This window comes from Amblyomma maculatum, chromosome 2, assembly GCF_055883805.1.
Source record: "Amblyomma maculatum isolate TAMU_Amacu chromosome 2, ASM5588380v1, whole genome shotgun sequence".
Lineage (NCBI taxonomy): Eukaryota > Metazoa > Arthropoda > Arachnida > Ixodida > Ixodidae > Amblyomma > Amblyomma maculatum.
In genome coordinates, this window is record NC_139345.1 from 175437119 (window position 1) to 175581297 (window position 144179).

General features: G+C 46.9%; 2 protein-coding genes, 1 long non-coding RNA gene and 1 pseudogene across 3 annotated transcripts; 3 read left to right on the forward strand and 1 right to left on the reverse strand.

Annotated features, from left to right (window-relative positions):
• Positions 1-11230: 11230 nt before the first annotated feature.
• On the forward strand, positions 11231-101225 carry LOC146200480 (uncharacterized). The gene is made up of 3 exons (XR_014704830.1): positions 11231-11441; positions 89405-89550; positions 100648-101225. It is a non-coding gene; the product is annotated as an uncharacterized LOC146200480 (long non-coding RNA).
• LOC146200481 (uncharacterized) lies at positions 20747-34555 on the forward strand (annotated as a pseudogene).
• LOC146200482 (uncharacterized) lies at positions 92338-99899 on the reverse strand. The gene is made up of 2 exons (XM_084595897.1): positions 98990-99899; positions 92338-92432 (listed from the first exon to the last, which is right to left on the reverse strand). The coding sequence occupies exons 1-2, from the start codon at positions 99780-99782 to the stop codon at positions 92338-92340; spliced, it is 888 nt and encodes a 295-aa protein (XP_084452023.1). The 5' UTR covers positions 99783-99899.
• Positions 101226-116125: 14900 nt separating the features above from the next.
• On the forward strand, positions 116126-119008 carry LOC146200483 (uncharacterized). Its single transcript, XM_084592376.1, has 2 exons — positions 116126-116507; positions 118065-119008. The coding sequence occupies exons 1-2, from the start codon at positions 116126-116128 to the stop codon at positions 119006-119008; spliced, it is 1326 nt and encodes a 441-aa protein (XP_084448502.1).
• Positions 119009-144179: the final 25171 nt, after the last annotated feature.

The window sequence follows — 144179 nt, forward strand, 5'->3', positions numbered from 1 at the left end:
GGTTATTCGGCTTCTTGAAAATCTTCACAGAGGAGATCACATTTTTGGTTAGATATATGAGCACAGGTACCAATACATTGCCATTTAAAAACGGATTTTGCAAACAGCAAAGAAAGTGATCAGCGTAAAAAATCATTCATATCACAAGCATCACTAGACATGAATACAGGCACCCCTACTGGGCACTTGAACTCCAATGAACAACGTCCGACCATAAAGAGGAATAGAAAAGATATGTCAAAACAAGAAAAATAACTCTGGCGTGCTCTTTAATTGCGAATCTCTAAATTTCGTCGATTCCTGATGAATGTTTGGCTTAAGGTTCTGAATATATGATTACCCTTAATTTTTTATATTCCATTTTCAGAGCAACTTCTATTGGCTAAGCACGGAGCGCTGCCATCAAGAGCGGTATCAATAAATATTCCGACAGATCGCACAAAGCAAGGGCTGTGTATTGAGGGAGGGCGTACCACCAGAAGGTGCGAGCGTCGTCACGCTTTGCAATATTTATAACAGATGATATTTACTGGTCGTTTTGCTGCCTAGAGCTATAACACGGGTGCCACCGGAGGCGAAGCCAGTAAAGATGGGGAGGGGGGCACTTATAGGCTTTAGCCTCGTCCCCAAAATTTTTCTCACAGTCATGGACCTCCGACCGAAATAACTAACGGCGCCGAAAACCAGTGTGGATATTGTTTATCGTGGCTTTTTCACGCTTGAAAGAACTTTTCGGCACGGTCATTGTAAACTTGGGCTTGAGTTCGTGGAAACGCCAATGCACATGTGCAGAAAACCGTGACACCTTTTTTTTTTATATGTGAATCTGTCACAACTTGGGATTGCAGCACTAGAGGTGATAAAATAAGCGACAATGGCGAAAGTCCAGTTTAAGCAAATACTGTAGCGTTGGTACTTTTGTCACCGGCATTCCTTTTTAGCCTGCATGCAGCGAAGCACATGTTAGCGGTGACTGTGCTCTTTTAAAAAGCTGCGAATCAAGAACATCTAAATAAGCACCACCATTGAGGGCATTGATGTGGCACAATGGGTGATCTAAAATGACCGCAAGAATGCCACTGCGACATTTCCGAAAATCTTTCCACAAGTGTAAAGGACTGGCAAAAAAATTGAAGTGAAAATCCCCAGCTGAAAATCTGGTAGCCAAACGCCCATAGCGGGTTTCCTCGAAATAAAAAGACGATACTAGAGCAAGTGCGCGAAATGCTAAACGGCTAAACGACGACGTCATCTAGCCTTCCAAGAGCCCGTGGGTTGCACCTGTGGTGCTTGTCAGAAAAGAGATAGGTCGCTTCGGTTCAGCGTAGATAACTGGGGACTACTAAAGTGACAGAGAGGGATGTATACCCCCGGCCCCTAATCTAAAATACCCTCGATTGGCTCCATTAAGGCCACCATTTTTCGTAAGTCGATTTGCATAGTGGGTACTCAGACAATAAAGTGGAACAGCTACTACTGGAGAAAGCTCCGTTCATAGCACCGGATGGCCTCTGTGAGGTTTATGTGATGCCGGTTGGCTTATGCAACATTCCAACAGGTCATGGAGACTGTGCTCGCCGAACTGAAGGGGAAAACGTGTCTTGTATTTTTACATGATTTATCTTTTCAAGAACCTTTATCGAACCTCGTGGACGCCTCGAAACAGTTTTTCGGGCTATACGGAAGGACGGCCTCGCACTGAAACTTCAAAGTGCTGGTTCGAGTACCGCCACTTAACGCTTTGTGAGCATATCGTCAACCACGCAGGACGTGAAGCCACATCCTGATAAAACAGCGACCATAGCATTGTTTCCACGGCCTTCGGACAAAAACAGTGTCAGAAGGCTTCTTTGTTTGTGCGCCAACTTCAGACGATTTGTCTAGATCACCCAAATCGCCGCGACCCAGATCCACCTTACAATATATAGCGTCGCCTTTTAGTGATATGAGGAGCAAGAGTCAGCATTCAGTCAGCTAAAACGAGTCTTTCAAACGACACCTATACTAGGCCACTTTGACCAACCTGCCGATACGAAACCCCGACGCCAGCAACAATGGACTGGGAGCAGTAATTGGGAAGTCGCAGTTCGGCGCTGAGCGAGTTACTACTTAGCTAGGCGAGCCCTTTCCAAGGCAGAGTACAATGACTTCACAACAGAAAAGAAGTGCCAACAACACAAAAGGTCTCATCTCTGAACTAGGATTACTACAAATCACTGACGCAGAACTAGAAGAACTTGCAGAATAGATTTAATTTCAGCACGCTAGATCACGATCGTCCTAACGTTTAACAGCACCATCCTACATTAATCCATCCTTGCAGCTTGCCTAAAGTGTAAAGTCGGACCACACATTCCAAACCCCAGGTAATGTTTCAAATGGCAGCACTTCAGACACAGCCCTTTGGTTTCCCGGGGCATTCCCACCGTGTTACGCGCGGAGAAAACAAGTCCAACAAAGACTTATGTGCGAGCATACGGCCAAAAATGTCAACTGCAGCCAATCATATGGCGCGTGCTTAAGGTCGCGCCCCGTCTAGAAAACTGAGAAAGACATAATCACCTTGAAAAGCATAGAGTATTAGGTATTAGGTACTAATACTGCTCTCCTCACAGCAGAAGGGTACATACTCTCAAGCATTGACGCGGAGAGCACCACCACCTTCAGTTTCAGTCAGCACGCTGCTTGGCCCGCTCGGCCTGGGGTCGACATTCATTTCCGCACTTTCTTCACAGAGAAGCCAGCGGCACAGTCCAAAGGCCTGAAAATATCGCGACACGAGCACTCGATCAGTGCCCATTGCCGCCTTCGCGAGTGATCTCTGCAGTCGCAGACGCCCAGAACAGCACTGAACTGGTACAGCCGCCTCATCCCCCCTCCCCCAACAAGAGATTCCGCTGCTTTAGCGGAACCTGGTCTAGCCGTGTCACAGAAAAAAAAGTATCTGAAGGCCACAGGCCACGTGACCAAGAAGCTTCCTCCTTGTCCTCCATGGAGGATATGAATGTAATCGTTAGCCATCCTGCATCCAAAACCTGCACTCCCGCGGCATCTCCGCGGACGTTCAGTGCCACCATAGTGGCAATGGACTCATCTCCCAGTTCACCTTTGCTGCAACGGCTGCGAGATTACCCGAAAAAGGGAAACCACGAATCACTGCACCCGAGAAATAGTAATTTTCCCAATCTTCAACTTATCACAATGGCGTATTTAATAGAGCAACTGTAGAAATTTACACAGAAATTACACATTACAAATTAGTTTCAAAACATGACACCCACAGCCATGTGCCTTCAAGGAACGAACCTTAGGCCACATCACACATATATTTTCAACAAATATAACATTTTTTGAAAACAATGACGGCAGGCATGCAGACTATTGCGGCGTCGCTATAGTAACTCAAAACGGCACTCCTACCAGAGAAAAGCCGCTTAAAACGAACCTTCAAGCAAATGCTGTAGGTATCACTAGTCATAAAACACCAGCAATATGCTCAGTGTACATACCACCACACCTCACAGTTGCAGTAGTTCATGATTTAGAAGACTTTACTGAACACTTATCGGAGCCATAGTGACGGTTGATGATATTAACCCTAGCTTTTCCTTTTGGGGAAGTAAACGTTCAGATTCGAGGGGCCAAGTTATAGGTTTTATTTTGTCAAATATATTTTTTTCATGCGAAAGAATTACTTCACTATGTTTACAGATTTCTGTCCGCAGACCGCGTCCGCAGACTACGTCAGCAATATCGTGTTCGCAGAAGTTGTGAGTAATTGAGAAGTGCCCTACTGAAAAATTCTGTATAGAATTTGTACAGAAAATTGTATACAGCTTTACAGTACAGGATCTGGGATACAGGATTGTGGGCTATTTCCGGAAATTCCTGTACATCCCTGGAAAGTCCGGAATGAAACCGCGCGGAGCTCTGATACCGGAATGGCCTTATGGCTGATGGCCCTCGTTTCCGGAAAGAAACGTGTCGCGAGAGTGGAAAAAGCATGCAACAATATAAAATAACACGACTACACTTAAAACAAAAAACAAAATAAAGAAGACTTTCACTACGAAGTGGGAAATCCAACTTCGGTCCTCATGGTCTTCAGACAGTCACCTTAACGACGACTCTACGGCCTTTTTTTTTTTTATTGCCGACTTGGACATTCAAAACAAGACGATGAACAATAAAACGTGCCAGCACACTTTCGCGTGACACGGCGGGTTAAAACTTTTTCAGTTTTACCAAACTGTCCAACACATGAATCCATTGTGGCTGCTCGGGGAGTGTCATATGCATTTTCCTGAACCACACAACACTGTGTATGAAATGTTCTCGTACAGGATTGACTTGTATATCTGCGTTCTTAAACTGCATTCTGGTTTTCCACAAGCTGTGGAGGCCCAGGAGCGTTATTGTATCAAAGAGAAACTCCTCTGTATTAGGAAACGGTAAAAATCGTATGCCATATGCATCTAGAGGTAGCTCTTTTTTTTAAGTTCTCTGAAGCACATCCCAAAAAAATGGCATCCCAACAGTCCAAAAACACCTGTTCTATCGTCTCTGGTCTGTTACACAAGAAACAGTTTGTTGACCAAGGGACGAACAGGCCTTTAGCGTGCATCCATGTTTTGACTGATAATGTGCTAGTGTGGAGTTTAAAGAAAAATGATTTGACTGGTGGTGATATTGGCATCTTAACTCTCTTGAGCACATCATCTCCTGGGCGTGGACAGTGCGACAAACGGTATATCGGTACAGGAAGCATTGTGTCCACTAGGTCGGCATACAATTTTTTCCGCTTAACATTGCACAAATACTCCATAGAAAAGCGCACATGCAGCAATCTGTACGCGAGCACCACTTCTCGCAAGTACCCTCTTACTGTACCACCTACATTGAGACACAAACTGACAAGAAAATTAGGAAGGAGTCGACCAAGCCGAACTTGGATTACTGTTCTGAGGAAGACATCATTTTGGTCACGAAGGTACATGAAACGCGAGACAACTTGTCGCAAAAATAAATGCGCCAGACCAAGCCCTCCTTTTTGTACGGAAAGAAACAAATTTGTTCGGCTCGTCCTTTCCCAGGTCGACGCCCAAATGAAACCGGCAAAAACACGGTGAAGTTTTGTATGTTTGTCCTCGAAGCACTGAGCACATTCATCACGTACCACACTTTAGCAGTAAGGAACAGATTACATATAGTGGCACAAGAGAACATGGACAACTGCCTTCCTTGCCACGCATCACTTTTTTCCTTGGCCCTCGATGCTTGATCATGCCAGTGCGGATCTGGGTCCCGGTAAGAATCAAGGGGCACTCCTAGATACAATGCTGGAGTGGTTGACCAGCGCATCCGAGAATAGTGTTCGGGTGTGACCTCCCACCCGAACACTAAGCAACGAACACTAAGCTAAGCAACTCGGGGGATGAACTGCAAATAATGATTGATGACCTAGACAGAAAAAGTAGAAAGGTAGGCTTGAAAATCAATATGCAGAAGACTAAGGTAATGTTCAACAGCCTCGGGAAGGAACAGCAGTTTACATTAGCTAGCGAAATACTGGAAGTAGTAGGCGAATATGTCTACTTAGGACAGGTAGTAACCGCAGATCCGGACCATGAAAAGGAAATAGCAAGAAGAATAAGATTGGGATGGAGCGCATTTGGCAAAGCACTCGCAGATTATGACTAGCAGCTTACCGGTATCGCTCAAGAGGAAAGTATACAACAGTTGCGTCTTGCCTGTACTCACCTATGGGGCTGAAACGTGGAGGCTAGCCAAGAGAGTTCTACTTAAGTTGAGGACAACCCAGAGGGCTATGGAACGAAAAATGGTAGGGGTAACATTAAGAGATAGAAAGCGTGCAGAGTGGGTCATAGAAATAACTCAAGTTACCGACATTCTAGTGGAAATTAAGAAGAAGAAATGGACATGGGCAGGACATGTAGTGCGAAGAGAGGATAACCGATGGTCGCTGAGGGTAACAAACTGGATTCCAAGGGAAGGAAAGCGTAGCAGGGGGCGGCATAAAGTTAGGTGGGCGGATGAGGTTAAGCAGTTCGCAGGGGTCAAGTGGATGCAGCTAGCACAGAACCGGGTTAAGTGGAGAAATATGGGAGAGGCCTTCGCCCTGCAGTGGGTATAATCAGGCTGATGATGATGATGATGATGGTGACCTCCCAGCTACCATGCCAGAAACCGCAGCGTTTTTCCCAGTTTATCTGGGCACCTGTGCAGCTGCAAAATTTCTGTACTACATTCGTCACCTCACAAATACTTTCTCTATTTGCACAAAAGGCAGCGATGTCGTCGGCATAAGCCAGGATTTTCACATGCACTGATTGTAGCGTGAATCCCGTTATGCATTCATTATCCTGGATGGCCAAGCAAAGCGGTTCAAGGTAGGCTGCGAATAACAATGGCGACAGTGGACAACCCTGCCTCACAGAAGACCACACTTGGAGGCTTTCAGTGAGTTCTCCATTCGCAGCAATCCGTGTGGTACAGTTTTTGTATGCCATTCTAAAGCCCTCTAATATTATTCGGCCGACATTTGCATGATCTAATACGGCAAACAAAACATCGTGAGAAACGCGGTCAAAGGCTTTTGCCAGGTCTAGTTGTATCATCGCCACTCGGTCATCAAATGAGTCACAGCATTCTAGTATGGATCGTGCCACGTCTATGCTAGTAGCGATACGGCCGGTTTCGGCTACAGTGGTTATTATTCAGTATATGTAGCTACTTTTGCTCTTTCGTACTTCGTATACTTTCCTTGGCTGTAAAATTTGTGGCCGTAATTCACCGATCGCCCTTTAAGCACGCTGAATATTTTTCCCGGCTATCACGAGGGTTCACAATTGTGCCGTATCTTTATAATGCGGTGCTTTATTGAAGGCAAACCTCAAAATATCATAATTTGCTAGTGCTGATGTGTTTTTCATCGTCTACGAACGCTTGTAAGTTTTCCTACATACATAGATATCCGTTGCACTAATACTTGTAATACTGGGCGTTTTAGCTTCACGTGCTACCAGCCGAGCATCGATGTCAATGAATACACTTCCGACTGAGCGGTTTCAATATGTAAACATTCGAGAACGCGTCGCCCGGTGTGCGGCTATCTGCGCATCTTTCGATGGTCAGCGATGTTTGTTTATTTTTTCTCGAATAGTTTTTTGTCATCGCTAGCGAAACGATACGTTCGTGCTTCCACTTTCGCGTTGAAGGCGGCAGATCTTCAGTCGCAGATATGAAGACGCACCGCAAGATCGTACGAGCTGCAGCGACTGTTGTACACGCAAAAGCGACGCGACGCGCGTATGTGCTTGCTAGCGCGCACTTCGACGGCTTCGTATTTTCGAGGTATTTGGGAAACGAAGCGTGCTCTTTATATACAGAGTAGTTGTATAATATGTTTGGTATCATGCTTATTCAGTACGCTGGCGTATCCGCCATGGTCATTCCCCAGGTGAACATTTGTTACTGGGAATCTACTGGTTTGTACTGGGACCTTAAAGAAACCTGCTGGTTTTTACTGGTTTTTACTGGAACCATTAGGAAGTCTTCTGGTCTTCTACTGGGACCATTAAGAATTCTTAATGGTTTTCTGGTGACCTTACTGGTTCCAGCAGGGTGCCTAATGGTTTTGACCTGGGACCAGCAGCGACTGGTCCCAGTAGCTACTGGGACCAATAACTAGGCTGCTGGTCCCAGCAGACAGCCTAATGGTTTTCTGCTGGTGATACTGTTTCCAGGAGAAGACCAATAGTAACTACATGTTTTCAGCATGTTGTTTACAGAAACCAGTAGCGCTACTGGTCCCATTTGGATAACCTATGGTATTGGGCATAAAGTGACGTCATAGAGGTCTCGTTCAATCACAGGGCACCACCACAGTATGCCGAATGCGTGCCTTTTATGGCCATATGTTAATAAACGCTCAATGACTAATAAATGACTAACAATGGAATAATTAATCACTAATCAATGACTAAATAAGTAATCCAATAAATATATATTATCTGTCTAATTAATTAAAACTGATTAGTGCCAGTTGCGTAGCAGAATGCGGCACTCCGGCTCTCGCCTTTCACTACTTTAGTCACTAAAGTCCCTCGTAATTTTTTTTCATTTAGATTATCAATTTTTATTCCAATTTGCTTCGTCATTTCATCAAAATAGTTTTAAACAAGCTAGGCATTTTTCAAATAGTGGCCACACTGAATTAACTGCTGCTATGAGATATTGGAAGCATCACGGACAAGGTCTAGGTACAACTGGTCGCGCAACTTGGAAGAAAACGCGTGCAGCTACCTACTGCCAGCGGCACGATTTCATTGTCGTGAAGCGTCTATGTAAGTAATCGTGAATTAATAAAGCCTGGCTTTCTATGCAGCACAGCTTCACTCATTTATGCCCTTAGTAAAATGCCTCAAGCCATGCGATTCTATCCATGTGCTTGCTGAATTCAATTGAAGGCCCTTGTTCACAAACGCGCCCGAAGAAATAAGCCCCAGAATGCGTTCACATGACGCGCGACGAAAGACTAGGCTAACGACGACGGAGGCAGAACGATGCTATGATAAGGTGGTTAAAGATGCCGTAACATTGCAGTTAACGTAAAACTTGACAGTAGAAATCTATGTCAAATAAAGTTGGCTGAACAGTTACGGTGTCCATTTTTCTGCCTTATCCGAGCATCGTTCTGCCTCCGTCGTTGTTGGCCTTGTTTTTCGTTCATAAGTAAAAAGACAAATTCCCCGCCAAGCGTACGTCACTGTGATGTCACAAGCAACGTCACGTGTTTGTTTTGCCTCACAGTTCGCAGGGGGCGCCGGGAAACTAAAGCCTCGCTCGGAGTCGACACGCAGGCTTCTATGGGAGTTACGCTACCATTTGTTCTTCTACCATGTCACGGATGCGTAGAAACTCTTTTTTTTTTTGTCACAGCATAGAGTCCAAGATTTTCTTTCATCTGCTGTCTGCTAGCGCGGAGCAGACGACGCCAATGACGCGTCTTCATTCGATCGGCTACAATGCTCGAAGCGGGACGAATACAGTTGTGTGTAAGAAGTATAAAATATTATCAGTAATTTGAATTATTTTGCGTGTGCCTTACTCTGAAATTTGACAGATGCAGGTTTTTAGCGCTACAACCTCATCCTTTCCGCAGTTTTCTTCCCCTCGGCTCGAGCCTCTATGAGCCAAGAGTAGCCGTTCCGAAGTCTAGACCAGAAGTACAGTCAACTAGAATATTTTCCAGTGGCGCGACCGCACCTCTCAGCCTGAAGCATGCCGTGTACCCTGCAGCGGCGGCGCTGCGATCGACCACTCTTGAACGCTCGGCTCGCCTTCGCAGCGTGCTACGCCAGCACACGAGACTGGAAAGCGCGCTTCGTTATGTAGCCGCGCTCTTAACGTAGTTCTGTTTCGCGCTTGCTACTTATCTTTAATATTTGAAGATATTTGACATGCCCGGATGTTTACTGAATTGAGTGTAGAATGTCGATCCCGCCATAGCAAGCAATAACAGATGGAGGCTATTGAGCGCACTGTAAACGTTTTTTTTTTATTTAAGTATTACAAACAGTCGCAGTTCCGACATATTTCGAGACACTAAATATCGCAAAGTAAGAGTTATTCGTGGGACCATTTCTTGCGGGATATACGCGATTAATATATATATATTTCCATTTATTTCCATCAAAGATGGGGGAGGCGAGGCAAAAAGCTGCGATAGCAGCTTGACAAGTCCTCGTCCCCTACAAAGCAGCAATAGTACACGCCGACAACCCGGCACATATTACTTAGATAAAAGGTATGTACACTGAAAGCATTTCCCTCGCTTTCCAAAACAAATGCACGGCTTGTACACAACAAATTATACACTTATAAATTGATAACAGAGATGTGTACACTGAAAGCATTTCCTTTAAAAAAAAGTAAATACAAGTGTCGAAGTCAGAGGAAGATTGGGTACTAATAACACAAGGAAGCATTGAACGCTTGAAATGCACTGCAAAGAACAATGTTGTAATAAAAAGGAGCACATATACAGCGACATAAGCTTTGGTTTTGGTTGACAGTTCATTTTTAAGAAGGCGTTCACAAAAGTATGTATTCATGAAATGTGAATTAGGCACAGCTTGCGTATGAGTAAAGAATATTCATAACATACAAAGGTGGCAAAAAATGACTAGACGCTACGTTACAGGAACACAGATTTCAGTTCATTTGGGTTTTTGGGTTAAGATATATATATATACCGTTTTCATTATCAACCAAGACACAAATTCACAGAATATTAAGTGTGTAAAACTAATTATTCCATGCTGATACGAGAATGCACTTCAGTCATGCACTTCAGAACACGGCCTTTTCCACGGTCACCTCAGCTGACGAGTCGAGAGCACATAATGTAAAACATACTCCATCTGCGTCTTGAAGTTCATGCTGCGTCCATCGCTTCCCTGGGACTTCCATTCTCCTCACCGCGGGGACAGTTGCGGCCGCGCATACTTCGTTGCTGGCCGCAGGTTCGACAGGTTCATCTTCGATCACCTCTGTAACCTGCCTTCGTGCCTTTTTTCGCGGTGTGAAATCGTCCTCACCACTCCTTTTTCTCTCATTCCTCTTGGGAGTGGAGAGCTTGCTCAAATAAGCTGGCAGATTGGGTAAAATTGTGGGGACTGCATCTGCAGTAAGCATAGGTGTCCCGCGTGGAATTCGCACTTCCTCGCCATTTATGCGGTGCACATAATCCCTAACGATGAAGCGTGGCTCAAAATGTAGCTCACAAACCACGCAGTCTGCGGTTAGCGGCTTGTCGCCTCGATATAGGTTCCTCTCCCACGTGGATCTGCGCTCAAGATCAGCAGGCACCTTGAATAGCGACAACTTTCGCGCGTTTTTTGTTCTTGCGTATCCTGTGCTGCACCCTGGGGCATAGCAGCGGTTGAGCCGTTGCTTTGCACTCATTGTTAATACACTCACATCAAAACACTCGTGCAATGTAACCACACTGAACGAAAAGCCAGCGCACAACTGAAGCGCCGTGGTGCGTGCTCTGACCCGTCGCCGCCGGCCGCCTTCAAGAGTGGTCGACAACAGCGCCGCCGCTTCAGGAGACACACTCGATGACGCGCGTAGCAAGGCGCTGCCCCCTCCGCTCGCTTCACTGGAAAATATTCCAGTTCACTGTACCTGAAGCATGGCGGCGGTTCATAACGGCGGCATGTTTTTGTGAACGCGGTACGCGGCTCGTATTTTGCGGTTTTAACACAATTTAAGCATCGTCGTTAGTATGAATGATTTTAGGGCATTACTTCCGAAGCGTCTAGGGAAATTTGAACGGACTTGGCGGTCTGACAACTGGCAAGACTTAAAAATGTGAAGAGATTTCTACAAGGTCTAGAAGCGGTGATCGTTGGGTAAGTAAAAAAATGTTTTTCGCTTCTTTTGTGCTCCTTCAGTTGTGGAAGGTACGGCAAGGTTGGGCTGAAATCCAGCAGCACAAAGACGAACCGTTCCCCAAGCGGGCACAACGGCTGCCAGTGCAAATCGGTAGTGATGACCGCCGTTGATCAAAATTAGCGAAATATCTTAATGAGGTCACGTTTGTTGTCCCGAAATTTGAAATGGGCCTTATTATTGTTAGGTATGTTTGGCTTTTCATGCTGCCCGTAAAAGCTTATCTCCGTTGCCTGATTGTTGCTGCCTCGGATTTGTCACCGCATGCCGATTATCACAGGTGTGCGTTTTCAGCGTTGCTTTGTTACCGCCGCCTCGCCGTTCGGTCAGAGGGAGTACAGTTACGCTATACCCCGTTTCTAACAATAAACAGCATGAAGTACGATAAAGCACTGATGAAAGTTTTTGTAACGCATCGTGTTTAAAAATAAATTATCACAGCACAACGATGGGCTACTACACTGCAATGCAGATCTGCATTGCAAGCAGTGACTTTCTCCTGCTCTTTTCGCAAAATTAAAAATAGCTAGCCATGCTAGCTTTTTTTTTTCGTTTACTACCCTACCAAGCTTTTACTGAATTGTCTCGATGCGCTTATATCTGCACGTATCAGACGAAGTAGCATCTGCAGGTTCTTCACTCAAACCCTCTTTGCTCAAACCGAACTAGGAAAAATTGCTCTCGCAAAAAAAAAAAAAAAAAAAAAAACAATGGAATTTGTGTACCCCAAAGCCGCCTGCGATTGGCTGCTTCGGGAGCTGCTTCCGGGCGACATGCAAAATGTTCTACAAACCCAGAACCTGAGCTACTGCGACTAGCGGCAATGCTTTGGCAGCCCTCAGCCCACCGCCCCATGTGGTTAGTGCTTATAGCAAATGTCGCACATCATGCACGCTCACTGATTACTTCTATATTTACCTTGACTTAGTTAGTCATTTGAAAGAAATTTATACATATCAATAAGAGATCTCTTATGTACTGTTTTCTGCAATTTCACCTTGTGAATGGTGTAAAGGCAAAGGGTATGCAGGCAGCTAAAATACTGCAGAACAAGAAGCCCGCACTTGTGAAGGTTACTGCACGGGCCATATGAGGGGATGAAATCCTTGCTACAAGGAGCGTTTGTGATATGCTAGCCCCAAAACACAAAATCTCTGGTCAGCCACCCGTTCACGCATTCAATTTGGATTAGATTCTAAGTATTAGATATTCCACAGTGCTAGAGCTATGTCCGTCACTGTTTCATGGGCCTTTTTTTAGTGGTGCACGTTTGCTATTCTGGCCTGTACAGCTTACATCATTGAAATGTTGACTTTTTTTTGTAATGTAGTTGAAGCTACAAAGTCTGAATGTTCTATCTCTTCCTTTCCTGCATAATATAGTACATGGCCATTTTCAGCATATTTTGCAGAAGAAAAAAAAAGTAGCATTTTCAGATACGGCATATTCCTAGAACATTTTTCAGTGCTAGAGTCACAATGAAGACCTTTTCATACTTAAATTTTTGCTATGCTTTGATCTTTCAAGGAGCTTCCATTCATGCAAATAGATACACGGTGGATAAAGTCAAGCAATCATCTAATGAGCAACGTGACAGGTGGCTTGACACACACCATTGCAAGCATTCCATTTTGCAGGTTGGCACTTCTAGGGATGTTATGCACTGCTATCATTGACCAAATGTTTCTCCCAAGGCCATAATATGGCTCCTTACTAAGTTTTAAAGCGCGGTTGCCTCAGTTTTAACTTAAAGGGGCCCAAAACAGCCTTAGCGATACAGTTTCCCTATGCCTAGAGTGTGAAAGAATGTCGATGTAAGATAACCTTCATGCAAAAATTTTTTAAATGCGGCATTTGGAAGCAGAGTTATTTGCAAATAAATTTTGAATATCTGCGACTTCGCGGCTTTCCTCCTCTTTTCAACTTTTTAGCGCGCGCAAAGGCTGGCCCTCCTCCAAGGCCTCGCCCACTGACACGTCACAACTGACGCATCTGCGCTTTTACTTTTTTTGCTTAGCGCCGCACGCCGCAACTTCCGTTTTGTCGCGCTTGCTTGCCGAAGCGCCGCCGGGGGCCTCTTGTCGACTGCTTCATCGTCATGGCCCTTCGGCCCAACTCGCAAGTTTTGTTGCCACGCTATACATCCCTGGCGTTGACCTCACCTTAGATTTTGTGTTACGTCGTGTACGCGACGGGTGCAGGACAGTTCTGGGCTAGACTGGTCGCTCTCTTGAGTTCGCGAAGGCAGTTATCGAAGCGCTGAATTGTTGTTGACGGGACATGAGCGGGAGGTTGTTACAGTGTGCAGTCCCTGGCTGCGAAGGTATTGCTAGTGACGGCAGGAAAAACATTCTGCATCAAGTGCTTCAAAACGCCAACCTCCGGAAACAGTGGCTACAGCTCATCGGATAGCCAGCATCGGTGAAGAAAGCGTTTATCTACGTTTTCTTTACCCGGATATGTGGTTCGCGATATGGGGATCCCAACAAGACTGAGTCTGCGTGAAGGAGCGGTACCAACGCTGTTTCTTCCAACCCTGCCAGTAAGTGTAAAATGAAAATATTGTGATAATATCAGCTTTAGACGCGTCATCACCGTACAGTTTGGATTGTTTTTTTTTTGTTTTTTTAAACTCAGTCGATCTTGCTCGGCGTTGTGGCATGCATATAGCAAGATTTGTCATGATCACTGTGAACTACACTGCTCAAAATAAACCAGTGGTGAGCTTATGATGGGATTTTATTATTTTTTAATGTTATGCTAGTCTACCCCACGCACCAATGCACCCATATAAGCCGTATACTATAATCGTCGGGGTTCAGCAGCGCATTCTTCAACGGCGTGTACTTATGGGGGTCGAGTCCCATCTCGGTACTCATTCGCCGAAATCGCTTTTCGAGCTCAGGCTCCATAATATCCGTACAACAGCAAGGGCATGAGATGTTAGCGAAAGACTAGAAATTCAGAATCGAGATCGCAGAGAGCGGTCTTCTGGGCGTTGCGGAGGGAAACTGCACCTTGCCCGAACCTTGAAACCTTCGTGTTTAGGCTCCTCTTGCTTTTGACTATACGATGCCCCTTCGTGAAAGATAACGATCGATTGTAAAGAAAAAAAAGGAAGGGGATGAGGAGAAGGGGACTGCGAAGTTGTGCGCTGTGGTGTACGTAGCTTGTCAGCCGCGGTTCGGAGTCAGCTGACTGCAACGGCGAACGTGCGCGCCGACAGGAAGTAAACAAACTCTGTTCGAGGCCTGATTATTATCGCAGCATGACTCCCGCCCTGTAGCCTTTTTTTTTCTTATTTTTACGCCGTGTGGTGTTTGTACAGAGCGCACCCTGAAATGTCGCGCGGATGGAGCCGCGTCCAAGTTCACCAACCGAGGCGTCCAGGAATTAGAACCACGTGAAAACCGAGATGGGCGTTGATAAGAATAAAGGAGGGACACTGTCAGGAATGAAGAGATGGAAACAGAAAAAAAAGTGCCAAGAGGATTTACCCTTCAGCAGGAGGGGGGGGGGGGGGTCGCGAATGAAACGTTATCACTCTGGTGAACTGGCTTAGTCGCTCAAAGTTGTCCCTCTTTATCCCTAAGCGATCAGCTGCCGATCGGAAGTGTAAGAGTTGGTTTTGGCAGGCGCATAGACAGGAGTTATACATAACTAGATTTTTCCTGCAGAAAGGGGGGGGGGGGTGGATAAACCGCAACAAGGGAAGAGGACTTCTCCAAATGGCTCACCGACAGCAATAAGAGCAGGAGCCTTCTCCGGTTCCTAACCGAAAATAATTTGCACGGGTTCTTATAATATGCCTTATGGTAAGCTTGCGTAATAAAAAAAGAAAAAACGGCGCGCGCATGCAGTAGTGCAACGATCGAATGACACAGTTCGGCACAATGTTACAAGTGGCTCACAAATGCACATTTATTTTTGTCCCAGCTTTTCCAGGAACAGCGGGTGCAGATCATCAGCCAGCTGGATGGAATGGAAGTCGACCTCGCAGGAGATGGGCGTTGCGACTCTCCGGGCTACAGCGCCAAGTACTGCACGTACAACGTTGTTATCATACATACTGTCCATATTCTACAATGGGAAAAGGTAAGAATAGGAGAGGTAAGGCAATGCTGCGATACGAAAATTGGCAAGCTGCAATTCATATTAACTGTGTGAAGTCAGCTGCAGTGCCCAATAGTGCGAGCATGGGGCCTGGCCTCAACTTAACCAGTCTCAGTGCAGTCTTTAACAAAATGCGACAATTTCTGCATATTATAAGGAAAAATTATTTTCAGCCTTACCAAAAGTGCCCTTGGCAAGTGCTGCTTGCATGTCTATACATAAAAAGAATCAAATTAATCTTATATAATACAAACAATTGAATTACAAAATGTTTAATCGTTGCAAACTATTGGGGAAGAGATACATTTGCTGACATATATTATTATGTAATGAGTTTTTAATTTCATCTATCTACAGACCGCCACCCAGCTATCCAGACATATTGCAAGAGCAGCAAATCGCCCATACAGCACTACTTTGATGCTTGGCGCTTTACTAAAGATGCATGCAGTTGCTTGCTTTAATAATTATGGCGAATACATGGTAATAACATTATTCAATACTGCATTTAAGAAGTTGGAAGCTGTGAGCAGGTCAAACGGCTGTGAAGCAATAGAACCATGGATCCAGACAATCACAAGTCTATGTTGCTGCCCTGGGCAAGGGTAATGGTGACCTGATCATCAGCATGTAGTGCAGCCTGTTGAACCACATATGCGATAAGCGTGATGGCCATGATAGACCATACAGCAAATGCCTGCATTAGCTCCTTGCAAACAGGAAATGGGTAAGCAGAAGTAATCTGTTTTGTATAGGTTTTTTTTTTTGTAAAGTTTTCACTTTGATGTTGTTTGGAAGGTGCACAGCTCACACTTGTAGCATTTGTCAACCAATGATAAATTTAAGAGATAGGTAATACAAATAGATTTTCACGGAAAAAGTGCACATCCGCACATAACAGCAAGTTCACATATGACATAGCCGAGAAAGAAACCCCCAATGAAGTGAAGAAACAAAATAATGTAAATATGAGTGCTGAGACTGCAAGATATTTTAATAATGAGGCAGCTTGGTTATACATGCTAGAATGGAACATAAATACAATGGGATTTTCCATATTGTCCTATACTGACAATTTTAAAGAAGACTAAGTGTAGCATGTTTGCTCGACAACATCTCTTAGATTTCTTTTCACCGTAATATAGTAGTACAAGACCTGGGGTCTTTTTAAGAATATGATGCTATAACTGTTTTCAGCTGCAATGCAGCAGCTGTAAGCAGGTTCATCATCTATGATTGACTAGAACACACACCAACACTGCAACTCATCAGCCAAATATTTATATATATTTTTTATGTATATATTTTTAACAGATTCATGTGCTTTCAAGAAGCTGAACTCCATTCTGAAAAACTCCCAGTTTTTGATTGACGCTCGACAACTGTCTCCCAAAGCCCAAACATCTTCCCTTGAATCTTTTCACAACTTTGTCATCAAGTTTGCTCCCAAATCAATTGCATACTCGGATGGGGGGATGCAAGTAAGGTTTGTTGAATGAAAGAGAAGGCTAAGACATTATTTTTTACTCCAGTGTGTCTATATAGTCCAGCTTTTCTGCATGGCATGTGCAAACAATAAGTCCTTGCATGAAGCTTTTAATGTATGTACATATTATTGTCATTATAAAAGGAACAGAGGAGGCGAAACGAAGTGGCGTCGAGTACTGTGCGATGTCAGCGCACGTTAAAGATCCCCAGGTGGTCGAAATTACTCCGTAGCCCTCCACTACGGCTCCTCTTTCTCTCTTTCCACTTTCATTCCCACCTTCCTCCCTTCCCTTACGGCGCGGTTCGGGTGTCCACAGAGCAAGTGTGACAGTTACTGCGCCTTTCCCTTCCTGTGAACCAATTTAATTTAATTTAATTTAATTACCATAGGAAATAGAACACAGTGCGAAAAAGAAAAACAGAAGTTCATATCATTTGCTCCATTTTCTTTTGCTCCTTTTGATTCTTCAACTTGCTAAGCAGCGCATTGGAACTTGCAACTAAGCAGATCGCTTTTAGTTCGTGCTATGGAATAGCCCTGGAGGGCTGAAAAATTGCTTTGTGACCAATTTCAAGCACCTCAAAACAGTCTTTCTCATGGTCTAGTGCTGAGGTTTAGAGTAAAAGAGTTCAAAGGGGTTTTTTTGTTTTTTTAGTGTGAGGAGGGGGAAGCTGCTGTGTTACTGGACGCATTTAGCGCCTTCATTTTATGGAAGTTGGGCTTGACTTCAGTCTCCTTAGTGCAGTGCTTGATCTGGAGCTTTCAGGTTATTAGGCCAGCTAAAATGAGACCCTACAATTGCGATTCACAGGAGTCGACCCTGACATCTACCAAAAAAAAGTGCCCACCATGTAACTCAATCCTAACTTCTGCATAAAGTAGGCACTCAATGCACGTTATGAGCCATCTGCCATAATCCTTCCCTCCTGATAGTAAATACACTGCTGTAAAATTAGCTGAACTTATCTTGTGTCCTTCTTTTCGAAACTTGGATCACTTCCATGTCAAAGGTAGTTATCATACATTTAGAGGAGACTGCAGTGCACACTTCTGACATTCAAAGATGCTTCATATAATATGGTGAAAACATATTTGGTAGAATGGTAGCACTAGCCATTCTGTAATCTCCTTCCATGGAAAAAGTGAGACAGGAGGCTATAGACGTACTGCACAGGCCACCAAGGGTGCTCATTGAAAGTCATTGCTGTTATATTAGAATATGCAGATGGGATGAGATAAAGAACAGTGCACCAGGAATACATACAGACAGAACTGACATGAGCTGAGACACTGCAATGACACAAAGTTGAGGGCAAGCATGGAGGGCTGGCTGGAAAAACACCTCGTCTCTCTTTTGTGCTCCTCATCTTAGTGCAGTCCCAAGACAAAGGTAGTTTTTAAAAAACTGGAAGTTATCAGAACAAGTTTTCGACCCCTCTAGAACCATCTCGAATGTTCCGAAGCTAATGTATTGAAACTGAAAGAATGCTCAAGGTTCACTTCATCACTTGGACTAATGATGATCGCTAGAATACAACAGCAGGGAGAACACGGGTGATCCACGATATGAAGTTGTATAGCCCATGTCATACATTCATTTTGCTGCTTGAAGATCATTGCATCACATTCTTAATTTGATATAAAGGCGCTGGATATAGAAGCTAAAACAGAAGCAATCTCTGCTGCAGTGATGTGAATATATTGCATAATGGTTTCTTATAGTAGCCTCCAGTTGGCATAATTTTGCTAGTAGGCAACAAGAAACACATTTTTTTCCAAAGTATGAGAAATTCATTCATATTTACCTTCTTTTTAGGTCACATCTGGCTGTTATTCACTTCAATGAAAATTCTTCTAAGCTCCAGGCACATAAAAAGAAAGGAGAAAACGGCTGGAAAGTGAAAATGGAAAAATCAAGAAAAGGACATTTCAGTGCCGCTCCAGTGAAAATGGAGCATACTTTTTGTAAGTTAAAACTTTGTTTTACTTATACTATTACACAAAACTCTAAGTGAACTGTTTTAATCACGATGACTATTTCACGCAGCGTACGTCCAGAGGCTCCTCCAGGATACGGAGAAACGGTCTCAGGGCTCTTCACACAGAGACACAGCTGCAAGCATAGCTTCAGAGCGCCATCTTATGACTGATGCCTATGAAAGACCGTCAAAAGAAGAACTAATTGCTGCACACAGGCACAGATTTGTGCTTCATCATGACTATTCAATTGCACAGCACAACTGTCAGTATACTTAACCCAAATGCTCAACAGACTGGCATCAGCGAGGCACAGCATTGGCCGCTGGAGCCTAAACAATTGTTTCAATATGTTTGCTGCGACTAACAATAACTGGAGCGCAGTTTTATATGACTTTTTTTGTCGTAGTGAGTGCAGTCTTGTACCCATGTCTCTGTGTTTCGCTTCTGGCTGCGGCCAAGCAAACGTGCAAACGAAACATGTTGCTGTTTGCTTATTGCGGCAACTCCATATGGTGTGCTACCGCTCGCAGGCCCTTCAAGTATTGCCTCAAAGCTGCCGCTTGAAACAAAAAATAGGAAAGACAGAGCAACTGTGGGTTCAGGGTGTGTGTAAAGCTACATAGCGAATAATTATGCCGATCAGAGTTGTTCTGCTTCTTGAGGTCAAGCTGGAAGTAAATGGAAGTAATTAAAGTGAGCCGACTTCACAAGTGACCATGTCACATCCCTCTTTTCACAGGCTCGCTGCTCCGGTCCACAGTTTACAAGTCAACAGTGTAATTGCGCTTATTATTATTATGTGTGCGATATAATACTGTGTTCTTAGCGGTAATTGATACTGCTGAGCGACCAAGAAAGCACAACGCTTCGCTGCGGAGAGAAGTTTTTTTTTTAATAACGTCAATTGTTTACTGCCTCAGGACATAATGGAATATGCTCTAGGACTGATCTAGAGAAATGCTGTAGGCCTTCTCTCGAAATAAATTTGTTTTCTTTGTATCTTCGGTGCCTCCTCATCACTGCACGTCATGTAGTGAAACCTTGCAAGGTGCAGATACAGCATGCGAATGCTAATACGTGTTTACCGCGGCGTCTTGTATCTCTCCGGCCTAACCGCTCAGTACTTTGTGGTGAAACTGCAGACGGAGCTTTGATATTGCGGTAACTTTTATTTGCTCGCAGTAAGTTAGTTAAGGGTGCTTAATTCGTTGCTGCTGCGTACAATGCGAACCCGCAATCTGCGCCAGTATCGGGGCCGAAAGCTGCCAACGCCGGCACATGATACCACGGGTTCGCGCATCGCGCATGGCCGAGCCAGGCAGGCACAGTTGTCTTAGCTAATTTACTATAAGACAAAAGTTCATACGCTACAAACTTACTACGCGACAAAACAAGTTTGATGCAATCAAGTCAGCAGTTGAAGCGGTAGGATTTTAAAAGCCGCCATAGTATTGATACATCAAAACAATGACTAACTCATTGCACCCGTGAAACCGTCGTTTATCTGTGCGCTATATTCAGGCTAGTAAACAAATTACTTACCAGCGTATGTTGTCACCTTGACTCGATCTGAGGTGCGTATTTTGGTTTGGTGGACACGGGAACGGAGCGGTTGCCTCCGAAATTTTGCTGCACAACGTACGGCGCGGTGTACTGGGGCACGGCGTTTAAGACACCGACCGAATGCTGGAGACCGGTAAGCCGATTTCGAAGTCCATTTCGCATGGGAGACACAAGCAACGAGAGCATACACAGGCGGAAAGCGCCCCGCAGGGAACTGAAACGAGGTCAGTCGCCGCGCGCGACCGCGCCGTGGTTACCGTGGTTACCGCGGTGCCCGCGTGACACCGGAAGTTAAAGGAAAAAAGCTTTCAAAAAATGTTTCTGTCTACAAAACATTCTAATTTTCTTTCCTGATAACTGAAAGTTAAGCGTATTACAATTATTTTGGCATGAGTGGTAGTTTCATGGATGCGTGACGTCGCAAATAAGCGGACGAATAGTCATTCGAAAACGCGTGTACGTACACGCGTTGCACGGAGGATGCGAGGGACCGCAGAAGTGGAAGGAAAGAGAGCGCCAACTTTCGAATAGGATTGCGGGACCTGTGCTGCGCGTAGACGTGTTTTATTACGTTCAGATGTGTATCGCAGCATAAACTAGCGACACAGGTAGTTTGCGAGCAATGCTCGGGAGGTGTTTGTGGGCCCCTTTAAGTATATAAGAAGCTTAATTATGGTTTCGTTTTGGGATTTAACATCTCAAAGCGACTCAGGCTGAGAGACACCGAGTGGAGGGCTCTAAAAATGTCTACCACCTGGGGTTTAATGTGCACTAACATCACACAGCACATGAGTGCCTATCTTTTCGGCGCCATCGAAAAGTGGCTGCCGAGGCCGGGATTCGATCCCACATCCTTGGGCACAGTATTCGAGGGCCTTAAACACTGCACCACCCCAACAAGTGCGATATTTCCTTATGTCTCATGAGATATTTAAAGTGAGGACATATGTTGCAGGCATGTCAACTCAGGGTAGCCATGGCAAATTGTGTCCTTTTTAATTTGTGCTATCACCCGCATTTTCTCTTGCAGAGACCTTGAAACACAGGGGCAAAATGAAAGCCGAGGATGTCACCCCCACATTCAAGTACATCAACAGAGTGCTGAGCGAAAAGATGCATGGTGCTCTTAAGGCCAAACGGAAGTTGGAATGTGAACAAACATCAGAAAATGTAAACAAGACATGTTTCATTGCCCTTTCAGTCCCACAGCCTCCGTTCTGGGACCGGAAGCTATTGGTCCCTGAAGCCTTATGGTCCCATAAGCTTTATGGTCCCACAAGCTTTATGGTACCAGCAGCTGCAGGGAATGGGCCAATAAACCATAAGGACTGGGACCTTAAAGAATCCCATAAGGACATTTTCACCTGGGTCTGGTTGAGCTTCTTTTATCAGCCCGGCTTCTGTTCAGAAGCGGAATACTCTGCCCGGTATCAGTTCCAGAAATGACGCGTTCGTCCGGTTTCTGGTTAATTGATACAGGCTGAACCGAAATGAAACCGCGCGGAGCTCTCATTGTGGAAATTCCTGTATGGTCCGTGGCCCTTATTTCAGAAAAAAAAAACTGGACGCCAGGCTGGAAAAAGCATGCAGAGCTATAAAATAACACCACTACATTTAAAAAGGAAAAATAATGAAAAAGGAAAGAGAAAAAATATATGTCATTCGAACTTCGGTCTTCTCAGCCAGCAAGCACGCGCTTTAACCACTCCAGCACGGCAGGATACGGTGGTACTGGTTATATTTCTGCTTATGTAGTCGAGATTGCTCTTTTGTAGTTTGTGTATTTCTGTAGGGTGTAGAATTTGTAGTCGTAATTGAACGATCGCCCTTTAAACACGCTGAATCTCTTTCCTGGCTATCACGAAGGGTTATCCGTGTCCCGCATGTTTACAACGTACCGCTTTCTCGCTGACAAACCTCAAAATGTCACAATTTACTAGTGCTGATGTGTTTTGTCATCGTCTTCGAACGCATGCAATTTTTGCTACAAATAGAATTATGCGTTGCACCAACACATGTATTACTGCTTGTTTTAGCTTCACCTGCTGCCAGCGGAGCAGCGACGTCAATGAATTTACTTCTGACCAAGCGTTTTGCATACGTAAATAAGTTATTTAGGTAATAATTTAAAGGCAAACAATGTAAAAGTTATTGTTCGCAGCATTTGTGTGTAATTGAGAAGTAGTAGAGGTTAATAAGTGATGTCAATCAATAGAGGTCAACGTATTGTTGTGTCCGAAAAAATTTTTAGGTAAATACATTAATTAGCTAATTAATCAGAGGCAAAAATGTAAAAGTAAGAGAGAAAATGGTCTCTTTAGCCAATGGCTGGGCGCCCCACTTGAATGTATCTAATACTAAAGTAGTTAATTAAAGCAGTCAGTTAAGGTGACATTAAGAATGTGACGTCACACAACTAGAAGTAGAGCCGAAAAAGGGCATAAGAAGGAATTAGCGCGCAATTTAAAAGTACCAATGACTGAAATGGGCAAACCAGAAGTGAATTAAGCAACTTGAAGCAACCTGAAGCAACCAACAGCACCATTCGTGCTTTCGCATTACTTCAATGTAGATTCTGCAGTGCTCTTTATTATTTAGCACGGGAAAATATTGCTGCTCCGGCTCGGGCAACATCAACTGTCTTGATCTAGCCTTTGTATCACCATCTGTTTTTAATGATTTTAATTGGGATGTTTTAGATGATCCCAAGGTAAAGGATCATTCAACTACAGTTTTATAGTTATCTTCGGCACCCGTCATCCCTACGAGACCACGGCGCTGGAAACTTCACCTCCAAGGTTTGCCAATTTGTACCCCGAATGACGCGCTAGAAAAAGAAAAAATTCTAAGAGCACTGTGGGATATCTACACTGCAGAAATGCGAAAGCCGAAGTGTTTGTGGTGCACACTGAGTAACTCGTTTACTCTCGTTATCATTATCAGCCAGATGCACGGACATGGCCGTGGCCGCAAGTATGAGCCAAAAAATAATTTTGCTTTAATACTCCGGAGAAATAACTACAGAAGAGGTAAATAAATGGTTCGTGACATGCATAATATACAGCGGCTTTGGTAGTCATCTCCCTAAAATTCATGCATACAAGATAAAAACAAAATGTATCATGGTCGGCGGCATCTAAATTAGCAAAAACGTAGCAAAACAAAGCATGGAACATCCTTCCTAGATACCCTACTCCAGAGAACGTGATGACTTAAAAAAAGCTTTAGTCAGAGCTCGATACATACCGTGAAATACAGAGAAAGCCACATGTCATAAATATGTATCGTCGATAAACAGTACGTTTACTGCAAAGGCAATATGGGAACAGGTTCGAATGTTCACTGGGGGATTATATACCATTTACTTTTCCAATGTTAAAGATACCCCGAACACAAACTACAAAATAAGAAGAGGTGAACATTTTGTATCGAAAGCTAGGCTAGTCACCGGCGCATTACGAGTGAGCGTCTTTGACCACTACTACGCATGCACCGTACCCATGGTAACTATAGTTGCCCCATGTCATGGAATAAGGGAAGGAGGAAAGAAGAAGAGAGAAGTGGGAGAAGTAGAAGAAGCCGGTTAAATGGAGCAAGAAGATTCGAAAGACTCCAAAAAGGAGAAGACAGAGGGGAGGAAGGAGACGGGGAGACAGATAAAAGAATGGAGACGGAAAAGAAGCCGGTCAAATGGAGCAAGAAGATTAGCAAGGAGACAAAAAGACGTACCAAATCGGCGAACACACCATATGATTTACAGCTAGTGCATCGGCTACAAAAACGTTCGAGTCGGACTTTGGGAACAATCTGTCTGGTAGGCTTGGCTACGCCCATCCAGGCTTACAGGGAAGCTGTAGTGTTTTTTAAATTCACTAAGTTGCTTACGTGTGGATGTGGGGACCTTATGAATCATGCGGGCGAAATGTTTTTACAGATTCGTTACTTAGGAGCGACGTAATCGCCGTTTAAATATTGCGTGGTACCCCCCCCCCCCCCCCGTCGTCCGCCAAGGGCTGCTGATGACCTTGACGATGCGAGCCGAAACCGGAAACCGCGGAGTGGTGACGTCAACATTGGTGTCCGTCATTTCGCGGCCTCCACGACCCTACTCCTTTCTGCGTGCGTGGCTGCGTAAGCTGCTTCGAGCAGCCCTGTATTTCTGTATTTGTGCCTTTTTATGTTTGTTGTGAGGTACAGTAATGTGTACAACATCGAGTGAAGCGGTGGACCCATCATGTCGGCGTTCTGAGCAGCCTTCGGCGCCACGAACACGGGCGGGGCGATGTATCTTTCATTATTTCCCGCAAAATAAGAAGCTTTCTGTGAAGTGGGCCACAGCTGTTAAGCGAAGGCATTTCAAGCCGTCAAAGACAACAGTACTATAATCTGACCACTTTCGTGAGCAAGACTATCACTAGAGCCTGTCGATAACGCGTTCATTTGGCCTGTCAACAAAGTCAGCTCGACTGAAACCCGGTGGAGTACCGTCTGTATTTGTGCACAGGAGCTCGTCACTGCCATCGAAGCCAGACTTCGCGAAATGGAGGAAGTTTGAGGTAAACATTTTTATACTAACTCTGTGAGAATTTGACTGCGCGGACCGGCGTTCTATGTAGTGTGTGACACGTAATTTCGTAGATGCAAGACTCTCGAAAGTAGTGAGATGAATGGCGCTGAAATGAGAACGGCAGCAAAGTGGAGCATAACTTCTAGCATCCATGGTGCAATTAAAAATCAAAATAAATAAAACGCAGCTTAGTAGACATTCATAAACACTAGTGTGAAATAATGAAATACAGTCGTACCTCGTTAATATGGACAGTTTGGTTTACTCGCAAAACTGTCCATAAAACGAGTCATCCGTAATAACCGGATTAGTTTTTTTTATGAAAAACGCTAGAGGTAGTGTTTGCTTTAGAGCATAAAGTAGGCCAGCGAAGTTGACATTAGGAGCAACAAGAACAGTATCTGAGTCACCGTAACGCTTCATATGCGATGCAACTGAAAGTATTGTGATGCTCTTACATATTGTTCTCGATGGCGTTTCATTAATAAATGACTTGACTTCTACTTTTCCTCTCCAATAACCCTTTCTACGTATCAGCATTCAGTCGGCTGAAAGTTGCTGAATCCAACTTTCTACAGGGCGCAAGCTGCTGTCAGGGTTTTGTTCAAGTGAATTCCTGCAATACAAAAAATCGTAACGCGCATCGAATACGCAACTTCGCAGTATAAAATACGAAACCAAAATCTAAAAGGGCACTTAATCAGTAATTGGCACTGTATACGTTCATGGGGTGCCAGTCAACAAAAAATAATGGAATGGAAATTATCTATGAAGCAGTGTATCGATTTGGTTTTCATGACTCTCCATATTAACGCAACAAACATACATGGAACCTAATGGTATCTAAATTCCCTCCTTGTCGATTGTCCGGAATGCGAGCTTTCATATTAACGAGACGTAAATGCATGGGAAAACGTTTGGTCCCCAGAAAAACTGTCCATAATTCGAGTCGTCCGTATTATCGGGGGTCGAATTAACGAGGCACGACTGTAATCTACTTTGCCTGCTTCCCTTCAACGTTGCTAACCTCCCAGAGGGAAGTGAAAGAGGAGTGCGGGCGGGCTTCTCAGCTATGCCAATAGTTAACGTCTATTCCTGTACTGATGTGTAACTGAATACAGATACGGAACATATGTAATATACGTACCGCGTTTCTCTAGCAGGTCTAAACTTTCAAGAGAATGGTAACTTGCACTGAATTTATTTTAGCCCTGGGACAATCTTAGTGGCTACGGCAAACATCAGGAAACAGGCAGACTGCTTCAATTATTTCGGTATTTAAATACATCCGTTATTATGTTTATTTTCTCTTTAGGTAGTGTGGTGTATTTGCAGAATTAGGCTCCTACTCCAAACAGTATACCCGCGACAACACATTTTCATTTATAGAATGCAGGACGTGTCGCAAGGCTCACAAATATCACTTTGATAGGCATCTCCTAGTGTAATCGCATAGCCTAGCTTTGACGTAAATTCCTCCACCCTGTGATTTCGTCACTCTGCTGGCATTACTTGAGAGCCATGCATACGGGCGCACGGGACTGCGGCCTGGCTGATAGCCGACTCGTCAGCAATATTGTGATCGGACGAGCTGCGGAGACCGCCGCATCGGATCTTAAGAACGATGACTAGACAAAGGAGAGGAAACAACCTTCAAGAGTCGAGCATTCCAGGGGTCCCGCAAACAAGTCGACTACCAGATAAAGGAGAGGAAACGACCCGATTCCGGTCCCTTCAAGTGTCGAACATTCCAGGCGTCCCGCCAACAAGTCGATTACCAGACAAAGAAGAAACGACCCAGTTCCGGTCGCTTCAAGTTTCGAGCACCGGTACAGAGAGCGGGCGTACATTCTTCCCTTTCTCTCGGTGGTGGACCACGGGGACAGCTTTCGGCTAGGTTGCCTCGTTGACTGCCGCCCGGCTGCGTCGGGACCGATGAGCCAGCCCAGGTGCAAACACGCGCGGCGACAACCTGCTGACGCCATCTGCGCCGTCTAGATGACCACTTCTTCACCCTCAAGCCAGGACCAGTCAAAAGGGCGTGTCAGCGATTGCGAGCAGTGTTGGTGCGTGTGTATGAGAGTTCGGGAGAGCGAGGTGACAAGGCCACTCCCTCATAATCTGGCCTGCCTGTCATCTGGTCAAGAGGGAAACAGCCCTATAAAAACTGGCGACCAGTGTTTGTCGGGTGTCGTAAAACGGAGACTATTCCTCAAGTCAGTCACCCACTACTATTCCTCAAGTCAGTCACCCACTAACCAAGGCTACCATGTAAATATGTATATAAAAGTTTCCCATCTCACTTCAAAGCCCGTTTCCAGCCGCCTCGTCCTTGTTCCTGCTCCGTCAACTCAACCGGGCCTACAACACGCATTCTGGGCCACGACAGTACACAATGCACGCAGTCATGGCGCTTTCAGTCCGGCCCCAATGCGCGTACTTCTTTTTAGCGATCTGTGTCGGACGCGCCCGCTGGCGATGCGTTAGCTGTGAAGTAGCCAGCCAGGGTGTATATTTTAAAGAGGTCTTTTTCTTGGTATGATGACCTCCAAATCTGCAAATACAACGTAATATAGAAATAAAAGATGCATTAACACATGTGGTTATTTAGTGAAGGAATTGAAGCCTGCCTCTTACTGATGTTCGCCATATCCCCTAACATAGTCCCAGGGCTAAAAATAATATAAGGTATGTCACCTTTTTTTCTAATAATTTTTTTACATTTTAAAAACACTTTGCATATAACTCGCCAGTCAACAAAATGGTATATGAAATTAACCAGAAGATTTTACTCATACGGAAGCACACCTTTCTTCTGTTTGCAACAATAGCGCCATATGGCTTAGGGTATGTCTTTCAGAGTCTTACCGAACTGCTGCGAGATCAAGACTGCAGACCAGACGACAGTGCAAATTAGGAATTCATAGAAAATGACATCGCAGTTGGAGGCTTCATACCAGACAGTCAAGAATGCACACCAAACAGCAATACAGATCAGGACTGTGCAACAAGTCAAATTCCTGTGGCAGATGCTGCTGAGGACCCTGCACCGAATTTTCGTAATAGCTGTGACAAGTCTGTTAAAGTTCTAATGCAACAAATACCAGTAAAGTGTTCTAAAGCGTCACAAGCAAAAGTGAAAAAAAGAATGACGTCAAAAGCAGCACACACAAAGCCTTGTGGTGTTTCTATAGGTTTATTCTAATTCTTTTAGTATGCCTGTACCATTATGTCCCAGACATATGGTTTCTTTCTGTAAAGTAAATAAATATAGTCACATTTGAGAGAACTGTTTGGCTCATACATACACTACAAAAATTTTAATTTTAGTAAAAAGTGGGCTTGCGGGCACTACTGTTTTAATGAAACGGATGTCAGTCATTCGGTTTCAATAACTGCTGCATGCGCCTCAATGTTTTCCCAGGTATTCAGTATGGTGCCTCTATGATCAGCACAGCCATTCAGGTTGAGCTCTGCACCCCCGTACGTGGAGAAGACTGTGTGTAGACGATGATGTTGGGCTGTGTGACTATGGCAATAACAGTGGTAACTCATTCAGCCATGATTATGACTACTCCAACTTGTATGACTGTGATCATGGGTATGTTCAATTAATGCTTATAAAGATTACTAATCTTACAGAGCCAAATTTCAGATTAGCTGCAGTAAATGTCCGTGTTTTTTGTTTGATTGTACAATGTAATTTAGCTGAGAGGTTGCTATTTCTTCCAGGAGTATCGACTCTGATCAAGAAAACTGCAGCGAGGACTGTAATCAGGACTGCAATGACAGCACTGAGGATGAAATAATTATTTTAGTTAAATAGAAGCGCCTTCAGGAGTTGTTTAGCTTGTGCCGCAAATGTTTTAAACCTTGCACATGTCATGTGGACTGCAAAGGCACTTTCTTCCGTGTACATACAGTCTGTACGTCAGGCCACATTGCTTCATGGCAAAATCAAAATTGCGTTCAACAGCTGCCTGTCATAATCTTACAGCTTTCCTCAAAAGTACTGTTCAGTGGGCGCAACCCAACCGCTACACTTACAATGCTTTCTTTTATCGATGCGCACGTTTTTGGAGAGAGGACGTTTTTTAACATCGAATGTTCTCACCTCTAGCCTGCCATTGAGACAGTAAGCATATTTCTTATAAAGTTATTTTAAGCAATTGAGTACAAGTGCTTATTGCTCCTGGAATTTTTCTCAAGGTGTGGAAAAAAGTACAAGTCGTGCTTGCGAAGGTCGCTGAGCAAGATGTGAAACTTGCTGGTGTGGGCCGGGCCGATTCATCTGGATTGACCGCCAAGTTCGGCACATACTCCTTTCTGAAACTTGAGCAACATGAAGTATTACATTTGTAGCTTGTGCAGGTTCATTTCAACTTGAGCATGTTTTTTATAGCATGCTGTTTATGGAGCTAGCAGTAAAAGGACAAAGTTCTGAGCGGCAAATGGTCACTTCACTTTTCTTCTGTCCCCAGAGGTGCACAATTATCTTGTGTACTCAATCTTTTCCCAATTTACAGTCCAATGACGTTGGTGGAAGTAGCCACATGGAGCTGGAAGGCCTGAAATGTGGCCTTGAAATTCTCTATGATAACCAGGTTCAAATAGCATCTATTATGACCGACCGAAACGCCCAAATAAAATGTTTTCTTCGAAAAGAGAAGGTAGATATCACACATTATTTCAATGTGTGGCATGTCATGAAGGGTACCATGCAGGCTATTGGCGGATTATAATACGTTTTCTTCTGTTATGCATCCTTGCAAGGAATGTGTGGATCACTTTTTTAATATTTATGTCAGGTGTTCGCGAGAAATTGCTTTCTGCGGCCAAAAGCAGCGACTGCAAAGAGGTCATGACATGGGCATAGGCCGTTGGCAACCACCTCTACTGGTCAGCTGCCTCAAGCGAGGGCCACAAAGAACTAATTGCTCCAAAGTGTAAGTCTCTTCTGAATCATATAGGAGACATTTAAAGCCATGAAGATGAGATGTTTTTATTCTGCCTCCATGGCGACATTGAACCAAGGGAGTGGCTGAGTGCAGGTACACTGCCTTTTTCGCGTGGTTCAAGGACGTTAGAGCACGCAACCTGCCTGTGTCTGGTGCCGTGCTTCAAATGAACGCAAGAAGTATCGCTTGCGTCTTAGGCCACGATGACTTCTATGCAAGCAGTGGCTGGCTGCAGCGATTTAAAGACCGCCACCAGACTGTTTGCCACACCTTGTCGGGCGAATAAGCAGCCGTCGATGTAGAGAACTGCGAGAAGTGGGCAGAAAGCTTCCGCATGCAACTGGATGGCTACGAGATGCCGATGTCTACAACGTGGACGAGACTGCGCTTTTTTTTAAGCTGCTCCCGGAAAGGTCACTCGTTGCGAAGAACGAACTGTGCCGAGGAGGCAAGAAAAGCAAAGACCGCGTCACCGTTGTTGTTTGTGTCAACATGGATGGGTCAGATAAAAGGCGGCTAACTGTTATTGGTAAATCTGCTCGCCCCAGGTGCCTGCGCAACGCCCGGAGTGTCCAAGCGGACTATCGCTCGAACAAAAAGGCGTGGATGATGTCGTCACTCTTTGAAGCATGGCTGAAGGCCTTCGACAAAGACATGGCAGAGCAGCGCAGGAAAGTGCTCCTTATATTGGACAACTGCTCTGCCCATAAGGTGTGTGTACCACTTGAAGCGGTCCGCATAGTTTTTTTGCTGCCAAACTCGACCTCAGTGCTGCAGCCATTAGACAGGGGCATCATTCGCTCACTAAAATGCTGCTACCGAAAGCGATTGGTTACGCAGCTCGTATTTGACATAGACAGGGGCATATCAACGGCCATAAACCTCAAAACTACGCTGGACATGCTGTACGGTGCATGGAACGAAGTGGCACAGTCGACAATAAGAAATTGCTTTGTTGATGCTGGCCTAGCCCCATCCACCAGCGAGACTGAGCCCAACGACGCCCACGATTCTGAAGGTGAAGCGGACAATTTCGACGAGACGACATGGCGTCAACTGGCGGTTCCGAATGTATCGTTCGAGGACTTTATTGCTGCCGATGACAACTTGGTTGTGGCGCCCGAATTGACCGACCAAGAAATTGTCGATCAGCTGCTTCCTACAGATGATGCTACGAGCAGCGATGAGAGTGAAGAAGAAGGCGAAGAGCGAGCTCTCAGCAGCCCCGAGGCCGCCGATATGGCGAGGAAATTGAGAAGGTACCTTGAGAACCTACCTGTGGCCAAATCAGCTGACATTGGGAAAGCGCTGCACAGTGTCGATTTCGTTGAGAAATGTATTCTATCGAATAGTGTGAAGTGCTGCCCAATGAAGATTACGTCGTTTTTTAAATAAATCAGTTCTGCGTGGCCTAAATCCCGATTTGTGTGCTCATTTTTGCTTGGCAGTGCAAAATGAAAGGTAAAGTTTCGCGTGCTTATACCACGCTTTAAAGAAAAAAAAAGCTTTTTTTTTCAGCTCTTTGCTTTTCATTTGAGGGTAGCTTTTACTTGGGTTTATGAACAGAATTTTTTTTGTAGGAATTTGTGTGTACTTTTACAACGAATATCGGATATAACGAACAAATTTCCGCCCAAAATGAGACTTCGTTATAACGAGTATAACAGTTTGACTGTATTGTGACTGACCATATCAAAAAGTTTAGGCAACTTTTTCAATAGAAGTCCTATTTTGGACTGTGTTCAAATATTTGATGATTCCTCTGGTCACTTTTCAGGGTCATTGCATCTCCTGTAGTATCCGCAGTTTTTTTTTTCACATTTCAGAAGTAGCCACTTGAACAACAGCCATATTTCTAGCCACACAGTCAGTCTAACGACCATTAGTATAAGTGCAGCAGATATATTGCTTTGCATGGCACTGAAAAATGTAATGTTACTACCCGAAGTGCATATGTAAGAGCAGTGAACAAGGGTGGAGGGAGCCTCTGTTGGCAAGGCGAGCCAACCTTTTGACAAGTGTTTCAACAAGTGGACTTGTCTTCGGTCTGGAGCACTTGTCGTAACGCTGGCACCATATTCGAACTGAGGCTCCCCCTCTACCAATGTTCAGTGCTCTTTCATATCCTGTACCATCATTTTTCTATCACTCTACCCTGTACCCTAAGAGGAATAATACAAGAACATGAACTGTTTGCTTATGACGAGTTGTACATTTTGTAATGAACAATAACTTGTGCTTCTATACTTCTTCATTCAGAGTGCAAGGCTTTACAGAAGCTGAAGGAAGTAACAACTTCCAAGGCCTTCCTGAGAGACTTACCACAGCTAGCAACAAACTTCAAGACCTCTGGTTTAGAAGCTTTTTGCCGCGTGCTGCTCCATTTTGTGCACAAGTTGTTTCAGTACTCCTTACTAGTAGTCACTATGCTTTATTTTGAGTGTGTATTGGAACATACCAAAATGATGTTAAATAAAAGGTATCCAATAGACCTCTCCTGGCCTACGTCAAGAATTATGTATCGGAGGAGGGGCGAAGGGGCGGCCGCCTCATGGTGGGCAAAACATTCCACTGCTGGTGGCATGGTGTGAAGGATTTGCACCCGTCCGGTGACAACTTGCTGTGTTTTTCGCTACGCTGTCGAGATACCGCGTGGTGTGATGTGATATTCGATTGCAGATGGCCAATTAAATATTTCTTTCGTTCTATACGCGGTCCAAATGTGATTTTCAGCTGTGCAAAGAGCCAAGCGACAAACGTCGTGCGCCGGCAGGCCTCGACATTGTTCTCGACCGTAAGCACTTTTTTCTGGAATACAAGTGCGTTCGTGTAATTCTGGGAAAAAGAACAAGCACATATTAGTTTGCTTTATTGCCCGTTCTAGCGAATCGTGCTGAATGCTGGCCAATCGCACTCTAAAAGGCCCAGGCGGCATGCGATCAATTGCAGCCCTTTAGAGATTCTTGCCCGGCATTGAATTTATTCCAGTTCAGTAGACCATGATGAAGGAGCTAGCTCTCTCACCAAACGGCTCCCAAGGTCATGCCAGCGGCATGATCGCAGAAATACAACAGCATCCCTTTTCGGAATCGTTATATAGCTCGTTCAAAAGCTCTCGTGTCCCAAGCGAAATCATTTAAGCGCCCTTATGAATATTTGTCCGTCTTGCATGAATATTATTTAGTGGTACAAATCGCGCTTTGTTACTTTCCATACCATGCGACTCATTCGCGTGTTATTGCTAGCTTCCTTGTAACACGGTTTTGGTGACACTACTACACGACTAGGCGGAAATAATTTTTTTCTTTGTCTAGCCGAACATCGCGCGTTCGCTACTGTTTTCGCTTATAACTGCCTACGCTTCGTGGGGCTCACAGTGAGTTTTGTGAAGATTAAAAAAAAAGAAAAGAAAATGATGCTTGTATTATACCTTCATTGACCCGCTTTCCAGCATGCTTACGGCCTATGAGTTTCAAGCGTTTGGTAGGACTTCAGGTCGTCCGCAAGCGGCCGTGCCAGTTCATTGAACAAAAATAATTGCATGCATGGTTGCCGAGACTGTCATCTTTTTCGAGGCAACAACTGCTAATAGGTGCGTGTACTACGGAGTGCCGCATATTGTGCCGGATGCAGATATGGCTATCGCGAGATTTGAAGTAAAAATTGCACAGCAGCGGGCAGCTTCCTGCCGCTCCTTGCAGCAGGGAGACCCGGCTGAAAGGAGCGCTTTTGCCCACCACGCCGGGTTTCCTTCGGCGCGCCCCCATCGTCACGGGCCTCCTTGACATCACATTGTTTGCAGAGAGGTAGAGGTCTATTGTGTGCTCCACATTCACACTTTCTTCTTTGTGCCAAATATTTACTATATGCATAAAAATTGTTAAGGCAACCGGTAAGGCATGCAAAATTGAGTACAAACGTCAAGAGTAGTAGCTGCAGTCATTCAGTTCCTTTACCTGTAATTGCCAAACACTATGTTTAGCATAACTTTAAATTTTTTGAACCCTGTATAGACTTCGTTTTGAGACTGATATTTCTTTCGAGTGGTATCCCGGACACAACTTGGCAGAATACACCTCTTGTGCTTGCCGATATGCAGCATATCTCAACTGCCAGTGAAGGGAAAGTAAAATAAATTATTGTACATACACTCTCCTAGCTACACCAGATTTCGCTCCTATGTGTGGAGTTCTTGTCACCTTTTCCAGATAGCATGGTACCTTGTTGTGCAAGAGCCACTTGTAGCACAAATCTGTTGAGACAGGTATCTTTAAATTTTTTGTACCTGTAATGCATTGTGCATTCTTCTGTTTTCTGATAATCTCCTTAATTTCTTGGCAGCAGCAGCAGCAGTCCTCTTCGACCTCCATTGGAATGAGGCGGATGCAGAAACACCTGCTTTGAAAGTAGAGTGTATACAATGGCATCACTCAACTATCAGGAATATATTTCCAACAACACATGCAGTCGTAAAAAATTGCCGAGTGCAGTATATAATTGGGCACTACATGTGATACAGCTGGGCTTTCGATTCAGCCTGCTCGGTTGCAGCACTGAGCCATCGAGTTAGTGAATAAATTACTTGCCTCTAGAAGCATGAAGCATGAACTAACTGGTCTAAACAAGGATCTTAGTTTACTGCTAGCTCCCATCTTGGCACGCAGAACGAAAGGCGTACTATTGTTTTTAACAGCGCTAGACAAAACAACGCTGTCCCTGCTCTAGCGCTGTTTTAAAATAATGTTCGACCAACTCGCCGAAGGGTGGCTATTCCTGGCCTTATGGTGCTGGGACGGTAGGTCAACGCCGCTTTCGGCGGGGGCTAGCCAGCTATCGAATTTTATCTGTTGTAGGCCGTCATTGCACTCGCCATCGCTTAGGTGGTGGACGACGGCTGTTGCGGCGCGCGTCTTTCTCTCCTTCTACATTTTCTTTCTTCTCAACTCTCTTTTCTGTCCGCACGAGGCAGCGGGGGTGGCTCAGCTACAGAGCCAGTAGTAGGCCCGTGCATTTTCTTTTCTTTCTTCCTACAGCCACAACAACAACAACAAGCCACTCTGGAAGGGGCACGTTCGTCACCTCGACGGGTTTTGTCGCAAAGCGCCGCGAACTTTTGTTTTACGCGCACGTTATGAACCGAGCCGGTATGCAGCGATCATGAAGCGGTGCAAGCATAACATTTGCGTGCAAAAAGAGCTTGGTAACTTCTTGCGCATGCAACTACCGGTCTAAGTTGATCACAAGCAGATCTGCGTCAGCAACGACCGGCGGCAAGACAAAAATACCGATCATCGCATCCCGCTTACAATCTACAAGGAACCTTATGTGGAGCAGTAGTGGAGCTGGAGGGCAGCGGTGGCGTAGCGGTAGAACATCCGCCTCGCATGCAAGAGGACCGGGGTTCAAATCCCGGTGCCGCGCAATTCTCCACCGGATGAAAAAAAAAAAAAAGTCCGCGTGTCGATGGAATTGCATATACAGGTTTGGGGTGCGACCTGATGCCGGTGAACACCTCCGGCAACGCACTCCCTCACCAGAACAGGAGTTGGCCACCCTGGTGCAGTAATTGGCCACAACCTCCTATGATAAGCTCCATAAAACCCCGGCCCTCAGTCACCAGCGGCTGCGGAACAACTGACCACGGCGGCGGTCAGACCTGTGACGCAGCAGGGGGTGCTAAGAAAGCCTGGCTCCGCTGGACAGGCCGCCATTGGAAACTGACCCTGGCAACGTTTAATGCTAGAACCCTTGCTAGTGAAGCTAGTTTAGCAGTGCTGTTAGAGGAACTAGAGGGCATGAAATGGGATGTCATAGGGCTTAGTGAGGTTAGGAGGCCGAATGAGGCATATACTGTATTGAAGGATGGGCATGTACTGTGTTATCGAGGTTTACCAGAGAGGCGACAACTTGGGGTAGGTTTTCTTGTCAATAAGTATATAGCGGGTAATATAGATGAATTCTATAGCATTAATTAGAGGGTTGCAGGCATCGTAATTAGGCTTAATAAGCGGTATAAACTGAAGGTTGTACAGGCCTATGCACCTACATGTAGTTATGATGACCAGGCAGTTCAAAGCTTCTATGAAGATGTAGAATCGGCAATGCGAAAAGTAAAGACGCAGTATACTGTACTAATGGGCGACTTCAATGCCAAGGTAGGGAAAAAACAGGCAGGAGACAAGGCAGTAGGTGACTATGGCATTGGTTCTAGGAATAGCAGGGGGGAGTTACTAGTTGAGTTTGCAGAGCGCAATAACTTACGAATCATGAATACCTTCTTCAGCAAACGGAAGAACCGGAAATGGACATGGAAAAGTCCTAACGGAGAGACTAAAAATGAAATCGACTTCATAATGTGTTCAACCCCCGCCATGGTGCAGGATGTAGAGGCAATCGGGAAAGTTCGATGTAGTGACCATAGGATGGTGAGGTCCCGAATTAGCCTAAATCTGAAGAAGGAACGCAATAGATTAGTAAGAAAGAAACCCATCAACGAATTAGCGGTGAGGGGGAGGGCAGAAGAGTTCAGAATTTCGCTACAGAATAGGTTTTCAGCTCTAACTGAGGATGGCGACATTACCCTAGAGGCAATGAACAATAATTTCAGAGATATCATTACTGAGTGCGCAGTAGAAGTAGGCGGTAGGATAGTTAAAGAGGATACCGGTAAGCTGTCTAAGGAGACGAAAGATTTGATTAAGAAACGGCAGAGTATGAAAGCTTCCAATCCAACAGACCAGATCGAATTGGCCGAGATATCAAAGCTAATCAATAAGCGCAAGGTGGCCGATATAAGGAAGTATAACATGGAGAAAATTGAGCATGCTGTAAAGAACGGGGGAAGCCTTAAAGCGGTAAAGAAGAAATTGGGCATAGGCAAAAACCAGATGTATGCGATAAGGGACAAGGCGGGCAACGTCATCACTAATATGGACAAGATAGTCAAAGTAGCCGAGGAGTTCTATACAGATCTCTACAGTAGCCAAAGTAGTCAGGACCGTAGTGAGATTGGCGGTAGGGAAAAACAGTCAGACGTTCCACCAGTGACGAAGGACGAGGTCAAGAAAGCACTAGAAACTATGAAAAGGGGGAAATCAGCTGGAGAGGATCAGATAACTACAGATTTGCTGAAGGACGGGGGGGATATCGTGCTAGAAAAACTGGCCACCCTGTATACGCAGTGCCTGGTGTCATCGACGGTACCGGAAGCATGGAAGAATGCAAACATTATCCTCATTCACAAGAAAGGGGACTCTAAGGACCTTAAAAATTACAGACCAATCAGCTTACTGTCTGTTACGTATAAGATATTTACTAAGGTAATCGCCAATAGAATCAGGACAACCTTAGACTGCAATCAAGCAAAGGATCAAGCAGGGTTTCGGAAACGGTACTCTACTATCGATCATATCCATACCATCAATCAGGTGATAGAAAAATGCTCGGAATATAACCAGCCCTTATACATAGCATTCATTGATTACGAAAAAGCATTTGACTCAGTTGAAACCTCGGCGGTGATGCAGGCATTGCGAAATCAGGGGGTAGACGAGCCGTACGTGAAAGTGCTGGAAGATATATATAGTGGCTGCACAGCAACCATAGTTCTACATAAAGAAAGCAATAAAATTCCCATAAAGAAAGGTGTTAGGCAAGGAGACACAATCTCCCCAGTACTATTCACAGCTTGTTTAGAGGAAGTATTTAGAGACTTGGAATGGGAGCAGTTAGGGATAAGGGTAGATGGAGAATACCTCAGTAACCTGCGATTTGCTGATGACATTGCCTTGCTAAGCAACTCGGGGGATGAACTGCAAATAATGATTGATGACCTAGACAGAAAAAGTAGAATGGTAGGCTTGAAAATCAATATGCAGAAGACTAAGGTAATGTTCAACAGCCTCGGGAAGGAACAGCAGTTTACATTAGGTAGCGAAATACTGGAAATAGTAGGCGAATATGTCTACTTAGGACAGGTAGTAACCGCAGATCCAGACCATGAAAAGGAAATATCAAGAAGAATAAGATTGGGATGGAGCGCATTTGGCAAGCACTCGCAGATTATGACTAGCAGCTTACCGGTATCGCTCAAGAGGAAAGTGTACAACAGTTGCATCTTGCCTGTACTCACCTATGGGGCTGAAACGTGGAGGCTAACCAAGAGAGTTCTACTTAAGTTGAGGACAACCCAGAGGGCTATGGAACGAAAAATGGTAGGGGTAACATTAAGAGATAGAAAGCGTGCAGAGTGGGTCAGAGAAATAACTCAAGTTAATGACATTCTAATGGAAATTAAGAAGAAGAAATGGACATGGGCAGGACATGTAGTGCGAAGAGAGGATAACCGATGGTCGCTGAGGGTAACAAACTGGATTCCAAGGGAAGGAAAGCGTAGCAGGGGGAGGCAGAAAGTTAGGTGGGCGGATGAGATTAAGAAGTTCGCAGGGGTCAAGTGGATGCAGCTAGCACAGAACCGGGTTAAGTGGAGAAATATGGGAGAGGCCTTCGCCCTGCAGTGGGTATAATCAGGCTGATGATGATGATGAGTGGAGCTATACTAAATTTGCTAGCCTGAAAATTCATTCATTGTATCTCTGAATGTAGTTTGGCAAGAAAGGTATACCTATCAAAGGACATTTCCAATACGTGGAGAGGCTGACACTTCGCTTTCGTTGGAGTCAAAATCACCGTTTGCGCCAGCATCATTTCTTTCTTGGGGAGTATTGTTCTTTGTTCAAACATGTAGGGGATGACGCCATGATCCTCCGGGTAATGTTTTATTTGTTCTATCGCCGTATAAGAAGCAAACCAACAGCATTAAGCCACCGTGCGCTGGACTTAATGAGCAGCGGCGGCGATCGCGCCGGGACGACCTTTATTGACGTCACGAGGTGCCCAACCAATCATAGGTGGAAACGAGGCGCGCGAGCTGTCTCGAGGCTGCTGCCGGACTTTTCGCCAACATAAAATATATTTGCGCTTTCCTTTGTCTAATTTCAATGAGAAATTCGAATTCCGAGGTGTAAAATTGTAAAGTGCATCTCTTCACTAAATTTGTCGGGTAAATATTTCATCCCATGTCAACCGAGTTCAGCCGCCAATAATATTTTCTAAAATTTCAACCTCTTCAAACTATGCAGACACACTTCAAAAACACAGAGCAATAGCAGAAAAACAAAAACTTCCATTTAGGGCGGGCACAAATGAATACTACAAGCCAATTACATTTCACGAACTAAATGCAGCGCTATTCTATGGTTAAGCACTTAGAGCAGGTTACACTCTCGTGTAACACTGATGACATAGCGATGCTTTTTGCGTTCGGTTCGACTGTAATCTGTGAATATACTTCGTGACTTGTCATTTCTATTTGTGTTGTCGGCGAAGTGGTGTGAGAGATACTGCGCCTTTTCTTTTCTGTGAACTAATTTGAATAATAATAATAATAATAATAATAATTGATTCACAGGAAAGGAGAGACGCGCTATCTGTCGCACTTGTTCTCTGGACACTTGGACCGCGTCGTAAGGGAAGGGAGAAAAGTGGTAGTGAAAACGGGAGGATAGAAAGAGGTGCCGTAGTGGACGGCTGCGGAGTAATTTCGACAACAGGGGAGGATTAACGGGCACTATCGCACCACACACGAACATCTCTTCGTTTCGCCGAGCACGCCGCGTCGGTGGGGAGCCGTGCGGACATGCGCTGCATGGGCTCCACTAATTATCGTTTTTCGGGGCGTACTTCTCCATTACACCGGACATACCTGGCATCAAGAGAACCACGAAATCATCCGGAACACGTGGATGCCCTTTGTTCACCAGGCAAGTGGCCCATCTGTTCTTTTCGACTCATTTACGATCTTCGACAAAGAGGAGACACCTAAGCCTAACGTAGGGGCAAGCTGGCCTAGACGCGCGGGGTGGCGGCATTGACCCCGAGCCACCAGAATGTTAAATGCTGTTGAAGGCGAGCTTGTTCCGGAGGCGGAGCTCCAGGGTGACGGATGGATCCTAACTGAACTCGCTAAGCAGAAGAAAAATTTGGAGGACGCTTAAGCTTCGCCTTCAAGAGTGGAACGCGATAGCGTTATTGCATCTCGTCGAGAAAACTTACTAACCGCAAGGGTATTGGGGCATCCTCGCACTGGCACCCGCGCGGCCCGAAGGGGAGAAGCGGGTGAGCGAAGATAGTGATCTAAAGAAAGGAAAGACGCTTGATTCTACAACCTGTGAGGGTGCACGGCGAAACGTCAGGGGCGAGTGGCGCGCCACGTGTCGGGGCAGCGCCGCACGTTGCGAGGAGGGGTTCTTCTGTGTTTGCCGCAAGATGGCTCTGCATGTGCGCAGAGCGCAGAAGAAATGTAGCGGAAACGTACTTCGCTACTCGTGTAACTGTGACTTCTGTAAGTAACATGCTCATAATTACCGATATACACTGCAGTATAACGTTCTACGGCATGTTTCTAAGGCGACACCGCATTCACTAGAAGCGCTTTGGTTGGTTGGTTCATAGGAAGGGAAAGGCGCAGTATCTGTCACACTTGCTCTGTGGACACCTGAACCGCGCCGTAAGGGAAGGGATGAAGGTGGGAGTGAAAGTGGATAGAGAGAAAGGGGGGCCGTAGTGGAGGGCTACGGAGTAATGTCGACCGCCTGGGGATCTTAAACGTGCGCTGACATCGCACAGCACACGGACGCCACTTCGTTTCGCCTCCATCGAAACGCAGCCGCCGAGGCCGGGATTCGATCCCGGGGACTCCGGCATAGTAGTCGGGCGTCTTACCACTGCACCACCCCGGCGGGGCCTAGAAGCGCTTTTGTACCGCTTTCAAGCATCGAACTCGTGGCTGAGGGGGGACTCCACTTCCGGCCGCCGTAGCGAACGGACGTGTTATGTTGGGCTCCGTTGGAGCGGGTACAGCGGTCATGTCTGGCCGCGGAAACAGGCTTTTTGGTTCGGACAGTGATTATCAGGTTGTACTGCCAAGTTTGCCTACAGGTCGATTTGTTGAAAATACTGTTTTTTTGCAGGGTGACATCAGGGCCCGCCCATACCGGGTGGAAGACTTTCGTGATGCGCTTGCTCCGCTTTCGCTCATGCCGGATGTTATCGCCCTGGGGGCGTACCGCATGAACCACGTCTGGGCCATGACCTTCAAGGACGCTGACTCGATGAAGAGGATACTTCGCTTTGCAGACCTGCAGGTTAAAGGTGCTCGGTGTCTCGTCATCGATCCTGCTAATCGAGACGTCCGAATGAAGGTACACTGGTTGCTGCACAGTGTACCAGACGAAGACGTGCGGCTCGCCTTTGCTGCTTTCGGGAGGGTGACAGATGTTGCAAAGGAGAAGTGGAGAGCACAGGGCGTGTCGGATAAGGGTTCAACAACAAGACTTGTGACACTCAAGTTGAATCCAGGTGTCAAGCTCGACGACCTTCCGCATCAGGTGAGCGTCAGTGGCGAATTGGCTCTAGTGGTAGTGCCTGGCAGGGCCCCGCTTTGCCTGCGCTGCCAAGGTACAGGTCACATACGGCGTGAGTGCCGCATTCCGCGATGCAGCTCTTGCCGTCGGTTCGGACACTAAGAGAGTCAGTGCACTCGCACATACGCAAGCGTCACCGGTCCCGGCAAAAGCGATGAAGCGTTCGAGCTGTACATGGATGAGGCGGACGCTGAGGAGACTTCGCAAGCAGGAAAAGGACCAGCGGACAAGGAAGTATTGCAGCCTAATCTTCAAGTCCTTGTGCCGCAGAAGCCTAGTGTTCACGCTAGCCCACCGAGCAAACCAATAGTTACCGACCAAGAGGATTCTGCGTTGGAAAACGCGACGAACGACGACGAATCGAACATCGAGGGCGCCGAAGCACCCGCAATGGACGTTACTCAGGGAGCAGCTGGCGTCGGTGCCGGTATACTTCCCGGAAAGCGGCCGCGTGACCAGAAAGATACCGAGAGTGAGCAACTGGACGGCAGTGGCATCGGGGAGCCGCCACCAAAAACAACCGGGAGGAGACGGCCGGCCGTCAAATCGCGGCCGAACCCGAACGTCCCATCCGAGTCAAGGCAGGCGGTGAAACCGCCTCCATAATCCTTTGGCTTGTGTGGCCAGGTGGACTCAGTAAAGACGGTGCTGGCTGTGATCTGTACGGCGCCTGCAAAAGACTGGATTGGGGAACGCCGCATGGAGGCTTTATGCACTGTTAGTTTAGTGTTTTGTTACCCGCCACGAACTCTTATTAGCGGGGCTTTTGTTACTAAACATGGCGGTTAATCTCGATGTAACACTTCGTCTAGCATCTTTAAATGTCCGGGGTTTGGGAGCAAGAAGACGACAAAGTCAGCTGCGACGCCTAATTCTTGAGAATGACCTTGACCTAATCGCTATCCAAGAAACTAAGATTGAAAGCGAAGAGCTAACTGATCGTATGGCGTCGTCCTTTTCTTCTTTGTATGACGTATGCGTCTGCCATTCCGTCGGCGCGTCGGGTGGCTGCGTTTTATTTATTCGTAAAAGTTTAGGCATCAACGTTGCTTCCGTTGTGGCTTCCCAATGCGGTCGCCTTCTTGTTGTTGACTTTTCGTTTTCAAATTATAGTTATCGTGTTGTCTGTGTTTATGCTCCGAACGCGGTGAGCGAGCGCAGAACATTTTTCGAAAGTCTCGAAATGCATCTTAGGTGCGACAAGGTAGTAATATTGATAGGAGACTTCAACTGTGTTTGTTTCGCTCAGGACCGCGCAAAAAATTTGCCAGTGAGGGATAAGAGTGCTCAGCTGCTGCACTCTTTAATTAATGAGTGTAATCTCGAAGACGTTGGCTATTTGTTCTCTTACGACGCACACCCTAAATACACGCATTTTCAAAGGGATAGCCACGCCAGATTAGATCGCATTTATGTCTCAGTTGAACTGGCTTCATTGTGCACAGAGTATGACGTTAAGCCCGTAAGCTTCAGTGACCATTGCTTAGTAATTGGAACATTTGGCAAGAAACAGCGGAGGTCACGATTTAACTGGCACCTGTGGAAATTTAACGTGAAGCTTTTAGAAGACGACAGTTTTGTAAGAGAGACAACGAAAGAACTCGATAAATTACTTTCGACGCAGGCCGAAAGCTATATAGTTGAGTGGGAGGAGCTAAAGCAGAGAGTAAAGCTTTTAGCTATCAAAACTGCAAGCGCAATTCGATATGAGGAAAAAAGAAAAGAGAAAGAAATGCACGAGGAGCTTGAGTTTTTGCTTAGCATGGATAGCATCCAGCCGGGAAGATATGCAGAAGAAATAAAAGCCTTGAAACGACAACTTGAAAACATTGACACTGAAAAGTATAAGGCAGCAGTGATAAGAGCAAGGTCGGAAAAATTTTGGGCGGGGGAGACGCCAACTAAGCGAGCGCTGTCAGATGAGAAACGGCACGCGTATCAAAAGGAAATACGGCAAATTGACAACCGAGGTGCTGTAACTAGTGACCCTGCTACTATCAAAAATACCTTTATAGAACACTACAATGAATTGCTTGGCCGTAAACGCGAAGTCAAAAATGGCTTTCAGGCAGAATTTTTGCGCCAAATGCCAAAGCTCGGTGAGGATGTTAAAACGCGTCTAGAACGACCCATAAGTTTGACAGAAATAGAAAGTGCGATAGACGACCTTCCAATGGGAAAGTCGCCAGGACCTGATGGGCTTGGCGCTGCTTTCTACAAAGCATTTAAAGATTACACAGCCCAGATTTTGCTTAAAGTGCTAGATGAGTCATACGAACGTAAGCAGGTCCCACCTTCGTTTTCTACCTCGCACATTGTTTTGATTCCGAAGTATGATGAGCCAGGAAAACGCCTGTTGGTGGGTTCTTATCGGCCGATAAGCCTCACCAACGTGGATTACAAAATATACATGAAAGTGCTGGCGAAAAGGCTTCAAAGTGTAATACCGAGTCTGGTTGGGCCACACCAGACGTGCGGCATTAAAGGTCGAAGCATCGCAACTAATGTGCACGTGGTACGAACTGTTTTGGAGTGTTGTGACGCGATTGGATCTCGAGTGGCAATGATACAGCTGGATCTCGCCAAAGCATTCGATCGCGTTTCGCACGATGCCTTGTTCGAAGTATTGACACACTCAAACATAGGGCGAGTGATTGAGGAAGGTGTTCGAATGGTGTATGCGAACTGCACGACACGGATAATTGTGAATGGAGAGCTCACTGACAGCATTCGTGTGCTGTCGTCAGTGAGGCAAGGCTGCCCCCTGTCACCCCTACTGTTCGCGGCCTACCTCGAGCCTCTCTGCCGGTCTATCATAAACAATGAACGTATAACTGGTTTTATGCTGCAGTCAGCCCAGGTCAAAATGCTGGCATATGCAGATGACATCGCTGTATTCGGTTCAAGCAGAGAAAGCATTCAAGAAGTTACTGCCCTTGTTGAAAAATTCTGCCGACAGACAGGCTGTGAAGTAAATTGGGAAAAAAGTGCCGGTTTCTGGCATGGAGACTGGGATGTTACGCCTGAATACTTTTCTCGTTTGCAATGGTCAAAATTGCCGACCCAGTATTTAGGCGTGCCGCTTGAATCGTACCAAGATCCCACCCCATTCTGGGCTGGCCAAGCAGAGAGAGCGAGAGAGAAAGCTGATTCATGGCAGGGCAAGCCGTTGTCAATGTTCTCACGCGCTTATGTGTGCAATGTTTTTCTTGTGGCAAAGATATGGTACGTAATGAATGTGCTTTCGGCGACGCGTGTTAGCATTCAAAAAATTCATCGTGTCTTTGCCGTTTTCATGTGGTCATCAACATGGGAAAAGTGCAGCAGAACCAACCTCTTTCTGCCTGTTAAGGCGGGGGGCTTGGGCCTTGTGCATCTCTTTCTGCGACAGGTTGTCTCGCGTTTTTTTTTTCCTTCGTGATCAAAACGACAAATTCTTGAGGACGGTCATGCAAGTACGACTGTGTAAAATGCTTCCAGAATACGTTGTCTGTTCTGGTGAGAATATGAGTGGCGCTTTAAAAGGGTACATGCGCGAAGTTGTCTTGTCTTTCAGAATGTTGCATGCGCGTTTTTCAATGGAATACTTGAGCAAAGTGTGTAAGAAGAAGCTGTACAAAGATCTTCTGGATGTGATGATACCGTTGCCGATTTACCGTGCACCACACCGTGGAGGCCCCGGACAGGATGTCTTAAAGCGTGTGAAAAAGATGCCAGTTAGGCCTTCAGTTAAAACGTTCTTCTTTAAGCTACATTCCAACACATTACCTGTTAAAACCTGGTTACATGAAAGAGGCTTATTCGTTCCCTGGACAACAGACTGTCTCCTTTGCAAAAAACCAGAGACAATCGAGCACGTCTTTCTGGATTGCTGGGACCCAGTCTTTCACTGGGATGTTCTCCAGAGAACACTAAAGAAAGACCTTCCGTTAGATCCGTATGGCATACGGTTCCTTCCAGTCGAGAGTGAGGGTATTCCTTTGGATTTAGTCATGGTCCTGAGCCTCCACAGCCTGTGGAAAACAAGGATGCAGGTGCAACATGCAGATGTCAACACGCGTTCTGTACGCGAGAACTTTATCGAGAGTGTGCTGCTCCTTAGAGAAACGTATCGGGTGCTTTCTGATCCACCTGACTGGATCAGTGTGCTTGATGAACTGGCTGTCCTCAAAAAATTTTAAACCTTTCGTGACAGCCGAAGTCTGGTTGTTGCGAGTTTTACCATTATCGTGGATCTTTTTTGAATTGATGTGAACTCAAAACAGGCAATAAAGAAAAAAAAAAAAAAAAAAAAACTCGTGGCTGAGTGGTAGCGTCTCCGTCTCAGACTCCGGAGACCCTGGTTCGATTCCCACCCAGCCCATCTTGGAACTTGCTTTTTTTATTTATGAAGTGCATGTTTATTTATGAAGTGCATGCCGGGATTTATCGCTCACTGGACGCCGACGACACCGGCCTTTCTGCGACACGAGCTCCTTAACGCTACCGCGCTAATACCGCGTTAATACAAGAAAAAACGTCAGCATGCTGAGACGCCGATACAAAAGGATGACAAGTCGACCAACGAGGGAAAGGGACGCGAGGTTGCTGTCAAACCGCATCCACCGCTGTATACAAAAGGCAGAAATTTACCGAGGATACCCGAAGACGACTACATAGTTGTACTACGACCAAGGTCTCCAATAGACTTCGAGCTAACCTCCAAACTTGAGGTGGCGGAGTCCATATGTGCCGCCCTACGGCTTTCCGCTGTCGAAGCGGTTACCGAAGACCGCTTCAGGGTACACCCTATCTGCACCCCTAATCTGGACTGGGCAAAAGCCTACCGGAAACTGCAAATGTTCAAGATAGCAGACCAAGATATCGAGGTTGCTGCCTACTCCCAGCAAGCTGAAGACTCCGTTCGAAGCAGTGGCTTCAACGCCTACACCAGAGAAACGGACCAAGAAATTCTGAGAGAACGAGCCCGAAATCCGGACCGCACTATCCTCAATGCCAGGAGAATGGGCAAGACCAAACATTTCTTCATAACGTTTGCCGATCAGACGCTCCCTAAAACCATTCAATACCTAATATTCGACGATTTCGTGTATCCCTTCCACAACAGTGTCGAAGCATGCTACAACTGCAGAAAAGTGGGCCACGGTGAAGGCGTCTGCCCGCAACCAGAAAGCGACTGTGCCGTCGATGCGGCATTGATTATTCATCACCTGGTGAGGGAGAAAATTACACCTGTACCTCTTCGTGTACCATATGCGGAGGGAAACGCTTCACCGGAAGTAGGAACTGCAAGTTCCGATTTCAATATCAGCTACGGGAAGCGCGAGAAAAAAAAAGCGTCGACACCTCGTAACAAGTACGACTCTACAGTGAACGCAAGAGAATCCTCAAACTCTTTCCACAGCGCGTCTGACACCTCATCCAGGAGCAACAGCCACTCTCCCAGCCGAGGACGAAGCGAGAGCCCGGGAGCCAAGCGAGTCTCGTTTAACCACGACAGTGAAATCGAAGACCTCAAGAATCAGGTGAGAGAGCTTCTTAAAGCCAATGAGGGCCTTAAAGCAGAACTTGCTGCACTTAAAGATTCCCAAACTCAGAGGAAAACACATACTTCTCCTTCAAAATCCTACACAGCTGTTGTCCAAGTACAGTCAGAAAACAGGAACGAACAACCCAAACCTAAACTGTCTAATCCTAGACCGTCGATACCTACTGATAAGGATATGGAAATAGACACCAACCAGAGATCTAAACGTACAGCTGAATCAGCGATCGAGCCCCCTACTCACCCCAAAAAGAAAGCAGAAACAAAAACTAACGACCGGCCCTTGATGAATGACAAATCAGGAACTGATTACAAATCTGACCTAGAAAAACTAGAGAAAAGGTTGGAAGCAAAGTTTGATAGCAAATTTTTATTTATTTATTTTATTTTATTTATTTATTCCTCAAAGGTCTCTGATGAGACATTACATGAGGGAGTGGGCGTTACAGGGCATATAAGTATAACAAAAATCTTAATGAGATGTTTTCGATGATGCGCTTGAAAATTTTGAGGTCGATGATCAATATGAGATGTTTTCAATGAGCCGTTTGAATATTTTGGGATCGATGACTGTAGCGACTTCGGTGGGCAGGCCATTCCAGTCCTGTGCGGTGCGCAAGAAAAAAGACTGCTGAAAAGTAGTAGTGTGAGCTTGAGGGGGATACACTGCATTAATGTGGCTGGAGCGGGAGATACGGTGGGCTCTCTTTATGTACGTGTTATCAGATGGCAAAGAATAAAAAAATTTATGAAAAAAGGTTAAGACGCGCGATTCTACGCCGTGAGGCTAGGGAGGGTAAGTTTAATTGTGCTTTTAGTGCCGAAATACTCGAATAGTAGGAATAATCAAGAGTTGTTGCAACTACTCAAATTAGAAATGGAAATTCGGTCAACAAAGATCACCATGTCCTTCAGAAGGTTGACGAGCAGCATGGCCCCCTGCCAGCAAGAAATTAACGTATAGCAGTGGAACTGGAACTACAGTGGAACTGGAACTGCAGTGGAACTGCAGAGTCCAAAAAGGACCTACTGCAGATTCTAGCACAAAATTAATAAACCTGACATCATAGCTCTCCAGGAGAATAAAGGACCCCCATACCAGCCTGGCCGGATATAAAACTTTCATTCAGAAAGATGCAGGTACCAACAAGAAACAGCTCATAACAACCTTAATACAGAGAAACATTACAGCCATACAGCACAACTTCGATAGTGTCCAGGCCAATTATATGTTTTTGGATATAGTACCCAAGAAACGTGGAGATAAAAACCTGTTTATCCTAAATATCTATAGCCCGCCACGAGACAAAGACACCATGCCTATCTGATCTTTTAAAGAAGTAATTACGCTAGCCAAAGGGGCGCAACGACTCGTGGTAGGGGACCTCAACGCTCCCCACGTGGTATGGGGATACATAAAATCTAACAGGAAAGGAATTAAGCTATTGGAAGCCACGAGAGACTTAGGACTCTCTCTTCTCAACGACCCTCAAGCAGATACGCGCATAGGAAACAGGGTAAGCAGAGATACAATGCCGGACCTAGCCTTCACTAAAAACATAATAGCAGCAAAATGGCTGAACACAGGAGACCGAGCAGGCAACGATCATTGCATCATACAAATCACCTTCCACACTACATCACACAAACCAACACCAGCCAAATCCAGAAATACGGCCTGGGACAGCTTTCGAAAATTAAGAGAAGACACAGTCCCTAATAATATAGAAGATCTGGAAGCATGGGTTACACAACTCAAATAAGACGCTACTATTGCGACCCATGATATAGAAACACCAGAAGAACAGTCCCTCGCTGATTCTAAACTCTTGCATCTCTGGGAGGGACAAAGAAGAATCCTAAACAGATGCAGGAAACAGAGGTGTAACAAGAAATTAAGGTCCAAGCTAGCATCAATTGAACGACAGATCGAATCCCACGCACAGGAACTAGGCAAACAACAATGGGGACAGATCTGTGATGGGCTGAACGGCCGACTTCAAACCAAAAGAGCCTGGCTTCTGCTTAGACACCTCTTAGATCCCACGCTCGCTACAACTGCAAGTAGATCTCACATGAAGCAAATCATACACGAATACTCAGGTACAGATGCAGATCTGCTAAGCGAACTCCGAAGCAGATATCTCAATACCGGTAGCTACCCCAATGCCACCTAGGAGTACAAAGGGGTTCCTAATGAAGACTTAGACAGAGAGATCGCGGAAGCGGAAATTTTGGCCGCGATTGGCCATGTACGTACTACCTCGGCGCCAGGGCCAGATGGCGTTACCAATAAAATGTTAAAAAACTTAGACCAAAGTCACTCTCAGCAATTAAGAACACAGTGAATGAATATTGGCACAAAGGTGAACTTCCGCAGATGTGGAAACACGCGAAGGTTGCCTTTATTCCTAAACCCAAAAAGAAACTAAGCATAGACAACTTAAGGCCCATCTCTCTTACGTCGTGCTTAGGTAAACTTATGGCATAAATAGGCTTCAGAACTACGCAGAAGAGATTGACCTTCTGCCCAGCTAAATGATTGGCTTCAGAAGCCAACTTTCTACTCAAGACGTAATGCTTCAGTCACATGCAGAATTGATAGATCCCCCTAACAAAATTGGAACCAAAGCGATTCTTCCCTTGGATCTGGAAAAAGCCTTCGACATGTCTCTCACGAAGCCATTCTCCAAACCCTCTCCAACATAAACGCGGGGAACAAAACCTTTAATTACATTCGTTCCTTTCTCTCGGGAAAGACTGCGGAGCTAAGTATTGCAGGACTTAGATCAGACAAAATAGCAATACAATACAGAGGAACCCCGCAATGATCAGTCCTCTCTCCCTTCTTATTCAACCTAGCACTGATAGGTCTGCCTCCTAAACTTGAATAAATCTAAGATTTTCAACACTCCCTATAATCTTACGAAGTAACCTTGTGGATAACACCCAGAAATTTTTGATGGTTGACATACGGTATAGGAGCGAAAATGAAATTGCGCACTTTTCTGGAGATATAACAAGACCTCGCTTGTTTAAAAATAATGCAATGCCAACTATTTCTTTTTGTAGCCGAGCATGCACAATGCGCCTGTTTCTTCCGGAGCACCATATGCAGATGTCATCTGCGTAGAGGGAGATTTGGGGGAAAGGGAGGGGAGGGAGAGGGAGGTGTGACCTTTGATAGGTCTCTTTCATGGTCACCACACGTTCAACAACTTAAGACCAAACTCTCCTCATACGTATCTATATTCCGTATGCTCTCTACGACCAGAAGAGGCTGCTCTACCGATTCCTTATTACGGCTTTATGGAGCACTTTGTGAAGGTCTCCTGCGTTATAGCCTCCCTGTTCTTCAAGGCCTCTCGCAGTCAAGCATTAAACTACTTGAAGCCATGCAGGCCAAAGCTTTGAGAGTGTGCCTTGGTCTTCCAAAGAACACTTCTACAGTGGGCACTCTGGCGGAGAGCGGACGTCTATCTGTAACCGTGCTGATACCGCAGGAGCTGCTTCGCGCCCAGCTGCGCTTTGCACGTGAACCTACCCACCCGTTTTCAGAGGAAAGTATGACATCACTCTCCCATCTACTACTGCCTGCGCAATATCAACGCGCAGTACCGTCATCTTTCCCACCATGGAGGTTTACTCCATGGCATATTTGGACAACTATACCTGGCATCAAAAGAAAAGCCCACACTCCAGGACCCGCACTTAAATACTTCGCCCTTGAGCACATCTGTGCACGCTACAGTCATCATTTCCACATCTATACTGATGGCTCTGTCACAGCTATTTCTTCATCCATCGGCGTGTGGATACCATCAATGCGCACCACAATCTCGGCAACACTCAGTCATCGCACTTCAGCTGTGGCTACTGAGTTAACAGCTCTGAGAGATGCAGTTATATATATTCTACAACAACACCCTGCAGCATGAGTTATCTTCAGCGATTGTCGCGCTGCACTACAATTTCCTAAATCATCAAGAATTCAGGAAGAGCTCGTCATTGACATAAATAAGCTACACACAGAGGCCTATGACCTGAGTCACAGCATTGTGCTACAGTGGTTACCTGCTCACTGCGGCATTGCGGGCAACGACTTCGCCGACGCCGCTGCAAAAAAGCTAAAAGATTCCACAAGGACAATTTCAGTACCATTCTCACTAAAAGATGCAGCAAGACTTGTAGCAACTGAATCATGGCGATTGCAACGCTCTCTGTGGTGTGACCCGAACCATCAATATGGACCTCTACATTGAATAGATCCCACTTGCGTCTTTCGAATTCCTCACAATTTGAACAGGTGGCATCGAAACTGTCTACATCGAATCCGCTTGAATGTGTCATACACAAACTACTTCCTACATAAAATAGGCATAGCCAGCAGGCCTCTGTGCTCTACATGTGATGTGTGTGAAAATTTTGAACATTTGGTAACCTCCTGTCAAAGGTTTACTGCACATCGCAGGACACTGCGCAATAATTTAAGCTTACCTAAAGACACAACCTTGCGCCTTGAACATGTCCTGGGTCCTTGGTGCGACGGATCGTCTGCTGCGCGAGCTACCAAGGCCTTACTAACTTTTCTGAAGGACACAGGGTTGATTAATACCCTTTAAAACTCATCTGTGTGTGATTATGTGCGTGTGAAAGTTAACTTTTCTTAAGGACACAGGGCTGATCAATACCCTTTAAAACTCATCTGTGTATGATTATGGGCGTGTGAAAGTGTGCGACACCGATTCTCTTTTTTTCTCATTTATTTCCCCTTCCCCTCCCACACTCTGTCACCCTCATCCCTCAACCCTCATCAGGAGTAGCATGCTAGGCTTACCACCAGGCAGACATCTCCTGTTGTCATTAAAATATATATCTCTCTCTATTGTGGATAACAAAAAAGTGTGCGACACCGATTCTCTTTTTTTCTCATTTATTTCCCCTTCCCCTCCCACACTCTGTCACCCTCATCCCTCAACCCTTATCAGGAGTAGCATGCTAGGCTTACCACCAGGCAGACATCTCCTGTTGTCATTAAAATATATCTCTCTCTATTGTGGATAACAAAAGATTCGGACGCTCACATAGAGGAGACGCTTCAAAACGCAGTAAATGTAGTCCAGACATACGATAACCAGATTGGGCCGAAATGCTTACAACCTAAGTCTGAACTACTAGCAGTCAGCAGGAAAACGAAAGACACAGGAGAGATAAAAGTCTCCCTGCATGGACTACCCATACTTACAGTCGATACTGTTAGATTACTCGGGCTCTGCATCCAGAGCAATAGGAAGAACAATGTTACTATCAACAGGCTGGAAATGACTGTGCAACAAATCACTAGACTGATACATAGAGTAACGGCAAGAAAGAGAGGAATGAAAGAGGCTGACATTTGTCGTCTTATCCATGCCTTTGTACTAAGTCGATTCACATACTCAGTCCCTTATCTCCGCCTTATTCAATCTGACAAGGAAAAATTAGACTCATTAGAAGCACCTACAAGGCTGGGCTAGGTCTGCCCAGAAACACTTCAACCGAAAACTCCTATCACTTGGGATACACAACACTGTAGAGGAGCTGATCACAGAACATAAGACAGCACAGCTACAAAGGCTAACAAACTCTAAAGCAAGCAGACAAATTCTCAACCGCATGGGAAATAATGCCGAACCACTAGCCAACCATCCAGGACCACTACCAAGAGGAGTGCGCGACAAAATTATCTACAAACCTTTGCCCAAAAACATGCATCCCTCCAGAGCTAGGGCCCTGAACAAAAAGTACCTAAATCACGATGGGGTGGTGTATACCGACGCCTCGGACTACAATATGGCTGAAGGTGCCTTTGCCATCTGTGTAATTAAGCAGTACAGTAACGTCAGTAAATGTGTATCAGCAGCTTCGTTCAAAGTCCGCTACTCGGACCAGGCGGAAGAAGCCGCAATCGCTTTAGCCATCGCTACAACAGACGCGGACATAATTGCCACTGATTCAAAAAGTGCCATACGTAACTTGTCGCGTGGCAGAATATCAAATACTGCCAGAAACATCTTCGCGGATATCAGACTTGACAGAGAGATAGAACTCGTAAGGACACCTGCCCACTCAGAAAACCGAGGCAATGAGGCTGCTCACCAACACGCTCGAGGTTTTTTTGGCCGAGCGGTGAGACCTAATGCCGAGGAACTTGAAATGGAAGGATTGCTCACATACAGCGACCTTACACAACACTTTAAACTCTAGGAGAGTATACCCACCACCACACAAATCACTAACAAGACAACACGATTTTGTTTGGAGGAAACTACGAACGAATTCCTTCCCCAACCCTGCGGTTTACTCACACATATTTCCTGACAGCATAAGCTCATCATGTACTAAGTTCGGAGAGAAAGCCGACCTTAATCATATCCTGTAAGATTACTCAGAGCACTAGCCTCCCAGGGCTCTCATAGAAGCTCCCTCACTTCAATCCTGGGAGAAATTGCTGCGTAACGCGAGCCCCAATATAGAATTGGGCGCCGTAGACCGCGCTGAAGAAGTCGCCGCAAGCCACCAGCTAACGGCCACTTGGCTCGTCCACTAAGACTACTCCCGACAATAAAGTTTTTTCTCTCTCTCTCTCTCTTCGTTTCGCCTCCATTGAAACGCAGCCGCCAGCAGTATCGAACTAAACCAATTTGAAACACCGCTGATTCCTGCTTTACTGCCGGTGCTGGTCACCGACAGTCCTTCGAGACCTCAATCTCAGACTTCTCCCTACCACAGAAAACAGAGTGGACATCCCGGAAGTGTAGAAAAATACTGTGATGGTTAAGCTGCTCCCTAAAAACATTAATTGGGAGTATAATCAGGGGAGGCGTGAAGCTAGGGCAAAATGTATACAAAACAACTATGGCAGTAAGACAGGCACATATTACATGGATGCCGTGGGTCCCACTGAGGATAGCATCTGCTCCATTGCTGTTGTGCACGAAAGAAGGCAGGTGGACGCGAACGGGCTCTAAGTAAAAACTAACGACGCGCTAATGTTGGAGGAAGTGCCGATTGCACTGGGCGCCACCCACTGTGACGCATCCTACATAATATCCGACTCGCAACATGCCTGCCGAAATTACGTGTGGGGTAGGCTGACCGCCGAAGAATTGACGCGTTTTAATTGTGGTGCTGGCGAAGACTCTTGAGAGTTCCTTGGACTGCCAGAAGATCAAATCAGTCGATATTGTCAACCATAAACCCTGACTGCTCATTGGAGAGTCAAATTCTAAAGTTAAAGCTCAGCTACTTTGGTCATCTGATGAGAAGAGAGGAGTCGTTGGAGAAAGATTTGATGTTGGGAAAAGTTGAGGGTCGCCGGAGATGGGGTAGGCAGCGAACGTGATGGTTAGATGGCATCCTCGAGGCACTGCAGATGAAGTTATGTGATGTTAGGAAGATAGTGAGAGACCGGGAAGCGTGGCGTGACATGGTCCATAGGGTCACGAAGAGTCGGACACGACTGAACGACTGAACTGACTAGGATAGCGCCACTCGCCAGCAGAATATTATTGGCACATACGGAAAAATTCAGATTCGGCTATTAGTAAAAAAAACAGGTTATATAAGTGCCGGTCACCAGGGGGTGGAGGGGAACGAGTCGCTCACGCGGCTACCTGAGCGTTCCTTCCCCGGGGTTCCGCTCAATCCTCCGGTTCTACCGAGGCAACCATCCCAATCCCGCTCATAACTTATGAGGTCATTACAAATTATTTATGCCTCTGCAGGAGGGCACTCCCGGGACCCGGCAAAGGTCTCGACAGATCTGAGGAGCGCCACCTTAGACGGCTCCAAACCGGATGTTTTCTAAATCCCGCCATACTAAAACACATAGACCCAACATTCACGGGTAGATGCAAATCCTTCGGGCAGTATGCTGACCTATACCAGATGGTGTGGGCCAGCTAGCAAAATACAAAAATAAAACTTATAAAACACCCAATGAGGGAGGGCTGGGAGGCGGCCCTGTCCAGCTTGGACCTGTAGGCCCAGTGTGCCCTGGTTCAGAGAGCTCGGGCAGCGGCGGCGGCCAATGGCGTGCCGGAATAGGGTCTGCCACTCAGCTCCAAAACCATACGCACCTCCCTTCCCAAATCATTTCATTGTCAATAAATGTTTTCTTCTCCTCCTCCAGCTGTACTGCGTCTGCTTTTGTGTGCTTTGTAGTGCGGCTTTCGAGGAAGCGCCGAATGAAAGGCGCAGCAAAGACACCTGGATTGGCCTCCTTGCGGTTTCAGCTTGTGACGTCATGATAGCATCAGTTCCGGTCATAAAGTAATGTCCAGTGATGGGGGCGTAACGTAAAACCGGACGTGACCTCATGGCCGGACGTGATGAGATGGAGACGTTGGCTCGGGTTGTTAGTTGGTTGTACAACTTTTATTTCCATCGGAAACGGGGAGTCGTGCGCCCGCGGATTAGAGGCTGGCAGGTAGCCCTTGGCTTCTTGCGGCCTCTTCCGCCAGATTTGTTAGTTGTTAGTTATGACCGCATGCGACGTCACGTCCTGACGTCACATCCGGTCATAGTCATGTCATTACTGCGAACACTTTAAACGGAACAACATCTGGCTTAAACAGCATAGCTGCTAACACACAGCACCATGCTCGGGCAACGTTCATTATGCTATGTTTTCCTATCTCCCATAAAGTTAGTGTTGAAATTCTTTAATAAATATGGATAACTGGAATAATACTTGAGGCGTGTACAAAAGCATTATTAGTACCCTTTGTATAAAACAACTCTTGCGTTTCGAGGAAAAATACGATCACCTGAACGCAATTAGTGAAATGCCAGGTATTGCCCCAAGGCGTTTACCACACGCACCTTGGTACACCTTTCCCGCAGTCTTTGACAAACACTAACACAAGCCAAAAGGAACGCACACCACATGAGCTCATATTACAAGAATACCTGATACTAAAGGAGAAATATGGGAATTACTCCGCATTTTGTACAGGTGGCTCAGAAACTGAAGACTATGTCGGAAGTGCAATAGTGCAGGACGAACCAAAGTAATCAATACGACTGCCTCAGCGCGTATCAGATTTAACAGCAGAAGGGAATGCAGTTTATGTCGCCGTGGAGCAAATAAAGAATGAAAACATCACAAATAAGTTATCTACACAGGCACGCTAAAGGGGCGATAACAGGCTAGTAACGTTGATGACAGGGTCGTTCGATGTATTGCTGTTTTAAGCTTCTCTGAATAATATACTCGCAAAGTTTTAGTCCCTAGCGAGCGGCCCATATTACAAAAAATGCGATAGAAATCGGAATCGGGGAACTCCTCCCTCCGAGAGCGACCGCCATTTTGAAATGCTTGTGTGGTGTCACAAGTGAATAGATGTCGGAGCGTCGTCTGCGATGCAGGCTGCACTATTAAAGGACACATCTGATTTTCTTTCGTGGACGGTTGACACAGTGGTCGTCCCTCAAGCGGAAGTGCTTGTTAAACATGCAGTAACATGTTCATCGCACAATACAGATATAGAGCAAGGTGTGTTTTCTTCGGCATAGTTACGGTCGCAGTCAGTGGGCTGCGCGATTAGGTTCATTAGCTTTTCGCCACACTGATCTATCGCATTACACCGGTGACGACGCCATCGCGACCAACGGTTGCCTATCGTCGTAGTGTGATGTTTTCGGCCCCGCGAAGCCGACGGAACTGATCGGCGACGGGCACCCGATCTGTTTTGGTCAGATGGGAAGCCGTGGGAGAACTTAATGCCCGATATGTTAACGGCCTGAACAGCTCCTCTTCGCAGTAGATTAACCGTTTAAGAAAACGAAAAACAGGCAGCTGCACCTTATATGCTCCTACTTCTCATCAGGAATGACTTCGGCCAGAAATGTTAGTCGGCGCAGAAATGGCGGCCCATTCCGCGACGAGTGGCCTAGCGCGAGTACACGGAGATCGGGTCTGCGAGTTCGGCGATTACGCAGCGCACATTCACAACCTTGAGCGGTTGCATGTGGTCATCAAGTGTACTTCTGCCAACAGACACCCCAAATCGATGGCTGCTTACATTGCAACGCTTACATCGGTAAGCGTCGATGTAACCCTGTCTGGCAATGAATTTTGAGGGCAGCTGGCAGCTGTCGGTGCCGCTTGTGGACTCGGCGAAAGCAGAGGACGTATCCTGAGTTTGCAGCGCTGTTTAGTCTGTAAACAAATAAAGTTGCAACCGGTGGGAAAACAAGAGAATATAATGGTATTGCTAACTCAGCTTGCATTTTATGCTGTGCGAACGGGCAGCATACAACCCATTATACGTATACAGAAGCTATCCGTAAACAAACACGCTGGGGTCGCAGTCTTAATCTTCGAATCTGTGCATATCTGTGGGAGTTAAGGGCTCATACATTAAGTATAAATGCTTTATGTTTACATTTAAGGAGTCACGAGTCTTTTTGCTGGACAAGCACCAGAAAAACGAAAGGTAGAGGTTCAGGAGTCGGTCAAGTCGAGCGCGCGCAGCTGCGGGGGAGGCGAGATGGAGACGGCGGCGGCTGCGGGTTCTTGTTCAATGCGGGCAGTGCATGAGGTGCATTCAAGTCGCGTTTGGTTTTACAATGATGAGACTGAAGCAGCGGCGGCGGCGCATGCTTTAGAATGCTGTCCGGAGCCATACTCAACATAGAATTGCAAAAACGGCTTTACCAGCCGAAAATTGTCTGACTAACACGCGCATATAACTCCTCACCACATCAGGTATCGCTTCATTAAAAAGTTCAGTCTGCTCCTCTGATGTTACAAGGTATGCTCTCGCTTCAACATATGCTTATTGGGGTTTTCCTCCCTGTTTTTGGATGGAAAGAGCGACGAGTGATAGCTCAGCAATCAGCAACACAACGCTATTCCTCCCCCCTTTCGCGGAAACGGGGATATTATAACGAGCTCTCAGCGACCACGGCATGCATGCAAGTGTACAGCTGAGCCCACGAATAGCAGACGACATAGGGATCATATGATTATATGCCGTTGTGATGTCAGCAGTCAATGGCTGCCAGAACGGCAAGCTCCTTTGAAATTAATTTTTTTAAAATCATTTGAAAAATATCTACCGCGTCAAATTAGGTCACATTTCGGGGAATTATAATTACATATGTGTGGAGTGAAATGCAATAATCACTTTATTCTGAAATATTAGCTGTAAGCTCTAGAGATGCCGTTGAGCCACTGAGAGGAAACCTTATACATAACAAAGTAAAAGTTACGACACAAAATATTCTGTGTAATTCTGATAGGTCCCCAGTCACCATGGGATTAATTGGGACTAGAGATAATGAGAGCACAGATGCATGCGCCGTACAAAGCAGAAGTATGGAAATAAAACAGGTAAACATGCCACGAAGGGAATTTATGTAGTGCGCTGCAGACTAAGAGCGAAGTGACAGGCTGCTTGGGAAAAAGGAAGCAAACAACAAGCTGCATTTTCTTAAGCCTCTACTAGGAGAATGGAAATTATGACAACACTGCTTGCTTCATCGAAGTAGTCTCAAGTCATCTACGGATAGGACACACGCATATTACGCACAATTTCACATTAAAAAAGATAAACGCGCATTTGATTTCTGTGATGATGAGTTCACAATAAATCAGATTTTAATCACATGTATAAAACTGGAAGACCAAATGAATTTTTTTTTACTTTATTCTACAGACAATGCATATGCCATGCGCTTGTTCATTTTTCACGTTTTGAAGCTTCTCAAGAAAGCAATGTTTTCGTGTCAACTGTACTTGTTTAGACATCCAGCCTTGTGTTTGGTGCATCATAGCCATAGTTACTCTTGCGCCATTAACCCCGTAAAACTTATTTGGCGTAAGTTTAAAAACCTGTTTGCAAAGTTTGTGTATACAAGCATTGGACTCTATTTCAAGGGGCACTTCTTCATTATCATGATTTATTTTTGCACTTCTAATACATAGTTTCCAGAACTGTTGATTCTTCTACATAGCCTCTGTTGCGATTAATAACTTCAGTGCAATTATTATGGACGACTGTTGACAGTTGCTACTGCGCAATAGATGGGAATAAAGGACAATGTCGTTAGAATTTTAGAGCGATAGTTATACTGCGTTCCTTGCTGTTTCATGCTATTTTTTATTTTATTTTTTTTTCTGCGCCTAGTACCTGATGCGTAACACAGGTGGTGCCACGAACTCTCACATTGCATGTTATTTAATCTGGCGCTGCGCAGAAAACATCGTCATCTGCATCGTGGTGAGCAGAAACGGAAGCACTAGCACGGTTCAAAGAATTTTTTGGATGAAGAACTTTGATTTGTCATCCCTTTTTTTTTTTGACGATTTTCTGCATTTGCAGTGTCAACGGAATCCAGGAAAGTGTGTTTTACGTGAGTGCAACGTGTCTGTGACAAATTTCAGGTGTTGGATTCCTTCCCTTAAATTGTCTTCATAGGTTTGGCTGTTTTCCCTAAGCCATATATGTGTTCATTTTGTCACTAGACCGATAATTTGGATAATTTTCTCCAGTCCTATCGCCGTTTCGCCTCCCTCCAAAAATTTTTACTTTACATTTCTTGTGACAAGGTATTGACTATTTCAAATTTACTCTGGTTTGGCGCTGTCTAGCGGTTCTTCAACAGCGTGATGGTTTGCTTGGCGTTTCACAAATTAAAACGTCTGCCAGTATTTCCTGCTAGGAGTGCCGATTCCGCTCTCGCCTCTTCAGTTTCTTGTTGAGTTAAATTTATGATTTATTCCCCTGATCGTGCAAGTTTTGAGTACATATAAGAATAATTAACCGAATTAACTAACCAATCGTTTTAGAAACAAAATATTAGCCGTGGTGCGCAAAGCGGCTGGCAGTTGTAGGCAACTGGTTTCCCTAGACTCTCTAAAATATTTATTGTTTACCCCTTGGTACAAACGTTACCTGAGAGCACCCCCCCCCGCACACACACACACATATATATATATATATACATATATATATATATATATATATATATATATATATATATATATATATATATATATATATATATATATATATATATATATATATATATATATATATATTGTAGGGTGTGTTTATTCAGTAAACCCAGATGGACCCAGCCGCTCAGGAGGAACTCGCAGCGGAGCGTCAGGCGCGGCGAGTCGGCAAGGCAGCGACCAACTTCTTCCTCCTCGAGTGCGCCAGCACTAGATGTATGGCAGTCGCTATGAATACGAAGATTACCACACTACATTTTCCCATTGGGTAGAGAAGGAGCCATCCTGGCGACTTATGAAGCCGAAAGAACAGACGGATCGTAATAGGGCTTGATTCGGTTCACATGAACTGTTTCGCGTCCACAGCGACGCAAGTGCTCAGAGGGCGTAACAGGCTCAACTACGTAGTTCACAGGAAATGTTTGTTGGAAAACTCGGTATGGACCATGATATCGAGCAAGGAGCTTCTTTGAAAGGCCGGTGGTTGTGGCAGGGACCCAGAGCCACACCAGGGAGGTAGGTGCAAATGTAGAAGGCTCGCCGGTGTCGCGGTGGTGTTTTTGTTGCCACTGGTTTTCCTTTGTAAGTGAACGAGCGAGCTGACGGCATTCTTCTGCGTACTGGGCGGCGTCCGAGAGTGGCGTCGATTCAGTGACATCAGGGCGGTAAGGAAAAAGCGCGTCCATTGTGCAGGTTGGCTCGCGCCCGTAAAGAAGAAAGAAGGGAGAGAATCCAGTGGTGGTCTGTATCGCAGTATTGTACGCGTAGGTTACGAAGGGAAGAACCTGGTCCCAGTTGGAATTAGCGTCGTTGACGTACATGGCCAGCATGTCACTCAGAGTACGGTTGAAGCTCTCGGTCAGGCCATTCGTCTGAGGGTGGTAAGAAGTTGCAGTGCGGTGAATGATGCGGCATTCTTTCAGTAAGGCCTCAAGAGCTTCGGACAAGAAAACGCGTCCACGGACACTGAGTAGTTCCTTCGGAGTCCCGTGGCAAAGAATCAAGTTGTTGAGAAGAAACAAAGCAACGTCCATTGCGGAGGCAGAGGGTATCGGTGATGTTTCAGTGTTGCGAGTAAGATGGTCTACTGCCACGATAATCCACCGGTTTCCAGCGGGAGTAGTAGAAAGAGGGCCATAGAGACCTATGCCAACGCGGTCAAACGAACGAGGAGGACAGGATAACGGCTGTCTATATATATATATATATATATATATATATATATATATATATATATATATATATATATATATATATATATATATATATATATATATATATATATACATTTATATGTTCGTTTATTCCTATCATCATCAGAAAGACTATAGCCACTGCATGGCGAAGACCTCTCCCATACTCCTCCAATTAACCCCGTCCTGTGCTAGCTGCAGCTCCTTGAGCCTTGCGAACTTCTTAACGTCATCTGTTCACCTAATTTTCTACCACCCCCTTTGTTACCCTACCACTTTAGCTCTTTTTTTCCTCGTTGTTCTTTGCCGCCTCATGGTAGACCTGTGTCGTGTCCGTACACTCAATGCAAATGTATACACTCATCTTGTTGACCTCCCACCCTTGTTGTTGTCTGCTCGTTTCCTTTTTTTTTTTTTTCTTTGCGCGCGGAACCGCTCCTTCCTGGTATTCGCTCTATGTGTGTTCGCGTGGCGGCGAAATGTCCCTGTCTTCTTGTTTCTTTTTCCGGCACCCTCTTCAGTTTTTCCCTTCCTTTCCCCTTTCTCTGCCTTCTGTCGCTGTCATTGTCCAACTTTTAAGAATGCGCCTGAACGCACTGCAAATACATTCTTGAGGAAGTTCGTGCAATTACCGAAACATAGAAATAAATGTCAAGTTATTCAGGGTGACTCTATGAAGAAACTACTTTTATTCAGTTGCCTTAAAATCGTTTATATATGTAAACGTGTTAGTATATATATATATATATATATATATATATATATATATATATATATATATATATATATATATATATATATATGGAGGGGGGGGGGAGGGGGGTCGAGTCGCTTCCCATTATCCAAGGAAAAAACGACAACACTATATTACTGCCGCAGGTGGTCACGCCTCGTGTAAGACTACCAGACAATATCAAGCTGTGCAGTAAACATCGTTGTGTTCATCGTTTTAGAACTACAAAACATTCTCGCGCTGTGCATTGGACATCGTCGTCTCCATGAAGTTCCATCTGCGCCGGCCTTTATTTTAACCTACGTAAATACGCCATACAAATACGCCACCTAGCTAAAGACGGAGACCGCAGCCGTGCCAGACAGGCTTCTGAGGTTGTCTAACAAAGAGAAGGCAGATTAGCACGTTTCGGAGAAGCAAAGAAGCGCGGAGGCGATGCAAGACTGAAACAGGAGCAGCCACTGCGGCTGCGGCTGATGGCTGACGGTCGTGAAACCTAATTGGTTCAAGGAGAGCTGAACCTTTGCGAGCTTTTCCCTTAGCTTTTGCATATGTGCCAATATTTACACAAGGTTCTTGAATGAGAAATAATAAATAAAATATTTCTCTTCAACTGATTTATTTCATGGCCTTATGTTCTTCTTATCAGCGGTATGCACGTATTTGCTGGTTTCTAGCTGATATAACTGTAAAGCTCGTAGAGAGTTTTCTTCGTCTGATAAATAGACGAACAGAATAAAACTTTTGTATAACATTTTTACCGCAATTTAAGAGACTACGAATGCAATCTTTTATGCAAAACTACATATTTTACTTATAGGCATTGCAGTTATAATTCTTGCATTTGATTCCTAGGCCAATTCATAGGGCCGCGCTCCAACGTGGAACCTCGACAGGCTTTCCTGTGGGCGCACATCGGTCAAGCCGTTCCTCGACATCAAGGTCGCGAGAGCGTGCGGAATTTACTTTTTGCTTCTCTGCCCAGAAACATAACGCGGGTGCCATGCTCGATGGGCTTTCCTGTGGTCACAATACACTGCGGGCCAGACATCGCCCGGCGCCTGACGATGGATTATGGTTTACTAACAACATTAAGCGTACTAAACACAATTATCAGGTTTTAACGAATGAAAATTGCCTTTTTCCTCAAGCCAGCATTAAAACTCTGCACCTCGTGTCCGACTGCTGGCGCACAAATCGACTCTTTTACCAATTATGCGGCGATGATTTGGTATTCATTCACCAACAAAACATCAATAAAATAAAAAATAATAAATCAGTTCGTTTCGTTCACAACTGCTATAGACATGCATCTTTAAATGGCCTATCAAACACGGCTGGTTTAATGTTTATAACAGGAATAAATCTCCTTTCTCGACACAAGTTCCGACACCAATTGGTCAATGTCATTCTATAATTAATCTGGACGGAATAATATCTTTCTCTACAGGTTTTTTTTTTTTTTTGCGAAGTTTATTGCCTCATGGCATAAAAGGAATGTTATGATGGATGAAGGGTGTGGTCAAATAAATGAAAAAAGGTTGTTCTACGAGGCAACGAAGCAGTCTTGCAATCACCCCTTTTAGACAGCATAACAGTTGCTTTAAATATTCATTTGTTTCCCTCGAACAGAAAATGAGTGGGAATAGCTTACTAGGGACGAAGTCATGAATCAAAGCCTGGCGTCATTCCCCTGCAGCCTCAGTGTTCAGTAATGGTTTCCATTAGATCACATTCCGGGTTTCTATTTAATAATGTCATTATTATTATTATTATTATAGCCTTGGTGCTTTCAAGGATTAGTATTTAATTGTTCAGTAATTTGTTATTGGAATTAGGTTATTGGAAAACTAATCCATTTTTGTCTTGCTTCAATGAACCTTTTCTTTAGTGTTATAGCGTTTTGCTGGTTTCTAATCATTTGCGGCTCGTTCACTCTGTTCTTTTTGTTTTCCTGAATATATGTACTTACATGTATGCCCACGTTCCGAAAATTTCTTTCTGAAGTCACTTTATTGATAAATTAAATGACTAAGCTGTTTAGCTTGGCTGAGCTAAGCTGTGGAAGCGAAATATTTGTTATGCTTGATAATTCTCTATTGATAAGACAGGTTAGACTCACATAGGCGTGAACATAGTTTAAAAAGTGGGAACTCGATTAAGCTTGGTCAGGCGCGATTTGTTATGGTCTACCTCCTCAATGTCTGTCTGCGGTCGTCAAGTAAAATAATAAAAAGAAGATTCCCATGCACGACTCTCAAATGAATGTCTGCGAACCTCAAAGGCACTACATACGTTGTCTACAGAAAACGAAGGTATTGAGGGCATTTTGAAAGGGAAATTTCTAAGAGATGATCCAGATGGGGCAGCGATGAAAATGAAAGGAAATTGTGGGCATAGGGCAGGAAGTCTGTGTGGAATTGTGGAAGGTAACGTTGTGTATTTGTAGAGATAAGTAAAAGTATGAATAAAGTAAGTCAGGTGGTTGAAGAAGCAGTAGCAGGTGTGAGAATTAGAAGAAGCGAGCGCTGTCGGCTCCCCGCGCGGCACGTGCTACGAGCGCGGCGCCGATTCTCGCGCCGCACCTGAGGTCACATTGCCGACGGCGGTGACCTTGGCTCGGCGAGGTAAGTCGCTTAAAAATACATTCCGTGGGTGGTAGTGAGAGCGCACCGAGACTCCCAGACTAAACAGAAGGATCTATCCACCAGCAGATAGGTCCCTAATACCCTCAAAATGCAGGGCCTGGCGAAAAATTTAGTCCAATTGTTTCTTTCCTCATGTTACTCTGCATAATGAGTTGACAAGTGACCCAGAAGCTTGCAATCTCTGCAACGTACCTCTGAGTCAAAATCACTTAATCTGGCAATGCCCCGATTCTCCGGGAGATAAAAAGACTGTTCACCTTGATCAAATTACCTGGGAGTCCTACATCCGCAGCCCAAATGTGGATGAACAAAAGATCGTCCTATGCCTGGCGGAGGAGGCTTACTCCAAGACCTTCTCTGCGGCCAAGAAGCAGGACAGCCAGAAAGGAGACCCTCCCCCCTGGCTGAGCCCCTGCCCCGAGGTCCATGTTGGTGTAAATAAAGTCTTCTCACTCACTTAGGTAGAGCGCACGGTATTTGCTTGTCACTTCCTGTCTAGAACCAGAAGATGGGTGCCATGTTCAAAGGGTTTTGATGTGGCCACCGCATTCTTCGAACCAGCCATCCTCCGGCTTCTGCCGCGCATGATGGGGACAGCGAGCGGGATTTACGGTTCTATTCGCTCTCTAAAATAAGGTGATGGGTGCCATGCTCGCCGTGCTTTCCTTTGCCACAACATACATTGGGCCAGCCATTCCCCGACATATGCCGCTAGAGGTGGTGAAAGTGGGCGGTATTTACATTTAGCTTCGCTGCCTAGAACCAGACGACGTTAGCACGAGGCACGTGTGAGAGCTCTGACTCCTCACGTGATCAAAACGTGCATGTCATGGCGGTCCATGGCGTTGATGGCCCTGGTGATGGAGATCATTGGCCTAGCCGGTTACTCGGATCGGAGCGCTAAATCCCAGACCTCCCAGGCCTTCATTGCTACACGGGCCCAGCGGGAGGAGGATCCGCCGGGCCCTCTAGCAGGATGGCTTTTGAGGATGGGCAGAAAGAGCAAATCGGGTATGTGGGATGATAGTGAGAGAGGGGAACAAAGCAGAGTGCGAGCCTAGAGTCTCCCTCACGTCATATTCAGGCAAACTCATGCAAAGGGCAGTCTACGAGCGCCTCTTCAACTGTCGAGAGAACGAGCTTCTGCCACGCCACGCATGATGTTTGGATTCAAGCGCACCTGTCCACCCATTATACTCCTGCAACTGAAACGCGTAGTCACTGATCCAGCACGCAGAAACATTGACCGAACGCTTCTAACCTTCGACCGGAAAGAAGCGTTTGAGAAGGTCAATCAACATCCTCCAGAGCACGCAATGTTGCCAGCGAGTCTACTCGTAAGTCTACAATTTTTTGAAGACAGAACCGTCCACATCGAGATCGGCACAAAACGAACCACGTAAGTGAAGATGGGCACTAGAGGCACTCCATAAGGGGCAGTGGAGTGCCTCACTTTAACATTCCACTCTGTAATCTCCCATCCCTTCTAAATCAGATACAGGGCATACGCCACGCCCTGTACGCCGACGATATAACCATCTGGCCATCCACGAGAAGTATGGGAATGATTGCAGAACAAAAATAATGCCACCATCAATATACACGCTGACAACTCACCCATCTAGGCAGTTCAGACACTCAAGATACTGGGTCTGTACACAAATAGCAAGGGCAACAACCTTCTCACCATCAAAAAACTCCGCCTCCTGAGCGAGAAAGTCGCTAGGATGACCGCCAGGATAACGACGCGGAAATGAGGGATGCCAGAAGAAGACACTCTGACTGGTGCAGGCTTTCGTCATAAGCCACATCGTCTATGCAACACCCTACCGCCGCATCAAAAAGCTGGACATCAATAACCTCGACGTCATAATCACAGGACTGGCTTTTATGGTTGGGCGTCCACAACACTTGGATGAGCCGATAGGGGCACACCTCACGGCGCAGGTGGTACGGCTCTCCAGGACTCGGACTGGCCGACAAGTCTTAAATAATTTGAACATCAATTTCCCCCGACCGCTAGTCCCCAAACGCGACATCCCAGCCTCATAGAGAGAACAATTCAAGGCAACTCCATTGCCGAGGAATATGAACCCCGAGTTTCACCAGTGAAGACGTCAAGCACGAGTGAAAGCTATAAAAAGGCACGACGGCGGGCTCGAGGGCGTGTTCTATCTCAATTATGCGTGTCCCGAGCAGAGAAAGCCGGCCGTCGCGGTGGGGCACTAAAATAAAACAGTGGACGAACTAATATTGCTTAGCCAAGACACACTGGCAATGGAAGGAGTGGCTATTTCCTTAGCTGCAACACACACTACCTCAGAATACATTCTTAGATATTCACACACAACATATCGCAGTTGCCTGAAGGGCACGATTGCACCGATAGCAGCTAAAATTCTGCAATATAGTTGCACGTGTAACTACCAACCCACACATAAACACTTAATATCGGTACGAGAGATCACACGCCTCAGCCCGAGCATTTCTCCCGCGGACACCAGTACGGATCTCATGGAGCCTCCTGCCTCATTATAACTTACAATGAAACACTTCAGCACGTAAGATTCTCTCCCCGGATCTACTCTCCACCAGCTAAGACACTGAACAAAGGGGAGGAGCTACACCTCCGCAAGCTACAGACGAACTCTTTCAACAACCCAAGAAGACTACACGTAATAGGTCCAGAGTAATTTTACTGACAATGGAAATTCTACGGTCAGAAGGCAGACCTGTACCACATAATGTGGGGCTGCCAATGACACCAGGCTGTCGCTGTTAATAGCCAGCAAACGCAGGAGGGGTGGAAGGCAGCTCTGACCAGCTCGGACGCAAGGAGTCATAAAGGACTAGTCGAAAGAACCCCGACGGCAGCCTTCCCCAATAGGGTTCCGGACTGAGCCTTCCAACCACCGCTACAACGTCCTAAACATTTATTTTAAAATATTTTCACAACCTGGAGTCTCCTCCAGATCGCCTGCTCTCAGCGCCTCAGAGAGTTGTGTGGTTTGTGGGTAAAACGGTCCCGGCGACAAGATGCTTTGAGCTAAGCAAAAGTGTGCATGTGCTCCCGCGAGTGCCAAAGCGCGAGGTAGGCCTGAGCGCGGCAAATTAACCCCCGACTTAACTTTAAGCGGCCTCGTTCTTTCGAAATCCCGACTTCGCAGGCACCAAAATGAGCTCTGCATACCGTTATATATTTGGAGTTGTCCATCCCAAGAGGCACCTAGCGGGTAGCCTTCCGCGTCCACAGCTGAGTATTTCTTTCCTTAGAATAGGGCTCAAAGACCCAAGATATTGGGTATTGCATAAGGGATAGAACATCCAGGCAGCTATATTAGTTGACATATTAATAAATATTTTGTCGATGCAACTTTTTAAATGCTGTGGATGGAGTGGAGCACGATATATACATATATATATATAAATATATATCTACATCTAGATATTAGATATATCTTTAGATATATATTAGATATATATCTATCTATCTAAATACAGATATATATATATATATATATATATATATATATATATATATATATATATATATATATATATATATATATATATATATATGCCCCGCCGGGGTGGCGCAGTGGTTACGGCGCTCGACTACTGTTCCCAAGGGTACGGGATCGAAGCCCGGCCTCGGCGGCCACTTTTCGTTGGAGGCAAAAAGCAAGGCGTCCGTGTGCTGTGTGTTGTCAGTGCACGTTAAAGAACCCCAGATGGTCGAAATTTCCGGAGTCCTCCACTACGGCGTCTCTTATAGCCTGAGCCGCTTTGGGGCGTTAAACCCCACAAACCAAACAAAACCATATATATATATATATATATATATATATATATATATATACACACACATATATATGTGTGTGTGTGTGTGTGTGTGTGTGTGTGTGTGTGTGTGTGTGTGTGTGTGTGTGTGTGTGTGTGTGTGTGTGTGTGTGTGTGTGTGTGTGTGTGTGTGTGTGTGTGTGTGTGTGTGTGTGTGTGTGTGTGTGTGTGTGTGTGTGTGTGTGTGTGTGTGTGTGTGTGTGTGTGTGTGTGTGTGTGTGTGTGTGTGTGTGTGTGTGTCGCAGTGGAGCACGCAACTTCTGCAGCTTCGGTGGTGGTACCCGGAGGGGGGCAGATATACGTCTAGGGTTCAGAGAGATTGGCTGTGGTGGGCGACAACAACTACATAATTTGTGGCTCATGCTACGAAGACCAAAAAGGCGGTGGAGTAGTCACCATATGGTCATATTTGGACACTCACTGGTTAACTCCCGGCCGATGGCATAATACTTTTCCGGTTCTGTTTTTACTCTCTTCGTAATCGTTTTCTTTTGCAGTCAATGTCCGTGGCGTCTAATTTGTAATCTTTCTGTGTTTGCTGCACTGTTGTGAACAATGGGGTTGTTATAAATTACATGTAGTTGGTCAATTATGATTAAAATTGAACTGCAATCGTATTTTTAGGTCACACGTATATGGTAGTCTATGTCTAATACGAGTGCACGCCATTGACTTCAGGTATTAATTGTAATTATATAGTTACTTGTTACAAAAATTGGACTTTATGTACAACGTCAAAGCATATATTGTCGAATAGTTTCAGAATACGAAAATATATATCATTCGTCATACATCTACTGCTCGATCTTGGATGCGGCCAGGTTTAAACACCTATGATTATTTTTCTTAACTCCCATCTTTACTTGGATTTATGCTGGAAGTTTATTCCTCTGTTTGATATAATCTGTTCGTTTATCCAATGTATACTTACACGTCTTTACTTCTTATACTTCTTTAGTGCGCACTCTCATAGATCTCAAGACATATGATAGTCTCTTTTCCTTGGCGCTCTCTTTTTCCTTTTCGGCCTTTGTTCCCCAACCCGCGCAAGGGGTAGCCTACTGGGCACCGCCTGGTTAACCTCCCTCGTTTCCATTCCATTTTCTCTTTCTCTTTCGCGTAAAAACTTTAGACAAGGTGTTGATATTATTGCTGTTTTCGTCTACACTGCATCGCGCCGTCTGCGCTGGTCCTAAGAGGCAAGATGTGTTAACAAGAGTGAGACAAATGCTGATTTCACCTTATGCCAAAACGACTTAAACTGCTCATCGAGATTTTACCCGCTAGAATAGCGTTTAGTAACACAGCCATTTTCCTTCGTGTAAACTGTCATCAGTGCGACGGGCCGGCAGTAATCTAAGCTGATTTATGTACAGGGGGCAAAGATGCATTTTTATTTTGAAACGCTCTGCAACACACTCTGAATAAAGGCTTCGTTTTGAATTGCTACAACACGCTGTACATTATTTACGGCCACACAACAAGATCTCTGGTCATAGCAGTAATCTTTCGGCTTGGTCTCCCGTGGAAATATAACTGTCGGGGTGAAATATGAAGCCCGTCATTTCTCACAGGGCACATTTCGCTGAGATGGTGGTCCAGCTTAATTTCGAATTCACACTGGCGACTCATGGAGGTCAGCGCGACGCGATTCGTCACTAAGGGGGAGACCCGATTGAGTCGCCAGCGACCCGGTTGAAGGAACCGCTAACTGACCGATTTCTTGTGACGGAATATCAAGTTGCAAAACTCCTAAGCCAATCCACGGCGCTTCTACCTCCTTCCTAGGGTTGGAAAATGCAAGAGTGCATGCGTGCGTGCGAGCAACTTGCTGCGCACGCAGTCGTTGGAAACACATACCAAGAATCGCTGCGAGAATGAAGCCTACTAACCCGCGTTGGTACTCGTATTCTTCAGTATGCGTGCGACGATCGGACATGAGGCGATATCGTGATCTATTTCCCGAGACCGCAAACGGCGCTCACACCACCGCCGCTTCCGTCTTCGTCAAACTAGAGCTCATTTGCTGCCGAAACAGCCATTCACGTGGACATAACCATAGGAGCTTCTTCTTCGCTGATAATTGCACATATTCATACCCGAAAGGAGAACGAACTGATCTACCCCGAACGCGGTATCAGAGGCCGAAAAGGCGCGAAAGTCGGGTCTTCGTTCAAATCTCGTTCTGAGAGGGGGTTGCTATGAAGCGAGTCGCACGCCGGTGTGAACACTCGGTGTCGATGGGCGCTGGTCGCGGATCGACGAAACCCTGTCGCGCGACGTTCGTGAGTCGTCAGTGTGAACCAGTCTTTCGGAAGACATATGATGAAAGTTACTTTCTACAGGACCGGCTTCAGTTGCTGATCTACAGTTTTTATTTTCCCCCATTTTAGTTGCATCGTGTTCAGTTGTGTGTTTTGAATGTCAAGCTACTGAACGCATGCACATGCTCACTTTTTAAATAATCACTTGCACAGCCGGTTCGTGAACCTAAACAGTTTTAATAAATAATATTGCCACACCGCTGTCCGTCTTATGGCGCCACCAAGTGGCCGAATGTCTTGGCACGTGGCTGCGTGTCGTGCTCGTCTGTCTCGAGCTTCGCTTCACCAAAGGACCAGCTCGGTTGTTCTCCTGCTTGCCACGTATGTTGGTGACATTTGGTAGAGGTGCGGGGTAAGATATCATATACGTTGCCCCCGAAGACGTCAGTGACGTTGCTCATCAACGCGTGGACGCCACTCCCGTCCATAAAGCGAGCCGTCGCCTCCGAGGCTACAACCCGAGTTTGAGTCACTGACTGCACCGCTGCGAGCCATGACATCCACGACGGCCAGCCAGACAAGTCAGCATTCCAGCAACGCCCCACCCTACGTTCTTCTCGCACCTCGATCACCGCCATCATTACACCGTGACCGGTGCGAGGATGTCGAAGACTGGTTGGCCAGTTTTGACCGTGTGGCCGCATTCAACCAAAGGGACGACGAGCGGAAGCTAATGAATGTGTTCTTCACGCTGCAAGACTCGGCCAAGACGTGGTTTGAGAACAACGGGGCGTCCTTTGTTAACTGGGCAGCCTTTCGTCGCGAGTTTCTTACAACATTCAGCTCGGGTGCGAGCAAATAAAACGCGGAGATTGCCATTCGTTCGAGGTCTCAGCAGTCAAATGAGAGCGTGGCCATGTTTGTTGAGGACGCCGCTCAGCCACGTGCCAGGATATTCGGCCGCTTGGTGGCGCCAGAAGAGGAACAGTGATGTGGCATTTCCCCCCTTGTGTTCGTGACAATATTCAATAAAATCTGTCGAGTCTTACATTAGAATCCCGACTGAAATTCATCAAATGTTTTTTAGACTCGCCGCTGGGGTTCAGTTGTTAAGGCTCTCAACTGCTGAACTCAAGAGGCGTTTTCCATTCCGGCCACCGCAGCCGCTTTTCGATGGAGGCAAAAAGCAAATCACCTGTCTACCGTGCGATGTCAATGCACGTTAAATAATGCCAAGTGATCGAACCTTTCAGCTCCCTCCGCCACAGTTACTCCAAAGCCCGAGTCAATTCAGGACGTTAAACCCTAAACCTGATAACAAAAAACGTTTTTCTTTTCGAAAAACCAAATTATTTAATAAAATACCTTCGCTGGCCTTTATTTTACAGTATTCTATTATTGTTATTTTTAATTATTTTTTTTCTTACAACCATGCGGGACGTCACTGTTTACGTGGGTTTCTCAACACAATGCTGACGCTGCCTTTTCTGCTGAAAACGAATCGTGAAGCTATCCCGTAATTAAATTTTAAACCACGTGCATGAACTAATAATATCGTCACTAACGCTGGTAACACCTAATAATCTTTTGTGTAACGCGCAAAAGAATTATCATGTATTCCACAAGCTGCATATTAGACACCATTAGAAATTCTTTGATTCTTTCTTTCTTTCCTTCTTTCTTTCTTTCTTTATTTCTTTATTCAATACTGCGAACCTTGTACAGGTCCAAGCAGAGTGGTAACATGGCAACAAAACAATAATAACAAAAGTAATAAGCATCAAAGTGTGCAGAAAGGCAATAATGAATCATTCCAGTCGGTTACTGTGCGAGGAAACAATGAAAACTTGAATAAATCAGTTCGTGCGAAATACGGCGTCAGTGAGTTAGGATGATGGTGGCGCGTATGCCTCGATGATAAAAGCGATAGATATGGGGAAGGGTTAATAGCTAGGTCTAGATTCCAAAGCGCGGAAAGAAATTGCAAGCGTAAATTTTTTCGTTGTTGTTCCAGATATTCAATACCATTAACCTGCATTAATTCAAAGAGCGAGTCATACGGAGAAAATTTAGAGTAAATGAATCTCACAGCTTTTCTTTGTACCTTTTCTAAACGGGTGATATTGTGTTTATAAACGAGTCCCAAACAACGCATGCATATTCAAGTTTCGGTCTAATTATAGTGAATTGTTGGCGAGTAGTTTTACGCACGAGCGAGAATTTTTAAGCTTATGTCTTAAAAAGTATAGTTTACGTAAAGCGGAAGAGCAGATGTTATCTATATGTAAGTTCTATGACAAAGTATTAGTAAGCGTGACACCTAAATACTTGTACTTGGCCTCTTCCAACAAAGGTGAAGAACCTAGCCTGTAGATAAAAGAGAGCGGAGTTTTACTGCGAGCGAAGCGAAGAACGACGGTCTTATCAGTGTTAACTTTCATGTCCCATGTTTTAGACCATTTATAAATCTTAGCCAGAGAGGATTTAAGATGGATTTGGTCAATACTAGAAGTTATTTCTTAAAAAAGCACACAATCATCTGCAAACAGCCTGATATGCACGTAATGTTCAAAGTCAGTTGTAAGATCATTACTATATAATAAAAACAATAATGGCCCCAGCACGCTTCCCTGGGGCACCCCAGAGCCCACCGGAAGGCAACCTGATTGTTCCTCATTAACTTCTACAAACTGGTACCGATTGGTTAAATAGTTTGTTATCCATATGATCGAAATTTCAGGTAGGCAATGCTTCGGAGTTTTAATATTAGTTTGTCATGTGGGACTCTATCGAAAGCTTTGCTGAAATCTAGAATTATTGCATCAATCGGACCGTTCTTATCAAGACATGAAGCAAGTGAGTATATTGTCACGGGTTCTCTCGTTACCCGGACGGCAGTCCAGAAGGACAGAGTCAGAGGACGGGGTTGAGGCACAGGAGGCAGAGAGCAGGCGCTTTACCAGGCAAAAGCAGCGGCGTCCCAGAACCACGCGCACTCCGCAGAACTTCGTCTTCTTCTCCCTCCAGAGCTGACACGGTTAGCGCGGGTTACACTACTCCTCCCCCTGGAAGGCGCATCGTCCCGATGCGCGCTCCAGCGTAACTGAAACGTTAAATCGAGCAGAGCTCAGAGTCAGAATACGTGGTTCTAGCGTTCACAGTAAGTTTTGAGGCGAACCACATGCACCACTTCAGGATGAGGGGGCCGACGAGATGTGCTTGGAACAATCGGAATCACCTCGTAATTTACGTCGCTTATACGGCGAACGACCTCGTATGGGCCAAAGTAACGTTTTAGCAGCTTCTCGCTGAGACCGCGACGGCGAACGGGAGTCCACACCCACACTTTATCACCAGGTGCAAAATGAACTTCACGATGCCGGAGGTTGTACCTGCGTGCATCGACGTGCTGGCGGTCTTGGATGCGTAGGCGTGCCAACTGTCGGGCTTCTTCTGCGTGCTGGGATATCAGTTGGACATCGTCGTAAGAGTAGGCCTCCGGCTCATGGGGAAGCATGGCGTCAAGCATGGTAGTCACCTCTCGGCCATGCACCAGGCGGAACGGCGAAAATCCGGTTGTTTCCTGAGTTGCGGTGTTATAAGCGAACGTTACGTAGGGAAGAATATCGTCCCATGTACGGTGCTCGACGTCCACATACATAGATATCATGTCGGCCATAGTCTTATTAAGGCGCTCTGTGAGCCCATTCGTTTGGGGGTGGTATGCGGTAGTTTTCCGGTGGTGCGTGTTGCTTAAACGCAAGATCTCCGCCATTAGCTGGGACATGAACGCGGCACCGCGATCTGTGATCAAGACTTCGGGAGCACCGTGACGCAGGACGATGGACTCGACGAAAAACTTCGCTACATCAGCCGCTGTTGCGGAAGGTAAAGCTCGCGATTCAGCATACCGTGTGAGGTAATCCGTAGCAACAGCAATCCAGCGGCGTCCCGAGTTGGACGTAGGGAAAGGTCCTAGCAGGTCCATGCCTACCTGCTGGAACGGAGTCATAGGCGGCGGAATAGGGTGAAGATGTCCTGCGGGTTGTACGGGCGGAGTCTTACGTCTTTGACATTCGCGGCAGGTCCTGGTATAGTGACGAACAGTCTTAGCAAGTTGAGGCCAGTAATACTTGGAACGAATTCGTGCGAGTGTTCGGCTGTATCCCAAATGCCCGGAAGTTGGGTCGTCATGACAGGCGTCCATAATTTCATTACGTAGGTCAGCCGGAATAACCAGTAGCCAAGACCTCGCACTCGCTGCGAAGCTCTTTTTGTATAGCACATTGTTGCGAAGACGTAATGCGGGTAGAACGCGCAAGAAGACGCGTGGAATGGTGCCTTCTTGACCTTCCAGATGGGCGATTACTTCACGGAGTTCAGTGTCGTGTCGCTGCCGTGCTGCCATATCGACCGTGCTTATGGTACCTATAAAAGCATCTTCATACTCGTCGTCTTTACCGTCAGATGCTGATTCTATAGGGGCTCTCGAGAGGCAGTCAGCATCTGTGTGCCTGCGACCGGACTTATAAACTATTGTAACATCGAATTCTTGCAACCGAAGGGCCCACCGTGCAAGTCGGCCTGAAGGGTCTCTCAGAGTGCTGAGCCAACATAGAGAGTGATGGTCGGTAACCACCTGAAATGGGCGTCCGTACAAGTAGGGTCTGAACTTATTAATCGCCCAAACTACCGCGAGGCATTCTTTTTCAGTGGTCGAGTAGTTAGTCTCCACCTTCGATAATGCTCGACTTGCGTAAGCGATTACACGCTCGGTCCCGTTCTGTTTTTGAATGAGTACGGCTCCGAGGCCCTTGTTGCTGGCGTCTGTATGAACTTCAGTCTCGGCGTCCTGGTCAAAGTGACCGAGTACAGGGGAGGTCTGTAAGCTTTGTTTAAGGCGGTCGAATGCACGCTGCTGTTCATCTGACCACTGGAAGGCGACGTTCTCCTTCGTGAGATGAGTAAGGGGTGCAGCGACATGAGAAAAATTGGGAACAAAGCGCCTATAGTAAGCACAGAGGCCCAGAAACCTCCGTACAGCGTTCTTGTCCGATGGTGTAGGAAAGGAGGTGACGGCGGCTGTTTTATCGGGATCTGGACAAACACCCGCGCTGCTGACGACGTGGCCAAGAAATTTTAATTCATCGTAGGCAAACTTGCACTTTGTTGGCTTCAGAGTGAGGCCTGCGCTTCTTATAGCTTGTAGTACTGCTCTCAGGCGAAGAAGATGATCGGAGAACGTGCTTGAGAAGATTACAACATCGTCAAGGTAGACCAGACAAGTTTGCCACTTCAGTCCGGCCAAGACGGTGTCCATAACGCGCTGAAAGGTTGCTGGGGCGGTACAGAGGCCGAACGGCATCACTTTAAACTCATATAGACCATCCGGGGTGATAAAAGCAGTCTTCTCTCGGTCGCGCTCATCAACTTCGATTTGCCAGTAACCACTTTTCAGATCTATGGATGAAAAGTAACGGGCATGTCGTAGATGATCAAGTGCGTCATCAATGCGAGGAAGGGGATAAACATCCTTCTTGGTGACGTTGTTGAGACGGCGATAGTCAACACAGAATCGAAGAGTGCCATCCTTTTTCTTTACTAGTACCACTGGAGCTGCCCATGGGCTGTGCGAGGGTTGGATTATATCGTCGGCCAGCATTTCTCTCACTTGGTTCTGAATAATTTCACGTTCTTTGAAAGAAACTCGGTAAGGCGACTGACGAACAGGGTGAGCAGCGTCATCGGTAATTATTCTGTGTTTGGCAATGGTCGTCTGGCGAACTCCGGATGACGTAGAGAAGCAGTCTTGGAATTCTGCAAGCAGCGCTATCAATTCGGCCCTCTCGCTCACAGAGAGATTGGGTGCAATGCTTACACCCAAAGGTGCATCGTTCTGCTGCGAAGAGGATGAGCAAGCACCTTCGGACAGGGCAACAACTTGAATAGGGGCGGTAATGCTCTCCATGGTACCGAGAGCCGTGCCTTTCGTAAGGCGCTGTGGAGTGCCACAAAAGTTGGTGACTAGGACGTATACGCAGCCAGTATCCAGCTGCGCGATACCTCGAGCAACACCAAGACCCCGTTCAAGAAGCAGTTGATCACTTCCTTCCAGCAGAACTTCGCCAGAAGCAACGTGGTCGGACGTGACAGGGAGAAATACGCTAGACTGGGGCGGTATGGTTACGTGCTCCGCCAAGACGCGTGCCGTGCAAACTTGGGGCTTTGTTTGCGCCGAGGTATATCGAGGTTGACTAAGCGTGAGGCGGCGGTCGGTAAAGTCGATTACAGCGCTGCAATCACTCAAAAAATCCATGCCGAGAATAATGTCTCTGGAACATTTCGATAGTACAACAAAGGTAACCGGGCACCTGAGACCGTTAATCTCAATACGAGCAGTGCATCTGCCGATTGGTCTCACGAGGTGCCCTCCAGCGGTTCTGATATCGGGGCCATCCCACTGCGTCGTTACTTTGCGAAGTTGGCGGCATAGCTCCCCACTCATAACAGAATAGTCTGCACCGGTGTCAACGAGTGCCGTCACGTCGTATCCGTCGATCACAACATCGAGGTTATTGTACACTGTGGCGCGACGGTCGTCGGAAGCTCCGTCGGGGAGTTCGTCGTGAAGTTGGTCAGAAAGCTCGTCGGAAAGCTCGGCGGGAAGTTCGGCGAGAAGTTCGGCGCGAAGTTCGTCGGGAAGGTCGTCGGGTTGATCGTCGGTTCGCGTGGGGGAGCGGGGCGAAAAACGTGGAGGCTCTTTAACAGGAACGGGTTCGGCAACGTCACCTCCAGACGTCACCGGGCTTAGTTTTCCCGATGAGGGGACAGGCTTTGCCGTCGATTGCTGCGAAGGGGAGAATCGTACCGGCGGGATGGTGTCGAGCGAAGGTCGCGACGTGAAGACCGGTCGGGTGGTGGTGAACGGCGCAGATAGTCCGCGATGTCGCGGGGTTGCTCGCCGAACTCCGGGCGGGGAGCATTCCGCTGGAAACCACGAAGACCAAGCTCGCGGTAAGGGCAGCGATGGTAGACGTGGCCTGCTTCTCCGCAGTGGAAGCATAGTGGGCGTTGGTCGGTTGTCCTCCACGCGTCAGCCTTGCTCATCCATTGCTGCTGCGGACGAAGATCGTACACAGGGACACGGGGTTGTGCAGGCAAGTACTGACGGCGAGCAGGCGGCGGTGGTGGCTGCTGCGGCGGTGGGCGACTAGCAACGGACGCGTACGTCTCAATGGGCTGAGTAGGTGAAGAAGCAGCGGAGCACTGTGGATAAAGGGCACGTTGTACTTCTTCGCGGACAGCATCCGTGAGGGCGCAGGATGCCGTACCATCAGCAGGTGGAAGCAGCTGCCGTATTTCCTCGCGTACAACTTCGCGGATGATCTCGCGTAGGTTTGCGGTGTCGAGGGAACCGACAGGAAAGCGAGCAGCTGAAAGGTTGGAAACGCTGGGACCTCCAGCAAGGCGACGATAATGGTCCGCTCGCGTAACCAAGGCTCGCTCGATGTTCGTCGCCTCATTTACAAATTGTGCCACTGTAGTCGGCGGATCACGAATAAGCCCGCCGAAAATGTCACTCTTGACGCCCCGCATAAGTGCACGCACCTTTTTTTCCTCGGTGGCACGGGGGTCGGCACGGGAGCTAAGTCGTAGGACGTCTTGAACAAAACTCGTTACAGTTTCGTCGGGTCGTTGTACTCTCGTTTGCAGAAGGTCTTCTGCTCGCTGTCGCCGATACTGATTGGCGAACGTCCGTCGCAGCTCTTCCTTACAGATGTCCCAGGATGTAAGGGAGGCCTCGTGGTTTTCGAACCAGTGCCGAGCCGTACTGTCCAGGCAGAAATACAAATTCTGAAGACAGTTTTCGGCATTCCAGCCATTGTGGCGGGCCACACGTTCGTACTGCTCCAGCCAATCCTCCACATCTTCGGAGGCATCGCCATGAAACGTGGCAGCCGCTCGAGGAGCCATCGGTAGGTACACCACGGACGGTGCAAGAAACGAGTCCGTCTGTTGACATTGGGTCGTGGTACTCCGGGCCATTGTAAGTAGTGAAGAGCCTGAGTTCGGCAATAGACCAAATTCAGGGGCGAGCCCTTGAAGTCGCCGACTGGCACGTATCTCGGCCTCCTCGTCGAAGGGGCGGCGGCTGAGACTTGGGGGCGAACTCAGAGTAGCGGGTATTGAGGGGCTGTGATGCATTTACCCTGCGTCTCCACCAGAATGTCACGGGTTCTCTCGTTACCCGGACGGCAGTCCAGAAGGACAGAGTCAAAGGACGGGGTTGAGGCACAGGAGGCAGAGAGCAGGCGCTTTACCAGGCAAAAGCAGCGGCGTCCCAGAACCACGCGCACTCCGCAGAACTTCGTCTTCTTCTCCCTCCAGAGCTGACACGGTTAGCGCGGGTTACAATATTACTGTCACTAGTTGCGTTATTGTAGAGTACCCTTTTCTAAACCCGTGTTGAAATTTAGAGAGGACGTTTTGCGCATCTAAAAATTCATTAATCTGGTTGGCAATAATATATTCAATTAGTTTACAACATGACAATGTAAGTGATATCGGACAGTAATTTTGAAATAACGCTCGGTCACCTTTCTTCTATACTGGCATAATCCTGGCTACCTTCCAGTAACTCGGTAAATGTCCATGAAGTAATGAGATACGGAAGAGAATAACTAAGAACTTGGTAACAGATTCAGCATATCGCTTCAGAAACACGTTAGGAAGGTTGTCAGGACCACATGAGGATTTGGTTTTTAAATTTAGTAGCATGGAAACTACGCCAGGATATGAAATAAAACTGACATCACGCGGGTGAAACACTGTATCATTGGATGGACAAGCACCGGAATTCGAAAACACACTGTGAAAGTAGTCGTTGAAGAGGTGCGCAATATCCCCGTGATCAGTAACTACTGATCCATCAACCAAAATTTGCGACACTGATTTTTTTTTTTCGCTTATATAATTCCAAAACTTTTTTGGCTCCTCCACTATGAAGTTTGGGAGCACAGTATTAAAATAGTTTTCTTTCGACGTGTGCACTGTGCGTGCAAGGCTTTCCTTTAAATTGTTTAGATTACCTAAGTGCAAGCGCCGTATTTTTAACCTTTTTATCTTTAGGTTTAAGTGGATTATTTCACGCTTCATCCACGGCGTTTGTCGACGAATAGGTTTACGTTTCCTTGGCACAAACCTATCTATGCAGACGTTACACATATCTTTAAAACGGTCCCAAAGTGTGTTTAAATCATCATCATTAAAATCAATAAATCATGTTTCTAAATGTTCTATAATGGATACAGCATCCGCACGTGAGTAGTATTTGAAAGATCGAAACTTCACAGGGTTATCCGATTGAATACAAGCGCCGATGCGTAAGCGAACATTGACAACCAGATGGTCAGATATGCCTTCCACAGCTTCAACTGTGTATTGAGGCAATTCTCTAGGCACAAATACTAAATCGAGGACAGACGTGCTAGATCCTTGCACACGTGTCGGTCCTGCACTATTTGTATTAGATTACGTGTTAACATCGTGTTAAGTATAGTGTTTAAATTATTGCTGTTTTGAGGAAGGGATTGAAAACGGTCCCAATTAACGCGAGCCAAGTTTAGGTCGCCAATCAGTAGCAGTTTGCTTCTCTGGAACCGAGACATGTGCTCTTCTAGTTTGAATAGATAATCAACTGAAGCATCAGGAGGACTGTAAATGGCAAGTAAAGTGAAGCTATGGCCCCAGCATGAGATCTTTATACATAAACATTGAAGGTCTGGAATTTCCACCAAGGGAACAGCCTGTATGTGGTCTTTAATTAGGACTGCAACACCACCTCCCTTGAATTGGCGATCCTTACGAAAAACTTGGTAACAATTCGGAAAAACATCCCCGTCACCTATTTCAGTCCGTAGCCACGTTTGGGTTATCAGGGAAATGTATGGGTCATATTCTAGTAAAGAAATCTCAAGGGGTTTCGTTTTATTTACTACCCTACGAGCATTTCAGATCATTATACGTAGGTTCTTGTGAGATTCTTTAGAATGGCGTCAAGGTTCAGGCCGTTTCGGGCTCGTGGATCGGGCCTGGGTCACAGGTTCGGAATCCGGGCTCGCGGCTCGTGGCAGCGGGCTAGAGCGTTGGTTTATTATCTTGACGCGCATATTTTTTTTTTCTCATCCCAAAAGAACAGGCCTTTATCCATTTTATCATGAATTAGGTGCATTTTCTTACCCTGCAGTCTTTCATCTTTCGCGCTTTCCCACAGAAGCTTGCGTTTCTTCAGCGTTGCTTGCGAGTAATCGTTTTGAACAGACATACCTGAACCTTTAAGTTTGCTGCAGTTCTTGAATATAAGTTTCTCTTCGTTAAAATCCTGCAGATAGATGATGGCGGGCCGTTTGATGCCTTCGTGGTCAAGCCTGTGAATGCGGCCATTTGATTTGCATTCTACTTGCAATTTGCCCTCATTACTTCGGTGAGAACTTTGTCCTTAAGAAGTGGTTCCGTTTCATCGTCGCATTGAGAAATACCATGAGTGATTACATTTTACCGCCGATTTCTGTCTTCAAGATCAGTCAGTTTCTTTGACTGGAAGCCAACAACGTTTTCTGTAGACTGTAGAGTAGTTTGAACCTGATCCCCTCCCGTCAGAGAAGACTTAGACAGCTTTTTGTCACGTTGAGCGTACGTCTGTTGAAGGTTATTAATCTGGGCTTCGATTTTAGATAGTCGGGCTTTCATTTCTGAAATGTCGTTACGGATAAGAGTTTGACCCCCAAATAACTTTTCAAACGTTTCTTTCTGCATGAGACCCAGGTTTGTTTCAATGTCCCCGCAGGGAACCAGCTTGCACACAAAAAGACATTCATAGGCAAGTTCAAGACACTTCCGTGGGCACGGCAGGACAATAATGCCACGACAATCTGTCCTTAAAGTACTAGTTTGAGGACTAACCTGCAGAACGCAAAACAGAGTCCCGGTCAGCGACATTGCCTGGCCGCATCTGCCGTGCCCACAGAAGACGAACCGGTGAGGTGCTTCTTTTATAGCGGTGTTCTCTGGAGGCGTCACACCACTATAGCCAGGTGGTGTCGCTAGCAGAGCCAGTCCGCTAGGAAATGACCACGCTGGTATCTGGCCGAGAGTGTTATCCGCGCAAAGATCATAGACACCGACGGTATCGCTTCTATCCCAGCACATGTAGGCACTCGTTGATTAGATGCGCCGATCACGAAGAGGCCCTGCAGAACGCAGAACAGAGTCAAGGTTAACGATATTGCCTGGCCGCATCTGCCGTGCCCATGCTATTCCGCTGGCTATCTGATTCGCATATATCACATCCAAACTTTATGCTTTATTTCCAGTGCACGACATTATTCGACTCTTTTAGAATGCATTATATTACCAGAGAGCTGTGCAAAATCGGACATACGAGGCTTATTGTATACGCGGAATAGCTGACTGCAAATAAACATTTGAAGATGAAATCAGTTCAGTTCAGTCGTTCAGTCGTGTCCGACTCTTCGTGACCCTTTGGACCATATTGTTACGGTGCGCAATATCTAGATGACGATGACGCACTGGTGTGGTGTTGTGAAGAAGACGCCTATGCTTTCACGACGCTTATTTCCGCCCTCACTACACCACCTGTTCTGGCGCACTTCGATCCTTCTGCACCTACCGAACTGCGCACCGACGGTAGCGGCCATGGTATTGGTGCTATCCTTGCCCAATCCCAGCATGGGTCCTCCCGCGTCATTGCTTATGCCAGCCGCCTGCTTTCGTCCTCTGAGCGCAATTATCCAATTACAGAGCGAGAATGCCTTGCACTTGTTTAGGCGCTGACAAAATTTAGCCCTTATTTATTTGGGCGGTCTTTCTGTGTAGTGACAGACCATCATGCTTTGTGTTAGCTGTCCTCACTTAAGGACCCCACTGGTCGTTTACGTCGCTGGGCCTTGCGAATACAATAGTACGAATTTACTGTGGTATACAAGTCCGGCAACTTACACCAAGACGCTGACTGTTTGTCCCGCCATCCCGTAGATCCTCCCGATTTGTCCGACCATACTGCTGACGACTACATTTTGTCCATCTCGGACTTTATAAATATCGCCTCCGAACAGCGTCAGGATCCTGCCCTGCAACCAATTGTAGACCAGCTGCGCAACAACCCCGGTTCTTCCGCCAGCATGTTTGTGCTCCATAACGAGACATTATACAGACGCAATATGCGTCCAGATGGCGCGGACCTTTAGTGGTTGTTCCGGCTCATCTGTGCTCTACTGCCCTCGCCCAACTTCACGACGCCCCTACAGCAGGACACTTGGGAGTACCACGCACGTACGACCGTGTGCGACGACGATTTTTCTGGCCTGGTCTCTACCACTCTGTCCGTCGCTACGTCGCCGCTTGTGAGCTATGTCAGCGCTGTAAGACACCATCGTTTCAACCTGGTGGGCCCCTGCAACCAGTCTCAGTGCCGACTGAACCATTTTCTCGTGTGGGCCTCGATCTTCTTGGGCCTTTTCCGACGTCGACATCTGGAAACAAATGGATTGCTGTGGCGAATGATTATACTACCCGATATGCTGTAACCAGGGCCAACCCCACCAGCTGCGCCTCCGACGTTGCTAACTTTCTTTTGCATGACGTAATATTGATTCATGGCGCTCCGCGTCAACTGCTCAAAGATCGTGGCCGCTTTTTCATTTCTAAAGTGGTTCATGACCTTCTCCGCTCATGCGCTACTCGTCACCAATTCACCACGGCCTGCCATCCGCAAACGAACGGTCTTACTGAGCGCCTTAATCGCACACTGACCTAAATGCTATCTATGTATGTGTCCGATCACCATCGTGACTGGGACATCTCCTTACCTTTCGTCACGTTCGCCTATAACTCCTCACGCCATGATACCGCCGGATACTCTCCCTTTTATCTACTTTTCGGTCGCAACCTTTTACTCCCCTTTGACACCTTGCTGCCTCTTGACAACTCTTCCTATAGTTACGCTTCGCACGCCATCGCCCGCGCTGATGCCGCCCACCACATTGCTCGAGACCGGCTTGGCGCGTCTCAGTGCTCACAAAAGCGTCGTTATGACCTTCATCATCGAGACGTCCACTACCCTCCTGGTTCCCTCGTGCTTCTTTGGCTTCCGGCCCGCCGTGTGGGGATGTGCGAGAAACTTCTGCCGCGTTACATGGGTACTTACCGCGTCCTGCGGCAAGTCACCGATGTGACCTATGAGATCGCCCCTCCACAGCCTAAAAATCTTTCCACAACCACTCATCCAGAAATCGTGCACGTCGCCCGTCTGAAACCATACCATCCAAGTTCTCCTGTGTAGGAAGCAACGGGACAGTGCTTCTCCCGCGCGGGGAATACTGTTACGGTGTGCGATATCTAGATGACGACGACGCACTGGTGTGGTGTTGTGAAGAAGACGGCGCTCAGGCTAAGCTGGGTTAGTGCTGGTGGTGTGTGCTTCTGAGAGTTATCTGGCGTTTACCGCTGTGTAAGTTTCCCTTAACAATATCACGCCACGCTTTCCGGTCTCTCACTATCTTCCTAACATCACATAACTTGATCTGCAGCGCCTCAAGGATACCATCTAACCATCGCGTTCGCTGCCTACCCCTTCTCCGCCGACCCTCTACCTTTCCCAACATCAAATCTTTCTCCAGCAACTCCTCTCTTCTCATCAGATGACCAAAGTAGCTGAGCTTTAACTTTAGAATTTGACCCTCCAATGAGCAGTCAGGGTTTACGGTCGACAATATCGACTGATTTGATCTTCTGGCAGTCCAAGGGACTCTCAAGAGTCTCCACCAGCACCACAATTCAAACGCGTCAATTTGTCGGCGGTCAGCCTTCTTCACAGTCCAACTCTTGCATCCATATATCATAACTGGAAAGACCATAGCACGAGTTATGCGGATCTTGGTTGGCAGTGTTATGTCTCTGCTCTTTACTAGGCGGTCAAGGCTAGCCTATGGCTCTCTTTCCCAGAAGCAGGCGTCTCCTAATTTCATGGCTGCAGTCTCCTTCCGGGGTAATCTTGGAGCCCAAGAAGAGAAAATCTGTCAGAGCTTCCACTTCTTGTCCCTTGATGCTCCAGGACTTGAAAATGCAAGACGCCATGACCTTTGTCTTTTTAATCTTCAGTTTAAGCCCAAACTTCTCACTCTCTTCTTGTACGCGCATCAGAAGTCTCTTGAGTTCCACTTCACTTTCGGCCGTTAAAGTGGTATCATCCACATACCTAAGGGTGATACGTTTTCCAGCAATCTTCACTCCAGCTGAAGACTCGTCCAGACCGGCCTTCCTCATGATGCACTCATCATATAGGTTAAATAGGCAGGGCGACAGAATGCAGCCTTGTCTCACTCCTTTCTCAATCGAACACCAATCAGTAAGACCATGCCCAGTTCTGACTGTGGCCTCTTGCCCTTCATACAGGTTCTTGAGGAGACAGATGAGGTGAATTGGAACTCCCATCTCTTGGAGAGCTTGCCACAATCTGCTGTGATCTACGCATTGAAGATGAAATGCACAGACATTATTCTAGTACTTGCATGTTACTTAGAACGTAGCAGGAAGGCACTGCAATCTACAATTGACCATCGTTCCGCCGTCAAGATAGCGTGGCTACCCATAACGGAAAGGAATGCGCGCGTCCTTCTAGCGCAGCATGTCCGCGGAAGCATTTCGTTTCTAGTACACGCATAGACAACCTTTTCACGAGTAACAATGTTCACTCACAGGGTTTCAATGAAAGCATGCTCACTTCACTTTATCTGTTTATTGCTTTATAAAAAGTAGTAAGTAGGTGTTTTTATATTCTATAGCCTGTTCTGCGCGGTTCTTTCAACTATTGCGTTTGCGGCTGTGTGTATGAAATGGCGCGAATATCTAAGGAATGAATACTGGGCCACGCTGAAGCTTCGCCTTAAGAATAGACGCGATAACGCCATTGACATCCCGGCAATGAATTTTCTTTTTTGTTTAGGTTGGTTATTCAGTTTAGCCGCACTGTCTCGTTTCTCGGTGGATGCGTACACTTACAATTAGCAGCATAGAATAAAAGGTGGCAGGTAAGTCGTCAGTTTTTATCGCAGGCTAGCCGCGACTAGCGGACAGATGGTAAATGGGAAGGCAATTTCTAGACACTGTGCACCCCTAATGCTGCACAAAGAACGACGTCGTCACAATTGTGATTGAGATCAAGTGCGCATTAATTCAGACACGATTTCTACGCGGTATCTCAGTTCTGGGGCGATGGAATTTCAGCTTAACCGGTCCAATATGCTATCCTCTAAAAAGTGTCGGCTTAGGATCTGGCATTACTTCCGAAAATTATGGCTACAGTGATAAAGCTCGCCAACAAATCAACGACGTGGAAACGTTCAGTGCAGTGTATACTCACATGCTTAACTGGTGTTCTGAGAGTGAGAACAAATTCGTCGATTAATCGTGCGTTGCTTGCTTGGTTACCATTTAAGGTTCCCAAAATATCTTGCGCCGAAATATACGGTGACAATAAAACGGCTTTTGATTTTGTTCATTCCTTCAAAACCCACCCTTGGTGACTGAGATTCATACCGCCAGGAGACAAATGTATCAGCAGTTAAACCGACGCAGCGGTTATTTTTACATGCACATTAAGCTTCCGGTTTGGTTCTGTTCTGTGTCGTAACGTCGCAAAGCGACCCAGGCTATGAGAGACGCCGTAGTGGAGGGCTCCGGAAATTTTGACCACCTGGGGTTCTTTACCGTGCGCCGCACAGAACACGGGCGCCAAGCTTTTCGACTTCACTGAAAAGCGGCCGCCGAGACCGGGATTTCATCCCGCGTCCTCGGGCTCGATAGTCGAGCGCACTAGCCACTGCGCCATCGCGGATGGGTCATTGAGCTTTTCTGCACAGTTCCAAACACACTGCGCTCACGTTTATTTTCCCCAAACAGATTGACCATAAAAACTTCGTATTGCGAATTGCTTTAAGGATTGTGCAGTTCTTCTTCTCGCCTCTGTGCATACGGTACAAACCCGCGTATTGCCATTCCCTGAAAACTGCAGCGACGGAAGCGCCGGGCACGTCACTAATAAATAAAACACGACAAAAAGTAAGTCAATAAATGCTTATGTTTTGTTGAGTATACAATGCAGTACATAAAATACAAAAATACACAATAAAATAGTTTGCTGGAATAAAATTGCTTGCAATAATCCGCTGATCATGCCAGTTGCGTGCCTCATGCCATCTTTTGTACGTTGAATCCGAACGAATAAGAGCGCATTTAAAGCCCGCAATTCCCTTCGCTTCTCTGGCGCAATGCACTAAAATACTTATTTAAACACCAAAATATGTGTTCCAATTCTCTGAGAGCAATTTATTTTAATTCAACACATTCGACCAAATTACTAACATCTTTCCAGAGGTGTGTTGCCCTTTAGGTTGCATACTGTGATGTTTTTAATTCTTAATAGCCGCAAAATCAGCCATAAACACAGCCAGGGGGTGACGGTATGACAGTGCTGACACTATGAAATTACCTTCACCGTAATCAATTCCTGCTTTCTTGCTGTGTGTGTATGTTACCTTAGGTTGTATTCAGAAACAACTCTCAGCAACATGGCTCTTTAACGCACCGAGAGACAACCAGTAAGAAGAATGAAGTTGCGGGACCCCACTGTTGAGAAAACGGAATTACGCTACGCCGTTCTCCAAGTTGACTTATTCAACGTACTAAAAATGGCGCGACGGACGCAACTGATGTATTAAGCTCTATACTGTAGGTAATTTTATTCCAAAAAACTATTTTATTAATAGTCCATTTCAGTGTGCGTACTGCGCTGTATGCTCGAATAAAGCGTAAGGCTTTATTGACTTCGTTTTTGTTGTGTTGTATATTTAGTGACGTACCCGGCTTAGTAACGGCAATAAGCCACATACCCAAAGTAGGGGGCTGACCAGAGCTCAGAGCATGTGTAAGAGCGGAATACCCGATCCCGACTTAAAATGTATGTTATTCAACCTATGTTTTACAAATAATCTAGCTAAACTTATTTTGTAAAAGAAATTATGCAGTTACTGTGACGCTAAAAGTATTCTCGTTTTCTTCTTCGTTGTGAACAAAAGCAGGTAGCTGTTGCACAGTTACCCATTCGCTGCAAATGTCTCATCAGAATAGCGAAATGTTTTGCGCAGGATCAGGTTTTTAGACGAGAATGTTTTTTTCGAAGAATGAACAAAGAGCAGAAAGTGTGAAGCGTGTTGGTTGGCACCGTTAAAAGCAAAGATGATTCGAAAGCACTCACGCAGAACGACGACAAAGAAAGTGTCCACGATGACTCAGGTAAGTCCGCAGCAGTGCAAATCGATCTCTCGGATATTTTTGGAAGGCCATTCTTTAGTATCGTTTTCTCCGTGGCATCAAGCATGCTGTGCAAACGAAAGCAGGTGCCGATGCTGCGACTTACTGAGCCAGAGAGGGGCGTTCTGACTCTATGGCGATCACTGTTTTAACGATCCCCAAGCAGATCAATATTTACGCGCTGGAGCAATTCTTCGGCTCTGAAAGTTGGAAGCATCTGTTGAGATACGGTCGGTAGCGCAGCGAAATGGCTCGGACGCCAGGATATTTCACGCTTGCCGCGCGCTGCCGTGTCGATGCCGCTAACGAGGTATATACCCCTCGGCCTCAGTGGCATCGACTCAAGTCATCAGCCCAATTTAGAGTATGGTCACAATGCGTATGCACTGGTCCTATCTAGGGCCGGATATGGCCAACATATGTAGGGGTACGCACCCCTCACGCCGACGACTAACCATTAGCCCAATTTTTGGGATATCACTGGTCCTATGTGAAGCCAAATGATCAACGGACTTCATTTGTATGTAGCTCCGGACATTTTCAACACAGCGCCCATGGTTTGTGCTGCTTGGGTGGTCTCTGATGGTTCCTCTACGTAATCATCAGAACAGTCACGCATCTTCGTTTTTGTCAAAAGACTTCCTTCGTTTGTCGCTGCTAATGACTACCGGTGCAAAACCATTATACGAAAATAACTGAGCTTACCGACAAAATTAGCTAGTTCTTACAATCACGCGCCTTTGTTATGCTTTGAATTGAACCTTTGCAGCGAGGATGATGATGATGGTGCTACGGCCTGTATCTTTTCAAAGGGAAATCCGCTACGTCAACCTCATGGTCGAACCAAACAAAAAAGGGAAAGCTGTGGACATAGCTTAAAGCACTCAAAAGGTCACTATTGCTCCTAAAGCTGGCTGAGAATCTGTGAAATTAGTAAGGTTCCTTTATTCTGCCATCCTACGTACCTACACATGCTCTTTGCTTTTGCTATCTCTTTCTTGAAGGCAAAGGGCTTGGATAACAACTGGACGCCATTGCGTAATCTGGCATTTTGGGCGCCTATTCAATACGAGAATCAGGCCTTAAATTGCAAGGCGTCATTACTTTTTGTTTTTTAGTCATTGTTTGCTTGTTGTTTTCTTTTTTTCATCAGCACGAAACGGGCGAAGCCGGCGTCATCGCGGAGGAAAGGCTACGATGGATTCTTCTTGTCCTTGTCATCGCCTTGAGCCTGCTTTGCGTCGTCGTGTCCATCGCTCTCTACCCGGAGGATCAGCAGGTCAAAGAGGAAGACTTTGAGTAAGCAACGCGCACTCACAAAGGGTCGGCGACTTTCCTTGTCCCAGTTCATTGTCGCACCGTTGAGTATACTGAGACGATCGTGTCGCTCTCTGTGCGAGGGAGTGCAGTGTTTGGCCAAGAGGGTAATGTCATCGCGGTGATCGAACGGGCACACTGTAAACACATAATTGCGATGAAGCCGTCATCTCACGGTCATGAGGACTCGCCTCCCCCCCCCCCTCCGGTCTCCCTGTGTCGCAGCAGGAATTCTGAGTCGAACAAAGGGCTGCAGTTAAAGTCAAAAGACTCAAATATTACCTAAAATTTAAAGGCAAATGTAAAGATAAATAAGCTCCAATCCGCATTTTTTGCGCCTTGTAGACGGGGCTGAAAAGTGCACAGGCGCCGACACTCATTTGTGATGCAGGGTGCTACAAAGTGCTGATATGACGAATGTTAGAGGGTGTTTATGGAAATAAAAATGAAATGAAATCGAGGCGCCCGTGGGGTTGACGAAACTGCTAGTGCTACTGAATGCCATATTATAGGATAAAAGCATCTTCTATGATGTTTTCTTATCGTAGACTGCAGTGCATGGCGAGTCCAAGGAAACCAGTAACACGGTGCACAGTGTGCTAATGATATCTGATGTCCTGAAGTTATTGTGACTGACAGGAAACAGCGATTATATCATGACTAATCGTGTAATGTTACCCCAAGATATATCTAATGCTGGCAAGCTATTCCAACGGATAGGCAGCGCTGTTCAATGTTTGCCGGTGGATTTCCATCATCGCAGTAATAATTGCAAACTTTGCCCATCAAAGGGAGCAGGTTACGAGACGAAGACAATAGAGAGGAAAGAAACTATCAGTGTCCATGAATAGATGCTCTAGAATAGCCCAATTACTGCAGGCGCATCGGCAACAATATGTGTTCATAAGTACCGAACACGCCGCCACAATTGTCCCAACGTGGCATCAGTGTCAGACTCGAAAGCAATTTGTTTGGATCTAAATTTTTCCCATTGGCAGATGTTGTATGCGTCACAAAAACAAAAGACAACTCGCAGGACAAGGGAAAAAGAGGTAGACGAGAACTAGGGAAGGCGTTAATATAGAGCCTCGCTTTCAGGCGTACCAACAATGTCTGGTAGTCTAGGAGTGGCTTGTCCAACCCTCGGCCTAATTAAGTGTCTCGGATAATTCCATCCTCATATCACCCTCGCCTCACATAAAAGGAGCCCGATGGTAGCTCTGGCCATGTGATGTAGAGTGACGTCGCACGACTGCCAATCAATCGATGCCCGGCCATATAGCTTGCCAAATATCACCCGCCCTCACTATGCCATGTGATATTTCCCTCACAGTGCCGGCAATGCAGGGTTTCCTTCAGAACGGGGCCTTTACGTTTATGGCGTTAAAACTAGATAATCAGTGCGCCTAGTCTTGGGCACGAATATGCCAATGGGACTAGACTACTCAGGCGATTTCAGTGGGGCCGTGAATCGCACGGACCAGCTGACAGTACGTCAAATATGTGAAGAAGGGCAACACGCAGTGAAACCGACGAAAACATCAAGGAATATTTTCGATGCCGTAGGCAGGATAAAAACATTCCTCGCACAGCTCCAGCCACACTATTCCACCGCATCTTGCGTTGCACTCTCGTCACGAGAAAATAGAACCGCGAGGCTCAATTTCGGCTCCTCTTCTTTTCAACCTTTATGTTAATGATGCCTATTATATTATCTCCTGTTCTCAGTTGTTTCGATACGTTGATAATATACTGCTTGTTTGCAATGATGTGGATTGTATTGCTGCACTTCAAGCTGATACTGTTCGTATATTCTGATTGGAGTAAGTCTAATCTAATACAAATCAACCCGGCTTGTTTGTTTCTATAGCACTCACAAAGCAGTGCCATCGAATTGCAGTTCTTTTTCATGCATCTAATTGCTCGCCTTGTTTTTGTTCTCCTTCCTTGCGTGAAATAGCTTGCTATTTATAGTGATAGTGACTTGTCCTCGAATATAATTGCGAAAACATTTTTGCAATGTGTTTTAGAGACTTCGGAACGTGGCATGTCTACTCAACAATACAAAAAAGTTAATGCCGTTCTCAATCAGAAAGCTGCTTGCGCACATGTCCTGGGATATATAGTGATCTAAGACATGGTGTCCGCTGTTTTCATAATTGCTCCGCCACATGAAAAATAGTAAACATCATTCTTAAGAACAATGCTAAAACTGTTCTTTGTAAACACAATGAGGAACGGTTGCAAGTCGTCTATAAAACCACGAGACCTCTTTCATTTGACAAATAGTCGCTTTCGAACACTTTTGTGAAAGCTCGTAAGCAGTTAAAGCTGTAGCATTAAGACATGCACCCCGCTACATTGTACCAAGAGAGCGCGCGCATTTGGGAGAAGCAAGACGACGCTGTTACGTTGCATGAAAGTCTGACAGCATGAAAGTCTCCGTTATCCGAAAATGTTGATGGAATTTAATTCTGCTTACCCCGGATGAATGCAAAAGCTTCGTAATGCTTGGTTACGTTTCTTGTTATTCATCATCCTCACTAGCCACTATTATCATCATTATCACTCACTGCAGAACCATTATCATTGATACTATTATCCTCGCGCTGGACATGGATAATTACGATAGGTTTCCCACGAGCTTGCCGCGGTCTAGTGGTTTGCACACTCGACTGGAGATCGGAAGGATAGCGGTTCGATTCCCGGTGGAGAGGTTTTTTCTGATTCAGTATGGTCTTTTCATACAGGCACATTTCGTACTCTGGCTCATTGAAAGCCAAACTTGAGCCGTCGCTGACCTTGGCTTGAGGTGGGGTAGTGAAGCTTTCGCTTCAAAAATCCGGCGTAGTCGCCGTTGTGAACTAAAAATGACGGGCATGGATTTGGCGATTCATAGTTGGCAGGTGACTTGCCCGAACACTCATCGGTCGGTCGTTTTTGTGAGGCCACGTGACCACATGACATGGCAAGAGCTGCTAACTAGGGCTTCTCCTTTAAGGTGGGTATAGTGTTCGGGGCATCTCGAAGCCATCGGGCGGGTTATTATAAGGCCAATCGTAGGCCGGTCAGACAGGTTCATGTGGATTGGATAACGCGGTGCTTTATATCTATGCCAGACTGGCCAGAATGCAGGAGTTATTAGAAGCACACATTAAGGGACTTGTATTAAGTAAGCAGAAACTGCATGTACGCCCAGGAACCAAAAAGGAGTCGTAGACGGGAGCGATTAACGCTGTCACTTCATTCATTAAAGGCTGAACCTAATTATTACTAATGTTTTTGTCTACTTCTTAGCTAATTATCCCTGAGGTAAACAAAGAGATACACTACTAAATTTCTAATCATAAACAATGCACATTAAAAATATAGTATATTACCTTATAGTTGGTTTCTGTGCGAGTTGGCATTTCTTCAAATGTGTCCTGTAACGAGCCTTCTTGGGCCTATTGCAATTGTCTGCTGGAGCATGGAAAATGGTAAATTGGCACAGTAGATACTTCTTGATGCACTGAAGCTGCACGTCAGCTCGACATCTTACGGGAGCTTAAATTTAATCTGATGCGGAACAATGTAGAGGAGCTGTTATGATTTAGCTTAGGGGAGACACAGCACTAGGGTTTATAATGACTTCGATGGCATGACAATAGACTGAAGTCTAAAGGTAGAATTTGCCCATGACAGTAAAAAGCGGCGACCTAGAAGCACCGGAAAAAATTGCAGGGTCTCTAGATTTTTCTTAAGAGGAGAATGGCGAATGCCGGCCCTTTCTCTCCTATGATTTCTATGTCAGTTGCAGCTATTATAAGTCGACATACTGGTCATTCAGTAATCATCGTGAGTCATGCCTAGTCATTGTAGTTATTAACACTCATAGCTAAGCATGTTTATTCATTTCCAGTCAGTTGTGCCCATCACAAGTCGTTAATTGACAAGTTGATCTTTGCGTAGTCATGTTGAGTCATGCCTAGTCATTGTAGCCATTTCCACTAGTAGCTAAGCATATTTACTAATTTCCAGTCAGTTGCGGTCATTACTAGTCGTCGTTAGACATACCGGTCGTTTCGTAGTCATGCTGAGTCATGCCTAGTTGTCAATGCAGTCGTCGTCTTCAGTCGTTCAGTCGTGTTCGACTCTTCGTGACCCTATGGACCATGTCACGCCACCCTTTCCGGTCTCTCACTCTCTTCCTAACATCACATAACTTCATCTGCAGTGCCTCGAGGATGCCATCTAACCATCGCGTTCGCTGCCTACCCCTTCTCCGGCGACCCTCAAACTTTCCCAACATCAAATCTTTCTCCAGCGACTCCTCCCTTCTCATCAGATGACCAAAGTACCTGAGCTTTAACTTTAAAATTTGACCCTCCAATGAGCAGTCAGGGTTAATGGTCGACAATATAGACTGATTTGATCTTCTGACAGTCCAAGGAACTCCCAAGAGTCTTCGCCAACACCACAATTCAAACGCGTCAATTCTTCGGCGGTCAGCCTTTTTCACAGTCCAGCTCTCGCATCCATACATCACAACTGGAAAGACCATAGCACGAGTTATACGCAACTTGGTTGGCAGACTAATCTATCTGCTCTTTACTAGGCGGTCAAGGCTAACCATTGCTCTCTTTCCCAGCAGCAGGCGTCTCCTAATTTCATGGCTGCAGTCTCCTTCCGGGGTAATCTTGGAGCCCAAGAAGAGAAAATCTGTCACAGCTTCCACTCCTTGTTCATTGATGCTCCAGGACTTAATAGGGCAAGACGCCATGGTCTTTGTGCAGTCGTCGTAGATAAGCATATTTATTATTTTCCAGTCACTTGCGGTCATTACAAGTTGTCGTTTGATAAATTAGTCATTCCATATAGTCATATGGAATGTTCCATATCCATATTCTACTGAGTCATGCCTATTCGTTGTAGTCATAACCACTTATAACTAAGCATGTTTACTCATTTCCACTCAGTTACGGTCATTACCAGTCATTTACATATTGGTCGTTTTGCAGTCATTTTATGATCGTTTTATTAGTCATTAATCCTTAATCTATCGATATTTATCGCATAACTTTTATTCATTACCGATCACATTCAATAGTTGCCATTCCTATTTTCCTTCCTCATGTATATGTTACTAGCAAGTGACACATCAGCTTATAGATTCGATGCACATATCTGCTTATAAGGGCTTTCACCTTGCATTCACCTTGCTTTCACATAGCATTTAGCATCTATATGTTAAATGCTAAGAATAGCTTATGGCGAAGTACGCGTGAGGAAACTTGCGAGGCAGGATGAGAGGGATCACTGGCCACCGAACATATCTCATCATCATCTTTTGTGATGAGAGCAGACTATAAGCGAGAATAATTGCCCTGCTTGTGCACAGCGGCTAAGCACTCGGTGTACATGTGTGGTATACGTTCAACATTATGCCTGTTCTTCCCTCTCTCCAAGGCTGCGACCGCCGACCAGCACACGTCGGACTCAACGATCCTGCAGTGATAGTAGTTGATAAGCAGTAGTTCACACCAGAGCTGTCTAATGCTGACCATTGTGTCACATCCTAGTCTACCTTTAACAAAGAGGTTATACGGGCACTATACTATAATAAGTAGAAGGTAATTTTAACAGAACTACGAAGAAGTATTAAGCCTGCAGTCCCCATTATGTGCATGCATCTATATTGGGGGAGCGTTAAAGCAGAAGAGTACTAGTTCCAAATAATATGCTGTGAACGCACTGTTTTAAGGAACACAAATGAAGCAGCGGCGATTGAGCCCTCACATCTTCATTTACAGACACTTAGTCTATGGGTTTTGTTGTATGTGCGGTGCAGAAAAAAAGAATATCTGTTAGGCAAGGCTCCATCGCAAGACACTATCGCATTTTGCATGATATTCTCATTACAACGGACCATTCCGATGTCTGTTGCTGTGGTAGTGCGTGACGCTTGTTGTAGCCGCGGCGAGCGAAGCAGAGGCAGAGCGACTAAGCAACATGTTTATTCGGCATACTGGGCCGTACAGATTAAGAGACCCGCACGAGCGATCTGCGCGCTGACTTCTTAACAAGTGCACGCTCCCCCTCTCGGCGTTGCCATTCACACACATCACAGCATCACGTGACACTACATACCAATCGCGCACAATGCGATCACATGATACTTCATTCCCTTTCCCCCTAACTGTTTTACACCAGCTCTATGGGGTATAACGATCAGGAGGCTTCCGAGAACGAGCACTGCGCCGAAGAGGTGGCGTGTCCGGAGGTGGCGCATGCTCCCGGAGCGGTGGTGCAGGCAGCGTGGACCTTGCAGGCGAACTGGCGTTCTGTCCCCGCAACGTAGATGCTTGGGCAGGCTGTGGTGCTGAGAAATCCTGTGGCTCAGACGTATCTAAGGAAGGGGTCTTAGTAGACGACTCTTCCGTTACAGAATCAGGCATAGAACTAGACACAGAAGGATACACAGTTGGCCCGGATTCAACACTTTGAAACGAACACAGACGTAGGTTGTCAGCATGCACAAACCTCTGTTCCTGCCCTATTCTAACATTGTAGGTGGATGCACTGCACCGCTGTTCTATAACGCCTCGCAACCACTTCGATTCCCCAGGACGTAGTCCTTGGACGAGCACATGGTCGCCTTCCTCAAATGATCTCCATGACCACCCTCTCTCGTTAGCCTTCTCTTTCGTCTGGTAGAACCTGTCGTCCATACGTTTTTCCAAGTTCGGTTGGAGAAAGGTCAGGCGTGTGCGCGGCTTCCATGACAGAAACAATTCCGCGGGTGTCAGCCCCGTGGTTGCGGTTGGTGTGTTTCGGTACGTGAACAGAAATTGGTCAACCCGATGTTGCAAGGTTTTCTTGATCCCTGTTCTTCTCTCGTCGAGAACCTGTCGCAAAAGGTCCCGCTTAATGGTCTGTACGTACCGCTCTGCGCTTCCATTTGATGCGGGGTGGTACGGTGGCGTCCTGGTATGCCGCACCCCATTCCTGCGGAGAAAGTCTGCGAAATTCTTGGCACAGAACTGTGGACCATTGTCCGTAACTACTTCTTCTGGCAGGCCGTAGGACGCAAAGACACTCCGCAGCTTTTCAATGGTCTTCTCGGTAGAGGTGGATGGCATGACGAACACTTCTGTCCACTTGGAATGCACATCCACTAGGACTAGGAGTTACTGGTTATCGGTAAAAGCAAAGTCCAGATGGATTCTTTGCCATCTGTGAGTTGGCCAACCCCAAGTTATCAGTGGAATACGTGGCGGAGCATTTTGTGTTAACTGACACGTGTCACAGCTTTTCACAATCTGCTCAATGTCCTCCGTGAGCTGAGGCCACCACACAAAGCTACGGGCGAGCATTTTCATGCGCGTCATCCCCGGGTGTCCTTCGTGCAAAAGATGCAACACCCGTTTGCGCAACCCACGAGGTATAATCACTCGATTTCCCCATGTAACACACTGCTGATCTACAGATAGCTCATGTCGCCGTATTAAATAAGGCATTAACTCATCATCTTTAACATGCGGCGGCCAACCACTCATAGTATAACACAGCACTTTCGACAATACTCTGTCAGTTCGAGTGCACTTCTGAATTTCAACAGCAGACAATGGCACTTCATCAACAACTGAAAAGAAATGTGCATAATCCGAGACATCATTGCGATTTGCAAGTGGTAACCTTGAAAAACCGTCAGCATTTCCAACCTCTCCACCTTTGCGGTAAACCCAACGATAATCGTACGCTGCAAGCAGTAAAGCCCAGCGCTGCATGCGGGCTGCTGTCATCACTGGTACGGGCTTACCATGAGCGAGCAAGCCTACCAATGGCTGATGGTCGGAGTAAATCTCAAAGCGATGCCCGAACAGATATTTGTGGAACTTTTTCAGCCCAAAAACAACAGCCAAGGCTTCTTTTTCGATGTGAGCATACCCCTGCTCTGCCTTACTTAACGTTCTGGAAGCATAGGCAATTGGCCTTTCGTCGCTTCCAATCTTATGAAAAAGAATGGCTCCTACGCCGTGAGCCGAAGCGTCGCACACTAGTCCTATCGGCTTTTTCTGGTCGTAGTATGTCAGCACATTGCTTTGTGTCAACCAGCTCTTACTTTCTTGAAACGCTTGCTCAGCTTCCTGTGACCACTGAAATCCCTTTTCTTTTTTTAGAGCATTATACAGAGGCTTAAGCTTAGCCGACATGTTCGGTACAAACTTCCCGTAGAAGTTAATCAAGCCCAGGTAAGCTCGCAACTGTGCCGCATCTTTTGGACTTGGTGCCTCTTTTATCGCTTTCACCTTTTCATCTGATGGCCGAACGCCCTTGTCGTCCAGAATGTGGCCTAGGTAAGAGACAGATGTCTGAAAGAATTTACACTTTTCCTTTTGCAATCGCATGCCTCTTTCTAGAAAACGTGCCAACACCCTTTCCACTCGATGAAAACATTCGTGAAATGTTGAACCTGCGATAAGCACATCATCCAAGTAGCAGCTTACCCGCTCAAGCCCTTTTAACACATCATCCATGACAGACTGGAAAATAGCAGGTGCACTTGTGATGCCATAGGGCAAGCGCGTGTACTTGAAAAGCCCCAGGTGTGTATTGACAACCACCATTGATTGTGCCTCCGGATGCAGTTCCAGCTGTTGGTACGCTGTCGACAAATCAAGCACTGTGAAATACTTGCATCCTGACAACTTTGCAAACAAATCTTCCATCACGGGAAGTGGATAATGGTCAGTTCGCAGGCACGGATTCAATGTAACCTTGAAGTCCCCACACACTCTGACTTTGTTGTTCGCCTTAGGCACAACAACTAGGGGCGTCGCCCAGTCGCTTTTCTGTACAGCGACTAACACTCCCCTGTTCACAAGAGACTGCAATTCAAGTGACACGGTTTCCCTCAACGAAAATGGCACCTGTCGCGCTTTGCAAAATACGGGGTTGCTCCCCTCCTTCAAAACCAGCCTGACTGGACTACCTTTGATCAGCCCCAGAGTGGGCTCGAACACCTTTGCGTACTTCTCAAGTAGCGCCGCAACTTTGTCTAAACACACGCCATGCACACTTGACCAGTCTAGCTTAAGAGCCTCCAGCCAGTCACGCCCTAGCAACGCAATGTCGCTATTGTTGTCGGTTTTAACGACAATGAGCGGAAGTTGCTTGCACTGACCATTATGTTCGACTGGAACCGTCAACTTCCCTGTGACTGTTAGCGGCGACCCACCGTATGTCCTCAGCTTTATGTGGCAAGGCTCTTTAGGTAGACTGGACCACAATTTCCTGTATAGCGTTTCTGGCACAATGGAAACAGACGCACCCGTGTCTATTTGCATGTTAACATCCTTCTTGGCTACCTTGAGACAGATATCACAATGCCCTGGGCGTTCTGCACAAGAATAGACACTGTACAACAACACTTGGTCACCGTCCGCGTCCTCCACAGCTACCGAATTAGCCGCGTCTCTAGACTTGAACTTGCACATTTTCGCCAAGTGCCCGTAACGCTTGCATGCACGACAACGATACTTGCGAAATTTGCAGTTCGATGCTTCGTGCGCTGAGCCACACCGAAAACAGACCGGCGATTCAGACACTCGGTCCCTTGCTAGTCCTGCACCGGTTGAACGCTGCTGCTGGCGTTTCCCACCGCCTGGCTTATGACGTACGGCGTCGACTGTACCTTGCGTCCCGGTCGGTTGAAATTCCCGACTTTCCTTCCGCGCTAGCTCGATGCTTTTCGCAACGTCGCAGGCGTCCGAAAACGTCAACTTGCTTCTCTTCAGCAACTCTGCTTGCGTTCCGCTGTCGGAGAGGCCCACTACAAAGCGGTCTCGAAGAGCCTCATCGAGGAATTCCCCGAATTCGCATGAAGCTGCCAAACGCCTCAACTCCACTGCATATGCTGCTATTGACTCTCCCTGATGCTGGTACCGCCGATTAAACTTGAATCGTTCTGCGATGACCATGGGCTTTGGGGTGAAATGACTTCCCAGCACTTCTACGAGTTCCGCATAAGTCTTGTCCTCTGGCGTTTTAGGCTCTAGCAAAGTCTTCAGCGTCTTGTAAGCCCTCTTGCCTATTGCCGTAATAAACATCGAGACCTTGAGGTCGTCGCTCACCTGGGAAGCCTTCAGGAAGTGCTCGAACCTTTCCACGTAGGACCCAAAATCCTCGTCTCCGTCCTCGACGAACTGGTCGAAACTTCCAAGCGTTGCCATCCCTGTGCCTCGCCCAAACGCTCTCCACGAACGCCGGTGCTTCCACGCACGCCGCGATGAGTTTCACGCAGTACAGCAGGATCACGAACGCCGCGATGCGTTTTACGTAGTCCAGCGGGATCACGAACGCCGCGATGCATTTTACGTAGTCCAGCGGGATCCCATCCTCGTCGCCAATTATGTTGTAGCCGCGGCGAGCGAAGCAGAGGCAGAGCGACTAAGCAACATGTTTATTCGGCATGCTGGGCCGTACAGATTAAGAGACCCGCACGAGCGATCTGCGCGCTGACTTCTTAACAAGTGCTGCCCCGCCGGGGTGGTGCAGTGGTAAGACGCCCGACTACTGTGCCGGAGTTCCCGGGTTCGAACCCGACCTCGGCGGCTGCGTTTCGATGGAGGCGAAACGAAGAGGCGTCGTGTGCTGTGCGATGTCAGCGCACGTTAAAGATCCCCAGGTGGTCGAAATTACTCCGTAGCCCTCCACTACGGCTCCTCTTTCTCTCTTTCCACTTTCATTCCCACCTTCCTCCCTTCCCTTACGGCGCGGTTCGGGTGTCCACAGAGCAAGTGTGACAGTTACTGCGCCTTTCCCTTCCTGTGAACCAATTTAACTTTTATTTTTAACAAGTGCACGCTCCCCCTCTCGGCGTTGCCATTCACACACGTCACAGCATCACGTGACACTACATACCAATCGCGCACAATGCGTTCACATGATACTTCAGCGCTAGTGAATCAAGCCCTCAAAAATAGATATAGACTCGTCGGTACAATTTGTTTTTTGCGTTTGTATTTCAAGTGTTATTTGTGAATCCCAGTGCGCAATGTGGAAGCGTTATTGTTTCATAATAGCTCCTTTCCACAGACGGCTCAGGCAAGCGGCAATTCAAGTGGATACGAAGATGATCGAGCAGGCAACGTGGAGAGAGCGAAGTCTGGAAGTTCTGCGGATTCTCATTGGAAAGGAACGGCGCCCACTGGCCGTCCAGGATAGCGTGCTGGCCCGCCTCCCTTCTCTCAAGATCACGAACAACAGCACCACAGGGACTTCAGCCGCAAACATCACACTCATCGCTGGTGGTGCCAAGCATAAGAGCGAGAACGCCGATTCCGAACGTCTCGAGGGGACACCTGGGAACTCCGTAATGGCCGGCAATGGCCGCCGCAGACCCCGCCGTTCTGTACTGCAGGAGAAGTCAGGCAAGTGGATGAAACGCAGTGGCCGAGGCGACTCACGCTTCTGGAATGACTCACAAGCTCGCGGACGCAGCGCTGCGGAGCACCAGGTGCTGAAGGCGTGAGCTCCCCTGGTACGGAAAAACACCGCTCCAAAATCCCAGAAGGCAGCCGGATGTGAAGTTACAGCAGGGGCAGAACAATTTACTCTGAGAGGGGTGTTTTATCTGTGCTTGTGTCTGTAAAAAAAGAAAAAAAGAAAGAAACGGTTGGTTGCTACTTTCTTTTTCCAAAATCCTGCACTGTTCCGTCGACTCCGTAGCGCCCCTCACATGTAGGCCTCCTTTCGGCGCCATAAACCTATGTGTTAGTAAACGTTGACTGTCGGCAAGCGAGGCTAGTAAGTGTAACCACATTAAATGCCTGGATTATTCCTTCATTGAATGACACACAGCTACCCCATCCGTCATTTCGTTCGTTGATTCGCAGACCGAATGGTGGAAAGATATTTTTGTACTTCATCCTCCTTCCCTCCGCCCCCACCCCTTTGAAAGACGTTGAGAGGTGAACAAATGAATGAAAACGTTTATTTAGACAAAGGGAATTCTCCCAGCTTGGGTGGAGCCCTCAGTCCAGGGCCCCAGTGGCCTTTGCCGTCTTGAGCACCCTGATCATCAGTGAAGAGCATTGTTCTTACTTGTACCTACAAATCCACCGCTTGTGTCGGGATAGATAATGAATGACAGCGTTTTCGATGTAGACGTTTCCTAACTCCTGCGATCTAGCTCTTAATTTCAATGGCTGTGAACCTAAGATCCAGCAGTGAAAGAAGATGTCAGTACAAAGCGGCCACTCTCTTGTCCGATAATGTGATATAAACTACGAGAGCGAGGGTATATGGCTTCCGCGGGTCTGGTATCTTGTTTTATACGGGGTATAGCAAACCCAAGCTGAAGTTTCGCTGCGTGACGGCAGCGCACGCATTTCTCGTCTGGTGATGGTGAACTGTGAAACGTCGGGAAGTAACCGGAGCAGACGATACACTCGCTTCCTGCGCATGCGCAACGAACGAGTTGTGCCAGGTGGCTTTTTGTCGATACGGAAACGCTTCCGTCCAAGCAGCAAAACGGAGGTACGACGTAGAATGACAAGACCTACTTGTGAAACTATACAGATTCCTTTGTCAGCTTCTACACAAGACCTGTTTTTAAACCAAATTGTATCGTTCTGAGAAGTCTCGTGTTCTTTGTAGAAACGAAAAGAGCCAAGTTACCTCATCTAGAGTAAACTCAGAAATGTTGCCAGTTTATCAAGACTACTTGGAGCAGTATCGAGAAAATAGTTCACTGCCACGCCTAGTAAATTAAAGGGGTGGAGGATTTTTTTTTGTGTTTTCCTCCCCGAGTGAGACTTGTTTTGCCGATTTACTGTACTTTTTCTCATCTTTGTGAGCGATCTGAAACCAACGAAATCAACAGACATTCAGCGTGCAAGTCCGCGACTCGAATGTGCGCATGAAAGTAACCTTAGGGATACGTGCCTTTTCATTTCTATAACTACCGGTAAAATACCGGGCAACATGGTCTCTTGGTTGGGAAACATGCCTTGCTCAGACGCTTCTTTACAGATTTTGGAACAAATTGGAAAATAACGAAGATATGTATCAAGCGCAATACAATTTGGCTCGACACCACTTACACGTAAGATCCCATTCGCGTCACAGGTTGCGACCAAATATTATTTATGCTTAAGCATTAAGAGGGTACGTCGGCAATCTCGCGTCATCACGAGTTTGTCCGCACAATTACATTCGAACGAAACAAGTTATAAGAAAAAGAATGGCTGCACTGGGTAGAGGAAGAAAAATCTTGCTGGTGAAACATTTAGTGCATGTGGGTTATTTAGGTAATAATTAGAGCCACCTAAGTCATTCAGAAGTCGAAATAGCCAGGAGGAGTAGCGATGACGTTCAAACGATATCACGTGGTACCTTACTTCCGATGACGTAGGCCTAACTTCTGTTGGCGGGAAATTTAAAATGCTTGAATGCGAAGGAGTGGGAAAGGGCTTGATTTGTGTGCTCAAATAGGTAGGAATGGTCATAAAGTATGTGGAGAAAGAAAATCAACCAACCGTAGCCTGAAAAATTTCGAGAGTACTGTAGAATCTGCAGTGGAGAAATGCGACAGCCTGGGTCACCTCATTCCCCGCATGAGCTGGGGTCCACGCGGGGAATGAGGTGACCCAGGCTGTCGCATTTCTCCACTGCAGATTCTACAGTACTCTCGGAATTTTTCAGTCTACAGTTGGTTGATTTCGGTGAGCCAGCCGTATCATACCACGAACTCACTGCACATTACAACGCAATGAGAAGAACACTCCCACCACCCCTTAAAACACTGACCAGACAACAAGTAATATAACCCTCGCCAATCCAAACTACATATCAAATTCATAAATAAGGATATGAATCCCTTTACCGGTTTTGCGGGGAGAAAGACAACTTTGAGCATATGATCTGGGCGTGCAAAGCCCACAAGCCTCCCTCAGAGCTCTTGCCTGACCCCTCTAAAGAAGCGATGATCCTGGCATTCAGTTCAAGGCCGTCGAATGGGACGGCGTTGCCAAACGTCTCCACGGCCTGCGGCACGCTAGCTGACTTCCCCTATTCCTCCCATTTATTGTGAATAAAGTTTTATCAGCCTCAGCCCCAGCAGCGACAGCCTGGGCGTTGCTGCTGCACATGGTACATCGTGCGCCCCTTGTCGAACACAACTAGCGTTCCTGAACGCATCAAAGGTTAGCCCCACCAGGGTAGCGCAGTGGTAACGGCGCTAGATTACTGTGCCCAAGGATGCGGGATCGAATTCCGGCCTCGACGGCTGCTTTTCAATGATGGAGAAAAGCCAAGCGCCCGTATGCTGTGCGCTGTCAGTGCACGTTAAAGAATCCTAGGTGGTCGAAATTTCCGAAGACGTCCACTACGGCGTCTCTCATAGCCTGAGTCGCTTCGGGACATTACACCCCATAAACCAAACAAACTAAACTAAGTATCGGGCGTTTTTTAATTGGTCTACAGGAAAGGAGATGCGTAGTATCTGTCACTCGCGGCCACCACAGCAAAGCTCTTTGTTACGCATTTCTGTAGGGCAGATTCTGCAGTGTTCTCGGACATTTTTACGAATCAAACCTAGCCATTTCATAGGAGCTTAAATATATCAGACGTACAGTGCACCGGTTTGCATTGAGCCTGGATTTCACGTCTTATTCATTACTTTACTTTTCAGTCTACTAGCATTTGCGCAAGTCAAGTAACACCTCTTTTCGGCATTATACTTATTCATCGAGTGCAAAATTTGATTTATTAACGTCGTAATAAAAAAAAATAGTATACAGGTATGCTTTCCATATGCAACACCCCAGAACGTTTTGATGGTCAACGATTGAGCGGCTGCATTTCACAATTATCATAAAGCTTTTGCACAGTTTCAACGAATTATATACGACAGTATAATTACATAACAGACTCACCTGAATACGCACAGACTGCGGTTTTCGCTGACATGGAAAAATAATTTCTCAGTCAATAGTTACTCATCGCCGTCAGTGAGAGTCTCGACGTGACTATAATATTTTTTTTTGGCTTTGTGTTTCCTTCATGGAAATCCGGGCCAGTCTCACCTTCTCCAAGGCGGAATCGCGACGCGCCTGCGTGAGCGCATCTGCTTACGAAAGAAAGGGGCGTCGCAAAGCATAGGATAGGAAACTTTATTAATTTCAGATCAGTTATTAGGAGGGCAGCCTCGCCCTCCCGTCCTTGTCAAAAGGCCGAGATCCCTTGGGACCTGGCGGCTTCGATGGCTTGTGTGAGCGTGTTTTTTTTTGCTCTTCGCGGTCCTCGCTGCGTAGCAAAACTACCATGACTCCTTATATTCTCTAAAGTCGTGAGTCAGGCGTCTACCCATTCTCCGCACATTACCGTCGTTTAAGCCTACCTATTCAGTGTGGCTCGACTCGGAAAGGTGCCCCTCTGCAACTGCCTCCATGCTGCTTCCTACTTGCTAAGCTTCCTGTGTTGTGCTGGATATTGCTGTCGGCTAAATCTGTACAACTGTCTGATATCGTGAAAAGGATATAGCCACTCCGTTCCTAAAATGTATTCTTCTTCTAAAGGAGTCGCGAAGCTCGGTTGGACAGTCAGCCCTATAGGGCGACCTCGTAAGCTCCCTCATTACCTTCTGGGGTTTGGTGTGCAGGCGCCAGAAGCAAGAAGGTTGGATTCGCAATTCTACCCATCGAAAGAATGCGCGCTACCACTGGCAATATTCTGCGAAAATTAAAATTTCGTATCGCTTCCTTAGAGTCGCTGATATAAAGCTCGAGATCTCTACCACGGAGCAACCAGGAGGTTCTTCAACTACCGGAACAGCGGATAGCGCCTGCTGAAATAAGGGGAAAGCGCGCAATGTTATAGACTAAAAGGCAGAGAGCCCCCCCCCCCCCCCCCCCCCCCCCCCCCCCCCTCCCCGCCACCCGACCCATAACTGCAAAGCAGTCAGGCAATCGCGTAGAGGCTATTTATTATTTATGTATTAACTGCTGCCACCTCTTGACAGTCAAAGCAGGAGTGGTTACAATGTTCTTGAAACCGTACCGAGTTGCATTTTAACCGCAGGAAAACAGAGCATGCGGTTGACATACAAAATGCACAGAAAGAAAATCCAAAGTTGCAAACCTTTGAATGAATTACAAACCTACACGCACCCACAATCGGTTATCGTGAAACACATGTTCGTCGAGGTCAGAGATGATAAGTGGAAACTGAGTGATGAGATAGAGACCCTCGATCACAAAATTTCGGAGTGTCCGTACTCCCCCGGGGTAGAATGTACAATACAAACCTGGGAGACCTTGCGGCGCAGCTTGCACCCTTAGCTCCTGCCCCTAACTATATCGAATGGCGAAAGAGGCCAGGATACAAGACCTCCCGGCCAGCATCTGAATCACCCCACCCATCCCCATCCCACCATGTAGGCCCACGAGACATGAGGGGCCGAGGGGCACCAGCCATTTTCTTTGAGAAATGAATGTTTTGTAGCGAGAGCTACATTGGCCATAGTCTCGCCATTTCGCCGTGCCTTACCGGTGCCTGTCCCTTGCCTGTCCGAAGAGCGAAGAAGAAGAATACACATAACTCGGTAGTTGGTAGAGGCGAACGACAACAGCAAGTTGCTAGGACAGAAGGTTCGTTCGAACGTTGTGACGGGGGTGTGCCCTAGAGTTCGATGTAGTTACGATGTCATACTACTAGAAGTCTTCTACACTCAAATAAGAATGGTTCATGACCACAGGCAAGGGGTGCTGATACGTCAAGTTATTCCCGTATGGCATAAATAAAGCTGAAACCATAATGCAAATTACTATATGCAAAAGCCATGTCTTTATTTTAAGCCGAACCTAAGCGTTCACATGCAGATTGCTCTCTCACGTAACTTCAGGTATAACCACAAGGTAAACCACAGCTACGTTTTTCCATTCCATCTGCCTTTTTGTTTACGCACGAAAGCGATGGCTGTGCCCTCCGTCGTTGTGAAAGCAGCTCTTCCGAACGTGTAGCTACTTACCAAACCGGACATCTTCTTTTGCGACCCCCGCCGCCTTGTCTATTAGTGCGGTGTACTCCACCGCATCAGAATATATACGATGCCATCGGGCCGTGTGTTTCATGCAACTTTGCCTCTCTGGTTTTTCTACGTACCTCATGAAATAGGGATGCATAATCCGTAGCATAGGGAAGTAGGAAGGGGATAATATTCTGCGCCACTTCAGCAGGAATTCCGACCTCACTTCCTTTTGCCTGCGTATTCCAACTGCCTAGGGATATATGTACCCGTCTTTGTGGCCGTTTATCTATAAAAGTGTGCAGTGAATGCATTTTCTACCAGCTCGTCTATCGTATTTGATACCCCTAAGGCCATGAGCATTTTAGTCAAAGCCCACTGCTGTAGCCCCTGAGCTTCCTTGACACTTTTGCTTATGATCAACTCTAAGCGCTTAAGTTCTCAGACGGTGAGTTTGAGATATGAATAACAAGCACCATCCTGCTGATTACAAAGACATAGAGTAGCTTAAGCATATTTGCCTCCTTTATGCCAGCCTGCTTGTTGGCAATGCGTCAAATAAGCGTGCTAGTGTATTACGAGCCCTCTTCCATTTTTGCAACTCTTGGGCGTTATATCTCGTGGACTGCAAGTGGAGTCCAAAAGAGCCCACCCGTAGACTTGTCTGTTCACCTACCCTAACAGTGGTGCTCGGCTTGGCCTTCTTTTTCTGCACTCGTACTGTCATTGTAAGGAGTTTTGATGTTTCAGCAGAACAATGAAGTCTCTGTCATGCCCTGCAAATATTCTATCGTATGCACCGCCGGCTGTGAAGCTTCCTATATAAATCCGCCGCTTCCGTGGTTCATTCATAACATGATATCCATGATGGAAAATAGCGCGAAAGTACACGAAGGACGGAAGGAAGAAAGACACGGACAAGCGCTAACTCGCAACTGCAGGGTTTATTGCTGAAGCACGCAATAAATACAGGTCACATGAAAAAAATAACAGAAAAAACAAACGGCAAGAGAAGAGAGAGAGAAGCAGCTTCTCTCTCTCTTCTCTTGCCGTTTGTTTTTTCTGTTATTTTTTTCATGTGACCTGTATTTATTGCGTGCTTCAGCAATAAACCCTGCAGTTGCGAGTTAGCGCTTGTCCGTGTCTTTCTTCCTTCCGTCCTTCGTGTACTTTCGCGCTATTTTCCATCATGAATGTTAACCAACTCGCCCAACTTTCGGCATTACTTAACATGATATCGTCTGCATAGGTACTATAGCGGAGCCCCTCTATCTCTGCCAGCTTACTTGGTAAGCTAATCATAGCTATGCTTAAAAAGATGGGAGAGAGTACCGAGCCCTGTGGGTTTTCACGGACTCCGAGTGAACCACTTTCAGTCTACAATTGCGAATGCCTATGGCAGCTGTTCTGTTCGCTACACATTTTTACTTTAAATATAATTGTAGGTCCGACTTCCTGCCAATAACGCACTCAGGGTATCTAGGATAGCATCGTGGCGGAAGTTATCAATTGTCTTCACAATGCATCTAGACCTGCCACAATTCTCGAGCCCTTTTTTTGTGCCTGATGTTTCAGCTGTAGCATGACATCGGTCACAGTGTTCCGATCGAAATCCTATCAACGTGTCAATATACAACTCCGCTCTTCTAGGAAAATGTTAAGCCTAGTGTGCACGACGGGCTCTATAACTACAGATTTGTTGAAAGTCGGGGGGAATATTGTGCTAGAAAAACTGGCCATCATGTATACGCAGTGCCTGATGTCATCGACTGTACCGGAACCATGGAAGAATGCAAACATTATCCTCATTCATAAGAAAGGGGACTCTAAGGACCCTAAAAATTACTGACCAATCAGCTTACTGCCTGTTACGTATAAGGTATTTATAAAGGTAATCGCTAATAGAATCAGAACAACCTTTCCTTAGACTGCAATCAAGCAAAGGATCAAGCAGGTTTTCAGAAACGATACTCTACTATCGACCATATCCATACCATCAACCAGGTGATAGAGAAATGCTCGGAATATAACCACCCTTATAAATAGCATTCATTGATTACGAAAAAGCATTTGACTCAGTTGAAACCTCGGCGGTGATGCAGGCACTGCGAAATGAGAGGGTAGACGAGCCGTACGTGAAAGTGCTGGAAGATATATATAGTGGCTGCACACCAACCATGCCTCTGCAAAAAAAAGGTAACAAAATTCCGATAAAGAAAGGAGTTAGGCAAGGAGACACAATCTCCCCAGTAGTATTCATAGCTTGCTTAGAGGAAGTACTCAGAGACTTGAAATGGGAGCTGTTAGGGATAAGGGTAGATGGAGAATACCTCAGTAATCTGCAATTTGCTAATGACATTGCCTTGCTAAGCAACTCGGGGATGAACTGCAAATAATGATTGATGACCTAGGCAGGAAAGGTAGAAAAGTAGGCTTCAAAATCAATATGCTGAAGACTAAGGTAATGTTCAAAAGACTCGCGAAGGAACAGCATTTTACATTAGGTAGCGAAGAACTGGAAATAGTAGGCAAATATGTCTACTTAGGACAGGTAGTAACCGCAGATCGGAACCATGAAAAGATAATAACAAGAAGAATAAGATTGGGATGAAGCGCTTTTGGCAAGTACTCGCAGATTATGACTAGCAGCTTACCGGTACCGCTGAAGAGGAAAGTATACAACAGTTGAATTTTACATTTGCTCACATATGGGGCTGAAACGTGGACGCTAACCAAGAGGAGTATACTTAAGTTGAGGACAACGCAGAGGGCTATGGAACGAAAGAAGGTAGGGGTAACATTAAGAGATAGGAAGCGTGCAGAGTAGGTCAGAGAAATAACTCAAGTTACCAACATTCTAGCGGAAATTATGAAAAATGGACATGGGCAGGACATGTAGTGGGAGGAGAGGGTAACCGATGGTCGCTTAGTGTAAAAGACTGGATTCCACGGGAAGAAAAGCGTAAAAGGAAGCGGCAAAAAGTTAGGTAGGCGGATGAGGTTAAGAAGTTCGCAGGGGTCAAGTGGATGCAGCTAGCATAGAACCGGGTTAATTGGAGAAATATGGTAGTGGTCTTCAGCCTGCAGTGGGCATAGTCAGGCTGATGATGATGATAAGAAATATTATAACATTCCAGAGCATCACCTGCGAAATTTCTGGCGGCACTATATTCTTATGCGGAGCGAGCTAATGTGTTTCGGCTCCGTAGCTTCCACCAGATTGCCACAGAAAGTTATCCCCGAGTATAGGTCCCTATTCTCAATATTTATACCGACGGATACCACAAAATTGGGAATGATCGGGACCTCAAAGAAGGTCGTCATCGCCATCGCTTCAATATTACCTGGTGGGCACCATTTACTATCTTCCTCAGGCTCACCTCAGCCTACACCAAATATTCACGACCCTAGGTAAATTTCTTGACACATTGCCCTCTCAAATGGCTATACTCTGCGGTGTTTCTAATGCCCCGCACACACTATGGGGTTATCCGCAGTCCTTTCGTGCCGGCCGCCTACTCCACTCTATGGCCCAGCAAGCTCCCCTCACTCTCCTCAACACGTCCGGAGTACCCACAATGGCGGGAACATACAGCCAGCGCCACACTACTCCTGACCCTACGTACTGTTCTGGTCCTATATCACCTCAGTGGTCAGCCACTGCCGATACCCTTCTTAGTGACCACTATATTATGTTGATCTCCGTCCCTCTTCGGATACCCACCCGCAAGCAGCACATTCAACATACTGACTAGCATGCCTTTCACTGTCTCCTCTCCTCTGCCTCCTTCACGTCCTGTGAGGAGTTGCCTAATGCCCTTCTCCAAGTGGCTTCATCCTCTACCCTGCGCGGAGACCACTGCACATCCCACTTCTGACTCCGACCCCCATCTCATCAGGCTATGGAAGCATCGCAAAAACCTTCTATGAACAGCCAGAGTGCAACCCCGCCACATCCAACTGCAGACCACCCTTCCAAAGTTGCGAGAAGATATCGTGACATGTGCTATGATTGAGGATTCTTGATGGAATACCCTATGCCACAATCTTGACACGGCGTTCCATAAAAAAATCAACCCCCGACTCTTGCTAAAGCTCTAGCCGCAAAGTCCCCCGATGAGGTTTTCGCAACCCTCGCAGATCTTTATTTCCCGCCTCCTTTGTCCCCCTTTTACCCTGAATACAAGCAATGACCTCGATGCCCCTTTTACACTGCGCGAGCATGAGGCTGCACTTCTTGCCAACGCCACTCCGTCGGCTCCCAGTGAAGATAGAATCACTACGCTCTTCGCAATCTTCCCGATAACGCAAAAGAGCCCCTTCTCCCCCTCTATAACACCGCCTGGGAAGGAGGCTCTCTGCCATCGTCCTCACTTATTTCTATCATTCCTAAACAGGCCAATGGCGTCCCGGAATAGGGTCTGCCACTCAGCTCCACAACCAAACGCACCTCCCTTCCCTAATCATATAAACGTAAAAAAATGTTTTCTCCTCCTCCTCCGAGCATTGAACTTTATTTCTACACCCCACCGTCTCAACCGCGATTATCCGCAGGGTGCCGTTCTTTCTTTCACCCACCATTTTATTGCGAACGCAATACTACGCCAGGTTTAGAGCCTTCAGCGTAGCATGGTCCGGTAGTTACGCTTACACCAAGTGGCTGCTGACGTCATAGCAGTGCGAGAGCTGAGCTACCAAGTCGGCTCTTCAGCGTAGCATGTGAGGGGGCGAAGGGTGGCTGTTCCTGGCACTACGGGGCGGAGACGGCAGGTCAACGCCGCTTGCGGCGGTGGCCTAATAATAATAATTGGTTCCCATGAAGGGAAACGACCAGTATCTGTCACACTTCCTCTGTGGACACCTGAACTGTGCCGTAAGGGACGGAATGAAGGTGGGAGTGAGGGTGAAAGGAGAGAAAGGGGAGCCATAGTGGAGGGCAACGCAGGAAGTTCGACCACCTGGGGATCTTTAACGTGCGCTGACATCACACAGCATACGGACGCCACTTCGTTTCACCCCCATCGAAACGCAGCCGCCGAGGTCAGGTTCGAACCCGGGAACTCCGGACAGTAGTCGGGCGTCGTACCACTGCTCCACCCCGGCGGGGCTGGTAGCTTGCCAGCCACAAAATGTTTATCTGTTGTAGGTCGTCAGTGCTGCTGCCAGCCACCGAATTTTTATCTTTTGTAGGCTGTCATTGCACCTGCCACTGCGTAGGTGGTGGACGACGGCTGTTGCGGCGCGCCTTTCTCTCCCTCTCCTTTTTATTGCGAAGCAATACTACTTTAGTTACTACCTCGGCCCGTGCCATGCCGCGGCCGCATAGCCACGCTTGACCTTTCGCGTGACCTCGCTGCATACGCGCATAGCTGACCTCGCACGTGCGCGGCGCATAGCTACGGCCGCGGCCTGACTCCCGCTCCTCTCACCAGGGGCACTGCGCGCTATGTGACGTTAGGGTGCCTCGATGCCTGCCCGGCGCGGGAAGACATCGAGACACCCTATGTGATGTCATACCATCTGTGTAAAAACGGGGCCCCATCACACGCCGTCGCCTTGCGCGGCGCATAGCCACGGCCGCGGCCTGACTCCTGCTCGTCTCGTCAAGCCCATGAGAGGCGCTTCGGCAGGTTGTAAAGAGAAAGAACGGCTTTCCAAGCGACGAGCTCAAGATGCAGCCAGGCGAAAAAAAAATTGGAGGACGCTTAAGCTTCGCCTTCAAGAGTGGAACGCGATAGCGTTATTGCACCTCGTTCGCACCGCCCACTCATTCGCTCGGTATGCTCTTGAGTCACACAAAGACATAGTTTTCATACTCAACACTTCTAAGTGCACTGTACAACTTTTTTCTAATTATTTGTTCAAAGAAGTGCTTTTCACAATCTACATTATCGCACTGTGTTGTGCACACTACAACGTTCCTTGCTCCCGTGTTCCTCTGCTGGGACGCTTTCTCAGCAGAAGCGCTACGGCACAGCGATCACGTCAGAGGCGTCCAGCATCAGACGCCGCACCTAGCAATCGCGCTGTGAGCGGAAAGAGGAGCCGCATCGCCTAAACACCACTGTTCGAGTGACGCACGCTGGATGTTGGAAGGGGAGAGAGCGAGAAAACTTATTAAACGCAAGGGTATTGGGGCATCCTCGCACCGGTGCCCGCGCGGCCCGAAGGGGAGAAGCGGGTGAGCGAAGATAGTGATCTAAAGAAAGGAAAGACGCTTGATTCTAATACCCGTGAGGGTGCACGGCGAAACGTCAGGGGCGAGTGGCGCGCCACGTGTCGGGGCAGCGCCGCACATTGCGAGGAGGGGTTCTTCTGTGTTTGCCGCAAGATGGCTCTGCATGTGCGCAGAGCGCAGAAGAAATGTAGCGGAAATGTACTTCGCTACTCGTGTAACTGCGACTTCTGTAAGTAACATGCTCATAATTACCGATATACATCACAGTATAACGTTCTACGGCACGTTTCTAAGGCAACACCGCATTCACTAGAAGCACTTTTGTACCGCTTTCACGCATCGAACTCGTGGCTGAGCGAACAGCAGACCCTTAAGAAAGACGATGAGCCGCCTATGAAAGCGACCCTGAACCGGCGACCTCCTTTCAAGCCACGGCTCAACATCGCGGCGGACAGGAGGGCCGAGGAAAAGCCACCCTCGCAGCAAGTCGAGCCCGTAAAAGATGCTGGAGGTGGGCATTCTGGAAACGTCTAGCGCCATGCTAGACGTGAAAGGTCAGCGTCATGCTCCCGGCTTCCTTCTAATGCATGATTATGGCGATGGATCAGTGTCTGAACGTTGCAACGCTCAACGTCCGAGGGTTGGCTGGTAGAAGGAAGCAAAGCGAGTACTTCGCCTTTTAACAGCCCCGCCGGGGTGGTGCAGTGATAAGACGCCCGACTACTGTGCCGGAGTACCCGGGTTCGATCCCGACCTCGGCGGCTGCGTTTCGATGGAGGCGAAACGAAGAGGCGTCCGTGTGCTGTGCGTTGTCAGCGCACGTTAAAGATCCCCAGGTGGTCCAAATTACTCCGTAGCCCTCCACTACGGCTCCTCTTTCTCTCTATCCACTTTCTCTCCCACCTTCCTCTCTTCCCTTACGGCGCGGTTCAGGTGTCCACAGCTACAAGTGTGACAGATACTGCGCCTTTCTCTTCCTGTGAACCAATCAATCAATCATTTTTAACAGAGCAAAACATAGACGTGCTAGCAGTACAGGAAACTAAAGTGGAGGGAGAGGAGGAGACAGGGAGCATGGCGCAGCGTTTCACGTCGCGGTACGAAGTGGCTGTTTGTCACGCAGTGGGCGCGTCGGCTGGGTGCCTTCTTTTTGTCAAACGGTTGCCAGGACTTATAGTGCAGGCCGTGATTTCGTCTACGTGCGGAAGGTTGATTGTTTGTGACCTGGTTTTGCATAACAGTGAATGGCGCATTCTCTGCGTTTATGCACCAAAATGCAGCTGAAGACATGGCTCATTTTCTTTAAAAACATCGAACGGTACTTAGATTCAACAAGGCAGCTGATAATTATGGGTGACTTCAACTGTGTTTTAAGCGCCCGAGACAAAACCTCTAACCGCCCCTTTAAAGATGTAAGCACCGATTGTTTGTTGCAGATTATTGCAGAGTTTTCATTAGAGGATGTTGCTGAGTGCTTGGAGGGAGCACGCAGCGTGCAATACACCCATTTTCAGAGTTCTAGTCATGCTCGACTTGACCGAATTTACTTATCGTTGGATGCGATACCGAAGTGTAAAAATTATTATGTTATCCCAATGTCCTTCTCCGATCATTGTCTGGTAAAATGCACTATAGAAGCTAGAAGCCCAAGCAAAAGTTTTGTGTGGGGCCTTTGGAAGCTGAATTCCAAACTTTTAGAAGATGATAACTTAATCGAAATTATTGTACAGAAGCTAAATGAAATAAATAAACGACCTAACAGCAAGCAGCATTGGGGAGCAATGGTAACTGTGCAAGCAAGAAATTAAAATGAAAGCGATAGAAAGAGCCAGCTGTATTCGCCATAACGAAAAGCGAGAAGAAGCACGCCTAAGATCAACATTAAAGACGTTAATAGCGCAGGAGTGTAAAGAGCCGGGGGTTTACAAAGAGGACATCAGAAAAATAAAAAGAAAATAGAATTATTAGATGAGGATATCGTGGAGCGCTCGTTCGCGCCAGGGCCGAAAGATGGGTCGCCGGCGAGACGCCCATAGAGAAAGAGATTGGTAAAGAACGGACACTCCCATAGGGCCCAGCGGCCCATTTGACTGTAGTGCACCAAGCGGCCGGCGGCAACTACTTCCTGTCTTGCTGAAAGGCGCGCGATTTGAATGCTAGCCATGCGCTGCGCCTTTCCCTGCCCTTTTGGCGCATTATTTTGGTTTTAAATTGTCAGCTAGTGTTTCTATTTATTTTCAGCATGCATAACAACAGGAAAAATAGATTCCCAGTTCTCTAAACTGGCCATCAACGCAGCTGCGCCACAGCCTTTGCAAAACAGTATTGCAGAAATGACGCCAAGTGCTTTGCGAAATGAATTTATTTTGCTGCATATAAAGCACAACAGCTGCAACAGATGTAGACGGATGCATTGACAATACTTGACACACATTAGGCGATGTGCACAATACAGAAAAATAAAAATACACAAGGTGAGAAACGGCACTTAGGTAGAGACAAAAACAGCATAACTGATTTCCGAATTATTGCAAATGATATGTAACAAACATGCCTTATACATAAACTACATAGTCCCAGTCGCAGCTACCTTAGCAAGGGTAACTTGTATTGTCCAGGGCAGAGAGGAGTACTGACGCTTGAGGGAAGGCCACACCATTCACTCGTCGCAACCGCCGTGCTTCGGCTGCAGTCCGTGGGTCCATGCAGTGCTGTTGGAAAAGGAATGAACATAATGCAGAAGGTTGCAATGAAATGTAAGGGCACTGCATCGCGTGTAAAGAATGCAAAAGAAAAAGAACCAACAATCCCGTAGCTCGACTTCAGAAACGAAACAAGGCCATAAATCTGAGCACAAAGCAGAGAAGAAATGCCGAGCTCTTGCTCCCGAAAGAGCAGCCAGTAAAAGTCAGCGCGTTCCTATGTTTCAAGTTACAAACCGAAGACGGCAAGGTCCACTTTCCCGGAACAACAGGGGAACGCGCGATTAGAAACAAGGGTCGGCGTGGCACCCGCTGAGGAGGAGGAGGAGCCTGGGCCAGCGACGAGGAGGCTGTGCGCACGTGCGTGGTGCGAGTGCTGCTCTGAACGACTGGCCGAGAGAGAGAGAAAGAAGAGCGGACGGGACAGTGCGGAACGCACCCTTCGTTGGAGAAAGACACATGTAAACTTTACTGAATATATCTAGAATTTTTGTTACCGCTAAACAGGTTTTGTCCGCGTGTGATTTCACTTTTATTCGAATCCCCTAAAGTTCAAATTTGTAGTAACAAAGTTCAGTCTAATATCAAATCTACAACTACTACATGGTGCCGAAACCCGGGATGAGAAGATAGTGGCGAAATCCGAAAAGACCACGACGGACCAAAATGGAAAAGCTCAAAGCGAAGAAGCGAAGTCGACGAGGGCAGAACAAGATTATCATCAACGAGGCCACAGCAGCACTGCCGACAGCCAACGTCCAACAGTTGACAGCTCTGCTTCACAGACTCGAAGTCAGCAATGATGAGCTACGGAAGATCAACGACGAGTTGGAGAACTATCTACCGGAGGAAGCGTTCGAGACCGACTTTACAGAAAGCGTTCAATACGACGACCGGGCCATAAACCTCATCGGCCAACTGAGGGCTCGGATCGCTGCTTCACAACAGACTGCGTCTGAACAGAACGCCGAATCGACGCAAGCGTCGATGCCGACGCCCAGACTCACTGCAATCAGGCTTCCGAAGTTGCAGCTCCAGTCTTTCAATGGTGAGCTTGCCAACTGGTAGTATTTTTGGGAATGTTTCCGCGAAGCGGTGCATCATAATCAGGCTCTGTCCAAAGCGGAGAAATTTCATTACTTAAAGAGCCTCCTCCCTGGGCCTGCCGCATCCGCAGTAAAAGGATTGCAGGCAATTGAGGCCTGCTATGACTACGCGGTACATATACTGCAGCGCTGTTTCGGCGATAAGGGGCTAATCGAACAAGAACACCTGACCAAATTAAGGACGCTACCGCCAGTGTCGTCGTCAAGAGATGTCAGAGGACTCCGCCGGCTCTACGATCATGTTCAACACCACATTTGCGGGTTAACGGCTCTCGGAGTGACCAAGCATGCTTACTGCGCAATGCTTTGCGACATTATCCTGATGGCGCTGCCGCGAGACATGGTGGTGGAGTTTCACCGCCTGGCAAGCCGAGCGACCAAGACAGATGTATTGTCGCCGCCCGATAGTAGTCCCGCGTCACCAGCGCAGCAGTCGTCCGCCTCGACGCAGGCAGATCAGAGAGAAGGCTAGAGGAGGTACTACATTTTCTGCTGGTAGAAACAGAGTGTCGAGAGCGATGTAGGCAAGTTCCCGCCTTTGAAAAGCCGTCTTACAAGGAAAACCTCGGCAAGCGCGCCAGGCAGCCGACTCCGAGTGCCGCTGTTATTTATGCGCAAGCAGGCAAAACAGGGAAATGCGCATTTTGCGATTCGAACAGGCACGACACAGATCTACACGGCTGCACTGACGAACGAAGAAAAAACCGAAAACCTTGCCAGGGCCAAAAGGTGCTTTCGATGCACAAGGTGGGGACACCGAGCGTAAGACCGCAGGCGAAAGATAAAATGCGGGAATTGCGAGAAAAGGCACGCTACCTCAATGTGTAACCCCAATCGGGCAGCGATCAAAACTGACGTGACAGCAGAGGTCACCGCCACTAATGTTCATGCAGAAGCCAAAACAGAAGAAACGCAAGAGACGGCACTGCAGACTTTTCGTGCCTTTGCTTTGGGAAGCACCAAATACGGCCAAATCCGGGGCGTCATGGACGGTGGAAGTTAAAAAACGTTCATTCGAGCAGATATCTCAAAAACACTTGATTTGAAGAATTTAGGAAAGGCCGACTTCCACCTAAACACCTTTGCGGCTGCGGCCGCGCAATTCCAAAGCTTCCGGCTGGTAAAACTTCGCCTTCGGAGCCAATACGGAGATCATGAAATAGCAATAGAGGCTATTGAGGTGCCCTTCATATGCAGGGACGTCAGGCAGGTACCCGCAGATCACAGTTTTGTGCAAAAGATGGAAGTTCGAGGAGCACTGCTCGCAGACAGACTGATCCATCCGGGCATGTCTTCCGTGCCAGGTATTGGATTACTAATTGGAGCCGACCACCTTTGGAAATTTCAAACGGGAGAGGTGCAAAGATGCAACGAAAATGAAGGATTAGCAGCGGTAAATACAAAATTCGGTTGGACGATTCAGGGACCGTTCAGTGTGACTTCAAGCCTCACAACCGCAAACAATGTTTGCATACTAAGAATAGGCTTGGAAACTGCAGACCAGGTCCCCACTACGCTGCAGAATTTCTGGGAACTAGATGCCATCGGCATAAAAGATTCCCCAGAGACACACGACGAAAGAGCACTGAGCAAGGTAAAGTTGGAAAATAAAGGTCAGCGCTATGAAGTTGCCTTGCCATGGAAAGACGCATCCAAAGAACTCAACGACAACAAAAATATGGCAATTCGGCGACTCGAGAACCTGACAAAGCGACTATGCCGCTATCCAGACCTCGCTGAGCAATACGACGACGCCATCAAGGCAGGGCATGCGGAGCAGGTGACCGAAGAAGTAGAGTCTGGGAAAGTTTATTATATGCCACATCAGCCAATCGTACGTAGTGAGGCAACTACAACGAAGCTGCGTGTCGTGTTCGACGCATCATCACACGCTCCGAGGAAACGGTCACTGAACGACCACTTGGAAAAAGGACCTAACCTCGTCAGTGATTTGGTGCAGATTCTCTTGCGGTTCCGTCTACACAAGGTCGCTCTTGTAGCAGACGTCGAGAAAGCATTTCTGCAGATAAGCGTGCGGCCTGAGCATAGAGACGCCCTGCGGTTCTTCTGGTACAGTAGCCCGCCGCTTGACTCGTCAGCATTGCCGGATATCGAAGAATGGAGAATGACTCGGGTACCGTTCAGTACGACAGCTAGCCCGTATATGCTGACCGCTACCCTTCACCACCTTGAATGCACGACAAAGGAAGTTTCGAAAACGGCGAGCCTCATGAAGGACTCCTTTTACGTGGACGATCTGGTGACGGGTGCGGCTACAGTAAACGAGGCATTGAGAATAGCCACTGAAGCCACCGACATAATGAGCGACGCTGGCATACGCTTAAGGAAATGGTCCTCTAATTCCGATGCAGTCCGCGCGGCGCTTGGGGACGACGAAACTACACCTTCGAATGGTGAACGGAAGATCCTGGGAATGAAATAATGGAACGCAGCTGATGGCAAGATGGCAATGTCCCTGGCCAGTGTGATCAGCTCATTAACTAGCGGAGCTGCGTCGAAGCGCGTGGTGCTGCAGGCGTCGGCAAGAATATTCGACCACTTGGGCCTCGTCTTCAAAGGCTATGGGAGAGAGGTATCGAGTGGGATGACCAATTACCGAGCGACTTGGAATCGGAATGGAGAAGTTGGTGTTTAGACCTCGGTAATCTGAGATAACTCTCTTTCCCACGTTGCATCCTACAGAACAACCACGTTTCCGGGCAGCTCCACATTTTTTCCGACGCAAGTCCGACGGCCTACGGGTGCTGTGCCTACCTCCGCATTGGAGAAGACAACGAAACGGTGAGCGTCAACCTCATGCTTGCCAAGTCACGCGTGGCGCCTCTGAAGGCCTTTTCGCTACCTCAGTTGGAGCTGATGGCGGCTGTAATTGGATCACGCATTGCCACCTACTTTCAAGGAGCAATTCATCACCAAGTGAATGTATTCTATTGGACTGACTCGGTGATTACGCTCTTCTATCCCTTGGAAACGCGCATAAAATGCGTTGCACTCATTTTGGGGGGGGGGGGGGGGGGGGAGGATGTAAAGAATACAAAAGAAAGAACCGACAATCCCGTAGCTCGACTTCAGAAACAAAAAAAAAAGACCACAAATCTGAGCACAAAGCAGAGAAGAAATGCCGAGCTCTTTCTCCCGAAAGAGCAGCCAGCAAAAGTCAGCGCGTTCCTAGGTTTCAAGTTACAAACCGAAGACGGCATGGTCCACTTTCCCGGAACGACCGGGGAACGCGCGATTGGAAACAAGGGTCGGCGTGGCACCCGCTGAGGAGAAGGAGGGGCCTGGGCCGGCGACGATGAGGCTATGCGCACGTGCGGTGTGCGAGTGCTGCTCTGAACGACTGGCCGAGAGAGAGAGTGAGAGAAGACTGACGGGACAGTGCGGAACGCACCCTTCGTCGGAGAAAGACACGTGTAAACTTTACTGAATATATCTAGTATTTTTGTTACCGCTAAAGAAGTTTTGTCCGCGTGTGATTTCTTCACTTTTATTCGAATCCCCTAAAGCTCAAAGTTGTAGTAACAAAGTTCAGTCTAATATCAAATCAACAACTACTACACCGCGCACACATCTGTGCATGTGGGTAGGTACTGAAAACTTGGTGAGCAGCAGCTACGGTCCAGAACAGAAAAGCTGTCATTCGTAAAATTGATACAAAAGCTACTCTTGCAACGTAGAGGTCAGGAAATGCAGGTTAACCGAACCTATCTGAAAATGCATTTCTACAGTGAGTGAAATAACAGCCACTAAACAATATTGCTCAGGAGCACTGAACAGCTGAAGCTTGCCGCATAATAAAACATTTTTCACATTAACGTCCCGTTAAATGTAACGCGACCCTACGCAAAACCGCGGCCTGGCCTCACAGCGACCGGCGAGCACGCCATGTTGGCTTGCCTTTCATACGCGACTTTGTGAAGCTAAACTGCCCGAGATGCCTCGCAGTTTTACAAGAATGAAACATTTGTCACCTTGCGGTTGCCTTGTTAAACGCGACACCACGCAAAACTAGCCGTTCGCAAAACCTCACGCCATGTCACATGTCATCGCGGCCGGCGAGCCATTTGGCGAGCGCCTTGTCATGCCTGTTGGCTACCCTTCACGTGCGACTTTGTGACGCGCAGACCGCCGTACTGAGCTAAACTGCCTGAAATACTGCGTAATTTGACAAGAAAGTCAAGAATGAAGCGTTTCTCACTTTACCGTTGCTCTGCTAAACGCGGCACTTTGCAAAACTAGCCGTTCAGCAAACTGCGTCAGCATGGCCGCACCGGCCGGCGAACACGCCATTTTGGCGCAACTGCGTGCCTTGGTGCCTTCACATGCCACTTTGTCAAGCGTGACGAGCTAAACTGTTCGAAATGAAGCTGTTTCCCGGGAACACAACATATTCCACCTCGCCGTGGTTGGGAACCGCCAGAGTTACGGCTTAACGAACTGCGCCTGAACAGCTGGCGCGTCTGCTCACGAGCTGCGAAACTTATTGGCACCGGCCGGCATGGTAAGCGTAAGCTGCTTGAAATTCAGCGTAGTTAAGCAAAAAATGTTGCTCACCTTGCCGTCGTTTCAAACTGCTGTCGTTCCGCGCAGCAGCCCACGAAAGGTCTGTGCCGCGCAAGCGCGGCGAGGCACGAGAACACAACCGCTCCCTTCGATAACTTCTTGTCGTCTGCTCCGGTGGGCTACCGCTGCAGCGAGTGCCGTCGCGCGCGCGTCCGCGCATGCGCACGTTAGTGCCGCCATCCATCAATCGGCGGCAGCGCAAAAACTCACGCGTCATTTCCTGCGGCCAGTTTTCGCCGAGTGACCGCTCTTTACCAATCTCTTTCTCTATGAGACGCCCACTAAGCGCGCTCTGGGTCTTGAAAAAGCTCAGGCTCATCGAAATGACATAACCGAAGTAGAATGGAACGGAAGCCTCGTGACAGATACGAACGACATTGCACGTGCGTTCTTCGACTATTATCAGGAGCTGTTTGCTTTTCGGGACATGAAGTTGGAGACGTTTAAGCAGGGGCCCGATCCTTGCCCGATCCTCGATAAACGAAGGGGCGTCCGTGTGCTGTGCGATGTCAGCGCACGTTAAAGATCCCCAGGTGGTCGAAATTACTCCGCAGCTCTCCACTACGGCTCCCCTTTCTCTCTATCAACTTTCACTCCCACCTTCATCCCTTCCCTTACGGCTCGGTTCAGGTGTCCACAGAGCAAGTGTGACAGATACTGCGCCTTTCCCTTCCTATGAACCAACCAACCAACCCCTGGCGGCGCCATATTGTCTTTCTGATTGGCTCTGAAAAGAGTCACGTGCTTCAAACTTGTGGCGCGAAACCATCAGTTGAGGCAAGCACTTTTAGCGGTTACGTCAAAATGACGTACCGTGAAAATTGATTTCAACCGGAGCTATCCTTGTTGCCTGGATGACAAATACGAATGATTTTTGAGTGGAAGCGAAGTTACTGATGGTGGTTCGGAGAACACTTAGGCTCGATTAACCAATGTGATGAAAATAATGGCATAGTGGGAAGGAGCGGATGCTCAAATTTGATTGGCTGGAGCTGTGTCACGTGAAACACGTGATACGCAAGCATATTCAGATTACGTCAAATTGACGCGTCATGACGTAACTGATGTGCCGTCATTAACGAAAATGCTGACGTTTGGCCGCCATAATTTCGCCGAGTGGCGAGGTACCCGAATTATGCTAATGAGATTATGGCGACAGGCAAGCTGATTTATGCAGCCGTTAGCCTACCGTAGTTTCTTAGCTTGTTATTAAAAGTAAAAGGATAACTTTATATACACCTTGTATGGCTTTTTAAACGCAGTAGAAAGCCAAATTATGAGCGCGTATGAAATAAAAGACGCTTGAGACAATCTCTAATGGGGGCAGAAGCGTGCGGCCGCGTGACGGCGCCAACTGCTTTCTTATTTCAAACCCTTTCTTCCCATGGTAAGAAATCATTTGTCTGCGCGGTTATGATAACCCAGCAATGGCGGCGGCCACGGAGGGAGGCATGGAGGGAGGTACGCTTACATTATAGTGAACTAGAATATATTCTAGTTCACTATAGCTTACATGGAGGAAAGAAAGAACTTGTACGCTTATGAGTGGTCTTCGTGCCGTTCGTCGTCTGCAAGTAGTGATCGAGGATTTGCTGCAGCACAGCAATGCTGTCAAATTGTCTTGGAAGATAGCTCGTCAGTACATTCAGATCAGTCATCTGACGAGGAGTGTAGTGTGGCGGCTTTGCAAGCTCCGAGGCGAGAATCGCCCTGCGCTTGGAGTGTTGAACTGTTGAGCTACTGGTGTTTCGGGTGTGATCGCCAGTGGCGAACACCTCTGATGTTGGATGGCACGAAATGTATTCGCTCGGCCGAGCAACGAGCTCCCGGAATGTGTCGGGCTTCTCGATGGGTGTCGACCAGCAAGGCAACGCAGTCAATCTGCTGGAAATGGTGCAGCACGTCGAGCATCACAGAGGTAAGTGCAATAGGAAAACCTGCAAAGGTGACTGTTCATACAGCGTCATGACTGACTGAAGATTAAAGGAATACTTACAGGACGCATGCGGCGAATCCGATATTTTTAATCAGCATTTTGCGTTGCTTTTAGCTGCCTATTTCTACGGCGCATTATAATTTTCTTCAACCTCTCTACACTGCACGAACTCAAAACGAATCCGATATTTTTAATCAGCATTTTGCGTTGCTTTTAGCTGCCTATTTCTACGACGCATTATAATTTTCTTCAACCTCTCTACACTGCACGAACTTAAAAAAAAAAAAACTGAGTGTGCTTGTAGTTGTAAAGATTTCTTGGTTAATGGTTTCGACGACCGAGAAAGGAAAAACAAGTGAAATCGCCTCGCCTGATATAAGTCGTTCCTTTAATTGCAAAAAAAAAAGGAAAAGTTAGCCGTCACAATACAATTTCCGCCACCAAGCCGTCTTTACCTGTTACGGGAATGGTTCACTTAGGTTTAGGTTTTGCACTGACCATTTCTTGCATTCATAGATTACACTTTACCGCAGCTTAGCTTGCAGCTTTGATGATTTTGAATGTTCCTGTGCCATGCTTGTTTGATATTTGCATATAATTTAGGCACTAAACATTTGCAGGTGATCGTGTGCACCTTGTGCAGCTGTTGCAGCACTTCCGATCCGAGTCATCATGTGGGCGAGAAGTCCCGGGGCCATATTCAACATCATTAACCTCTCTGCTAGGCTTGTAAATTCTGGGAGGCCACGCCTAGTCCCTGGACGGCCACATCAGATGTGAAGTGCTATGCATATGGACAGCTCTTTTTGAAGATCGTTACAGCTTGTAGTGTGTGCAGATCACATGACATTGACGCCACCTGCAAATGGTAATCGCAGCAGGAACATCAACAAGTACAAGGAAGAGGACGTGCAACATTTATATTAACTCGGACAGGAACAACTTGATCACCTGCACTTGAGATTTTCACTCGCTGTCATGATTTTGATATATGCCACAAGTGATCAATGTGCACATTCTTACTGCTTCATGTTCGATAGCATACTGCTGAAAAGCAGTCCAAGTCTTAATTTTTTTTGTGGTTTGGGATATCACCATCTCTTTGGTGTACATTTTGTTGATAGTATGTGCAAGGACCAAGTTCAGCTTTGGGGTGACGCAGTGGTTACGGCGCTCGACTACTGTTCCCAAAGACGCGGGATTGAATCCCGGCCTCGACGGCCGCTTTTCGATGGAGGCGAAAAGCAAGACGTCCGTGTGCTGTGCGATGTTAGTGCACGTTAGTGCGATGTTAGAACCCCAGGTGGTCGAAATTTTCGGAGTCCTCCACTACGGCGTCTCTCATAGCCTGAGTCGCTTTGGGACGTTAAACCCCACAAACCAAACCTCTCCTTGGTGCTATAATTTTGTCTACCATCTGTAAACATACTGAGTGTATTCTTCTGCAAATGCTGTGGCCCTTGCTGAGAGCTGTCATTCTTTATCGTATACTTAGCTTTTTTGTGTTCTGCTTAAACTCAGTGTGCATTTTATTAAGTGCTTCATGTCAATGAAACACAGGAAGGTACAAAAACGTTCTCCTTCTACCTCCAGAAGTGCCATTCTGAGTAGGACGTGCGTGCACCAATAGTTCACAATTCACTTTGGTGTTTGTGGCAAGCAGGCAGTCTGCGATGTACTACTTCAGTGAGAATATTTGACATATGTGCACCCTGGTGGATGTGTCTGCAGTCGTGTGCCATAGCAGAGTCCATTTCGTTACACCTATCTTGTGTGCTACTAGGGTGAAACGTGAGGTGCCCACTGTGTTTTTCCACAAACTGCAGAGTGAAGCGAGCTGTGCCTTTATGCTTGTTTTCTATTCCTTCCTTCATATACTGAATGTAGATGAACAGCGATCAACTAGATTTCCCAAGGATAATTTGTGCATCTATTTGGTGGTCATTGTCTTTCATTGTTGTATGCACAAAAAATGAGGCCCCCGCCAACTTGTCAACCCATTTTGGCAATTTTAAATTCCACTTTGGCAAAATTTGCCAGTTTCATTTTGCACTGCAATTACCGATGCTTTTTAGTGATGTTAATCAAGATCCCAGATAACCTGTTTAACCTCTGCATCATTTGTGTGGCTCGGCTATCAATGAACATTTTTGTATTCTTCAGTGTTTTTACAAAGGCAACTATTGACTTCTCTGTTTTGTAACTATGTGATATTGATGTGCATGTGCGCCCACTGGCAAAAGTTCTTGAAGGTGGCTTCGCAGGGGAAAGAATGCATTCATTTGTGTACGAGATAAATTGCCTGACATTTCATGTTTCACTATATAACCCATAGTCACAATAATGATGCACAAGCGCAGGAATGAAATAAAAACTTTTTGATAAGATTGTCCTTCATAAATTTTTGACTGCAGCTCTACAAAATGCTTCGCTCCTTTTGTGCATTGCTACATATCTTGTTCCATAAAATATTTCCCTCCATGATAGCGTTGTGTGTAGTCCTTCCATACCCCTATTATGAGGCTGCTATCTGGGCCAGTTGCTTCTTGACACATTCTTGCTGCTGCCACATGCCCTCCGGCACTCACATATGTTAAAAGAGGGTTGGTAAAGCTCACATATTCATTCTCTAAGCCACTGGAGCATGGCTTCATCACTCGGGATGTTTATCGAATGATTCCAGCTGTGTACAACTGCTTCATTATTTTTTTTCTGTTAGTTGCTTTTGTAGCCTTATCTTCATTGTTCTTTGTGAGCTTTAAATTGAGAATTTTAAGGAAGGGGCATAAATTTTGTGCCAATCACTTTCATTTCATTTATGTAGAAGCACTTTCAAGGAAACTTTTGTTTCATCATCACTTTTCAACATTTTGTACCATTGTGCTAGTACTCAGTTGTATAACTTTTTGCTCTCATAAGTGACAGCTGCACTAGTTTCGCATACACCTATCCTATTGTCACGTGTTTTCTACGTTATCTAGTATCCCTATGCTTTCCTATCATATCAGCTTCAGCAATCCTCTCTGCATTTAACCCTCAGAATGTGTTCCATATTTTGCACGTCTGCTATGTGTACAGCCTAAATTGAGCACCACAATATATTCTTAAGATTGCATTCAAAAGATAACTTCCTGAAGGTACAATCCTATTGAACACAGTAGACGTCATACTATCCATAAGTGAGCCATTCTTTTTCATGATGTATTGAAGAATTTGTGAACAAAGCGATTTCATTTTATCTTGACCACATTCATCTGTTGTTTCTGTGGTACAGCCTCTGCCACAGCTGCATCTATAACTTGGCTGTTGGCACTGTGGTCAAATGTCTTGCGAGCCAGCAGAGCCTAATGTAGCGTAGATGTTCAGCTATTGGCTTCTTGCTTTTTTTTTTGATGCAGCAAAGTCAAAGCCTCTTTTGTGCACAAAACGCGACGTTGTGAGTGGAAAATCTTGGGCACATTTCAGACAGGTGACATGGCCGAGTACTCAATGTGATGTCTCTGGCTTCACCTTTGAGATGAATGTGTGAGGTGATAAACCTTGCAGGATCTTTGGGTAATAAGACAGGCAACCCTTAGGCCGTGGAAACGCATCCGTACAGCTTGGTTAGAGTGGGCTTTATAGGTATCTAGACAAGTGGTCTTCCACATAATTGGATAACTTACAGGTATACGCTACTGATATGTATCATAGAATAAATACTAGGTGTTAGCAGTAGCAAAGTCGATTCACACGAATGAGAGTCTGCAGACAGGAGCCATAAAAGCTGTTGTGTCATAGCGGTAAATGCTGAGCTTGCGTGTCCCCACAATTGTTTTTAGAGCAAGTTTTCAAGTGCTGTGCTGGTTTGCCTGATAGCCGTCACATTGAGTGACTTGCTGAAATGATGCTTAAGGCTTGTCTTCCTGAGACAAACATTTCTGCTTTTTGGTAAACTGCATAAAGGGAACATTCTAGGTGTGGCAGGCATTTATGCACAAGTAAAATCATTCTTACACACACTATAACTACCTTTGCCTTGTCCATAACAGAATCAGGGAATACTTGCTCTGTCCCAGGTGCCGACTACCATTTAAATGACGTTGAGTTCCATAATCTTTGATACTGGTAATACTTCGGAACGCATAGCATCCCTTGACTGTAGTTGCAGCCTAGTGGTTTGAGCATTTGGGGACCAATCCTCAGTGGTGTTGGGTACTCATTTGTAAAACGGTGGGTGCTTGCTTTGTTGGTGCTGGGGTTATCTTGGGCCAAACACTTGGAGAATGGGTTTTTGACCCTATCTTGTGTTCCCTTGCTTTGTATAACTAGTTCCTCTTCTTTGGTCTCCAAGGCCGTGCCACCTTTCAGATATGGCGATGAGCTGTACAAGTACAACCATACTGTAATTACTTGAATTTGTGACAGCCTTTCATTTTAGGCTGTGTATTGTAGAGTGTGCAGTGCTGTAAATAAATTTTGTATTGTTTTGTATATTGTAATTTCTTATAAGCGAGGCTTCATGTCAGGTGCATGTAAAAAAATGCCAAAAAGTACCGAAAGCAAATGATACACCAATTGTTTGTCAACGACGAGCTGTTTAAAGCTACAGGGAATGTGTTACGTGAGTAGCAGGCCTCTTAAAGTGTGCATGTTTTACCAAAATAAAGGACAGAAGCTATACTGCAACCCGTTGGAAAAACCATGCATACAAGACACACTAGCTGCAAATCATACGCTCATTTAAATCATGTTTAGTTTTCCAATGATATGCAATCAGAATGTCGAAAAAGTAAATTTCATGCTTTATTCCCATATTTATGCCCGTATTCAGGTGAGGTTCATGTGAGCATGTTTTTGAGTCAGAGTGTAGAGAGTGGATGTTAGACAGTTGCACGTTGGACATTATGCATTGCTGGAAGAGCACACAGGGGATGGCAAAGCCAATACAAATCATACAGTATTATCACCTGGCATTAATGAACCTTTGCCAAAAAATCCAGAGCACCACCCTGATGTGCTGCAGGCCACATCAGCCTTGCAATTCATGCCTCTTTTTGTCTAATATTGTCCCCGTGCATGCTTCTGTTTTTCTTTTTTGTTGCTGTTACTTTTTACTTACGGTGTCCTTAAAGTCATGCTTGTTTTCCCCTTTGGCTCCCTTGCTTCATTCAGAGACAGGTTCGGGCATTGTGTAGCATGTGCACTGGTTAATGTGTGCATGAATGCTACATTCAATGACAATTGCTTCAAGCAAATGGTTTCCATACTGCATCTAGCTCATTGTAATTAGGCATCATATATCATATTCACTCTTCATGTCTCTTCCTTCACTTCCTGAGCGTCAAATAGTATATGTGAAGGTATTTCTCTAGCCGACCTCATCACCCTTCTCTCCTCTGAGGAATCTTGCTGCACTGAAAGAAAGTGCCCGATGCTATTGCAAGTGCAAAACTGGTAAACAGTAGCAAAGGAACTAGGCTGTACCTGACAAATTTTGTTTCTCTTGTGACATTGTTGTGTGATGTGCACCTGCATCAGACGAGCAGTGTTGCTACTTTTATAAAATGTTTTTATGCAACATGCTCAGAAACCAAGCAGAATAATACCGACAGTCTTTTTTTTTTAACGAGGTAATTAATACATCTGCCACAACACAGTGAGGCTCTGCATGCGGTGAAATGTGCATACAGCGTGCTATGTCTAATTCAAGGCACATTAAATGCCATCAGCGTGAAAGCTAACCTTTTGCTGCCAGTGGGCATCTGCATGGTTACACTTTTTATTGCATTTTCATTGCTGCCAGAAAATCTTATCTGCTTATTTTTGCGGCTGCGTGAAAACGTCCCCGCCGCGATGGCTCAGTAATGATTATAGACGCTCGGCTCTCTGACCCGCAATATGTGCGTAGCCCAGCTACGACGATCGCATTTCGATGGAATTAACACGCTAAAGGTGGTCCAATGTCAGCGCATGCTAAGATCGCCAGATATATGGCCTAATCGAGCTCTCCACTATGCGTGTTTTCACTACGCCGCTCCACCGAGCCGACATCCGCACGCTACGCCACTGAAGCCGACACGTGGCTTTTAAGCCGTAGCAGACTTGCTAACATGATGGAAACGGTGGGCTGCCGCAGGCAGTTTCCAACGACAGTGATACCCTGAGAAGGCCAGCGTTGTCGTCGGACAGGTGTTTCTCAATTCTCTAGAAGCAACTGCAGCCCGAAAATCTGTTGGACGCTCCCAATTCTCAGTATTCGTAAACAAATTCTTTAATCCTGATACTCCCCGATTTCTCTGCGCGACTAAGTCCATAAATGAAACACGCACAGCTAGCCACATGCGGGCATCTCAAGTACGGCATCGCTCACACTTGACGACAGGCTGTTTGTGGGGTTTACGTCGAGTACCGCCGTTCACTCAGCCTAGCTGCTGCTGGGCGTCCGACAGGTGTGCACTATGATGTACTGTGGTCGCAACTACCGTAACTATAATAGTACAGTACAGCCGCAACGTATACGTAAGTATCTCACTATCTCCTCAGCCTTGCCCTGCCGCGCGACGCGTGTATGCAGCGTAAACACTGTTCGCACCGACCCTTCAGCTTTTCGGCATCGCAGCGTTGGCATTTTTGTAATCGGCGCCAAGTAGCAGACGACGGAGTTATGTTTTGTAACTTTTTTTCTTGTTTTTTAAATTTCATCATCAATTTCTGTTTATACGCGTTTTAGCGCCGCCCCAATTTTCACGTCACGGGTACGTCACAACATGGCCGAAAAGGCGAATATCGAGGATCGGGCCCCAGGTGTTTCTTTCCTCCTTGCCACGACTGGATGCCACCACAAGAGAAAAGTTACAGCAGCCGATTTCCGAGGACGAGGTTGAACGCGCCGTTGATAATCTGAACCCAGGAAAGTCGCCTGGGCCGGATGGTTTGAGCGCAGCCTATTATAAAGCATTCAAGCTAGATCTGTCCCCATTGTTAGCTGCAGTATTTAACTATGCCTATGAACTTGGTGCACTCTCTCCTTCGTTCGCATCATCACACACAGTGTTAATTCCTAAGTCAAACCAAACAGGGAAACTAAAATTTGTGACGTCATACAGGCCTATTTCTTTAACAAATGTGAATTACAAAATACTGATGAAAGTTCTGGCAGCCAGGCTACAGACAGTGATAAAACATATCGTTGGCTCCCACTAGACGTGTGGTATAAAGGGCCGATCCATTACAACAAATATTCATAAGGCGAGGTGCGTGCTGGAATGTTGTGACGTTGCTTGCGCGAGGGTCGCGCTTCTTCAGCTCGACCTAGAAAAGGCGTTTGACTGGGTTCCACATGATGCATTGTTTGCAATATTGGATTATATCAATGTCGGTTCTATTATCAGAGAGGGCGTAGCCCTGGCGTACCGAAACTGCACAACGCGATTGATTGTTAATAAAGTATTAGGGGAACCCATAAATATGCGGCGTTCGGTACGTCAGGGTTGTCCCCTCAGCCCTCTTCTATTCTGCATTTATATCGAAACTTTGTGCCTGTCTATTATGCAAAATCCATCTGTTCAGGGCTTTCAACTGTACATGTCTGAGGTCAAACTTTTGGCGTACGCTGATGATGTGGCAGTGTTTTGTGCGAACAAAGAAAGTATTTGCGCCGCAGTTGAAGTTGTGAAAGATTTTAGTGCGACCACAGGAAGTCCAGTAAACTGGGGAAAGTGTCTTGGCTTCTGGCACGGGGCGTGGACATCAACGCCTGACTTTTTTGCCAACGTTACATGGGTTACAACACCCGTGAAGTATTTGGGCGTACCTCTAGAATTCTATGAAGACAGCAAGCCATTTTGGCGCGCCCAAGTTCAGGAAATACGGGAGAAGGCTGACAAGTGGCAAAGAGTGCCGCTGTGTATCTTTGCACGAGCCACTGTGTGTAATCTATTTTTTTTTTTTGCCAAGGTGTGGTACGTCATGCAAGCACTTCATTGTTCTAGGTTGAGTGTTCAAAAGCTACACCGAATCTTTGCTGTGTTTGTATGGGCATCAAGCTGGGAAATATGTAGTCGGGATAACCTGTTCCGGCCAATGAAAGACGGAGGTCTCGGGCTTTGCTCACTTATTTGTGCGCCAGCTTGTAAACAGATTTATTTTCTTTCGCGACGTTACCGACCCCTTTTTGCGCACTGCGTGCCAAGTGAGGCTCGCGCGGGCGTTGCCCAATTTCGTTGTTGCTACGGAAAGCATGCCAGGTCGTCTTTCTAGTTTTTTCAAAGAGGTTGTCAGCAGTGTTCGAATTCTGTCAGCTCGCTTCTCGACAGAATACTTAAGTTCAGTGAAAAAGAAGAACCTGTATAAAGCTGTTTGTGACGACTTCTTCTCTGTTCCTGTGTACAGAGCCTTGTATAGCGGCCGTCTAGGTCAAGACGTACTGAAGCGTGTCAAAAGAATGCCAGTTTCTCCTGGGGTAAAGACGTTTTACTTTAAATTACATACAGGAATATTATCGGTACAAACGTTTTTCGAAAGCAAGGGCTTTTATCTGCCATGGGGTTCACTTTGCTTAATATGTAAACAGCCAGAGACAATAGACCATGTATTTCTGCACTGTTGGGAGGGCGTCTATTTTTGGGATGTTCTGCAACGAACTGTTAAAAAAGAATTACCATTAGACTCATACGAGATTAGATTCCTGTCAACTGGAAATAATGATGGGATTCTACTTGATACGGTTATGCTAATAGCGAGACTGTAGCGCAAAGCAGACAGGACACACGAGAAGAACGAACAACACGAGCGCTAGCGCTCGTGTTGTGCGTTCTTCTCGTGTGTCCTGTCTGCTTTGCGCTACAGTCTCGCTATGTTCACGCACCAAAAAGCCCAAAAAGCCACCCTTTTTATGCTAATAGGCCTGCACAGTCTATGGCGGTCCAGAATGGCGGGTTTTCACTGTGACCCTGACGTCCGCCCTGCAAGGCTCTACTTTCACGAGAGTATACATGCATTGGTAGAAATGCACAAATTGAAGACCACTGTGCCAGACCGGATTTCAAGAGTCAAACCACTATGCGAGCTGAAGGAATTTTAACTTGACAAAGGCAACTCGTATGAGCCTGCCGGCTTCTGTATTAAGTGTCATGCTTGTGGTAACCGCTCTGCTGTGAGCATTCTGTTTGTAGCGCGTTTTTGTTGGTTTTGTTTTGTGTTGGTGATGACCGGCAATACAGAAAAAAAAAAAAACTCGTGGCTGAGTGGTAGCGTCTCCGTCTCACACTCCGGAGACCCTGGTTCGATTCTCACCCAGCCCATCTTGGAAGTTGCTTTTTATTTATGAAGTGCATGCCGGGATTTATAGCTCACGGCCAACGCCGCCGACGTCGACGACACCGGCTTTTCTGCGACACGAGCTTCTTAACGCTATCGCGTTAAAACGCTCAGCGTCTTCGGCAGCAGAACCAACGGCAGAAGCAAGCGAGGAAGTTCTGTTTGGCCGACAGTGGTGGAATGTGCATCTCGTTCCAGCACTTCTAGTTCGGAACGCCGGAATGCAGCCAAACGAGACCGACGTGCACACGGTGCGCGAATTCTTTGGTCGAGACAGTAGGGCTAGGCTCACTCGCCGTCCCGGCGGGCTGTAGCGTTTAGCTTCTTTGTGTTTTAAGGCGAAAGCCTTAAATGGCTCATGCTGTGTGGACAAAATGTGTCCCGCTTTTGCGGCGTTCTGATTGGGTTAACATGTGTGTGTCGTTATTCTTGTCTGTGCGTGTTTACCCATGCCAAACATAGCAGAAACATAGCACAGCCAAGAGTATCACCATAGCCATACTAGCATAAGCATAACAAAAACATTACCACAAGCGGTACAATAGCAGAACCCACGTATTGCTTCGCAATAGAGGGTTTACAAAAGTACGTCTGGCAACAGTGAGCGGCACGCTGATCCCGCGCTGGCCGCCATATTGTGTTCGCTCCATCCGTTTGCTTCGTGTCCGTCCGTCAGCGCTCGCCGTTCTGTTCGCGCTTTTCACGTTTTAAACTAGTGTGCTGTGCTTGGACCTCTCTTCGTCCCTGGCGGTTTCTGTTAGTGACGCCTATCGCCTAGAAGCGCATTTTGACAGCCGAAACGGGGCGGGGACCACCAGCCGCGCTGCCGAGCGCAGTTACAAATTGCTCTACGAGTTGTGCATGGGCCCCCCTCGGCAATCCGCAGCGTCATCCCTATCCAGGTACAGTATTCAGAGTCCTGTAATGTGGATTTTTTTGTCTGTGCGCCTTTGCTGTTTACTTAAACGCCTATGAGAGATCATCGCGAGTTTGCTTGGTTTGCTCAATCACCGTCGCTCATCCCACTGGAAGATACTTGGTTGGTGAAATGAGCGAGGATGCATTTTATTTTCTGATAAAAGGATCGTGCGCAATTTGACGTAAGTTGGACTTGCGCTTAGCACTTTCCTTCCCGTGCCGTCGATGCAGTAGTTGGCATTAGTCTCGGAAATAATCGGGGGCTGCGTAAAAAAAAAGTGCCATGGTAATTTGTGCTTCCAGTGATTGAATATTGATTGGTGTGCGATAGGCGATGACGAGTTAAATTTTTGTAATTGATCCATTGATGAAATAAAGAAACTAAAAAAAAGAAAAAATTGCAAAGCAAGGGTTTAAAGGTGTTAGAATGAAAAACCAGTGCTTGGTGATGCTAAGGAAGAAAATTTAGAATGTGTAATTGATTAATTGAAATAATTGAATGTGTTCAAAAGCCGATTGCTGCTGACGCATGCGTATTGGTGTATAAAAATATAAAATGTCAAATAAAATAAAAATAAATAAAGAAATGATAGAAATATAAAATAATATTACATAACATGCTACACTTGTGTGTAGTATGTTACTTTTGATAAATTCATATTTCACTGCATTGTATTATTTTCGCCCCTCCTGCTAGGGCCAAGTTAGGGCCTGCAGTATTTGGTAAATAAAATAAATAAATAAATAAAAGTGCTAAAATATAACACGTGAAGAAAAAAAACATCGTGCGTGTGTGTATATGAGAGAGAGACACTTTAAGTGACCCCCTAATTTTTCTATAACGATATGATATAATATGTATCTGATTTTATGAACACAGCCAGTTGCACAAAATCTTCGTAGTGATGTGAGTTGACTTTTCAAATTTCCTTTCGTTTCAGCCGAGTTCTTCCTCCTCCGAGTTCCTCGAAGCTTCCAATGTCAGCGCTTTCATATGAGATTACGGCTTCAAATGTTTACTTTCTGACAGAGGGAATAAGCAAAAAATCGACATATTTAAAAATTCCAGTGAATTTCAGGTAGCTGTGAATTAGCGATCCATCGGGTGACTCAAAAAAACACAAAAGTGAAGCGCACGCTTCGTTATTTTATCAGCCGCGCTGGCAGGTATAAAACCTGAGCTGAGCGCTCTGGACGTGGACCGGTCGAAACGGGCTGTACGTGAGCATGCTACAACACTCTAGTGGGATGTCATCTTTTCCTGCTTTTCTAGACGCCCCGGGTATGGCATCCGCTTGCTTTTGCAGCGTGAAACACGCACCTCGGGTGCACTAGATAACAGTATTGCTCTCTGCATCAAGCACTACCATTTCGTACGACTGTAAAAAGTAGTTTCGGTAATCATGCCCGTGTCTTAAACCAAACACACAATGGTAAATGTAACCTACGTACAAAATGTTTCAAAGAACATATTTGCACAATAGCATTCGTTACACATGCATTGCTCCTTCTCCCGTGTCCTCCATCACAGCATAAGTTTATCCTTCAAGTTCACAAGGATCCATAGCGCGCAAAACAATTAACCTTGCTGTTTTAGGTGATAGCACATTCTGTGGGCTAGCTCCCAGTCAGAGGGACGTGCAGTAATGCTTTACATGATGCAAGTGACCCTTGTAAAGCCGATTAGGACTGCAAACAAACGGTTGTATACACGCATATACCTGATTCCGTGCGCGTCTACGACGGTGCGCTGGCTGCAGAAGGGCACGCAAAAACATGCTGGCATCATTCCGAATAGAGCTTGGAGCTAACGGCGACTGCTGTGATGTTAAAAAATGGAACAATCGCTTGTGAGCATTCCAATGCACCTTTCGGTGCATGCACGGGTTCTACGAAGGCGCGCGTTGACAGCGTACTCGATGGGAGGCGCGGGCGGACTGAGCAAAACATGGCCGCCGCGCACAGTTTCTGTTTCTTTCACTAGATGGCGCTAACTTTTGTAAAGCATCTATTACCAGGCTTAACCAAGCTAAGCCACAGCCAATTTTTTTTTCTTCTCTACTTCTGTCCGGACGAGGCAGTGGAGGTGGTGGAGGCGGCCCCGCCGGGATGGTGCAGTGGTAAGACGCCCGACCAATGTGCCGGAGTACCCGGGTTCAAACCCGACCTCGGCGGCTGCGTTTCGATGGAGGCAAAACGAAGAGGCGTCGTGTGCTGTGCGATGTCAGCGCACGTTAAAGATCCCCAGGTGGTCGAAATTACTCCGTAGCCCTCCACTACGGCTCCTCTTCCTCTTATTCCACCTTCACTCCCATCTTCCTCCCTTCCCTTACGGCGCGGTTGCGGTGTCCACAGAAATCAAGTGAGACAGTTACCTCGCCTTTCCCTTCCTATAAATAAATGAGTTTTTTAAATCAGGTGGTGGAGGCGAAACGAAAAGGCGTCCGTGTTTCGTGCGATGTCAGCGCACGGTAAAGGTCCCCAGGTGGTCGAAGTTACTCCGTAGTCCTCCACTACGCTCCTCTTTCTCACTTTCCACTTTCACTCCCACCTTCCTTCCTCCCTCACGGCGCGATTGAGGTGTCCACAGAAAACGTGTGAGACAGTTACCGCGCCTTTTTCTTCTTATAAATCAGTCAATCAATCAGCGGAGGTGGCTCAGCTAGAGAGCCAGTTGCAGGCCCATCCATTTTATTTTCCTTCTTCCTACAGCCACAACAACTTCAGGGTAGCGTGGTCCAGAATGAATTAATACAAACTTTTATTTTCCACCGAAAAGGGGCCCTCCGATTCACGTTCCAGGACTGTTCTCGCCGCAGTGCACCCTGCGTGGGGCACCTAAAGCTGATTTTGAACACATCATGATCAAATACTCTGAATTCCACTCTCCAGCCACCTGGCAACTCTCCGACCTCGAGCGATGGAAGGCTGCGGTGTCCAGCTCTGACCCGGCCATTCGAAAGCGGCTGACTGACTGGGCTTTCGGTGTCGCTGGGCAGCACCAGCTTCCGGCCACAACACGCAGTCAAGAGCCGGCTCCACTTCTACATGCCCGATACCCAGACCAGTTTTCCTCATCCTGCAGACTCTGCGGCAAACCAGGGCACTTCATACACATCCTTCTTACATGTCCCACCTTTGCTCATCCCCCATCACCGAACGCCGCAGAGTCCTACTGGGAGTTTCTCATGAAAAGCACTTCAAGTCAAGAACAACGGAAAATTATCAACAGTGCTATGAGGAGGATTGCTCTTCAAGGACTTTCTTTTGCTTTATAAGGGTTTCTCCCACATAATAAGGGAGCACCCAAGTGCCATGCAGGGGGCTTCACCCCCACTGTTTGTTCAATGGCAATAAAATGTTTCTACCCCCCCCCCCCCGTCATTAGCATGTAATCACTTAAGGCTCCCAACATTGCATTAAGTTTTTCAACACCACCACCACCGTTTCCCGCCCCCGGCGCGCAGGCCAGGGCAGGTGGGTCTGGAGGAGCCCCTCAGACTAAGGTCTAGTGAAGGTACAAGAGTTCTTCATGGCCTCAGCCGCCAGGTGGATGGCCTGCTGCTGAACGGCGGAGTCCCCGCTCCGCAGCCAAACCTCCCAGGCTTCTCTACTATTAATGTTCATGCCGTAGCCTGGAGAGTCGGCACATTCCCAAATAATGCAATCTAGTGTGCCTTTTTGGCCGCAAGTTTTGCATTTCCAATCTTTTTCCTCGCCGGTCGCGTATTTGTGTTAGCTCGGTACGGTGGCTCCGCAAGAGAGAAAACTACAGAAGAGATGAAGAAAGCGGGCTATTCCGACTAGCATCTAACGCCTCCAGAGGCAGCGCAAACGGTTCAGGTGTCCAGAAAAACAAGTGTGACAGATACTGCGCATTTCCATGCCTGTGAACCAATTATAAATAATAATAATAATATGAAATAATAATAATAATAATAATAATAATAATGTCAGGAATGCGAACAGAAGAGAACAAGGAAGTGCAAAAAGAGGCTCTCCGGAATAGAAGTGGAAGAAGAGGAAGCTCACTATATCTTGGTTAGCACATCAGGCTAAGGGGCAGAACCACTCTGTAAATAAACCTTAACAGTGTGGTGGAAGGTGCTGAAAGATCACCATGGATTCCTCTCTACCTCGTTCGAGCCGACGACTCGCTGGGCTCCCCCCTTTGACACCCACAATGATTCAAGACGGCGATGCACGGGCGGCAGGTCCAGCGGCACCCGCATGGCAGCATTACCGTGAACCGCGGACCTTTTCTGGCAAGGCTGGCGAAGACGTGGACGACTGGCTCGCCAATTACCAGCGGGTGAGCAAGTACAATCACTGGGATGCCACTGTAATGCTGGCAAATGTTTTTTTTTTCTTGGACTCCACAGCCCTGACATGGTTTGAGAACCATGAAGCGTCCTTAACGAGCTGGGAGCGTTTTGAAGAGGAGATTCGAAATTGTTTCGGGGATACCACGGCAAAACGGAAATGCGCTGAGCAGATTTTATTCCAGCGAGCCCAAGGGCCTGGTGAAACATGCACAATGTACATAGAGGAGCTCCTAAAACTCTGCAAAGCGGTGAATCCGAGCATGTCTGATGAAGACTGAGTTGGCCACCTCTTAAAGGGCATCGCGGTCGACGTATATAACTTTTTAATTACAAAAGAAAACTTAGATTCTCCCACGGCCATGATCAAGCACTGTCGTACGGTCGAAACTTCAAAGCTGCGTCGCATAACCCCGAAATTTGGCCGTCTACCTAACGTGACCACTGTTGCAAGCGTGGATTCTCACGAGCATTCACATGAGCCTACGCATTTGGCCGACATGATTCGCCAAATTGTCCGTGATGAGCTCTCCCGGTGCCGCCGGGTACCCACCGGTTTTTAAATGGGTACAAGCTTTCCCCCGGCCTGGTGCTCGGCTCTTCTGGGGTGAAATGCTTGGGAAAAGGGGTCACGGCCCAAATAGTTGCGCCGATGTGGCAGTGATTCGTTCCGCCATCGGACAACAATAAGTCCGCCTTGCGCGGCAACAGCCCATTGTGTGGCCCTTTTTTTTTTTTTGTCCTGGAGCCCCTTGCGACTGCTGCCCTACCCGACCTGTGAGAACCAGACCTTTGCAGGTCATTAGTTGTTCGAAACTTTAAGCCCTCTAAGGAGCACAGCAGGGTTAGCAGAGCCTCTTCCAAACGCACACCCCTGAGAGAGCCGGGCGCCGGGCCGGGGGACGCTTGTACCCATTTTACCGGTGGGTGTCCGGCGGTGGGTTTCGAACTGGCCACCTCCCGCAGTCGAGACCTCCCGCAGTCGTGGCCGAGTGGTTTGGGCGCCCGTCTCGACTGCGGGAGGTGGCCAGTTCGAAACCCACCGCCGGACACCCACCGGTAAAATGGGTACAAGCGTCCCCCGGCCCGGCGCCCGGCTCTCTCAGGGGTGTGCGTTTGGAAGAGGCTCTGCTAACCCTGCTGTGCTCCTTAGAGGGCTTAAAGTTTCGAACAACTAATGACCTGCAAAGGTCTGGTTCTCACAGGTCGGGTAGGGCAGCAGTCGCAAGGGGCTCCAGGACAAAAAAAAACCGTGTGGAGCGGGAATACACCCATGAAAAGAAGGCGGCTGTCCGGGAATTTAATTACAAAAAAAGAGATCTGCGGAAATCGCTCATCATGGACCTCCAAAAGAAGAGACGCAAGCTAGAATCCGAGCAGAGCACTATAAAGCTCACTGGAGGTTCCAGCTTGCCATGGTGCACAGATCCCATGAAGGTGAAGTCTGCGACGACTAGCAAACCACAGAGAACACCAGATGACCCACTGCCTACGCTTGAGAAAAGGCGAAAGACCTCACCTCCCCAGCTGAATCTCCTTCTCGATGAAGGTGAAATACTGGATGACCTAAAGATATTGAACAAGGGAAAAACACCATCAGTCAGCAAGAAAATAGACTCTTTGGGTAAAGAAGACCAGTGACAATGGCAAGGTCAAGATCCACCTCGAACCACAGTGCAATCCCCTGTGATACCTGCTCCCTGCAGGCAGCTCCCATCCAGCGCTCTTCTTGGCGTTCTACCGCTCCTCCTCCCGTCCGTGACCACCAAAACGACTCATATGGCCCTGCTCCCCCAGCTCGTACCCACTACAGGGCGCCACCTCCTCCGCAACAACCCCAGCGGCTGGACTTTGCTGATCGCTTCGATCCTGTTACCGAGGACTATTATTTGGACCATGCTCGTGAACCACCCGTCTGTTACCGCTGTGGTATTATTGGCCACATATCCAGATTCTGCCGCCGCCGGAACCCAATGGTGGAATCGCACGCTACCAGCGCCAATGGTGGAATCGCCGTTCTACCGTGAGTCCAGAAGTCCGTGACCCGACCTATCCCCCTCCTTCGGGCTCCTACCGCTACGTACCACCACGCAACGACTCACCAGTTTCTGATCGCAGCCTCACTCCTCCTGCCCGCCGCTCCCGACAATCGCCTTCTCCCCGCCGTTCTTCTCCGCCACCGGGAAACTAGCGTGTGCGGCCGATGGAGGTGCGGTCGCCAGGTCATCGATATTGCTAATTCCTCTACCGGTCGTTATGTTCAAGAACCGCTTGGAAGTGTTAGGCCTTAGTGGATACGGGTGCTACAGTTTTCGTGATGAGCTTAGATTTTAAGAACTGTCTCGGCCGCAAAATTATGTTTGGCTGGGATAGAACTGTCATATTTCGAGGTGTAGAGGGAGAATCGTTGCTTCCGCTTGGCATTTGTTACGTAAATGTAGCGATGGCTGGACACGAGTTTAGAACTGAAATTACGGTGCTCCCTCGGTATGGTAACCGCTTTGGTGCTGACCATCGCCATGGCGATAGCCGCCTCCTCCGCTGCCCCTGAGTAGTTTGTTTTTATGGAACCTGCCATTAATGTTTTACCCGAATCGTTCATGTCCACGACAGCAAAGAGTTGCCTCCTTTGTATTCCGCCGCCTCTACATAAACAGTGTATTTTAGAGCCTTCTAACTTGGCCTCAAGGGCCTTTGCTCTTGCTTTTCTCCTGCCTTCATGAAAACCAGGGTGCATGTTTTTTGGTAGCGGTTTAATAATAAGTGCGTTCCTGACTTCAGTCGGCAGTTTTACTTGTGCATTTCGTTCCGGGATTCTGTCTTGTTGTCCTAATTTACCCAGGATTTTCCATCCCGTGGATGTGGTGGCGAACCTCTTTAGCTGTGTTATTATATGTGCCTCGCATAGTTCCACGGTGTTATTGTAGACCCCCAGTGTCTTTCTGTAGGGGTGCAGTGGGGTAGCCCCAGTGCTGCTTTATATGCCTGCCTTATGATCGTTTCAATTTTGTTCTTTTCTGCCACCCCTAGCTTGAGGTAGGGGATGGTGTACACTAATCTGCTTATCACAAAAGCCTGAACAATTCGGCACAAATCTTTTTCTTTGACCCCGCGTCTTTTGTTGGCTATTCGCCTTATCAACCTTGGTGTCATGTTAATCGTTGACTTAGGTCGATTTATTATTTCTGTGTTCTTGCCACTTTCACCAATTGAACAGCTGCGCGAGTGGCTCTTGAAAGGGGTCAGGTTGGCACGTGTTAGGCTGCTGCAGATCTGTGCAGTTGCGTGCTTTCTCCTTGGTGATTGAACGCTTACGCATGCGCGTGCTTCAGAGAATTAGGAAAAGCTGGCAGGGCAAACGCGCGTAAAACAAAAACTCGTGGATCATGTTTCCTCCATGAGGAAACATACGTCGACTGCGACACACGGACAAGAACCGTGAGTGTACAAGGCACAGTTCAAGACCTTTTTTACGCAAATCGGAGCTCGGGAGACCGAGCTCCGACTGCCTAAATCCAGCGTCGCTCCGGCGCCCTTGCTTACCTGAACGCCAGGCCTAGTGCGGCGCGAACGCCACGGCGGCAGTCATGGAATACGCCGTAGTTGGGACGAACGCTTCTCCAGCCGAATTCGAAACACCAGACTGGAAGACAATTGTTTCTTACCGTACCAAGAACCCCAAATCTGAGTCAATAACACCTCAGAGGAAAAATGAGCAGTCCGAGAAACCGAAGGCGAAACCTCTCCCTCCGCTACATCCGAAGAAACCGCTACCCCGACTACCGGAAAAGGACTATAAAATCATCTACAGACCAACGGGTGGCGTAGACATCACGCGCTACACCGAGAAATCTATCAGACAAGCGATCGCAACAGCGAGCGGCGTCACCGCGTCCGCGGCCGAAAACGACCAATCTAGAACCAACTCTGCAAAAAATGTGATCACCATATCGACGCCGGTGCAGGCAAACGCACTACGCTACGTCGCAGTCAAGCAAATCAAAATAGAAGGCAAAGACATTGTTATGACGTCGTACATCGCCCCTCCGGACAGGGCCCTGCAAGGCATTATCTATAGGGCTTACGATGGCGAAACGCACCAAGAAATGATGACCGAATTCCGAAAAAGAAACCCGGACATCGTTCAAGCACGCACCATGGGAAGAACATCAAAGTCCCTCCTGCTTCACTTCGACGCGGACGAACTCCCAGATAGCATCGTCTACTTCGGAGTCCTGTACCCAGTTTACCCCTTCATTCCTAAAGTAGAGGAGTGCACAAACTGCAGAAGAGTCGGTCACAGAAGAGACGTATGTCCGGAGCCACCGCAACAACGGTGCCCGTACTGCGGAAACCAACACCTGAAAGAAGACGTCTGCGACCCGGTCTGCATTATCTGCGGAGGAGGGCACCGCACAGGCGATAACAGCTGCAAGAAGCGATTTCAACGACACCAAAAGAAAATGTCGGAGCACCAATCAAGACCCAAATCACGGACATGTGACGACCCAACATCTACCGAAAGGAAGGACCGCTCGAGCTCCTTCCCGTCCTTGGACAGCGGACGCAGCAGCAGCCGTAGCGGACGGAGCAGCAGCGGCGGACGAAACGGAAGCAGCAGCAATGGAGGAGGCGCCAGCACTAGCAGCCGGACTCAGAGCCCCGGGCCGAAACAGGTGAGCTGGGCAGGAGTGGCCTCTCATGGGAAGGGGATGGAGCTGCAGACATTACAGTCTAAACTAGATCAGGCACTCCATCACATTAAAATTCTCACGGATAGAATCAAACACTTGGAGGAGGAAAATAGTAAACTAAAAGCACCCGCCATATCTAAGGACCCACCTCCGAAACCACTCCCATTGCCGGAAGTCACAGAAATGGAAACTACTGTGACCGCCTCAGTCGAAACCCCAGTAAGCGTAGTTAGCAAGGAAGAAACACCTCGCAAAAAACGAGCAGTAGCAGCTGACGTAAGAAATACCTCAGTGGAGGATAGAGTCCCAAACCTCGAACAAAAAGTGGAGGAGCACAGCCAGAAACTCGATAGTCTAACCCAAAGAGTTGATAATTTAACACAAAGACTCGAACAACACATACAGGATGTAAATCACAAATTCGGAGTAATTGACACCGTTTTACAGGAAATTTTACACCGGCTTCCCCCTTTAGCTCAAGGGGCGCCAATCGATCTATCCCAGCAAAATGGCCAATCCTAAAACCGTAACAATTTGGCAGTGGAACTGCAGGTCTATGCGCAACAAAAAAAACAGATCTGCAGTTACACATTCAATCGCAATCCGAAAAACCTGACATTATAGCGATTCAAGAACCCAGAATGTCTCGACTAAAACTGCCAGGGTACCGGGCGGTTCTGCCATGTCACATCAAAGAAAAGCCTTTAACTGTGCTGTTATCATCTGTTTTGGTTTGGCTTGGCTTGGCTGGCAGCTGCGACTGCGATAGTGGCGCTAGTGTATCTGTGGCGCAAGTGTGGCGCAAGTGTATAAAAGCGGAGTGCGAGAATAAACGGGGGTTATTTCGTCGCTTGGGAGCTCGGTGTCTGGACTGCTTTCTCTGGCAGCGTTCCGGCGCGGGTGCAACGGCGCCCCCCCTGCCTGGGCTAACACGACATGGTGTCAGAAGTGGCCGTCTACGACATGGTGTCAGATGGTCAAGAATCTTCCCACTGAGCCAGGCACCTTCCATCCACGATGTCGAAGACGCCTTCAATACGGCTGCATGGACTGCAGCAACCGCCACCGCTGGACTTTGACCGCACGTCAGAGTGGCCGGCGTGGATCGAACATTTCGACGACTTCCGATATGCAACGGGACTCAACGAATGCTCCGGGGAGGCTCAGGTACGAACGCTGTTGTACACAATGGGGAGGCAAGCTCGTGACATATTCAAGACGTTTTCACTATCTGACGATGACGCCAAGAACTATGAAACCGTAAAGAAAACGTTCGACGGGCACTTTGTAAAAGAGAGGAACATCGTGTACGAAAGCGCCTGTTTTCACAGACGCGTACAAATGCCAGGAGAGTCGGTAGACCAGTTCGTCACTGCGCTACACGGCTTGGCGGAACGTTGCGACTACGGTGAACTAAAAGAACGAATGATCCGAGACAGACTGGTTGTCGGGCTCCGCGACGCAAAGCTCTCGGAAGCTTTGCAAATGGATTCTCAGCTAACGCTGGCTTCGGCGCTGTCGAAGGCTCGCTTAAAGGAAAGCGTCCAACAGCAGCAAAGTACTCTACGAGGACAGCACAGCCATCAGTCATCGGAAATTCGTGACCAGGACCCCAATGTGGACGCGGTGGTTCAACAGAGGCACAAGGGACGTCTGCATGGGCAACGAACGCCGGAGGTGCGGCAGCATGGGCAACGAACGCCGGAGGTGCGGTGTCCTTTCTGCAGTGGCGACGCCCACCCCAGGACAATGTGCCCAGCCAGAGCTGCCAAGTGTCTTCACTGTGGCAAGAAGGGACATTTCGCAAAGGCCTGCTTGAAGAAAGCAACGGCTTCCGCTCAACGAAAGGTACGCGTCTCA

What these genes read in the sequence shown, in the direction of transcription:
- LOC146200482 (XM_084595897.1), bottom strand. Translation starts at nt 99,782, where the DNA reads ATGGCAACGCTTGGAAGTTTCGACCAGTTCGTCGAGGACGGAGACGAG. An exon ending in AGCTGTGGAGGACGCGGACG is followed by an intron (nt 92,433 to 98,989) that starts GTGACCAAGTGT and finishes CGTCATTTTTAG; the next exon opens with TTCACAACGGCGACTACGCC.
- LOC146200483 (XM_084592376.1), top strand. Translation starts at nt 116,126, where the DNA reads ATGGAAAAGCTCAAAGCGAAGAAGCGAAGTCGACGAGGGCAGAACAAG. An exon ending in GCAGCTCCAGTCTTTCAATG is followed by an intron (nt 116,508 to 118,064) that starts GTGAGCTTGCCA and finishes TGGAAACTGCAG; the next exon opens with ACCAGGTCCCCACTACGCTG.